We start from the raw sequence: 144,179 nt of genomic DNA, 5'->3' as shown, positions 1-144,179 counted from the left end.
CATCAACGTGAATAGTCCTTTTGTTGCCACTTCCCCAATGATTTTAGAAATTTTGATGGATCTTAAGTCTACTAAACCTGATCTTAAGTCTTCTTGATCTTATGTTTTCCAAAACTCTTTTAAATTCTGATTCTACTGGATTCCCTGTCTCTTTTACATCGACTCCTCTTTCTTTATTTACAACGTCACCTAACAAGTCTTCCTCCTCATAGAGGCCTTCAGTGTGCTCTTTCCATCCATCAGCTCTCTCCACTGCTATTAGCAGTGGAATTCCCTTTGCATTTTTAACATTACCGCCCCCGCTTTTAATTTCACTGAACAGTTGCTTTCACTTATCTACATACTGAGCCATTCCTTCTGACAATCATAACTTTTTCGATTTATCAACATTTTTCGTGTAACCATTTCTCCTTAACTTCTACTCACTTCCTACTTATTTCATTCTTCAGCGACATGTAGAAATATTTCTGGATTCCTGAATTTTCCTGAACGTTTTTGTACTTCCTTCTTTCACCGACCAACTGACTTATTTCTTGTAAATAAGTTATACAGAACTGCAACCCGTCACTTTTTTTGAATAATAATGCTTTATTCCATGAACCGGTTTTCGAAACTTTTCAGGTTCATCTTCAGATGGTTTCGGGAGGATCCGGGAAGTTACATCATTACTGGTAGTAGCATAATGCTGGGTGCTGGTTCTATGGCAGAAAGATGGGTCACACTTTAAAGTGTCGCCATGACTATAGCTTATCTGTAGATATGGATGTAAATTTAGTTTTGTACATTGGACACTAACCGAAAAAAGCCGCCTATACTGTCGCAGTAAGTAAAAACTAAATTTACATCCATATCGACAGATATGGCTTCCTTGCACTTACTGTTTATTTCATTCCTAAGTGACTTGCATTTTTGTATTCCTGAATTTCCCTCAGTGTTTTTGTACTTCCTTCTATCATCGTTCAGCTGAAGTATTTTTTCTGTTACCCACGATTTCTTCACAGTTACCTTCTTAACACATGTGTTTTCCTTTCCAACTTGTCACTGCCCTTTTTAGAGATGCCTATTCCTCTTCAAGTGGACTGAGCTATTCCTTCTGTAGTATCTATAGCCTAGGAGAACTTCATGCGTATCTCTTCATTCCTTAATATTTCCGTATCCCACGTATTTGATTCTTCCTGATTAGTCGCTTCATAATTACTAAATTGTGATCTGAGTCGATATCTGCTCCTGAGTACGCCTTACAATTCAGTACCTGATCTCGTAATCTCTGCTTGACCGTAATGTAATCAAACTGAAATATTCCCGTATTTTCCGGCCTTTTCCAAGTATACCTCCTCTTTCCTCGATTCTTGAACAGATTTGCCGCGACATACAGGACTCGGAGCGAACGCGGCGGTGCCAACTGCCCTGGCGGGGGGCGGCGGTATTTGTCCAGTCGGCGACGCCTTTCGCCGCGCCACATGTGACGACTACGGTCGCGGACGGAGGTCTTCGCTGACGATAACCCAGGCTATAAACATGGCTCACGAGAGGACAACACTACCAAACAGGAATGAGATTGAAATCGGCGATAGGGCAGGAATTGGTGCCATCCGCCGATCGAAGAGTACAAATCGGTGTTCTGCAACACCGTACAACTTGCCTTCCACCGCAGCACAGCAGAAACTGCAATATAAATCTCACCAACAGATGGGTGTCTATTTTCGCAAGACGGCACAACCAGAACCCTCAACTCAAGAATATTACCACCTATCACCTGATGGAGAAGAAACGAAATATCTCCAGCCATCATCTGGAGAGGAAGATTACGACCCACCGCTCCAGGACGACGATGAAGTCACGACTCTGCAATATAAACGACACATGAAAGCACAAGCTGCGGACGACCAGAACTGACTCAGACGAAGAGTGGAAAAGGACAAGCAAGTTTCCGAGCGATACTCTCCTATTGCTCCAAAGGAAGGACAGAGTCACGACAACGATACCACACACAATGCCCGCAACACGACTGCAGCTGTTCCACCGTTGGCGATTTACCACATATCAAGTTACCTGGAACTGAACAAGCTTTGAGGCACATCTGAAGCGCGGACTGAAGGCGATCAACCAAAAAGATCGCACCAAATATCACTTCGAGACCTTTGCTTTGCGAGGTGCCAGAGCTAGCAGTGTGTTTAACACTAAATTCTTCTTCAACCTCCATATAGAAATGATGCTCTAAGCCCCCCTTTTCTAACTCTGACTTTTGCTGTTGCACATGGATTAAGACGAAACGCGAACTGACTGTAATCGATCCTGCAAGTGGAGTAGAGAAGAGTTTGGCACCTGCAATAATTTAATTTGATAGAAATTAATTTGATAAAGGAAAGTTTCACTAACGTAGTGAGAGATGAAAGGGTGCTCTACCAATCTGCAGAATGAAAGTTCTGTTCAAAATAACAATTTGATTTATTATGGCTAAAGTCAAAATAAAAAAAACCACATGAAACATTTACAATACTTCATATTGGATACTCAAATAAATGCTGTTAAGGTGAAGTTGTGCATAAACTAGCTTGTGACATTTATGACCAAGTGGTATATGGAGCCAATTCCTTGCAACTCAAATCTTAAGAGAACTACCCAGCCAACCCAGCATTAATTGCTGCTACTGTAGTGAAAACTCAGACAATGAACACCCAAGACAGAACCACGATACAAAAGACGGTAACAGGCGCGCTCTGCTAAGCTCTGATTATCACATGGCAAAATTTCCTAATCTGTCCATGCTACGGACATACATTACCAAGCTGTCTTCTTAACAGCAAGGACACGATGTGGCGTACCGGAGGCGATGGCTGGTTGCTTCGAAGTCCCGTCGTCGTGATGATATTGTCGCTAGTACAGCCTGAAACAAATTACCCTGGTCTGGTTGTTCCAGACTAAAGACTTCCTAGAAATTCAAATGCGCCTCTGAGGGAGACGAAGAAGTCTCGCCACACAATCACTGACTGTACAGTGATTGATCTTAACAAGCGAAGTCACACAGTAGCTCCAATACAGTCAACTTTAGCCAAAACTGCTCAAGACGGACAACATAGGCCGCTTGTACGCAGAAAGCTCAATTGCCAACTGTACTCGGAAAGATTACGTTGAAGTCAAACCTTCAGCAACTTCGTCAAACAGTTACAATTAAATGAAAGTATATTAGGCAGCCAACAGAAGGCAGGATGTCCAGAGCAGCGAGAGCTCAGTCTTGTAACCTACTCTGAGCGAAAGGTGAGACTCCACTGCCAAGAGCACCCGTACAAGCCGAACACAGAACATTACCGCCCCCACCACAGTGGCCGTGGTTAAACGTGCCAATCAGCAACTCGAAAACCAGTGGAAAATTCGACTCTATTGCCGAAGCACTACCATTCCACCAATGGAGATACTTGGCGCCAATATCTGCGCCGATTTTGCTACGTCACGGAGCTATCCCCTGATCAAGCCAATCACAGTTATGATTTTGAAGAAAACGCGAGAATTTGTCCGCCAAGACTGCCTGGGAACACAAGTCATTCCCACGCCACGCTCGTAGCCCGTCAGAAAGCGTTTCCAATAAGTTCCTGCGAAGTAACGGACTCTCTAACCCCAGCCGATCCTTCAGGCCCCTGTGGGCGTGTCGCCCCCGCCCTTATGACAATGTCGGCGTCTAGACAGCATCCACTCGGCTCCTTCACACCCGTCGGCATAACCCTTTCAAGATCAGCAGTACCCGCCTGTCACCAGACCACCCGGGTGACGAGAGATGCTGAGTGGGAAGTCCGCATGTGAAGGAATAGCAACTTTTCACCGCATGCAATTAGAGAGGAAAATATATGAGAGGGGCAAGTCACTGTGTGCATCGTAAAGGCATGCCACCTCTCAGCTTATCAACATAAAGCTCTCACGTCTCATACGCTCAATAAAATTCCCTTCTTTACGCATCAGTCACCCGAAAGTCCAGAAGCAAAGATCGCTATCAAGAGGCTTTCAGAGCAGATACCAGCTGCTGAAATTCTGAAGGCGCTACGTATAGTTGAACTTAATGTGATCAAAGTCCATCCCCATAAAAATAGAACGAGAAGACAAACAGCTTATCCCACAATCATCCCACTGTGTGAGACTTCCGAAAGACGAGGACAGTGCCAAAATATGCTATCTTCGTTTCTTACATTACACCAGGATTCGAGTGCAGAGACGCCCGAGCGCAGTGTAAACTCTGCCAGCGCTATGAACATACTACCGAGTGAGGTGGCGCAGTGGTTAGCACACTGGACTCGCATTCGGGAGGACGACGGTTCAATCCCGCGTCCGGCCATCCTGATTTAGGTTTTCCGTGATTTCCCTAGATCACTCCAGGCAAATGCCGGGATGGTTCCCTTGAAAGGGCACGGCCGACTTCCTTCCCCATCCTTCCCTAATCCGAGATTGTGCTCCGTCTCTAATGATCTCGTTGTCGACTGGACGTTAAACACCAATATCCTCCTCCTCCTATGAACATACTGCAAACTACTGTTAGCTACTGACGCGGTGCGTCTGTTGCGGTGGTCACCACACATACGCAGGCTGCAAACTTCCCAAAACAGAAATACCGACGTGAGCTTATTGCGGTGAGAATCGCCCTGCCTCATACAAGGGATGTATCAAGTACCAAGAACTGCTCAAGAAATACCGACCGAAACCGAACAACCAATCACCTCAATGCATAACTGTCATTTCTCGTGGTGGTCGCGGCGAGGCGTCACAACAAACGCGCGTGCCACCTCTGCCTACACGTGTTCACCATGAAGAGCTAGACAGCCAGAGAGACCAACGTACACAGCGACGGCCGCGGTCCTATGAAGATGCGGCGTGGCCACGACCTCAACACAGTGCCAGAGAGCCTCGAAACACACTGCGTGGTGCGCTAGCACCAGCTTTCACTGACATCGCGAATTTGCTGACCACTTGCAGCTAAAACTGATCACCATCCTCACGCTCGTAGGGAACTTAATTAGAGCCTTTGTATCGCCTTAAATGGAGCCACATCACCACACTACTCACCTGCGACTATGCATTTGGAATGCTAACTGCACAAAGACAGAGGAGACCGAACTGACGGTTTTTATGATACGCCATAAAATCGACGTCGCTTTCATCTCAGAGACGCATCTCCAGGAGTCAACGTACTTGCGAATTCGCAACAAGCACGTCTATCGTACGGATAGGACAGGACAACTCGAGGGCAGAAGAGCCATCCTCGTACGAGGAGGGAGGAGATTAGTATTTAATGTCCCGTCGACAACGGGGTCATTGACGGAGCAAAAGCCCTAATTAGGGAAGGACGGAGAAGGAAAGCGGCCGTGTCCTTTCGAGGGAACCATCCCAGGATTTGCCTTAAGTGATTTAGGTAAATTACCAAAACCTAAATCAGGATGGCCAGACGCGGGTTCGAACAGTCGTTCTCCCAATTGTGGGTGCATCGTGCTGACCATTACGCCACCTCGCTCGATGTCATCCTCGTCCGCCAAGAAATCAAGCATCACCAAGAACAGTTATGATAGCTTCAGAACACTGAAGCCGCGGCAGTTACTATCACAACTCGCGCTCGGAAGCTTAACGTGCATAGCGGCGTACATCAGCCCTAATAAACATCTACTCTCTGACGACCTGCACCGTCTCCTGGATGGTTTTGACAAAATCGTCCTGGGCAGCAATATCAACAGTAAACACATGGCTTTGAACTCTTGGAGGATTAACCCGAAAGGGCAGCGGTTTTCGAATTAGAAACCGAGTTGGAGATAAATGTGATCGCCCCACAGGAACCCATAAGGATTCCGCCTTCCGCATGCCAACATCCAGATGTTTCAGATATCGCTATTGTGAAGAACATCAATGCAAATCTCCAATTACGGACAATAAATTAACTGTCGTCGGATCGTAAGCCCGTGATTGGAGTTCTGGAGCGAGGATCACTACATCTACCCCCATAATGACGAGAACTGTCGACTGGGGCCAGTACCAGCACTATTTGGCTAGCAACACGAGGCCGACTATGGATGTCTCCACCAGACAGCGAAAGTCAGAGCCACCACACAACTGTTCCAGCCGGAAATTAACTTCGAAGCCTTCCCACCGAGACTTCAAGATATCAAGATGCAAAGGAACCGAGCCTGGCGACGTTGGATCAGGTTCAAATGGTTCAAATGCCTCTGAGCACTATGGGACTTAACATCTGAGGTCATCAGTCCCCTAGAACGTAGAACTACTTAAACCTAACTACCCTAAGGACATCACACACATCCATGCCCGAGGCAGGATTCGATCCTGCAACTGTAGAGGTCGCACGGTTCGAGACTGAAGGGCCTAGAACCGCTCGGCTACAACGGCTGGCTGGATCAGGTTCCGAAATCCGGTGGACAGGCGAGTACTTCACAGACTTACTAGAGACCTCCATAAATATGTAACAGAATGGCGACAAGGGGTCTGGGAGCAAAAAAATGTTGGCTTTCTTTCTTCGAACACTGGAGAAGTGGCAAATTGTCAGGAATTTACGACGGCGGTCCCTAACGGAACGTGCCACACAAGGCCCTCAATGGCTGCTGTTCTACGCCCTGGCGCAAGCAGGGCTTTAATCAGACACATATCAAGACCAAATGAAGACGCCCCAACTATCACCGGTCAATAACGAACAGTTCCTCCGCTTTGAAAACCGCGTCGCTGAAGCCTTGGCAGCACGCCAAACCTCTCCCACCCGAACATAACTGCTGCCCACCACGCCAGCCAGAGTGAAGCATATCATCAGAAGAACGATTAACAACTGCCCAGAAACGGATTTTATCAACAACGAGGACTTCAAACATCTTCCTCGAAACCCGATAATCCTTCACAGGGGCCTGGAAAGTGGCATGAATTACACCGATTCCAAAGCCGGGCAAACACCTCTCGCAGTCCAATAATTATCGATCCATTAGTATTCTACCGACTTTGGGGTAAGTATTTGAAAGAATTCTACTCAAGAGGTTATCCGTCCTGAACAATTTGGTTTTCAGTGTCGCTTGTCAGCAGAACTCTCACTGGAGTCATAGAAGACAACTGTAATAAACGCAAGATGACAACTAGAGTATTTTTAGATCTGGAAAAAGCGTACGATAAAGTATGACGAGACCACCTCATTCTCAGACTTCACCAGGACACGCCGATAGCGGACTGTTCTGTTAAAACGATTGACAGTTATCTTCAAGAGCAGCAACTTTACGTTCGAATAGCAAACAAAAATACTGGAAAGAAATTGGCGGTGGCTAGAATACCCCAGCGTTGCATCATCTCTCCCACACTTTCAGCATCTATATAAATGATATCCCGACTGTACCTCATGTGTCAGTCAGCTTCTGCGCCGACGACACGGCCTTCCTCACCACTGGGAGAAACTTGGACCACTTCATCACGCGGATGCAGCGTCAAATCGGCCTGATGGAGCAGTAGGCCCTGATGACAATGATCACTATCAACCCGACGAAGATGGTGAATGTACTTTTCACGAAACTGAAGCCAATCGTGAACACGAGCCCACAATCAACAGTGAACCTATCCCATGGTCCACAGTAGTGAAATACTTGGCAATCCATTTGGATAAGGAACTTCTCTTCACATACCACGAGACAGAGAAGAGAAAAACAGGACTACAAATACTTCGACCATTGGTACCATTTTTCAAGAGCACCCACCTGAACACCGGCACCAAGATACGGCTTTAGAAAGCAACAGTGGAACCTACGTTGCTCTATGGTTGAACATCTTGGGGAACGACATGTACAACGAAAGTCAAGTCACTTCAGGTGGTACAAAAGCGATGTCTTCGGATTGCATTGGGTGCCCGCTGGTGGACACTCACAACGGAATTTCACGACGCGTTACAGGAAAGTACCTGCAGCAAAAAGTCAAAGACAAACTACAGAAAATCTTCGGCACAATCGACAACTTACTCGGCACAACTCGGCAACTGCAGGCGGAAGAAACAGTCCAACTGGAGACATGGCACAAATATTGAGTGCCGCGATCTATACTTCACATCTATGGCAACAGAAATCCCGCTACCACTCTACACAGCTACATACCACCTTCAGTGAACCAACAAAGCAGGTGTAAGGATCCAAATATGAGCCCAAGTCCTGTCTTTATGAGTTATATGGGAAATAAATAAGGAGGTGTACCCTCTGACCCTGCATTCCACACAAGTAGCAAAATAGGCAAATCATTAACGCTAGAGTCACCACAACCAAAAAAAAGGTTCTGTAACCTTTTCTTGTACTCCTTCCGACTATTAGACTTTCATCTCCTTCTACGTGCTGAATTACACGTTCAGTATCCTCGTGTACTTTCTCTATTTCTTCATCTTGTCCTTGCGATGTCGGCATGTGTACCTGAACTGTCGTTGAGGTGTTGGTTTGCTGTCGATTCTGATAAGAATAACCCTATCACTGAACTGTTCAAAGTTACTCACACTCTGCCCTACCTTCCTATTCATAACGAATCTTACTCCCACTATACCATTTTCTGCTGCTGTTGATATTTTCTTATACTCATCCTATCAGAAATCCTTGTCTTCTTTCCATTTCCCTTCAGTGACCCCTACTATAACTAGATTGGACCTTAGCATTTCCTTTTTCAGATTTTCTAGCTTTCCTACCATGTTCAGACTTCTGACTTTCCACGCCCCTACTTCCAGACCGTTATTCTTTCGTTGGTTATGCAGTCTTGTTCTCATGGTTACCTCCTCCTTGGCAGTTCCCTCGTGTGCCGGCCGTTGTGGCTGTGCGGTTCTTGGCGCTTCAGTCTGGAACCGCCTGACCGCTACGGTCGCAGGTTCGAATCCTGCCTCGGGTGTGGATGTGTGTGATGTCCTTAGGTTAGTTAGATTTAAGTAGTTCTAAGTAGGGGACTGATGACCACAGATGTTAAGTCCCATAGTGCTCAGAACCATTTGAACCATTTAGTACCCTAGTGGAAATCAGAGGAGGGGATAATTCTGGTATCTTTTGCTAATGGAGAGAGCATTATGACACTTTTTCAGTTACAGGCCACAAGTCCGTGAACACATAATGTGACTTTAATGGACGGTTTTCATTGCCTTCTGCATCCTCATGCCGTTGATCATTGCTGATTCTTCCGTCTTTAGGGGCAGTTTCCCATCTCAAGGGTAAGAGAGTGCCCTGAACCTCTGTCCGTTCCTCCACCCTCTCTGAAAACGCCGTTGGTTGAATGAAGGCGACTTCTTGGGCCGGAAATCTTCGGCCGCCATTCAATATGTAAGCAGTGATGAGGGTCGAACACGGGACCGAGGACGTTCTGACTGGTAAAAAACTGACGCTACAGCTAGACCACGGTCCACATCTACGTCTATGCTCCGCATCCACCGTGAGGTACTTGGCAGAGGGTTCGTCCCGTTGTACCAGTTGTTAGGGTTTCTTCCTGTTCCATTTACGTATGGAGCGCGGGAAGAATGATTGTTTGAATGCTTCTGTGCGTACAGTAATTATTCTAATCTTACGCTCACGATCCATGTGTGGGCGATACGTAGGGGACTATAGTACATTTCTAGAGTCATCATTTAAAGCCTGTTCTTGAAACTTAGTTAATAGACTTTCTCGGGATCGTTTACCAGAGGAGGAAGTATACTTAGAAAAGGCCAGGTGATACGGAAAGATTTCAGTTAGATTACATCATGATAGGGCAGAGATTTCGAAATCAGATACTGGATTGTAAGGCATACCCAAGAGCAGTTACAGACTCAGATCACAATGTAGTAGTGATGGAGAGTAGGCTGAAGTTTAAGAGATTAGACAGGAAGAATCAATATGCAAAGAAGTGGGATGCGGAAGTACTAAGGAATGATGGCACATGCTTGAAGTTCTCTAGGGATATAGATACAGCAATGGGGAATAGCTCGGTAGGCAGTACAGCTGAAGAGGAATGGACACTCCAAAAAGAGAAATTACAGAATTTGGAAAGAATAACGTGGGTACGAGGAAGGTAACTGCGAAGCAACCATGGGTGGCAAAAGAAATACTTCAGTTGATCGATGAAAGAAGGAAGTACAACAATGTTCAGGGAAATTTAGGAGTATAGAAATGCAAGTCGCTGAGGCATGTGATAAATACGAAGTGCAGGGAAGCTAAGACGAAATGGCTGCATGAAAAATGTGAAGAGATCGAAATTAAAAGCAAGGGCGGTAATATTAAGAGAGCAACGGAAATCCCTCTGTTAAATGCACGGGAGAGAGCGGATAGGTGGAAAGAGTACAATTGGTGGGAGGGGGGGGGGGGGGGGGGGGAGATTTGTCTGATGTGATAGAAGAACAAAACAGGAGTCGATTAAGAAGAGATAGGGGACCCAGTACTAGAATCAGAATTTAAGAGAGCGTTGGAGGACTTAAGATCAAATAAAGCTGAAGGGATAGACAATATTCCATCAAGATTTCTAAAATCATTGGGGGAAATGGCAACAAAACGACTATTCACGTTGGTGTATGAATCTGGCTACATACCATCTGACTTTCGGAAGAATGTCATCCACACAATTCCGAAGACTGCAAGAGCTGACAATTTCGTCAATTATCCCACAATCAGCTTAACGCATCATACATATACGTTGCTGACAAGAATAGTATACAGAAGAATGGAAAACAAAACTGAGGGTGTGTTGTATGACGGTCTGTTTGGCTTAAGGAAATGTAAAGGCACCAGAGAGGCAATTCTGACGTTGCGGTTGATAACAGAAGACTCGAGAAAATTCAGGATACGTTCATAGGATTTGTCGACCTAGAAAAAGCGTTTGATGATGTAAAATAGTGCAAGATTCTCGAAATTCTGAGGAAAATAAGGGTAAGCTAAAGGGAGAGACGGTTAATGTACAATATGTACACGAGCCAAGAGGGAATAATAAGAGTGGACGACCAGGAACGAAGCGCTCGGTTTAGAAAGGGTGTAGTCTTTCGCTCCTATTGTTCAATCTGTACGTAGAAGCAATGATGGAAATAAAAGAAAGGTTCAGGAATGGAATTAAAATTCAAGGTGAAAGCATATCAGAGATACAACTCGCTGACGACATTGCTACCCCGAGTGAAAGTGAAGAAGAGTTACATGATCTGCTAAGTGAATGAACCGAGTAATGAATACAGAATGTGGACTGAGAGTAAATCGAAGGAAGACGAAAGTAATGAGAAGTGGCAGAAATGAAAACAGCGAGAAACTTAAAGTCAGGATTGATGGTCACGAAGTAGATGAAGTTCAGAAATTCTGCTTCCTAGTCAGCAAAATAACCAATGACAGACAGAGAAAGGAGGACATCAAAAGCAGACTAGCACTGGCAAAACGGTCATTCCTGGCCGAGAGAAGTCTATTAGTAACAAACATAGTCCTTATTTGAAGAAGAAATTTCTGAGAATGTACGTTTGGAGCACAGCATCGTGGGTGATAATGAAACATGGACTTGACTGTGAGGAAACCGGAACAGAAAGGAATCGAAGCATTTGAGATGTGGTGCTACAGACGAATGTTGAAAATTAGGTGGACTGATACGGTAGGGAATGAGGAGGTTCTGCACAGAATCGGAGAGGAAAGGAGTAAGTGGAAAACACTGACAAGGAGAAGGGACAGGCTGATAGAACGTCTGTTAAGACATCAGAGAATGACTTCCATGGTACTAGATGGGGCTATAGAGGGCAAAAACTGTAGAGGAAGTCAGACTTTGGAATACATCCAACAAATGATTGAGGACGTAGGTTGTATGTGCTACTCTGAGATGAAGAGGTTGGCACAAGAGAGGAATTCGTGGCGGGCCGCATCAAACCAGTCAGAAGACCGTTCGCGGATGATGCTGTTGTTTAATGAAAAGGGTGTAATGTCACTAAGCTGTAGCGAACTGTAGGAAGAAGGAAGGATGGAAGATTAGGGTTTAACGTCCCGTCGACATAGAGGCTATTAGAGATGGAGCACAAGCTCCTATTGTGTCAAGGTTTGGGAAAGAAATCGGCCGTGTTCTTTCAAAGGAACCATCAAGGCATTTGTCTGGTGAGAGTTAGGAAAATTAGGGAAAATCTATATCTGAGAGGCCGGCACGGATTTGAATCTTCGCCCTCTCGAATGCGAGTCCAGTGTGGTAATCCTGCAGGAAGACTTGCAAAGAGCCGTCGTTTGGTGTAGTGACTAGTAGGTTACGCTGAGGGTAAACAAATGTAACGTACTGAGTACAAAGAGTCGAAGATTTCCATTACTATTCGATTATACTTTTGGCGGCGTATCATTGGACATCGTAATAGCAATAAAGTAGCAGGAGTAACCATCTGGAGCGACCTAAAGTGGAATGACCGCATGAAACAAACAAAAGGAAAAACAGATTCCCAGCAGAGATTCATTGGAAGAATGTTAAGGAAATATAATTCAAGCGCGAAGTAAAGTCTTACAAACATTTGTTCGACCGCTCCTTGAGTATTGCTCATCAGTGTGGGACTCTAAGCAGTTTGGATTAACAGAAGAGATAGAAAGGATAGAACTAAGAGCCACCAAAAGATTGATGCAATTCTGTCATATGATGACATGGTTGGAGACCGTGGTTGTTATTTGAAGACAAATGTTGATGGTGTTGGCACAGCAACCAGACACAAATTCACTTTCAGTTCCTTTATTCAAAGGGTACGGTTACCGGTTTAGAATCGTTATGATTCATCTTCAGACGGTTTGCATGCTTACAATATGTGGTGCGTTTTTTTACAGATTAATTGCCATAAAATACAAATAATACATAATTATAAGCACACCACACAGATGGTTGCGTTACAGATTTTTCATTGGATGTGACTTAGGTGAAATGTCGGTTTGGAGTGTTCGTTTCCATAACATTCGTCCAACAGATGTGAATACATTTCCACTGCATTCTTATTGTTGCACACGTAAATTTTTCTCACTGAACACCCCTTTCCTGAAAAATTTCCAAAAATTATTTTCCACCCTCCAAACCAAATAACATTCCTACACCTATTTGCAGATCAAGTAGCAAATTTATATGTTACTATAATTCTCACGATGCTAAATGTAAATAAATAATGTACTCTTTTACCTGTACAGTACTAAAAAAAGGAACAACTTTATAATTAATGTAACAGTATCCGCTCAAAAACTCAAAAAATCAATGTCTCTCTGTACTAGTGTAAAAGGCGTTTCACTTGCATAAGTGAATATATGATCTTTTTCCAAACATAGGACATCTTCAAATGCTACTATATATCATGGCATATTTGACACTCATATGTTTGTAAGCACTTTGTATGTATCAAAACATGTGGTGTGTGGTAGACATCTTTTCTGTGGCAAATCTAAAGTGTTCAGTGAGAAAAATTACATGTGCAACGATAAGAATGCAGTGGGAATATATTCACATCTGTTGGATGAATGTTATGAAAACAAACACTCCAAACTGACATTTCACGTAAGTCACAACCAATGAAAAATCTGTAACGCAACCATCTGTGTGGCGTGCTTATAATTATGTATTATTTATATTTTAGGACAATTAATCCGTAAAAAACGCACCACATGTTGTAAGGAAAGCATGTAAACCGTCTGATGATGAATCATAACGATTCGAAACCGGTAATGGTGCCCTTTGAATAAATGAACTGAAAGTAAATCTGTGGCTGATTGCTGTCCCAACATCATCAACATTTGTCTCAAGGAGATTGTTTTGTCGGCGCGAAAGCGTTACAGAGGTGCTTAACAAACCCCGTTGGCAGACGTTACGAGGCGATGTGAGTCGTGGAGACGTTTACTGCTGAAATTCGGAAAGCATGTTCTGGATTCCAAAGCCGTGTATCGAATAAACGCGGCTGCCGCATTATCAGTTCGTGTGAAGGAAACTTACGTATCTTTGCGTGCGGCAGGCTCACATATTCAATAGGCGATTTCACTCTGTGGCGGGTGTTCGCTGGTAATCGATGGTTACTCAGCGCGTCCGAGAACACCAGAAATAAAAATGCAGGGGCTGCCTTCAGACTGACGTCGGAAACAATAAGAATTCGAGAAGAAAAGTGATATGGTGGATGAGAGATTTGTATCGCCAAAGAACGCAGTATGGAAACAGACTTATCCATGAGAAGAATTTAGAAGTGGTGGAAGGTACAATTAAATATTTTTCGATTGTCGTTACATGATATCAAACAATTAAACCCGATGATAGAGTCGAAAATAAAAAAAAGTAGGCATCCTATTTCGAAAAGTTTTTACTGTGAGGGAGGGTTCTTCTCTTTTGTGCAGGAAGCCAGTAAAGATGTACCTTTCTTTTTCAATATCTGCATCTGTAGCTTCATGTTGCTTCCTTCCGCGCGTCCTCGCGTGTATTTTTTACGTAGTAAGCTCTGTCCTTTGGATTCCACAACATCACTTTCGTTTTGTAGAGCCCTATCAGGGCAAGACACGCCTCGCTGCTCTTTTTTTTTTCCCCGCCAACTATCAGCGGAGTTGCCTCCTCAACTGCACGAGCACTCTGCGCGGGACGATAGAGCCCCCCCTCCCCCGCCACCCGACTTAATATCGCTGCGCGGCAAGTTCGAACGCGGCAGCGGCGAGCGACAACATAGCATCGGTTGCCACGCTCAGTGGACACGTGGCTCAAGAAGAATCGGACGACATATTGATTCCTCTCACATGGGACTCTCGAAATAACCACGACGAGAAAATGAGGGAAATTAGAGGTTCATCTACATCTACATTTATACTCCGCAAGCCACCCAACAGTGTGTGGCGGAGGGCACTTTACGTGCCACTGTCATTACCTCCCTTTCCTGTTCCAGTCGCGTATGGTTCGCGGAAGAACGACTGTCTGAAAGCCTCCGTGCACGCTCTAATCTCTCTAATTTTACATTCGTCATCTCCTCGGGAGGTATAAGTAGGGGGAAGCAACACATTCGATACCTCATCCAGAAACGCACCCTCTCGAAACCTGGCGAGCAAGCTACACCGCGATGCAGAGCGCCTCTCTTGCAGAGTCTGCCACTTGAGTTTGCTAAACATCTCCGTAACGTTACCACGGTTACCAAATAACCCTGTGACGAAACGCGCCGCTCTTCTTTGGATCTTCTCTATCTCCTCCGTCAACCCGATCTGGTACGGACCCCACACTGATGAACAATACTCAAGAATAGGTCGAACGAGTGTTTTGTAAGCCACCTCCTTTGTTGATGGATTACATTTTCTAAGGACTCTCGCAATGAATCTCAACCTGGCACCCGCCTTACCAACAATTAATTTTATATGATCATTCCACTTCAAATCGTTCCGTACGCATACTCCCAGATATTTTACAGAAGTAACTGCTACCAGTGTTTGTTTCGCTATCATATAATCATACAACAAAGGATCCTTCTTTCTATGTATTCGCAATACATTACATTTGTCTATGTTAAGGGTCAGTTGCCACTCCCTGCACCAAGTGCCTATCCGCTGCAGATCTTCCTGCATTTCGCTGCAATTTTCTAATGCTGCAACTTCTCTGTATACTGCAGCATCATCCGCGAAAAGCCGCATGGAACTTCCGACACTATCTACTAGGTCATTTATATATATTGTGAAAAGCAATGGTCCCATAACACTTCTGAGGAGTTTTACCGATAGTCATACATTCCATGTCCCATTCGCGAATGGAAAAGAGAAATGAATAAAATATGGCACGAAAAGTACCATCCGCCACAAACCCTTTACCGATAGTCATACACCACGTCCCATTCGCGAATGGAAAAGAGAAATGAATAACATATGGCACGAAAAGTACCATCCGCCACAAACCCTAAGATGGTTTGCGAAGTGTAGATGTAGATGTAGATAACGAGCTTCTTGTCCGTTCTGCAGTCCGTTACCCAAGTCACGTGAATCATCACCTTAACCACAGGACCACTGTTTCCACAGCACAACACCTGACTCAAACTAAATGTATGATAAGCAAGCCTCTCTCCCATAATTTGGAAAGTAAAGAGATCCATTAACATATAGAGCAGTATTTCTGTCGCTTGCAGATGAGTGTTTATGAAGGTAAAAACAAGCTCCAAGGTAAATGCAAAGATTTTTGTTCAGAAGTCAGTCATCACTGTTATGTGCGAGCGACGTTCAATAATTAATGCAACTCCTTTTTTTCTCGGCCAGTTTCGGTTGAGTAAATGCAGAATTTGCTGTCGGATTTCGTCGAATATTCCCGCTTCCGATAGGTGGCGGCACTATACGTAGCCTTCAAAATGGCGCCTGTAACGGCCGTGCATTCTAAGCAGAGAGCTGTCACTGAGCTCTTTTGGCGGAAAACCAGAGCATTGTAGATATTCATATGCGCTTGCAGAGTATCTACAGAGACTTGGCAGTAAACAAAAGCCGTCGGGTGGGGCGACTGTCATCATCGGAACAAGGTCGAGCAAATCTGTCCCTTCTCCCGCGTGCCGGCCGACCGCACCCAGCTTGTGGGTCCTTCACTGTTGGAACGTGCAGATACTCTCACTGTAGGCGATCAATGGATCACAATCAAACACCTCGCTGCACAACTGGACGTCTCTGTTGATAGTGCTGACATGCTCGTCCACCAGTTGGTGTACAGGTTTGTGTCTGCTGGTTTCGTCGTTGCCTAACAAAAGACCCTGAGGAGCAACGAATGACCATTTACAGAGTGGTCCATTGATAGTGACCGGACCAAATATCTCACGAAATAAGCATCAAACGAAAAAACTCCAAAGAACGAAACTCGTCTAGCTTGAAGCGGGAAATCAGATGGCGCTATGATTGGCCCGCTAGATGGCGCTGCCACAGGTCAAACGGATATAAACTGCGCTTTTTTTAAAAATAGGAACCTCCATTTTATTACATATTGGTGTAGTACGTAAAGAAATATGAATGTTTTAGTTGGACCACTTTTTTCGCTTTGTGATAGATGGCGCTGTAATAGTCACAAACGTATAAGTACGTGGTATCACGTAACATTCCGCCAGTGCGGACGGTATTTGCTTCGTGATACATTACCCGTGTTAAAATGGGCCGTTTACCAATTGCGGAATAGGTCGATATGGTGTTGATGTATGGCTATTGTGATCAAAATGCCCAACGGGCGTGTGCTGTCTATGCCGCTCGGAATCCTGGACATCATCCAAGTGCCCGGACCGTTCTCCGGATAGTTACGTCATTTAAGGAAACAGGAAGTGTTCAGCCACATGTGGAACGTCAACCACGACCTGCAACAAATGATGATGCCAAGGTAGGTGCTTTAGCTACTGTCGCGGCTAATCTGCACATCAGTAGCAGACAAATTGCGCGAGAATCGGGAATCTCAAAAACGTCCGTATTGAGAATGCTACATCAACATCGATTTCACCCGTACCATATATCTATGCACCACCAATTGCTTGGCGACGACTTTGAATGTCGTGTACAGTTCTGCCTCTGGACACAAGAGAAATTACGGGACGATGACAGATTTTTTGCACGCGTTCTATTTAGCGACGAAGCGTCATTCACCAACAGCGGTAACATAAACCGGCATAATATGCACTATCGGGCAACGGAAAATCCACGATGGCTGCAACAAGTGGAACATCAGCGACCTTGGCGGGTTAATGTATGGTGCGGCATTGTGGGAGGAAGGATAATTGGCCCCCATTTTATCGATGGCAATCTAAATGGTGCAATTTTCCTACGTAATGTTCTACCGATGTTACTACAAGATGTTTCACTGCATGACAGAATGGCGAGGTACTTCCAACATGATGGATGTCCGGCACATAGCTCGCGTACGGTTGAAGCGGTATTGAATAGCATATTTCATGACAGGTGGATTGGTCGTCGAAGCACCATACCATAGCCCGCACGTTCACTGGATCTGACGTCCCCGGATTTCTTTCTGTGGGGAAAGTTGAAGGATATTTGCTAACGTGATCCACCGACAACGCCTGACAACATGCGTCAGCGCGCTGTCAATGCATGTGCGAACATTACGGAAGGAGAACTACTCGCTCTTGAGAGGAATGTCATTACACGTATTGCCAAATGCACTGACGTCGACGGACATCATTTTGAGCATTTATTGCATTAATGTGTTATTTACAGGTTATCACGCTGTAACATCACGCGTTCTCAGAAATGATAAGTTCACAAATGTAAGTATAGCACATTGGAACAACCAAAATAAAATGTTGAAATATACCTACAATCTGTATTTTAATTTGAAAAACCTACCTGTTACCAACTGTTCTTCTAAAATTGTGAGCCATATGTTTGTGACTATTACAGCGCCATCTATCACAAAGCGAAAAAAGTGGTCCAACTACAACCTTCATATTTCTTTACGTACTACACGAATATGTAATAAGAAAAGGGGGTTCCTATTAAAAAAAAAAAAAAAAAGGTGATATCCGTTTGACCTATGGCAGCGCCACTAACTGGCCAACCATAGCGTCATCTGGTTTCCCCCTTCAAGCTAGACAAGTTTCGTTCTTTGTAGTTTTTCCTTTGACGCTTATTTTGTGAGATATTTGGCCCCGTCACGATCAGTGGACCACCCTGTTTATTGAATTGCTTGCGCATTACGAGGCTGATAGTGACAATTTTTTGTTGAACATCGTCACAGGCGATGAAACTTGGCTTCACCACGCCGAACCAGAAACAAAATGGCAATCTGTGAAGTGGAACCACACCATCTCCCCTCGGAAGAAAAGGTTCAAAGCTGTACTCTAAGCCGGTAAAGTAATGACGACTGTCATCTGGGACTCTGAAGGGGTTATTCTGCTTGATGTTCTCCTCATGGTGCAACTACCAGCTCTGAAGTATTTTGTGCTGCTCTCATCAAATTGGAGAAACAACTTCAAAGTGTTCGTTGCCAAAAAATGCGAACGAACTTCTCCTTTCCCTGACAACGCAATACCTCAAATATGTCTGCACACTCGAAAGGGGTTCACAGAACTTTATTGGGCTGTTCTTTCCCATCCGCCCTACCGCCAAGATCTCGCACCTTCCGAATTCCATCATTTTGGCCCAATGAAGGATGCGTTTCACAGGAAGTATAGTACGTGGATGACCGAGAGGTTATTGACTCAGCAAGACGTTGGCTCCGACGTCTGTCAGTAGAGAGGCACCAAGGGAGCGTACAGGCCCTCCCAATAAGATGGCATAATGTCGTCGCATTGAACGGAGTTTATGTTGAAAAATAGGGTTTTGAGAGTGAGAAATAATACGGTATACCGGAATCCTGAATAAAATCAACCTGCTTTCAGAAAAACTTATTGAACTCCCCTTGCGCTTTGAAGAGGTGTCATGTTAAAGCTAACATCCTACTCTATGTGAGAACTGACCAGAGTACGGTAAAAAGTGAGATGAACTGTGAGATAATCTCTCCACAACATTTTTATTGTTGTTTTTTCCCTTGTACTAACGCCATTCTTTGTGCAAGGGCTCCACTTCAGTCGTTAATCAAATATAATCCCTAGAAATCTATCTTACTATATTGGTGCTGCTTCATAACTGCAAAGCCTTATATCGTTCGGCCTGATATAATTTGTTTTGTGGAAGGAGCTATTGCGGATCTTTGTGAAGAATTCTGTACACCGCTATAATTTAATGTCTTATCCATTCTATCCGTTACCCTTGATGAATCGCTCACTGCCTCATGAAAACTGTTGGTCGATACCTAAATACAAGTATCGTCAGCATATTAGACGATTTTCGTAGACGGAGGAATAATTATGGTAAGCTGTATACAGGGTGGTCACGTACCTGAAACGTTACCAGTATAGAGAAATTCAGTAAGATTTGGAAGTGGCCAGAAGTTGGTTCAAATATTGACGGCTGACCCTCTAGATAAATCAGCCCAGTGTAAATAGAAGGAAAGGGAGATCGGTTTGAACTCTTTATCAAGTTGAATTAACAGGTAAAATAAAGAGAATTTAAACAATCATTTGGGAAAATTACAGTTTCTACATCTACATCTATACTCCGCGAGTGGTGGACGTGACAAGGCCATCCTGCGAAACATTTCTACATGTCTTCTCTGAAACCCACTTAGAATAGATTCTTCGGAAGCTCACTCATGATGAAAATACAGCAACAAATAAATTCGACCTTCATGGGGATACCTACACTGAAACTCGTGTCAGTGGTGATGAGGCAGTTGCCTCAACAGTGATTACCAAACTGTAAAGGGCAACTAAAACACTTGGGAAGATTTACGTTCAGTAAACTAAATAAAGAGGCGGAAGTGTTGTATCTCATTTAGGGACACGAAACATTTAGCTCTGGAGAGGAGTAAGTACTGTAGAAGAACTGCGGTTCAGGCCAAGAAGAATGGTTGACCATGCGCCTGATGGATATGTACCTAGTAGAACAGTTCATGGTGGTACAAGCCTTACAAACACTGTAAAGAAACTTCTGAACAACCTGAGACTACTGCATAGTAGGTGTAAAACACAGCATGGGGCTGTAGATAGAGAGATGCTGAATAAAATGCGTTTGGTTGTCAAGCGGGCAATGCGTGAAGCTTTCGAACGACTAGCGCGACAAAATATTATCGAAGGATCCCTTATGAAACCAAGGGAAATTCTAACAATGTGTACTGCTGTTAGTGGCACCAAATGTCCAGCCACTCATGGACGAGACACAAACCGAAACTGCGGGTAGCCAAGCAAAAGCAGAATAATGAAATCTGTTTTCAAATGCTCATTTACAACTGAAAATCTAGGGTAGTTGCTCCACTTCATATCTCGCACTACTGCAAAGTTGAGTGATATAAACGGTATTGTCATTGCTGTTGAGGAACAGCTAAAATCGCTAAAATTGATCAAAGCTGCAGCACTCGAAAAGTATTCCCTATCAGTTTCCATACTGGACTTCCAGTGCTTCAGTCCTTTTAATCGTAAAATACCGAAGGTACCTTGAAGGAAAAGCTGTAAATTTGTGGTAAGATCTTAGGGGATAAACTGCTTAGGTCACCGGTCCCTAAGCTTACACACTACTTAATCTAACTTAAACTAACTTACGCTATGGACAACACACACACTCATGCCCGAGGGAGGACTCGGACCCCCGACGGGGTGAGGGAAAAGTTGTGCCCAGTGGTTGGAAGAAAGCACAGACCATCTACAAGAAGAGCAGCAGAAGTGATCCACAAAACTACTGTCCAGTCTCCTTGAGATCCATTCGTTGTAGAATCTTAGAACATATTTGGGCTCAAATGTGATGAAGTATCCCACATAGAATGACCTCCTGCATGCAAACCAGCATGGATTTCGAAATCATCTGTCATGTGAAACCCAACTCGCTCTTTTCTCACGTGACATTCTGAAAGCCATGAATGAAAACAGCCGCGTAGATTCAGTATTTCTTTATTTCAGAAATACCTTTTATTCAGTACCACACCTATGCTTATTATCAAAAGTGCGATCGTATGGAGTTTCAAGCTAACTCTGTGACTGGACTGAAAATTTCCTGGTAGGAAGGATGCAGCATATTATCTTGGATGGGGGCTCATTGATAGATGCAGAAGTAACTCTGTGTGTGTTCTTGTTGTATATTAATGGCCTTTCGGACAAAAATAATAGTAAGCTCAGACGTTTCTCAGATGATACAGTTATCTATAAGGAAGTAGGCTTGCTGTCTGAAAAAGGCTGCACACACATTCAGTCAGATCTTGATAAGATTTCAAAGTGGAACAAAGACTGGCAACATGCACTAAATTTTCATAAATGCAAAACTGCGCACTTAACAAAACGAAAAAGCATAATATCCTATGACAAAAATTTTAATGACCCACAAGGGGAATCGGTCTACTCATACAAATAACTGGTTGTGGCAGTTCGAAGGAATATGAAATGGGTCACTCAGGCTCGGTCGTTGGCAAGCAGCTGGTAGATTTCGGTTCATACGTAGAATACAGGGAAATGCAGTCAGTATATAAAGATTACTTACAAAACACTTATGCAACTTATACAAGAATACTGCGTGAGTAAGACCTGTACCAAATAGAACAAACAGGAGATATCGAACGTATACAAAGAAGGCCACAGGCTTATTTGAACCGTGGGAGAGTGTCACTCACCTAGACACTGAAAAAACTACAGTGGCAGGCACTTCAAAATAGATGCAAAATCTCCCGAGAAAGCCTACCCGCAAATTTTCAAGGATTGGCTTAAATGATAAATCTAGTAATACCTGTATTCTACACCCTTCTACATACCGCTCCCGCAGGAATCGCGAGGGCAAATTTGATGAATTACAACGCGCTCAGGGGCGTTTACAAAGCCTTTCTTCCCTCGCTCTATAGGTGAGTGGAACGGGAAGAATCGCTAGTAACTTTTACAGTGCACCGTTCGAATAAACAGCAAAAGTCGATGAAGTGTCTAGAGTCCCAATGTAGGATCATTTTCATAGGATACGGAAGCTCTACTACGATCTCTCCGCGGTATACTGATAAGGTAATTTGACAGCAGAATTTTGAATCTGGTGTGGCATGGAGAAAACTTCTAAAAAGCATCATATCGAAGCCTTAAAGTTGAGACCATCTTCTTCTCAGCACATTTGTCCTTCAATAAGATGTGCATTCACTTGGGGACAAAATAATTTACCGTTCTCAAACATTTATCAAAACTTCCAAGATACCGCGAAAATGTTTGGCTCTTATATTTTCATCTGACGTCCTGGTGTTCTTTCAAAGAAACGTGTATTTCGTATTTTATATTTAGCTAAGCATTTAAGCTACACGCTTTAGAACTGCAAATGAAACATTTAAATTGCTTGGTTAGTCTGTATCTATCTCTGTTTACTACCAAGACAGGCAGCGAATCAGTGTGCGTAGACGTTTTCAAAAATTGAAAACATGGTAGCGGAAATTTTCGGAGCGAGTAACCGTTTCTCATGAAATTTCCCAACGCGATATGTGTCTTTACTATTGATTGAAATGATTTTACACGTACTAATTATTTTGGTACTGCAGATTATTGTTCTATTTGCAGAATCGAGCCTTTATTTTGGAATATATATTTTCAGAGCCCTTACATCACCTAAAAGCTGTACTTTTTTTACTTTAGCAATTGTGCCCGTTGTGCTGTTGGTTGCACTGCTGATGTATGAAGACTTTGCCGGGCGCAGATGCTGCCCTCCGATTATTTGGTGGAACTATAAACAAGTTTGAAAGAAACAAAAGGCGGTGAGGCTGTAAATAGTGTGTGTGAGTGTGTTTTTTCCGTTATGGTGTTATTTGCTTAAGTCGATAATGGCCATGGGGGTGAACAAAAATCGTGTGGTGCGGAAGCATCGTTCACTAAATAATCTGACATTACTGAATGTTGCATGTCCAGTTTGTATGGGTATTTTGATAGAACCAGTGACATTGCCTTGTAACCACGACTTGTGTTTGGAATGTTTTGAGAAGTCTGTGGAAAATAACAGCTTGACGTGCCCTATGTGCCGAAAACGAATAGGGGGTTGGCTGCGACAAGCAAAAGACAAAAGTTTAGTGAACCAGACTCTGTGGAAATTGATACAGGAGAAATTCCCGCACGAAGTTGAGGCCAAGCTGAAAGGAGACGATGACGGCGTAGCGGACAGTACGTATATAACTGCATCTTTACGTGATATCAATGTCGTTTTAGATAGTTTTTCTAATTTTTATTTTTCTTAATTCAGCTATGTAGTGCTTGAAAGACTCACAGTCGAATGAAATTAGCCTATATCTGCTTAGTAAATATGGTTGAACTAGCTGTAACGCATATGTCATTAAATTTATACATTTTGTAGCCTTGAGAAACGTCATTAGCTTTATTGCGCTGTAGATCTACTTTCTTGGTAAATGTTTTTGGCGAAACTAATAATAAAGGAGAACAAAATTGTGACTCGCCAGGGACTGGGATACTTTTTGGAGTTGCATCTTGAATGAAAATAGTTTCGAGTTCGGAATATTGTAGAATTTGCTGATTTTCAATTATCTTGACGTTCTCAGTGTAAGGCATGGCCATATCATTTGGATTAAGACATGTTTGGTACAAGTCTTCCTTGTTTATCTGTTGTATAACTCGATTTGAAGCTGTTAAGCAACAACAGTACTAATGGATTTAAGTTTGATAGGATGAGGGTTATCTGAATAACTCTGTGTAAATGTTTTTCAACTCTAAAAAGTAAATTATTTTTGGAACACTTGTGCTGGTATATCCTTCACTTTTGGAATAGAATTGTTTCAGAACCTGTTGTGTGAGGCTTGTTTCTGTAATTAGTAACTTGTTTTAGTGGAGAATTGGAACTGTAACTAGAATATTAGAAATAAAGATTAACCCGTAGAAGACTTGGCTTGGCGTGTAATAGGACTACGCAAATGATCAGATAGCAATATAGTCCATACTTTCGGAAAAATGGCATTTTCAGGACAGTGTTCGGAATTTGGGGTAAAATTTTCATAGCATATTGCTTGTACAAATGGCAAAGGCTATAATGACAATCACATCTGTTTTTGCTTTTGTTAAATCATGTGGTGACATTCTAATGGGTTTTAGGATACTGGCTTTACTGAAAATGTTATTTGTGTCTCTCAAAATTCTACATGTTTTTAATAATAAATCATTACACACAGTTTGCACTATTCTGAATTGGACATAATTTTCAGGAATATCTGCAATGATTCCACCTGTGTCACTATCTTCTGAAGGGGAAATTCGTGAGGAATTTGCTCTTGAAGTAAAGAAATATGAAGAAGAAATAAGAAGGAAACAGGAAGAAGAACAAAATGCTAGTTTAGAGCTTATAAGAAAGTTGCAGGTACACTACACATTATCATTTTTGTACTAAGCCTGGAAACCTAATACATGATATTAGCTGATTAATGACAACTTCACTACTGAAAGTTTACTGCTTCTATAACCATGTAACATTAAGAAGTACATAGTTTTTAAAGATCAAAATACTGTATCTTTTCCTGCTGTGTGGTTATTCAGGCCTGAAAATTCTCATAAGTAGGTCTAATGGATTGATTTCAGTTCTGAAAAAGTCACCCTCAAGCTGCAGTTGTGGCATAAAGCAAATGTTGGCAATGCCCATTTGTGTTGGAGGCACCCAATTAGAGCAAACATTGAGCAATAAATTTTGTGGGAGAGAATGAAGACAGGGAATAGTTAACACAATCACATGCTTGTCTTGCACAGTATTACCAAAATGCGCTGCTAGTTGTGAGAGTAAACACACATGTACTTTTAGATCGTTGTTATGTGTACGTTGTGGTAAAGACAGCAACAGGTATTTGAAATAACCAGTCTCAGGAATATGAACAATTTAAGTGATGGATAATTATGGCTGTCTTTAATGAGTGACTATTTTCTTCCATGCGTTTTATCTACTGCCCGTGTTTCGAAGATTTTGGTATCCAGAAATAAGACTTCCAAAATTAGGACAAAAAGGCAGTGCATCCACAGATGTGGTTTTAATGTCTATGGTTGTGAGTGTAACAGTTCGTCTGAAACTGCCTTTCTTCCTTACATACGGTTTAGTACATCTACTTCTTAAATATTACAGCTAAACTTAAGGCTTAGGACCAGATACATGTGCACAATATTGAGCAGTTGTTGACAGTGTGCCTGTGCCAAGTTGGAGGCGGCTAATGGGAGGATAGTGTGGAGTACTGTATGTTACGTGTTAGCCAGATGATGCCTTTATGCCAGGTCATTCCATGTCAAGCCACCCAGGCCTTGACACCAACCATGTCAGATTTTGATGAAACTTGGTACAATTACTTCTTTTATCATCCTGAAAGCACTTGTAAAATTTTTTTGCTCTATCTCTAATAGTTTTTTTTATAAATTTTTAAAGTTTTTAGATTTGGCGTTGTTTCAGCAGTCGGAAATCGTAACTTAAACGTGTCCTCACAACTAAAAAAACTTGTATATTAAAGAATACTCAAGATATCAGTATGAAAGTTTGGAATAAGTTTGTGTATTATATCTAAATGTTAAAAAAAATTATCATAAAGATATATTAAAATCTTCCAAATGAAAAAAAAATTACAAGTATTTTTAGCTAACGGATGCTTAGTTTTACAAAAACTGCAATATCTAGAGTCTCAGACCTGATAGAAAGCTCAAATTTGTTTTAAAATACTCTTAATTGTATAGGCTATTAGATAAAAGAAAAATTATGTTGGCTTTTTAACCTGTTTAATAGTTATCTAATTTTTAAAATAATATTAATTATATTTTAAAAATAAAAAGTACCAAGTGACTTAGACACCGAAAATAAGTTTTTGTCTTCTTAGAGTAACAATGTACTCTTGGATTTTGTTTTGTTACTCCTGTGTTTTGAAGTAAAAAATTATTACAGTGTTAAATAGTGCTTGGATAGTATTTTATTAAGTTTATTCGAACTTTCAGTAAGTACTGTTACTTAGTTTACAGAGATTCTTTTCCAATATCCTATAAAAGTAACCAGAACAGTAATCAGACCAAAAGTGAAATCAGTATGTGGATATTCAAACCTGTAGCGTAGAGTGATTTAAAAAATCTGACTGTTTCCAAACAACCTACACACCTTCAAAAAAGTTACAACCGGTATCTGAATTGAGTGAGGAAGAAAAAGATTTGATCCAATTACGATCTGGAATTAATCTATGTGAATTTAAGAATATATGTTCACACCACAGCTACTACTTTTTAAATGTTTTTGAAAAGTATCAAACAACATGTGTAGACCCACTAAAAAAACACAAAAAGCCCATCAAAAAATCGTTGAGAAGTGTAGGCTTGGATCTTTCTAAACAATTACTGACAAAAAATAAACCTGGACAAAAGCTTTGCTCAACATGCCGTAATTTTGTGAGGGAAAATTAAGAGTTGAAGTCCATGAAAGTGAAACAGATGATGAAGTCATGGTTGAATTAGAACCATTGGAATCCAGAAATGAATCCCTCGTACAAACAAACATTGCTCTTGATAATTTAGGTTTAACACCGATAAAGCTTCATGGCTTGTCAGAACAAAGTAAAGGGTCTTGTTTTAAAAGGAAGGTTAGCAGTATTGAAAAGATTGCAAAAAAGGCGGTTTCAAAAGCATTAAAATATGATGCACCAAGTTCTGATGATGACGAAGAAGATACAAGTGTGGTTGAGAAAGCAAAGGATTTTGATGTAATGATTTCTCTTATGAAAGAGAAGATATCATCTGTTGGGAGGTCTAGAAAAATCCAGATTCTGAACTTGGCTCCAGATTCTTGGAGTCGAAATAAAGTGATGAAAGAATTTAATGTAAGTGAGTACATGGTGCGACAAGCTAGAAAGCTAAAATCTGAAAAGGGTATTTTGGAAACTCCTGGTCCAAAAAAAAGGTAAAACTCTTTCTGAAAATACAGTAAGACTTGTAACAGATTTTTATGAAAAGGATGAAAGTTCCAGAGTGCTACCTGGAACAAAAGACAAAGTAAGTGTTCAAAAAAATGTGTACATGCAAAAAAGACTCATTTTGTGTAACTTGAGAGAACTCTATTATTCTTTCAAATGGGAGAATCCCGAGGTAGAAGTATGATTTTCAAAATTTTGTTTCTTGAGACCTAAATGGTGTATTCTTTCTGGTGCTGTAGGCACACACACTGTATGTGTATGCAGTATCCACCAGAATGTTAAACTATTACTGGATGCTGTGAAAATTGAAGAATCTTATAAAGACCTAATTAAGATGCTTGTGTGCAACACGGAAAACCAAAACTGCATGCTACATCATTGCGACAGCTGTCCTGCAAATACTGCACTAACTGAGTACTTAACTGAAAAACTAAGTGAAGATTATGATTTAGAAGAAGAAATTGTAATCAGTCAGTGGGTTAACACAGACAGGGCAGAAATGATCAAACAGTCTATCAGTGTTGAAGACTACATTTCTTTATTGGGTAGGTCATTGGAAAAGCTCACCCCGCACTTGTTTATAGCAAAATCCCAATCAGCAGCCTTTAAAAGATTGAAAGAAGACCCACCACCCAAAACAGCAATTGTTGTGATGGATTTCAGTGAAAATTATTCCTTTGTTATACAAAATGAGAACCAAAGTTACTACTGGAATAGAGGTGGTTGTACTCTACACCCAGTTGGAGTTTTTCTAAGAAATGAGGAAAACAATGTTTGTGTTTCCAGCCACTGTTTTATTAGTGATGACCACGAACATGACACTGGTTTTGTTAACTTTGTACAAAAAGAAATTACAAAGTGGCTGTCATTACATCATACTGACATTGACTCAGTTCACTACTTTACAGGTGGTTGTGCTGGGCAGTACAAAAATAGAAACAGTTTTAAAAATTTGACTGAACACTTGAGAGACTTTAATTTGAAGGCCCAACACTCTTTTTTTTTTTGCAACAAGTCATGCCATGTCAATTTGTGATGGCCTAGGAGGAACTATTAAAAGAATTTTAAGGAAAGCCAGTCTACAGCTTTCAGACGAAGAACAAATAATGACAGCAATCGATGTGTACAAGTTTTGTGAAAAAAATATTGAAAACATTCATTTTCACTTTATTGACAAAAAAGAAGCTGATTTGCTACGGTTAAAACTAGAAAAACGTTTTTCAGCAACCCGAACCATTCCTGGAACATGAAGTTTTCATAACTTCAAACCACTTCCAACAAACAACCTTGAAATTAGAAGGACTACAGATAGTGTAAAACACTCCTTAGTCTTTTCTTTCCATTCTTCTTCTGATTGGGTTCGTGTTGAACCATCCATAAATAGCTATGTGGCTGCAAATTATGGTGCTGGTACTTTGGACTGGTAAAAACAATATTCAATGATGAAGAAGATGCAGAAATTCTGTTTCTACATCCTTCAGGACCAGCTGTATCATTTTATTGGCCTGAAAGAGAAGATTCTTGCATAGTGCCTTTGGAGCACATAGTTTGTGTAGTAGACGCACCTCAATCAAGCGGCACTGGAAGAATGTATTACTTCAAAAAAGACTGTATCAAAAGAACTGAAAGCTCTTGGATGAAGTGGAAAAACAGTTTGAATCAGCATTAATGTTTATTAAAAAGACAAAATTACTCAAAAAATTCAATGTTTCAAGCAATCACTTGGGTTATACATAAGTGTCGTAAGTACACTATCTTTGTACATAATTCTAATGTAATGTACTATAATTAATAAACATGTTAAAAAGCCATCATTATTTTTGTTTTATCAAGTAGCCTATATGTTTAAGAGTAAATTAAAACAAATTTGAGCATTCTATCAGGTCTGAGACTCTAGATATTGCAATTCTTATAAAACAAAACATCCGTTAAAAGAAAAGAAAAAAATACATATATTTTTTTTCATAGAAAATATTAATATATTTTGATAGTATCATTTTTATCTTCAAACATGTATAATAAATAAACTTGCTGCAAAAATTCATGATGTTATCTAAAAGAGTTTTTAAGATAAGCAATTTTAAAGTTTTGAATACAAATTAAATTTATCATTTCCAAAGGTTCGGAAAATGCAAAACATAAAAACTTCAAAAATTTATAAAAAAAAAAAAAAACTATAAGAGATACAGCAAAAAAAATAAAAAAATTGCAGGTGTTGTCAGGATGGTATTAGAACCATTTGAGCCAAATTTCATGAAAATCTAAGGAGGTGGGTGTAAAATTTATTTTTTATTGGGTGATTTGATATGGAATGACCCTGCCAGAAAATGCAAATTACTTGATCTGTGTGGATGGTGACTGTCTTTTCAGAATCTTTTTTTGCCCCTTGTTGATATTTCTGTTGTTGATAAGTGTATATCACCTGTGCTCTCTTAGTATTGAAACAATTATTAATTAATGCATTTAAAGTATGGGTTCTCAGAAGTTGTAGTGGCAGATCTGCAGCTTGGGGTCTAGGTTAGATTGCAAGGGGATAGCTGCTGATTTTGTCCACTCCCTGTATGCTCAGGATGGGAAAGGGAATGATAATGTGCTTGTTAAGTCTTACTTGAAGATATTAGACTAGATTGTGCAAGACCTTAAAGAAGAACTTTTGAAACAGAGTTTTGCAGCAATAATGTAGGTACTATGAACATAAATGCAAGAGGGGGACATGTTACTACACACACACACACACACACACACACACACACACACACACACACACACACACACACACACACCGCTGTAGACTAAGAGCTTTTTCATGGTGGAGGTGCCACTCTGTCGATCACTGCACTACAGGATGAGCTTTCCACAGTACCTCACACTAATTTTATCATTTGATGGTAATAATGATTGTTATCTATGGCACACCAGGGAATAAAATAGTGGTGAACTATCTCCTTCATGCCATTAAAACAAAGCATCAATGTTTGCACATTGATTACTTTCCTGGAGCAGCCCTCCACTGTCTCTATTGTTGTTAATATCCATGGTTTTCACTACTGATCATAAGAAACATAATCTATTGTTCTGTCTTGGGAAATACAGAAGCGTCCGATCCCGCCCGTCTGCTTTGACCCATGACGTCACAAATATGGTGGAAATGACCAACAAACCACAATTCCAATATGGCGCATATAAAGTCGGTACATACACGTTATGAGGACGAAAATACATCGAAAAACAAACAAACACACACACTTTCCACAAAAAGCCTAATGACACTAACGGGACCATCGCGGGAAATGGGGTGTTTTTGGGTGGGAGCAAAGTAAATATAAACAAATTTAGACACCCACCCCCATACAAAACCACACAAAATGACGAAGAAAACCAACGTCACAAAACCCCTCAAATACAACTAAACACAATATCATCTGGAATCGGACACTTCCCGTGACCTATATAGCTCAACAGCAGCTCCCAATCCCATAAGTTAGGATCAAACACTTCCCTTGACCTATATAGCTCAAAAATATCTCCCGACACCAATATCAACATACACAGCCACACATTGGGATCGAACACATCCCTTGACCTGCACACTGTTAATTTTATCCATTATATCCGTTCCTGAACAAATACAACAACCGATTAATTTTACTAAAATTACCACACGATGTACAGCGAACAACACTAAATTAACCTTCACACAAAACCGTTAACTCACTGAAGCGAATTCCACTACAAACACAGCCGAGACTCGAACAATTCTGGATAATGAGCAAAAGCAAACTGAGCCCATTACACCACACAAACGAAAACCCTGAACATACCACCAGAGAGCACAACAAACCACAACACAATGACATCTACAAACACGCCACACTCACAAACCAGACTCCGCGCCATCATGACGTCACACACGACAACACCCTTACGTCACGGGTCAAAGCCGACGTGTGGGATCGGACGCTTCTGTTGACCCCTGTTTTGTGTACAGCTGCAGAATCACTGAATGTATGAAACACCACTTTTGAAAAGGAGCAGTCTGACCTAATTGATACTTTACAATAAATTTCATATGGTCAGCTAATTGAAAATGATGTGTTCTTGTTGCACCTAGGGGGAGAATCCATCTGTATTACATCCTTGGCTGCAGGAAAGGAATTCTCGTTACTTGTCACTCCTGTATAATATTACGAAAAAAGCTGTTCATAAATGAAGCAGCGTTATAGAAATTTCCTTGAAAGATGTTGCAAATACATTTATGCAGATAGTCACTGTCTTGAACAAGGTCATACTGTTAGCAGATGGAGGGTAAGGGCAACATACTGTTGGTGGTGAAAACTACAATACAGACACCTTCGTGGAGTGACCAGTCTCTGCATGTATTACATCTGTGCACGACTTTTACTATGCACTTGTTTATAATATTTTTGTGCTCACATTTCAGCATGACAAATTATGACAGAGTGCATTTTATATTTTGACAAGAGGGCAGAAGCGAACTTGTGGGCACCAGACCACTATTTTAATCGAGAAAATTCCTTGTTGAGTTATGTCATTGTGCCATAAACAAGTGTGTGTACTGGGCTAAAATCGTGTATGTCAGTGTTGGCCAGGACACATTTCCAGTATTGCTTCTATGGTTGCAAAGTGTTACATTTGCTTAGCCAGTGGGTGGATGGTTTTAACTAAAAAGTGACAGGAGAATAAACTATCTGTGTATGTTTAGTTTTGAAAGTTTGAGCTCATGAGTTTTTCATAAGTTGAGTAGCTTGAGGTTATGGTTGTGATTGAGGCAAAAGACGTTAGCATAAATTCATTGTTATATATTTGTCCTCAATTTCATACCCATACCAGCTGGTAAGATGCCATCTTACATTCCTGTGATTACATATGATCTGTCTGTGCATAAAATTGCATAAATTATGTAGTGCAGTAACAGTCTGGGCAGATATTTGAGGGGCCAGCCAGTGTTGACTGTGTTTAGTTTTCAAGTAATGCAAGATAATGTAGATACAAAATGTGTTGTTCTGTCATACACAGACAGGCCATCTTTTCTCTGTGGTATGTTATTTCTTTTATTTTCGACATCACAAATATCAAAGTATAAAAGCAGTGTTAATGTGTTGAAAATGAACAATACAGATTTCATTAGTAGGACTCTTAATTTTCTGGTGCTGCTAAATAACATAACACATTCAGTGATAGCCTGCAAGACACCTCATGTGGATTGACTCTACATACTAGATTACGCACTGTTGAGTCTGACATGTTGACCATTCCATGTGTGACTTATAGATTCATTTATTTCTGTGTGAAATAAAAAACAAAAGAATTTTCAGGGACTCTTAAAGAGTGTTTTTTGCATAATTCACAATTAGCTGATGTGATATGTGCTTTGCCGTACATTTTAAATGAGCATTAATTGATATTAAGCGCTACAGGTTATGTTATTAAAACCTAGGTGCAAAGAGGGTAAGAGGAGGGGGGGGGGGGAGGGTGTTGATTTATCATTCATTGTAATAAAATGCACTGTAAGTGTAAGAAGGAAGAAACTATTTCTGTACCTTGCAACTAGGCCAAGACATGTCAAAGTCCCTTGATTTAGACTCTCTTCTGCAGTCAGATATATTTTCTTGTTTTCCCTGGTGCACTTAAAATTTCCCTCTTCAGACTTCCTTAGCGCGTTGCTGCCCAAGACTGTTATCTATTGCATTTCCAGACAGTGCATTCATTTTATATTAATTTTGTGTGTGCATACTATTTCATCCTTCTTTGTTTAATTTTTTCCTAAACAGATCTCTGAGCCCCTCTAAGGCAACTTCTTTCCCCATTTCATTTTTACTGAGAATGGGTACTCTTTAAAATTTATGTGAATTACTGTGACTTTTCTGCTTTTACATTAGTCTACCTTTACCGATGAATGTTGAAATTTGTGTATAAGGTTTGATTTTTATGCAGGAGGAAGAAGAACGGAAAAGATTAGAGGCTACGAAATTGCTCACAGAAGATGAAGAGATTGCCAGGAAAGTTCAAGAATCTGTAAAACAGGTAAACCAGTTAGTTGTAAATATTAATTACTCTTTTCGGTTAGCTATTTTCTTGGAAGTATTTCTAACGGTGATTAATTTTAGAAGAGAGTACAGTTTGTTACATTAAATTGAATTTTAGGAAGCATTTCCGTATCTAAGTGGACTTATTAATCAGGTTAATGTTGGATCTGGCACTCAAAGAAAATTTTACTTCCTCTGAATAGCTACCACATTAACATTGTCAGTGTATGTTTAATAAATACATGTAAGTGTGTATGGGAAGTGCTGAGAACTGAAATGTAGCACAGAGAGTTAAGGTAGCAATGAAATTTAGTCAAGAGATTTTCATACAAACAATCAACATCTATTGTAGTTGTTGGCCCCATTGTTGTGTGTGTAAGTGTTAGTATACAGTTCTTTGACACAAGACAATGCTTGATTCCATTCATACCTAAACGGAACCATATGCACTTTTCCATTGATCAGGATGGCCGTTACGCATGCAGCCACCACTGCCTTAGCCTGTGTATTTTGGAACAAAGGTGAAATCGTAGAAAGAACCTCAAACGCTGTGATGAGTAATAGCTTTTCTCATATTGCATATGTGAGGTGATGGAACAGAGAAATATGGCAAGGAATATTCTATTTACAAACTGTATTCATGATTTTGAAGTAATACTTAGTCTTGTTGGACACTAATAGGGAAGGAAAATACAAATATACACAGTACTGTACCAATGGCAACAAGTTTAGCTCTGATTTTTAATTCTTGCTACTAGAGACCATTACCCCAATTTGAGGTCTTTAGGATGCCCTGTGGGATTTTAAAATGAGGTAGAATTTCCCATACTATTTGGAGATTGTGAATGGCAAATACACACTTAGGTGACAAAAGTCATGAGATACTTCCTAATTAAGTGTAGGATCTCCATTTGCCTGGCGTAGTGCAGCAACTTGACGTGGCATGGACTCAACAAGTTGTTGAAGTCCCCTGCAGAAATATTGAGCCATGCTGCATCTATGGCCATCCATAATTACAAAAGTCTTGCCAGTGCAGGGTTTTGTACATGGACTGAAGTCTCGATTATATCCCATAAATTTTTGATGGGATTCATGTTGGGTGATCTGAGTGGCCAAATTATTTGCGTAAATTGTCCAGAATATTCTTCTGCCTCATTCCAAACAACTGTGGCCAGGTGCATTGTCATTCATAAACATTCTGGGATCATGAAGTACATGAATGGCTGCAATGGTCTCCATGTAACCAAACATAACATTTTCTAGTCAGTGGTCAGTTGAGTTGGACCATAGGACCCAGTCCATTCCATGTAAACACAGCACAGACAGTTATGGAGCCACTATAAGCTTCCCTGGTGCCTTGTTGGCAACTAGAGTGCATGGCTTCGTGGGGTCTCAAGCCCTACCATCAGTTGTTAAAAACTGAAATTGTGACTCTTCTGACCAGACATGGCTTCCCAGTTGTGTAAAGTCCAACCAATATGGTCAAGGGCTCAGGAGAGGTGCCGCAGGCAATATCGTGCTGTTAGCGAAGGTCCTTGTGTTGGTTGTCTGCTGCCGTACCCTATTAATGCCAAATTTTGCCATACTTTTGTAACAGATATGTATATCATATGTCCCACATTTATTTCAGCAGTTATTTCATGGAGTGTTGCATATCTGTCAGCACTGACAACTCTATGCAAATGCTGATGTTCTCGGTCGTTAAGTGAAGCCTGTTGAGAACTGTGTTGTTTGTGGTGAAAGGTTGTTGTTGTGGTCTTCAGTCCTGAGACTGGTTTGATGCAGCTCTCCATGCTACTCTATCCTGTGCAGGCCTCTTCATCTCCCAGTACCTACTGCAGCCTACATCCTTCTGAATCTGCTTAGTGTATTCATCTCTTGGTCTCACTCTACGATTTTTACCCTCCACGCTGCCCTCCAGTACTAAATTGGTGATTCCTTGATGTCTCAGAACATGTCCTACCAACCAATCCCTCCTTCTAGTCAAGTTGTGGCACAAACTCCTCTTCTACCCAATTCTATTTAATACCTCCTCATTAGTTATGTAATCTACCTGTCTAATCTTCAGCATTCTTCTGTAGCACCACATTTCGAAAGCTTCTATTCTCTTCTTGTCTAAACTATGTATCGTCCCTGTTTCACTTCCATACATGGCTACACTCCATTCAAATACTTTCAGAAACGACTTCCTGACACTTAAATCAATACTCAATGTTAACAATTTTCTCTTCTTCAGGAATGCTTTCCTTGCCATTGCCAGTCTACATTTTATATCCTCTCTACTTCGACCCTCATCAGTTATTTTGCTCCCCAAATAGCAAAACTCCTTTACTACTTTAAATGTCTCATTTCCTAATCTAATTCCCGCAGCATCACCCGACTTAATTCGACTACATTCCATTATCCTCATTTTGCTTTTGTTGGTGTTCATCTTATACCCTCCTTTCAAGACAGTGTCCATTCTGTTCAACTGTTCTTTCAAGTCCTTTGCTGTCTCTGACAGAATTACAATGTCATCGTCGAACCTCAAAGTTTTTAATTCTTCACCATGGATTTTAATACCTACTCCGAACTTTTCTTTTGTTTCCTTCACTGCTTGCTCAATATACAGATTAAATAGCATCGGGGAGAGTCTACACCCCTGTCGCACTCCCTTCCCAACCCCTGCTTCCCTTTCATGCCCCACGACTCTTGTAACTGCCATCTGCTTTCTGTACAAATTGTAGATAGCCTTTCGCTCCCTGTATTTTACCCCTGCCACCTTTAGAATTTGAAAGAGAGTATTCCAGTCAACATTGTCAAAAGCTTTCTTTAAGTCTACAAATGCTAGAAACGTAGGTTTGCCTTTCCTTAATCTTTCTTCTAAGATAAGTCGTAGGGTGAGTATTGCCTCACGTGTTCCAACATTTCTATGGACTCCAAACTGATCTTCATCCGAGGTAGGCTTCTACCAGTTTTTCCATTCGTCTGTAAAGAATTCGCATTAGTATTTTGCAGCTGTGACTTATTAAACTGATAGTTCGGTAATTTTCACATCTGTCAACACCTGCTTTATTTGGGATTGGAATTATTATATTCTTTTTGAAGTCTGAGGGAATTTCGCTTGTCTCATACATCTTGCTCACCAGATGGTAGAGTTTTGTCATGACTGGCTCTCTCAAGGCTGTCAGTAGTTCTAATGGAATGTTGTCTACTCCGGGGGCCTTGTTTTGACGTAGGTCTTTCAGTGCTCTGTCAAACTCTTCACACAGTATCGTATCTCCCACTTCATCTTCATCTACATCCTCTTCCATTTCCATAATATTGTCCTCAAGAACATCACCCCTGTATAGACCCTCTATATACTCCTTCCACCTTCCTGCTTTCCCTTCTTTGCTTAGAACTGGGTTTCCATCTGAGTTCTTGATATTCATGCAAGTGGTTCTCTTTTTTCCAAAGGTCTCTTTAATTTTCCTGTTGGCAGTATCTATCTTGCCCCTCATGAGATAAGCATCTACATCCTGACATTTGTCCTTTAGCCATCCCTGCTTAGCCATTTTGCACTTCCTGTCGATCTCATTTTTGAGACGTTTGTATTCCTTTTTGCCTGCTTCACTTGCTGCATTTTTGTATTTTCTCCTTTCATCAATTAAATTCAGTATCTCTGCTGTTACCCATGCCTGGAATTTGATATTCTCGGTGCACTCTTGACAGTATGGATCCTGGAATACTCCTTAACGATTTCCAAAATGAAATGTCCCATGCGTCTAGCTCCAGCTACCATTCCATGTTTAAAGTCTGTTAGTTCCTGTTGTGCGACCATAATCACGTTAGAAACCTTTTCACACGCATCATCTGAGAACAAATGACAGCCCTACCAATGCCCTGCCCTTTTATACCTTGTGTATGTGATACTGCTGCCATCTGTTTCTGAACATATTGTTATCCCATGACTTTCGTCACTTCAATGAATGGCTGTGTAGTAGTTGTACAGCAGAGGAAGCAGCTATTTCATTTATAAATACAATTTTAGCTTTCTTTCGTTTGCTCTTTTTGATGCAAACAATTTTTGAATCAAAGTGACTCTTAAAGGAGCCAGGGCAGCTTTGGCCCATCAGTGGTCTCAGAAAAACTCATCTTCAGTACTTGTTTGTCAAAAATATTAATGCAGGCATCATATTTTGTTCAGGTTATACTTATCTGTTAGACATTATAGACAGTCATTTTGTTTCAGTCTTGTCAGCCAAAACACCCACTTGTTAAGACTGACACAAATTGCGGCTAACACCACTGTTGTAAACTCAATGCATCTGCCCCTAGGAGGCGTGAAGCTTTACTGCCGAGGCAGCGACCGACTGTCGCCGTTCGAGTTAATGAGATGTTTCAGGTGGTCTTAATGACATAAGTGTGGCGGGGGATAACCTAATGATGTCTGATTCTTCCCATCTGCTGTTGCACAAGAAATTATCTTGTAATCAATATAATGGAAGGAAACATTCCACGTGGGAAAAATTATGTCTGCTTGTGTCTGTATGTGTGGATGGATAAGTGCGTGTGTGCGAGTGTATACCTGTCCTTTTTTCCCCCTAAGGTAAGTCTTTCCGCTCCCGGGATTGGAATGACTCCTTACCCTCTCCTTTAAAACCCACTTCCTTTCGTCTTCCCCTCTCCTTCCCTCTTTCCTGATGAGGCAACAATTTGTTGCGAAAGCTTGAATTTTGTGTGTATGTTTGTGTTTGTTTGTGTGCCTATCGACCTGCCAGCGTTTTTGTTCGGTAAGTCACCTCATCTTTATATAAATTATCTTGTAATATCACTACTGGATGCGGCAATGTACCCATATTTCTCTATAATGTCTCTGTGTTTGCCATGAATTGTGAATATACATATATATACATATTACATAAAAAGTTTCCCTGACAACGATATTTTGTTTACATATTTGAATTTTCCACGGTAAAATGGTCTAGAAGCACATACTTCAATATCAGAAGTAGAACCCGTGTTGAACAGTGTTATCGGATAAGAGTAGGGTGAAAACTTTCCACCTCAAATATGACTTCTGGCAAATCAATAACAACTGATGACTGTTTTACTTTATTTGAAGTCATTTATCGGAAAAATGGTGTAAAATGATTTGTTAATCAAAATGGAATACAGTAATTCATTAAAAAAAAAGTATATTCACTGACAGGCAGTAACTACATATTTTGAAGGAGTTACAAACTTCTGTGTTAAGATTTTCTCAGGGCTATTGTCATGGCATGCAAAGTTAAGTTACAGTGGGGAAATAGAAACAACAGTATTTTGGAAAGGATAGATTGCTAATCCCCATATAGAGGAGACACTGAGTCTTAGGCAGCCGTAATGCAAAAAGCTCTAGACATTATGTTGAAACTGAAGCGGAAACACACACACATTCACAACAGCCAGAGACAGTGCTTTTGTGTGTGTGTTTTTTGTGTGTTTTGTGATTTTGTGAATGTGTGTGTGTGTGTGTGTGTGTGTGTGTGTGTGTGTGTGTGTCTTTTCTACTCAAGAAGAAGGCCTTTTGGCCAAAAGCTAAAATGTACATCTGTCTTTTCATTGTGCCTATCTGTGACTCATTGTTTCCTCTGTATGGTGGGCAGCAATCTCTCTATTTCATAATGTTGTTTTTATTCCATCCAGGGCATTAGTGGGGAAATGGAGGTGGCTACCCTAACTACTGTCTGGCACAATTTGAAGAACTTCATTGTAGTGTAAGCACAAGTGAGCATTGAGTCAGACAGTGTATCTCTCGGCAACTCCTGTTGTGATGACTTGTGGCAGGTGTTGTTGATGGAACCTGAAACAGCGTTTCTTCTGTTGAAGTTACAAGCAAAAAAAGCACCTGATAGCTGAGAGACACTTCTAAGGGGAGAAAATTTTCAACCCTGACATTTCTTTAAGGTTGTATACAGGTTATGCATAAATCACTTCTTCACTTTTTTTGTCGAAACTCAATTTTTTTTTTCACTTGTATTGTTAGCATATGGATTTCCAGAATGGTCTCACCCATCCTGAGCAGTTGCTCAGCATTCATTGGAACCCCCAGGGTATTTTCAGCAAGCCCTAAAAACCCCATCTGTAAACAAAGTGATGCATACAACGAAAGAAATGAATTTTTAGTTCTTCCTATCATGCATTTTGTATGTAGTCTATGCAACTCTCTCCATAGAATAGAATCTGAGTTTCAGTCATCAGTTTTTTTATATCATTTTACATCTGTATGTGATCTGTTAGAGAAAACACTTAGTATAATGTTGTGGCCCTCAAACCAAAGCAGTAAGTTGCTTCAAGTGTGGTTTCACAGCCTCGAGGTAGTTTCTGAATGATAAAACCGTATTAAATATCTGCTGTAGGCTATCATATACTTTATATAAGATGGCCTTGTAGCGTCATACATTATATACAGGGTGTACGTAAAGTCCGGGAACACTTTTGATCATTTATTGCACAAGAATCAAACATTTTACAGATATCATACGTATGTCATTTTGAAGAGGAACCCTGAAAGTTTTTTTCGTGTATTCCACCACAGCGTAATTTGGTAATTTGTTGACGTTCTGCGCTAATCGCAAACATGGCAAGTTCAGGTGCATAGCGAGCTTTCTGTGTGTTGGAGCTTGACAAAAACAAGTGTTCTACAGCTGTTCAAGGGATATTTAGAACCAAGTGCAGTAAGAAGCCATCAACAAGGAACGCCATTTACCACTGGCGCAACAAATTCGTTATGACAGGTTGCTTGTGCCTCTCAAAGAGAAGCGGACGTCCGAGTGTGAGGGAAGTGAATGTGGAGCGCATACAAAAGGCATTCATAAGGAGTCAAAAGAAATCAGTGCGTTGTGCATCCCATGAACTCGTAATGGCTCCAATGACAGTGTGTAAGGTCCTGCGACGGAAGCTGTCGACGAAACCATTCAAACTGGAGCTAGTGCAGAAGATCAATGACGATGACAAAGACAGGCGTTTAGTGTTTTGTTCACATTTGCAGTTGAATGAGGATGACGATGGCATTGTTAATCGCGTAATTTTTAGCGATGAAGCCACTTTTCACACTAATGGGAAAGTGAACATGCATAATTGTTGAATCTGGAGTACAAAGCATCTACACAAATGCATTGAATTTGAGCGTGATTCCCCAAAGGCAAATGTTTTTTGTGCCTTGTCACGTCGAAAACTGTATGAACCACTCTTCTTCGCCAAGTGCACTGTCACTGGATATTCCTGCTTGGACATGTTGCAGCAATGGCTGATGCCTCAAATGCAATCAAACTCTCCATTCATCTTTCACTAGGATGGGGGACCACCCTAATTTCATCGTGAAGTTTGTGGATACCTGAACAAGGAGGTGCCGCGTCGACGGATCGCCCATGTTACAGAAGGGGACAGCTGTCTCATGAAATGGCCTCCCCAGTCACCAGATCTCACTCCGCGTGACTTTTCTCTGTGGGGACATATTAAAGATCTGGTGTATGTACCGCCTGTACCATGTGATGTAGCAGAGCACCGAGAGAGAATACGGGAAGCGACTGCCACAGTCGACAATGCCATGCTGGGACGGATATGGCAAGAATTCAATTACCATATTGACGTCTGCTGGGTCACTCGTGGTTCACGTATCGAATTTTTGTAAAAAAAAAAACTTTCAGAGTTTGTCTTCAAAATGCAATAGGTATGACATGTGTACAATGTTTAGTCCTTGTGTAATAAATAATTGAAAGTATTCCCAGACTTTATGTACACCCTGTATTGTGGCCCTTTTCAAATGTAGTATGTAATGTACAAGACCATATTAGAGAGAGAGAGAGAGAGAGAGAGAGAGAGAGAGAGAGAGAGAGAGAGAGAGAGTGGGGGGTGGGAAACTGCCTCCCCCCACTCTCTCTCTCTTTTTCTCTTTACAGATACACATACATACACAGCTCTCATACTTCACGAAGAAAAGGTGCCTGCGGGTGTGAAGGATAGGAAAAACCTTTACATACAGTAGAGACATCTAACAAGCTTATGGCACAAACATATGTTTGTAGCTACTGTACTGCAGTTCGTATGAACATTAGCGATAGAGAGAGTATGACCCTGCCAGAACTGTGGCCTAGTTTACATCATTTTCTAAATGTGTGCATCAGTGCTATGCTGATTTCAAATATGATACATGTATCATCGACGCAATTGCATTTGAAAATGGCCACAGGCTGAAAATGGCCAATAGCGTAGTGTAATTTACATGATCAGTAAAGGTCATCTTGTATAAAGAATTTAGCAACTTAACAGTGAATGTTTAAAATGATTTTATGAAAACAGTAAGATTTGATACCATTATTTGTATTTATGTGTGGAGGTGCAGAATTTGAAAAAGTAAACCCAGCACAGTCTAGCATATACAGTCATGACAGTCCTGCTTATTTTTGTTATATTCCGTGACAACGGCACACAAACCTGACAGCAGGCAACACTTCTGTATACATATCAGATGAGTGTGAATCGTATTGTTTGTGTTGATTTGTAACATAGGTTTTTTACAGCGGGAAGCATATTTAGTGCTGTAAAAATTGACGGTAACTAAAAAATGACATCACATGTCTTTCTTAACTTCCCATGGGTCCTGGGAGGTATGAAACAGTACATTACAGATCTCTTAACTTAACAATTCTCTTTTGACCTAGAAATATTTATTAAGAATGTTGTTTTCTTTTAAGAACAAGAAACTGGCTAATGAACAGCAGAAGACCTGGTGTTTTGTAGAAAAATGCTGTATATGTACTTGAGAATGCAAAGTTTAGTTCATTACGCTTCCAATCAAAACAGTGAATGTCGAACATAGGAAACCTGTATGGAATGGAATACCTTCATTATTTAATGTACCAGATAAGCTGTAGCTGAGGGAAAACCACAGAGATGTGATAATAAAACATGAAAAGCAGTAAAATACATGAGACACCAATTCCACTATTGTTGCTACATCTGAGCTACTAGTGGTAAGAATCTTCGGCACATTCACTTTTGAAGCAAAAGTAGTTAAATATACAAAATATTCGGTGCAATGGAAAGTAGAGGGCACTATAAGAATGCGTGAATTATTAGTCACCATACAAAATTGTTACATATCAAGAGAAGTGCCTGTGATAATAAGAATAGTCAACTACAGGAATATATGCTTATCATGCATGAAGTGTATGTTTATATTTTCATGCTTTCAATGGAGTAAGAGGGGATGACAACAACAACAACAACTGATATGAAAGTTAGGAATTAATAGCCACCACCTTTTGCACAGTAGAATAATAGAAAGTCTTCTGTAGAATAGGAGCAGTTGTCAAGGATAAACTTTTTCAGTTTGTTTTCAAATTTTACTTTGCTGTCTGTCAGACATTTATATCACTGGGTAAATGATCAAAAATTTTTGGTGCAGCGTTGTGCACCCTTTTTTGTGCTAAAGACAACTGTAACATGCTAGTAATGAAAGTCATTTTTCCTTCTGATGTTTTAATTATGTACATCATTGTTCGTTTTGAACTGTAGTGGATTATTTACAACAAACTGCTTCATGAGGGAATAAATATACCGTGAAGCAGTAATCAGAATGCCCAACTCCATAAACAGCTATCTACAAGATGATCATGGGTGAGCTCCACATATTATTCTTACAGCACATTTTTGCAACAATGAAGACTTTCATTTTAAAGATGTGCAGCCCGGAACATTATTCCATATGATGTTACTGTATTAAAATGTGTAAATCATGTCAACTCACTGATTTGTGAACCAAGTTGTTTTAAGAGTTCCAAAATGTGTTTTTTCCCAGTTTAAATTCTCATCATTATGAACACATAAGAATTTTGAAGTTTCCAATCTATGTATTATTTCCTCTCCATATGTTACACTTATCATTGGTGTAGTACACTGAGATATTTAGAACTGGATGTGCTGTGTCTCTTTAAAATTGAGGGTAAGACCATTCTCAGAAGACCAATCAATAATACTTTTAACAATATTATTTACCATTTCTTCTGTTTCTATATGTATGCTTGTATTGATTACAATACTAGTGTCATTTGCAATAAAAACTAATTCTGCTTACTGTATATTTGATGAAAGATTATTTACATAAATGAGGAACAATAGTTGACGTAAGACTGAGCCTTGAGGAACCCCATACGTGATTTCTCTCTGGTCAAAATTACATCCGTGGGCAGTATTGGCTGAATTACTAGTACAACTTTCTGCTTTCTTTTGGATAGGTATGCCAATATCCATTATGTTAGATGGTGTTAAGCAAGCAAATGAAATATGTCTTTCCTAAATACCTGAGGGAGATCATTAATTCAAATTTCCAGTTCTGTGGCAAGCAATACAGCTTCAGAGAAGCTACAACCAATTTTTAGCAACATTCAAGATTTTACAGAGGCATTAATCATATATCACTAGTTGATACTGTTTTAATAGCTCTTGCAAACATATTTAATATTGTGTCTCATTATAAATTAATTTGGAAATAACAATATTTGCTATTTACAGCAGGGTTATGCTCTTCATTTGAGGATTTCTGAAAAGACAAACCCAAACACTTAGAGTAGGAAACAAATTTTGAGATGAGATGAAATCAGGGTAATGTCAGGGGTCATTGCTCTTCCTCACTTAGCTCAAAATTCTGTATGGTCGTAAAAGGCGAACTTTTTACAACATTGCTTCATTCGCTTGGGGCAGCATATTGATACTCATTCCTACATGCTGTCTTAGAGGAAACACTGTTTTGAAGCTACTTCTTGTTGAATCAATGTAGGGTTGCCACTTGTTCATAATGTAGTGAAAATTTCTAACAGTCCACACTATTACGAAAAAAATGGGGTGAATATTTATTTCCTGTACTGTACCATAAAAAATGGTTAACATGGGTCAGTAGGTTCTCTTCATTTATATTAGAGGAATGGTACTGTTAAATACTGAGGAAGAGCCACAAGTTGAGGAAGTTGTTCAGTTTTGATTATGTGGAAGTTTGACATTTTCAAATCTTTATTAGCATTCAGACTTCAGAAATGTTGCCAAGCATTACCAGATGGGACTGAGACAAGGTACAGATACAACTGGGCAGTGAGATTAGGGCATCTAGCTTTTGGGATATTTGCAAAATAGACATTAAAATGATAAGATGAAAAGGTACCATCTTATGTTGAAATTGTTCTTTTAAAATACTTGATATGTTACTGGGTTAAGGACTTACTTTAGAGAAACAGTTTCATTTCTTCATAAGAATGCCAGACATTATTTACAGAATCCTTAGTAAATCACGGTTTGGATTTCAAGAGTGTTACTCAATTGAGAATGCGATTTACACATTCACACACCAAATGTTACAACCACTAAATAACAAAATAGCACCAGTTGGTATTTTCTGTGACCTATCTATAGCAGTTGACTATTTGAATCATGTCTCCTGGATAAACTGAGGGTTGGAATTGATGATAACTTAGAGATTGCAGGAAGTTATGCTTAATATTTCAACCAATGTAAGCAGGGGATATTCTTCTGGCTGGAGAGAAATTAATTTCCATAAGACTCAATTTTCAGTCCAGTATTAGTCCTCGTATATGTAAACGATCTTCTGTCGAATGTACAACAAGCAGAATTAGTTCCTTTTGCAGATGACAGTAGTATTATCATCAGTTCAAACACACATACGGCAACAGAATAAATGGTAGATTATTGTCTTAAAATTATTGTTGAGTGGTTTTCTGCAACTGATCTTACTCTCAATTTCAGAAAGCTACAACCTATTCAGGTTTGCACATATAAAGGTACTATGCCAATGGCAATTGTTGCACATGGAAGAAAATAACTAGAATGGAAACATCAAAAATTTTAGGTGTCCATATTGATGAGAATTTAAACTTTAAAACATACATTTTGGAACTCTTAAAACAATTTAGTCCAGCCAGATTTGCACTTAGATTCATTGTCTTGGGCAGAGACAAATCAGGAAGCTGACATACCTTGCGTATTTTCACTCAATAATGTTGTGTGGAATAATGCTGTGGGATAACTCAACTTTAAGGAGGAAGATGTTCATTGGTCAAAAATGTGCTGTAAGTATAATATGTTGTGCTTACCTACAATTGTTTCGTACGCATCTGTTTAAGGAGTTAGGCATTTCGGCTCCACAGTGTATTTATTCCATCATGAAGATTGTTGTAAATAATCCACTGAAGTTCAGAAGGAAACCTTTCAGTACATTAAGCAATTTGACATTTCTTCAGAATGTCTTTTGCTAATGTCAGATTGTGGAAATTGTAGGCCTTTCCTAGACAGACTAAATGCCCATTTAACGATGGCCATTTGGTCATGGCACATCAAAAGATTTGACAATGCATTTCATATGTTGGCTTTCACTCTGGCCATCATGTCATGGCACTGTCAGGGTTTTTCAGGAAATAAGTTTTGACAGCTGTCATCATTGTCCATTGTTGATCATGTGACCCCTAGCTAATTTTCTCCCAATACACAGTTATGGCCTCATCCTCCGTTGTGTTTTCATTATGTGGTGATTTTTGTGGCTGATATCAGTTGATATTAGTTCTTTATTGTTTTTTGTTAGTTGTTATAGATTGAAAACAGTTGAGGACTTGATGTAATATGATGTGATGAACAGTGTGAATACACCTTGACATGAAGGTGCCATGATGACCAGTGGGAACTGGCCTTAACAATTGTTGATGTGTGCAAGGGAGGAGCAAGAGGGAGCACTTGCCACTTGCGGGGAAATTGACATTTTCTTGAGCAGAGCTGCATTTTTGTGCTGACCTAAACTCAATGCAGATTCAAACAGCAGAACAGTGCTGAAACAGATCCCCCAATATCTTTTTTGTTAATTTATTGCACTCACTATTGTTAGCCACAGACCCAGCACATAGGTACTATTCAAATTTACATGGCAAACTGTATGCCATAGGTATGCTTGTTTCACTTGCAGGAAAGTATGCAACTTCATCAATCATCTGAAACATAAAAGATGTTTTCTGAAATGTTAATACACTATTTTTGTTAATTTCATAATCCATAGTTTGCACAACAGTGTTGGTTCTGTATCTAAGCTTTAATTTTCCTAAGCTTTCAGAATAATTCATCATTTAAAACATGCTGTAAATTTTAGACCTATAAATGGGCTTGAGACAACAATTTTGACAAAAGATGCCTTTTATTACATACCCCATGTCATCAGAGTATAAGAATAGTGTTGTGTACAACTTTATACACAATGGTAAGGGGAGGTGGGCTTACAGAGTGATGTGGCAACTATTGTTGTACAAAAGCTAGACAGGAGCATAAATGATTCATGAACAAGTTAACATAGTAAGCAGAAGATTTACTTAACTTGTACTTCTTCAAGTGTATGAAGACTCATTACAAACAGTGGACCAAGAAATACAGTACAGCTCATACAATAGCATCAAGGAGGCGGCTCTGTGTACTAAAGCACAACTAGGCGGTGTGTGCGTAGCATCATGTAGCAAAGAGGCTCCAGGCACAAATGGGGCATGTCGCTGACACCAGCCATCCTATATTGCATGGCAGAGGGCACTCATGGTACGGAGCCACTGGAGGCATGGCTCAGTGGGCATGCTCCATTGGGTCTGCTGTATCCCACACAACCGCTCTCAGCATTTGACATAAATTTGATATTCCATTGCCAACTTTGATGGCTGTATGGTGATATCAGTATTTGGTACTACAAGTAACATTTGTGCACTCTAAGAAGACTTGGTGAAATCTGTGATGGGAGTAGCTGCATTGATTGAAGTTAAATGCCAGTTAAAGCTATTAAATCCTTTCTGGTTGCGCAACCAGCTTTAAGCAGCTATTTTTAATGAAGCTAACATGTCAGTAAATGAGACCAACATCAATTAAACACAATATTTTACCAATGGTTAATGCATTGTATCAGTTCTCTCGTGGCTGTGTATGTAGATCCACTAAACAGTTTGCCTGATTTTTCACATTAACAGTGATCAGAAATCAATTATTACTGATTGAAGCCATTTTATTTCTATTGATTCAATTGGTAATCCAATCAGTCACCTAGCTGGCATTCTTCTTAGAGTGTTCAGAGAAACATACAGCATGTACGGCATACATTATATTCCATAGTGTGATTTAGTGATCAATAGCATGTGGAATTGATTGTCACAACAATCATAGTCAGCTTTACTTAGTCGATGAAAGTAATTCTGGACGTAGGCATGGCACAAAGGAGTGGTTTTTCCTTGCCTTTCTTTGTTGCGCAGTACAGCGGTAGGTTCAAAACCGTGGAAAGGTGTGCTTCATAACCAAGTGCCTTTTCTGACTAATTTCAACTAAGATGATGGTGTTCTTTGACCATAAATTGAATCTTCTGTTAGTTAAAATTATCTTTTTTACATTTCCGCTTTTATCTAATGAATGCATGATGTACAATCTCCTTGGAGCGGTTTGACCCTTGGGAAAAGGAAGGGGAGGGGAACTGAACTGTCAATTCTCTCAGACATAATAAGTTTTCTGGCTCTCCTACAAAAATTATTTCTTGTGACATGACATATATCCAAATTCACAGACTCAGTTATATAAAAAGTGGCAGTTGTAGATCTTCTCCCCATCTCCTCTGTTAGGTAAAGTGCTGCGGACACCCATGGCAACAGTGAACACTATAGAGTTCACAAAACTTTTTGAGTAACTTCAGTTGTAGATGATTCATTTTTTGTAAGAGTTCTTTTAGTGGAATTCATTGTGGTATCCAGTTATTTAGATGCTTGACTTACGTGGTGATTCCACATTTATAGATCCCTTTCTAAAGCAAATAAAGATCTGACGTTTGTGTCCGACTCCGATGACTTCCTACCGAGTTTAGTCGAACAGTAGATGATACTCCTGTGTATTTTGAAAATGAGTTGCTATTCCTTACACCAAGTGCTGATTATTTCTTGATTGTTTCAGAGTTTTACTAATGTTATTATATATAGCTGTAACAATACTGCCTTACTTCAATGTGATATACTCACACATTTGATTTTGAAAGTGTCTTGGTAGATTCTGCTTTTGTTAGGAAATCCACTATTAACAACTAGTCTGTAATATCTAAACATATATTTTGTTTGTTAAGTTGTAATATGTGCTGTATCAAGACATTCTTGAAGTCAAGAATGATGTCAAATTGGGTGCCACTGTATGCATCCTTCTGAATCACATGAATGAATAGAGCAAGCTGAGTTTCCTGTGATTGCTGCTCATACAGTCAGTGCTGGTTAATCAGAATTGTCAATATAAGTCTGTATTTTCTCATGTGTATCTCGTGCTTCTTTAACAAGTATAACTTGAGCACTCTGAAAGTCACCTGGATGCACTGTTACTTGGTAAAGACTGCTGGAAAGGAGGCCTCTACTTCAACAAAATAATATATACGTTTCATTATTAACCAAGGTTAAATTCTAGAAATAATAACATTCTGACTGAATATATATTTTGTTTATTAGTGTGTCTGACTTGGGCTTTGTGCTGCCATTAGTTTTCATAATTTTTATCGTAATTGGTATCTCCAAAATAATAAATTCAAGTGTGTGGGTGTGACCAGTTTTATGCAGCAAGTAGATATTCATTTTATAAATTTAGCATATGAGGTATTTATCTTCACAATTTCACATTGTCCATGTAACAGGATTCTTTCTTGTCAAAGCTTAAGAATATATCCACTATAACTTCATGCTTGCCTTTGAAACACAATGATTGAAAAAGAAAACTTTGTCCCGTTGCTTTAACTACTTACCTGTGGAATAAAGAAAGAAATACTAATATCAGTGTCTTATTTAATAGGAAATGGTTTTTTGTCTGTGGTTTGATGAGGAAGTTATTGTTATAAGGTAATGCAATCATTCCTGTTAAAGACAGACTATCAATACATTTTTTTGTTAATTTATAGGAAGAAATCTTGGAAATGGAGCGACGAAAAAGACAGCAGGCTGCGGAAGATGAAAAAATAGCAAGGCAGCTACAGGAACAAATGATGGTGGTTAGTAGTAGTTCATATTGCTTGGATTTTGAAATAAAGTATATTCTCCAGGTTATAGTACACGTTCGAAACTTGTTGTTTACGAGAAGATATATTTTTCTTTCTCAGCTTCTCCCCTGGTGTTATATAAACTGGTATCATTACCAGTGGTCCCTGAATGAATAAATAAATCAAATAAATGCTCTCTCTCTCTCTCTCTCTCTCTCTCTCTCTCTCTCTCTCTCTCCGCCCACATATAGACACAAAGTAGGACTTACAATACTCTCTAATGTTAAGCCTTTCAGGATATCCCACTAGCTAAAGACAGTGGAGACCCTCTGGAAAACAAAGACGATAGTTGGGAGAAATATCACTACTACTACTACTACTACTGAAAAGACAAAATATTATGAATGAAACAATGCACAACACTGGTGTAATATTCTACAATATGTATTATTTTACAAACTGGTTTTCATGTGTTACACCATTTTTGGTTGTAAAGACAAGAATATGAGGCTCTAAATTTTATGGCATCAAATATTTTAAACTGGTGCATCTGTGGAGTATCTCATTTGGCTTCAGAAGATGCAAGTTATTAAGGTTTGATTTAAGGTTAAAACTAGAAGAATTATTTCAGCAAACTTTGGTGTAAAAATATGTTGTTGTTGTTGTTTTCGTGCTGGTAGTCTTCAGTGCAGAGAATGGTTTGATGCAGCTCTCCATGCTACTCTATCCTGTGCAATTCTTCATCTCCAAGTAGCTTCTGCAACCTACATCCTTCTGAACCTGCTTAGTGTGTTCATCTCTTGGTCTCCCTCTACGATTTTTATCCTCCACGCTGCCCTCCAGTACTAAATTGGTGATCCCTTGATGCCTCAGAACATGTCCTACCAAATGATCCCTTCTTACAGTCAAATTGTGCCACAAATTCCTCTTCTACCCAATTCTATTCAGTACCTCCTCATTGGTTACTTGATCTACCCATCTAATCTTTAGCATTCTTCTGTATCACCACATTTCAAAAGCTTCTATTCTCTTCTTGTCTAAACTATTTACCGTCCATGTTTCACTTCCATACATGGTTACACTCCATAGAGATACTTTCAGAAAAGACTTCCTGACACTTAAATCTATACTCAATGTTAACAATTTTCTCTTCTTCAGAAACGCTTTCCTTGCCATAGCCAGTCTACATTTTATATCCTCTCTACTTCGACCATCATCAGTTATTTTGCTTCCTGAATAGCAAAACTCATCTACTATTTTAAGTGTCTCATTTCCTAATCTAATTCCCTCAGCATCACCTGATTTAATTTGACTACATTCCATTATCCTCGTTTTGCTTTTGTTGATGTTCATCCTCCTTTCAAGACACTGTCCATTCCGTTCAACTGTTCTTCCAAGTCCTTTGCTGTCTCTGACAGAATTACAGTGTCATCAGCAAACCTCAAAGTTTTTATTTCTTCTCCATGGATTTAATCCCTACTCCGAATTTTTCTTTTTTTTCCTTTACTGCTTGCTCAGTATACAGATTGAATAACATCAGGGATCAGCTACAACCCTGTCTTACTCCCTTTCCAACCACTGCCTCCCTTTCATGCCCCTTGACTCTTAAAAGTGCCATCTGGTTTCTGTACAAATTGTAAATAGCCTTTCGCTCCCTGTATGTTACCCCTGTCACCTTTAGAATTTGAAAGAGAGTATTCCAGTCAACATTGTCAAAAGCTTTCTCTGAGTCTACAAATGCTAGAAATGTAGGTTTGCTTTTCCTTAATCTATCTTCTAAGATAAGTTGTAAGGTCAGTATTGCCACACGTGTTCCAACATATCCAAACTGGTCTTCCCCGAGGTCGGCTTCTACCAGTTTTATGTAAAATATGTACCTTACATAAAATGTAATACATTAAATAATGAACTACATGGCAGAATACAACAGTTGTTCTGGGATGAAAAATAAGTTTAATGATATGAAAAAAAACTTTTGACATATTCAAAGGTTTTGACAGAACAAGGTAATCTTGTCCTTAACAGATCCAATATTACAAATGGGTAAAATATTACAAGCAAACTAAACAGGTAAGTGTAGGTCAATATTGCCCTGCAAAACTGCCCTACATATAATCTGCCCCAGTTGAAAGTGGTTTTGTATAGTTCACTCTTTTCCAAAGCTGAAGCGCTGTCTTTACCATTGAGCAAAAAGTGTCCATTAGTATTGTGCACGTAAAAATAATGTTTTAAAGTCCCTGGATTTAAGCTTTCTGGCTACATACAGAGAGACTTTTCCTAAATATGGAGCTGTTCACAATTTACAAGGGAAGTCAGATCAAAATGAGTCAGGTGGGGAAATTAGGGAAACTGTATTTTTAATTTCAGAAGTAATTGCCGTAACTGTTAATTCATTTACCTACTGTGAAACCCTGATGATTAGTGCATTCATGGAAAAATGTTTGGGGTCACCTGTGGAACCATGATTGTACCCATAAGTGCAAATTTTTGTTCAAAGCAAATTGACAGTCACGAATACCTTTCTTCAGGCCTCCAAAAATACAGAAATCCTACATTCAGTCTTGAACTCTTACCATGCGATTTCCATATTTTTTGGAGCCCTGAAGGAAGACACTAGTGGCCATCAATTTGCTTCGAACATAGAGGTGGACACCTGGGTACAATTGTGGTTCTGTAGGCAGCTGCAAACATTTTACCATGAATGCTTTAACTATCTTGTATAACAGTGGAATAAATGTATTAACAGCTATGGCGATTACTTTTGAAATAATAATCAGTTTACTTAATTTATTTTCATCTGTGTAATTTTCATTTGATGGTCCCTTACATTAAATTCTTGAGGTGGGTGGTCGAGCACAGGGTAAAAAAGAGGGGAGACCGTTTTTTATTTTTTATTTTTTTAAATTTATTTATTTTCTTAATGGGGTACATCAAAGCAGGAGAGTAGCCATTGCTTGATGCTATGTGTTTGATTGTTTTCAGTTCACTTTGGAAGTTGTCTGGGTAGTTGGCAACGTATCACTGAATGAAAGGCAGCACAAGGTCACTACTGGATGTTGAGAATTGGCATCTATTACAAAGTCAGTGGTGGCAAGCTTCCTGTAGATCTTAACATGTGAATGTGGTCTCTAATATCTATGGTTAGCTCTAAATAACTTATGAAGTTACCCCCAAAATCCATTATGAATTTGATGTTGTTCTGGTTAGACTATAGCTCCTTGAAGAATGTCTGAAGTTGTCTGGTATTACTCATCCATAAGCACAACACATAATCAGCATACCTGTGATGTTCGCCTCCTTTATTTCTTCATTGATAGTCCTCAGTGTTGATGTACTGCGTTATACTGGCTGAAAAATAGGAGGTGGAAGTTCAACACTGACTACAGTAAATGATGTAGCCGACAGTTCCACAGCTGCGTTTCACAGTTCTACTTTCACTGTTTACACCCCCCCCCCCCCCCCCCATATTACACATTTGTTATATGGCAAGTTCACTATTGGTAAATGATAAGCCTCATTAATAGCTTGCAGGCAAACATCGGCGTACTGCTACAATAGTTTGCTGTTGAACATCTATGAACAGTAAATACCTAACCACACATCTCAGTTCTTGCGGAATAATAAGGTACGTGTAACACACTATTTCTCAGATAAATTGAACAGATAACTTCCCTTTATATATTCTCACAAAAATAGGTACTGAAACTATACATTGTTGGGTGTTTAAATAAGTTACAGAAATTACAAGTAACAGAATACATCAAAAATTTCCTCCTTTTTTTAGTTTCTTCTGCCACCGAGGTTATGCCGAATTATTTGTTTAAATAATGAACTTAACAGATATAGTTATACAAACAATACTTTGACATACCTGGTAATTATTTTGGAATTAATTAAGGGCTGGCTCTGCTTATATGTTTTCGAATGGAGCCAAATAAATACTTTAAGAATCCTAGTAGTTCTTCTTCCAAATATTTATAATTAGTACAGAATTTATATTTGTTCATAAGTCAACAATATCATTTAAAGTCACGAAACAATTACTGATTTCACCCTGTAACAAAAGTATTAACAAGGAAGTCAAAATAAATTAGGAAATTGATTACATACACAAAACTAAGCACAAAATTAGATCTAGTGTTATATTTCTTATGACCGAGGGCCAACCTTTCTCTTTTATGAAAATGGAGATGATACTAATGTATGTTAATGGTAATTAATAAAAAATGAATAAATGAATGTAAGGAGACAGATGGCAAAACAAGAGAGGAAGTAAAGAGATCCCAGCTTGCTTCGTCACATACCTAAACCGGCATCTAACCGCAGTATGGCAGGGGTGAGTAGTGGATTAGATGGTGGTATCTGGTGAACAAAGGTAGCCTTTCTGGGAGATGATGTGAAGCAAGTGAAATTAATCCACAGGCAACTACAATGATTGAATAATTTACCCCCTGAACAGGAAATGCGGGCTAGTGAGACTACTTGCAGAAGTGTTTGATGTCCTGTTAGTTTGCTGACAGTGACCATGTCTTGCAAGGGCTAAGTAACTATAGGAGAACATGCTCCACACACCCTTTCCTTTTCTCCTCCTCCCCCCCCCCCCCCCAAAAAAAAACCCACCCACACACACAGAGGAATCACTTCATAAAAGGCTGAACCCAAGTGTAAATGATGCAGTATGCCAGAAGGGAGATTAATGATGGTACAGCTCATCGCATGGGACCTACTCACAAGTCAACGGGCCAAGAAAGGTTGCATTACTCAACTGAGAGCTGAGAAAAAGTGAGAGTTAACAACAGTATGTTTGTGGTTTTGTAGCCTCACTGTATGAATTTTTCCGTTGAGTAGGTCCCACACCACCTGGCTCCAGATAATAACTCAAGTGGGACTGACATGAAAAGAACCACCCTGACTCTTACTTAGCATCCATCACAGTTGGCAAGATGTGGCCACATAGTTCTGAAGGCAGTGGAGGTGCATTATGTTTGGTAGCCTTGACACCAGGTTGTCAGGACTGTGTAGTATTCCTCCGCCCTTTTTACTGCCATGACGGTTTTGGAGCATATTTGCAGCTCTTATTTTCAACATTAAGGTTTATTTGATTAAATTAACTAACAGTGTTGCACTACATATGACAATAGCAGAGGTGGTGGGAGTTTAATGAGGTGATAAGCTGCTCCAGCAATTTACATTTGTCATACAGGGTGATTCACGAAGGTATATAGGTCCGTATATATATATATATATATATATATATATACACACACACACACACACACACACACACACACACACACACACACACACACATTCCACGTAGGAAAAATATATCTAGAAACAAAGATGATGTGACTTACCAAACGAAAGCGCTGGCACGTCGATAGACACACAAACACAAATATATACACACAAAATTCTAGCTTTCGCAACCAACGGTTGCTTCGTCAGGAAAGAGGGAAGGAGAGGGAAAGACGAAAGGATGTGGGTTTTAAAGGAGAGGGTAAGGAGTCATTACAATCCCGGGAGCGGAAAGACTTACCTTAGGGGGAAAAAAAGGACGGGTATACACTCGCGCGCGCGCACACACACACACACACACACACACACACACACACACACACACACACACATATCCATCCACACATATATGTGTGGATGGATATCTCAGGCACAATAGAAAATAAAGAGGGGAAATGCTGTTTGGTGAAGACATGGTGAAGAGATGGGAAGAACACATTGAGGAGTTATATGCCGGAATACTCTTTCAGAGGAAGTAATGGGAAGAGCAGAGCAAGTAGATGAAATGACAAGAGAGATGACATTCTGCAAGAAGAATTTGACAAAGCTCTTAAAGAACTATGGGACAACAAAGCAGTTGGTATTGATGACATCCCTGCAGAACTAATAAAGAGTGCTGGTGACAGCATGTAAATGATGCTGCTTAAACTTATCAGGTCCATCTATAACACAGGAGAGATATCGACAGACTTCCAGAAATGCATCATTGTTCCTAAACCAAAGAAGGCAGCAGCTACAAAATGTGAACAGTACTGAACTTCAAGCCTAGTATCACGTGGATAAAAAATTCTCATAAAAATAAGAGAATTAAAAGAACGTGGAGGATATGCTGAGTGATCAGTTTGGTTTCAGAAGGGTATTAGGGACACGAGTTGTGATTCTGGCACTGAGACTCCTTATTGAAAAGCAGTTACAGAAAAATAAAGCAAATTATATTGCCTTTGTAGACCTGGAAAAGGCATTTGATAATGTTATCTGGCAAGAGATGTTCAGAATGCTGAGGAAAAGTGGAATGATGTACAAAGACATCCGTGTGATACTCAGTTGCTCTAAGAATGAGGTGGCAGTGATTAGGAACTATCACTAGGAACAAGAAGCAAATATTAGAAAAGTGGTGAGACAAGGATGTGCTCTCTCTCCTCTTATATTCAATGCTTACATCCAGGGAGCTATAGACAAAGTTCAAGAAACCACTGAGGTAGGAATCAAAATTAATGGGCAGAAGATAGACATGTTCAAGCAGAAGATTGCTATAGTTATGGAGACAAAAGAAGATCTAGAGGAAGTCCTCAGAACAATGGAAAGGATTCTATGCAATCAGTATGTAATGAGAATAAATGAGAAAGAGACTAAAGTGATGGTATACAGTACAGAAGCAGAATATGAACCTCTGAGAATGAGAATTGGAAGAGAGGAGATGGAAGTGACAGAGGAATTTACCTATCTGGGAAGCAAAATCACAAGGGATGGTAGAAGCCAGAAAGAAATTGTGAGCAGAATACAACAGGCCAAAATTGCATTTAATCTGGTGAAGAAAATAAAGAAATGTATCATGAAAGGTTTTGTTTGGAGTGTGGCCCTATATGGATGTGAAACTTGGACAATGGGAAGAGAAGAGAGAAGATGGCTAGAGGCTCTGGAGATGTGGTGCTATAGAAGGATGATGATGATCAGCTGCAGAGACGAAGTACCAAATAAAGAGGTGCTTAGAAGAGCACAGGAAACCAGGTCTCTGTGGAGCCACATCCAAACAAGAAGAGACAAACTTGTAGGGCACATCCTACTAAGACACGACGTCATCATTGGAACAATAGCAGAAGGAGGTATTGAGGGAAGGAATCAGTGTGGGCGACCAAGGATATCATACATGCAACAGATCGTGAATGGTGTTGGATGTAACAAACACGTGGAAATGACGAGGAAGGCAGACAGAAGAGAGGAATGGGCTCTGCTGCAAACCAACCTCAGGGTTGAACACTAAAGGAAGAAGTAGTAGTATGAGTCTTTAACAAATGCCAAATCATACTGTAAAATGATTTATTTTTAGTTGTGTGCATTTGATTCAGAGTTTTAAAGTTTAGGACATTAAACTATACTGAAAGTGTGGCGAATATGCTGGTTACTCAATCTTCAAATCTCAATACTAATTTTCCCCCTTTTTATGCATAACAAATGTGGAATGGGGTCATTCATTCGAAACACTGATAGAATGAATAATCGGATTCACTGAATGAATGTGAACAAAGTGTTATTTATTGAAAGAATATATAATAAAGGTGTATCAGAGGGTAGACACAGTAAAATTATCTATGTATCTCTTGATATTTAAGTAAATAAGGTGTAATAATGCATATAAATGTATGGCTGCTGCTGTTTTCACTTGTAATAATATTATGAACAGAGTATTTCCAGATCCAATTAATTAATTAATTGATTAAATTATAACAATGTGATATGGTATATACCACTTCTTTGAAAACTCCTCAGGTAGAAGTGATTGGTATTGATAGGTTTGGTTCAAGAATTCGAAGATGGGTCATGTGTGAATGCACTAGATGCTGAAATGCTATTTCATACACTTTATTGATGATTGAGGAACTACAATTGTTCCATTCTCTTTTAGGACACAAAACAAAATTATAGCATAATGCTGTTAATGAGTATAAAACTTCTTTTGTTCAGCATTTATTTATTGTTGCATCACATTAATGTCTCGCTCTAGAAAACAGACATTTTTCCGGGATAATTTGTAGACTGAATTGTATGATTTGAAAGAGTCGCTGTAATAGAAATATTTACTTTTCAGGAACACTCTGAAGTACTGAAACCAAAATCGGCCAAGAAGGAAATCAAGCATTCTCCTTCAACTTCAGGCACTGCCTATGTTAAAGGTCCTATGGATTCATTTGTCTACCAAGTGAAACAAGGTACTCCAGACAACACCAAAGATAGTAAATGCAAGATGAAGCCATTTGGAAGAGAAAGTAAGAGTCTTTTTCCTATTTTTGTATTTAATTGTGGTTTCAGTGCATGTGGGAGTAGCTTTTGCATGACTGTGTTTTGTTAATTATACTTACACTGCTGATTAAAAAGCAAGTGTAAGCCTCAGTTACACATGCAGAGGAAGTTATTTTGGTAGACTTCAGACATGCAGTAATCTCTAACTCCAAAGCTGCCATCTCCTTTCCTTATAAACATGAAGAATTGTTCACTTCAACAGATGGCGCACTTCGGCACCTGAAAGTCCATCTCTTGCAGCTTTAGTATTCCTAGACAATGCAAGTGCATGCTAAGTCAGGGTGTATACATCCTGGGTCAAGTGGGTAATTTAGGAAAAATCCAGAAATTTTTACAGTTGCGGGAATTTTTCTTTGTTTTAGTTTTCAATTAAATTTTTGTAATTGTGACTGATAAGAACTGGTACTCTTAACAACAAATTTTGTTACTGCAGAAAAATACAGCAACAGTGAAACATAAATGAGAGGAAAACACAAATATAAAACTTAAATTGCAATGAAAATACACCGTTTACAACAACAAAACACAGTGCTCACACAAACGCCTGCCGACAGCAAATTGTGTCAAAGGCTTTGGAATGAAAACTATGACTTCATAAGAAAAAAAACTGCTTTTCATGAGCATGATGTCACAACTGTTTACATTAGTTGCTTTTGATCAGTTGCCAGTGGCCTAATGCGTGTGCACAGAGCTGAAATCATATGATCAGCACCTTCTCTCCTCCTGGCTACTTGACATGTTACTGTTAGCTTTATAAGCTGTAGCAGCAAGCAGTCAGATGCCAGTCAGAAAATTTTTTCCAGCACTCTCAAGCTGCCAGATTCACACATGCACATAGCAGTTAGCCATTTAGGGGAAAAGGGGGGGGGGGGAGATGGCGGCAGCAGTTTCCACATGACTCATGTTTACATTTTGTGATATTGCTGTTTTCTCTTCACTTACAGTTCTCATGTCAAATGAAAACTAAACAGATTTCTATGACTGAGAGCTATGAAGTGAAGTAAAATAGATTCACGTTATTATAGAAGACTAAAACATGTTATTAATTTCAGTTTTCTGATTTTATTTTCTATCCATGTTATTGGCAATCAAGCATTAATCGTCTTGTAAAATAACAAAGTTATTTTCATTGGTTTGCTAAAGAAATTTGGCTTTTATTGATCTTTTCTGCAGAGGGACCCAATTTATTTGAAATGAAATGTTTCATTCCACTCTGTTAGCTAGTTTCAACTGTTCACTGAATTTCAGGTGCACTTTTTCACCTTCTGGCATGTATGGCATTATGCCATAATAAAGAACCAAACATGAGATAATACAGTACTGGTACTCCAAGAAAATTGGCAGCCTGAAAACCACATTGAAAAACTGGCCTACTTCAGTGTGAATCTGGACATACAAATGAGCAATTTAAGTTGAATTGTGCTTTTTTAGTGTGGTGTACGAAATTCCGAAATTCTATGCTCTTGGAGTATTACTGGTGTCCTGTTTGTTTATGACATAATGTAATATCTCTTAATAGTAGATATGTACCAACATATGAAGATGTTCATTTGAAGATGTTCATTTGAAGATGTCTAAACAGGCAAATCTGATCAGCAGTATTGAATAAAATGTTTTCTTTCAAATGCACGCATCAGAAAAAGTTTTGCATCATCTCGGTTCCGAGAGTTCCAGAACCTGTACAGGAAACTGGAGTAGAGCTCAACATAAACATCATTTCCGCCCTTTTTATTGCTCATGGAAACCACACATTGCATGTTGTACTACCATACAGTGAGACCTCCAGAGGTGGTGGTCCACATAGCTATACACACCAGTACTCTAATACCCAGTAGCGTGTCGTCCTGCATTGATGGAGACCTGTATTCGTCGTGGCATACTGTCCAAAAGTTCATCAAGGCATTGCTGGTCCAGATTGGCCCACTCCTTCAACGGCAATTCAGCATAGATCCCTCAGAGTCATTGGTGGGTCACATCATCCATAAATAGCCCTTTTCAATCTATCCCAGGCATGTTCCATAGGGTTCATGTCTGGAGAACATGCTGGTCACTCTAGTCGAGCGATGCCATTGTCCGGAAGGAAGTTATTCACAAGATGTGCACGATGGGGGCGCGATTTGTCATCCATGAGACGAATGCCTCGCCAATATGCTGCCATCCTCGGTCAGAGGATGGCATTCACATATCGTACAGCCATTATGGCGCCTTCCATGACCACCAGTGGCGTATGTCGGCCCCACGTAATGCCACCCCAAAACAGCAGGGAACCTCCACCTTGCTGCCAGCGTGTCTAAGGCGTTCAGCCTGATCAGGTTGCCTCCTAACACATTTCTGATGATTGTCTGGTTGAAGGCATATGGGACACTCATCGGTGAAGAGAACATGATGCCAATCCTGAGAAGTCCATTTGGCATGTTTTTGGGCCCAGCTGTACTGCGCTGCATGGTGTTGTGGTTGCAAAGATGGATCTCGCCACGTACATCTTGAGTGAAGCTGCGCATCATGCAGTCTACGGCGCACAGTTTGAGTCGTAACACGACGTCCTTTGGCAGTAGTAGACCTTGGGCGGCCTGAGCGAGGCATGTCATCGATACTTCCCGTCTCTCTGTATCTCCTTCATCCCTTGTTGAGAGCCCTTCCTGGCACAAAGTAACAATGTGGACGCGATCGAACCGCGGTATTGACCGTTTGGGCATGGTTGAACTACAGATACCACGAGCTGTGTACCTCCTTCCTGGTGGAATGAATGGAGCTGATCGGCTGTCGGACTCCCTCCATCTAATAGGGCTGCTCGTGCATGGTTGTTTACATCTTTGGGTGGGATTAGTGAAATCTCTGAACAGTCAAAGGGACTGTGTCTGTGATACAATATCCGCAGTCAACGTCTGTCTTCAGGAGTTCTGGAAACCGGGATGATGCAAAACTTTTTTTGATGCCTGTATATTGACATTACAATGTTTTTGATCACAAGACATGTTTCAACACGTGTCTGATACCCTCTCTAGGCTTGAAATTATTTCTTAATTTGTGTGGATTACATCTTAAATTCACAGAATGCCATTCTTCGGTAAATTAGAGGGTGGCAGCACACTGTGTTTTTATCATTGTAACTCCTCATAAGGCCATATATTTACTCTTGGAGTAGAATGTAAACTGCCAGTTATTTATTTTTTGGCTTCACAGGCAAACTTGTTAATCTTTTATATCTTTTGGAAAATCATGAAATATTTATTGTCCTCAGTTGTACCATACGCAAGCAGCTGCTTTTATCTTTTTTTTTATATTTGCAAGAAATTTGTATCCCTTCATACTAGATTTTGCAGTGCTGTGTGAATGTAAACCCGACTGGAAATGCTATATAACAGTTTTGCAGAGTACAAATAAAAAAATCTACATTGTCATCACATTGCAAAATATTTGGATACTTTGAATTGTAAAGAATAGTCATGCCAAGGTCTGCTTTCTTATTTTGCATTCCTTGTGTGGATAGGATTTGATAAAAAAAATTGCCCTAAGTACAATAACTCCATATGTCATCTCTGAATAACATGCTGTAGTGCTGCACAGGGTCATGTGATGTGACTACTTGTGAAATTCCAAACAGAAATATGACAAAAGGCATATGAACATAGCAAACACCTACATCATAGTAGCTGCGCAGGCACAGTAAGGGCCGTTTTCTGGCTCTCTCTGACAACTGTTCAAATAAACCTATTTCTAACAGGTCATGGGAAAATATTGCAAATAGTGGTTTGAGAAGCATTACTTTCAAAGTAAGTTTCCTTTTAAGCAATATGAATTATGTTAAGAATGAGGATGTGCAATGAATTTCTTAAATCTGAGATTTGACTCACATTCAAAACTTAAAACTTTGAGGACCAGCCACTCTCAGGCCCAGAAGACCAGCCATTTATATCAGTATTTAAAAATTCACTGGCACATTTGTGTGTGATACATCTGAAAGGGTAACACATGCAAAAAAGGAGCTGTAGTATATGTGAAAGCTTATCTTTGCTTGTAGCTATACTATATTAATAATTTAAACCATTAACTTTTCTTATTTGTGTGTTTGCACCACTTAATAGTGATGTTGCTATTGGCTGACTACACCACATGTCGTATGCTCTGAATATCTGCTGTCATTAGCTGGCAAGATCACATGACATCAGCTATGATAGGCTGACAAAAGCATATTGCAATCTGGAATTCAGTGCTTCGGAAACTAGTGAGATGTTTTGGTGGTATTTGTACTGATACTTTCGTAATAAGAAAATACACGATGTACATGTTGCTGCACATCAGAGATGATTTTTTTTTTTTTTTTTTTTTTTGCACTGTTTAGTTTCCTAAAGTGCTAGGAAGTTCCATGGCAGTGTATAAAACCTGTTCCATTCAAAGGGTTGATAAGTTTTACAGCTCCGAGGGAAAGTATATTGTAACTTAACACAGAAAAAGTGTATTTTCACCCAGGAAAAAGTACATTTTTTATTGGGAAATATGGAAAAAATCCAGGATTTATTTTTCTTGTCTGCCTATGCACTCTGTAAGTAGAAAGTCTTACTGTGATTTCTACTGGTACGTAGTAACCACATATGTGAATTCCATGTCATATACTATGTTACTTTTAACTGTAACAAAGCAGCTGATTGCCATCTTAAGTTGTTGAGAGGCACAGGTTTTTTGTTTTATCTCCTGTGCTGTAGGGTGGAAACTAATACAGATTACATTTTTAATTTAAGCTTTTATACCATCCTGTTGTAACTTGGTGGCAAAGTGGTAGACAATGGATACAAAAGTCTGGGGTTCAATCTCCTGTTAGTCCTGTGATTTTTATCTTAAACTTAGCACTTAACCCACCTCTGGGAAAGTAAAAAGTGCAGAGCTGCTCCATGATTCAGAACCATGTTTAGCTGCATATCCCACTGTAATTGGTTGGGTCAGTCAGGCCTAAGGTTGGTGGAAGGCAATGATCCATCACCATGGATTACATCTACATTCACATGATTACTCTGCAACTCAGACTGAAGTGTCAGATATTTCATAGAATCATTTCGAACTACCGGTATTTCTGTTACTCTTCCACACACTAACTGCATATGTGGGAAAATGAGCACCTAAATTATTCCATCTGAGCTCTGATTTTTCTTATTTTATCGCAGTGGTTACTTCTCCCTATGTAACTGGGAGTCAAAATGTTTTGGCATCCAGAGGACACAGTTGGTTAATGCAATCTCATGTGAACATTCTTCAGCAACAAAAAATGCCTTTGTTTTCATGATTATCACCCAAACTCTCATTCATGACAAAAAATAAAGACACCTACAGCTGTCCTTATGATTTTATTTTATTCTGTCGCTAACAGTTTCAGTAACTGTAAAATTTACCATGAGTGAAAAGTGTGGGCTCTGTCGTAGGTTAGTGAGTAGTGGATTACGGAGTGGGATTTGTTTAAAGTATTTTCAGTGGGGGGAATGCAGTGGGGAAGCCAGTGGTCATTTTAGGGAGATCCTCTCCTGGGAATGTAGAATCTGTAGTAGAAACAAGTTAATAGAGGAGCAGGAGCGTAAGATCTGTGCCCTTCAGGTGCAGTTACAATGTGCAAAGGAGGAACTAAATAGGTTGAGGAGGGTGAAGGGTGGTGGGGAATGGGAACTGGCAGTTGGCAATAAGGTAGCTAGGAAGAGGAGGTACTCAAGACAGTTTTACTTTGCCTACCTGCAATAGATATGACCAACTGTCAGAGTTGAGTGGAGAGGAGCCTCGTGTAGCCCCGTAGATGTAGGTAACTTGCAGCAGTCCTCAGCAATTAGGAGGCCTAAGTTAGTTGCAAAGTCTAGCAGAAAGAAGGTTCTGCTGCTAGGTAGTTCCCACGGTAGAGGTGTGGGCCAGCAGTTGCAGGAAGTGTTGGGGAGTGAGTACCAGGTCACCAGCATTGTGAAGCCTAGTGCAGGGTTGGCTCAGGTGACTGAAAGCATAGGGGAGTTATGTAAGAATCAGGTAGTTATAGTGGGTGGAGCAGGGAACAGTCTCGATAGGGACGGGGAATATGATGTCAGTGGTGACTTGGTTAAGATAGCTACTCAGACTGGTGGTACTAATGTGCATTTCGTGCAACTGTTTCAGCGTCATGATCGGCCTCACCTTAATGCGGCTGTTAGGTGCGTTAATGTGGGGCTGGGGAGGGCACTGATGGCGGAGGGCATGGATCACATCTCAGTGGTGCCAGTTAGGTCTATCAGTAGATGGGGTTTCACTAGGCATGGCCTGCACCTCAGTAGGTATGGGAGGGGGAGGCTGGCTAAGCTTATAGGTGACAGTGTAGTGGGTGGTGGTGGTGGTGGTGGTGGTAGTGGTATCACTCATGGAAAAATTCCTATAGTAGTTGGTGTTAGAGCTGCACCTTTTTTAGATTGAAGTCAGCTGATAGGTATACCTGCTTAAAGGAAGTGCCTCTAACTAAGGGCTCACCTCCAGAGGATGTAATGTTTCCAAGTAGAGAAGGAATTAGCATATTTCATCAAAATATAAGAGGCATTAGAGATAAAGTTAGTGAACTGCTAATAGATGCTAACTCTGAAATTATTGGTATATCTGAGCACCACTTAAATAATTTGATAATTCAGAGGCTTCCTTTACCAGGCTACAGATTAGCTGGCTGTTTCTCAAGGAGTTCCTTGCGGGGTGGGGGAGTGGCTCTGTACGTAAAAAAACAGTACTTCATTTGAGACCATAGACATATCACGACACTGCACTGAACAGATATTTGAAAGTTGTGCAGCATTAGTTGAATTTAGTGAAACTAAACTTCTAATTGCTGTTGTTTATAGGTCCCCTAACTTCGACTTCAGAGCATTTTTGCTTAAGCTAGAGGGGGTTCTTGATTCACTTTGTAGGAAGTACCAGAAAGTAGTTCTATGTGGTGACTTCAATATTAATTTTGTACATGATTGTGCAAGAAAAAGGATGTTGGTAGATCTCCTAAATTCATATGATCTGATGCAAACTGTGTTTTTTCCAATTAGGGTGCAGGGCAACAGTAGCACAGTCATAGACAATATTTTTATTCATTCTTCATTACTGGATGGGCATTCTGTTAGTAAAAGGGTGAATGGCCTTTCAGACCATGATGCACAAATTTTAACACTAAGAGGTTTTTGTACTCTAACCAATGTCGTATTTAATTACAAACTACGTAGGAAAGTTAATCCAACAGCAATAGAGTTTTTCAAAACTTGTCAAGGGACAAGAGTGGCAAGATGTTTATAGTGCCGATAATATAGATGATAAATACAATACTTTCCATAACACATTTCTCATGCTCTTTGAGAATTGCTTTCCATTAGAACATTCTAAACGGGTACTAGCAGTAATGGACAGCCCAGTTGGCTGACTAGTGGGATAAGGATATCATGTAGAACAAAGTGGGAATTATATCAAAATGTTAGAAGTAGTCACAATCAAGCTACGGTAGCCCATTACAAACAGTATTGTAAGGTGCTTAAAAATGTTATTAGCAAGGCAAAAAGTATGTGGTATGCAAATAGAATAGCTAATCCACAGGATAAAATTAAAGCCATATGGTCAGTTGTGAAGGAAGTGTCTGGTCAGCAGCACAAGGTTGACGATATAAAGTCAGTTTGCAGTAATAATGTTTCTGTTACTGATAAATCAGATATATGTACAGTATTTAACAAACATTTTCTGAGCTTTGCTGGTGAATTAAATAAAAATTTAGTATCTACAGGAAATCATATAAATTTCTTAGCAAATGCCTTTCTGAGATTGACGTCTGAAATACTCCTCTGTGATACAGACAAGAGGGAGATTGAGACAATAATCAAATCACTGAAGACTAAGGACTCTCATGGTTATGATGGAGTGTCTAGTAGAATATTAAAGTACTGTGCTGCACATGTTAGCCCTGTGTTTAGCCATATTTGTAAGTTTTCCTTTAGGAATGTTCAGTTTACTGAGCGATTAAAGTACTCAGTAGTAAAGCCGCTTTATAAAAAGGGAGAAAGGGACAATGTAGATAATTTTAGACCTATTTCTATGCCATCAGTGTTTGGAAAAGTTATTGAAAAGGCTGTGTATGTAAGGTTAATTGATCATTTTATATCACATGATTTGCTATCAAATGTACAGTTTGGCTTTAGAAGTCGTTTGACAACTGAAAATGCTATTTTCTCTTTTCTCTGTGAGGTACTGGATGGGCTAAACAAAAAGTTTCGAACGCTTGGCGTATTTTTTGATTTAACAAAGGCATTTGACTGTGTTGATCACACAATATTGCTCCATAAGTTGGACCATTACGGAATAAGGGGAGTAGCTCACAATTGGTCCACCTCTTACTTTAGCAACAGGCAGCAAAAGGTCATTATTCACATGTTGATAACGGCTGTGATGTGGGATCTGAGTGGGGTACTGTCAAGTGGGGGGTGCCCCAGGGATTAGTGTTGGGCCCGCTCCTGTTCCTTATTTATATAAATGATATGCCCTCTAGTATTATGGGTAACTCTAAAATATTTCTGTTTGCTGATGACACTAGCTTGGTAGTAAGGGATATTGTGTGCAACATTGACTCGGTTTCAAGTAGAGCAGTACATGACCTCAGTTCATGGCTTGTAGAAACTAACATTAAATCACAGTAAGACTCAGTTTTTACAGTTCCTAGCACACAATTCAACAAAACCTGATGTTTTAATCTCACAGAACGGGCATATGATTAGTGAAACTGAACAGTTCAAATTCCTAGGTGTTCAGATAGATAGTAAGCTGTCTTGGAAAGCCCACGTTCAGGATCTTGTTCAAAGGCTTAATACTGCCATTTTCACTATTCGAACGGTATTGAAAGTGAGTGATATTTCGACACTTAAATTAGTCTCTTTGCTTATTTTCATTCACTTATGTCGTATGGTATTATGTTTTGGGGTAACTCTTCCCATTCTAGAAGGATATTTTTGGCTCAGAAACGGGCGGTTAGGGCAATAAGTGGTGTGAGTTCACGAACCTCTTGTCGACCTCTTTTCACGAGTCTGGGTATTTTGACATTGGCCTCTCAATATGTATATTCCTTATTGTCGTTTCTTGTTACCAATATTAGTTTATTTCCAAGAATAAGCAGCTTTCACTTGGTTAATACTCGGCAGAAATCAAACCTCCATTTGGATTGGACTTCCTTAACTCTTGTGCAAAAAGGTGTGCAGTATACTGCTGCATCCATTTTCAATAAGCTGCCACTCGAATTTAAAAATCTTAGCAGTAATCCACGCGCTTTCAAATCGAAACTGAAGAGTTTCCTCATGGGTCACTCCTTCTATTCTGTCGAGGGGTTCCTTGAAAAATTAAGATGATTCTCATTGTATTGCTGATAGCGTTTGCTTAAACTTATGGACTGATTTTCTTTCAGGTTCATGAACATTTATTTTTATCTGTTATTACTTTTTATGTTGTAAGTTCATGTACTGACACGTTCCATGACCTTGGAGATTTGCTCCTCAATTTGGTCCTCAACTGACATTTAAATAAATAAAATAAATAAACTTCATTGCATCATCTTTAGGCTGTTTTTGATGCAGTACAGGTCGATATGATCCCCATGCACAACGCATCAGTTGCGAGAATTACTGGATATGCAGATAATGCGTCAGCACTCCAAACCCTCTGGGTTTCTGGTTCAGTCTGTCTACTCAGTTGTGTGCTAAAGGTCTGTAATCAGTGCTGTTGATGGTTAGCTCTGCCTTCATCTTGCAAGCAAGACTGCCTGTTGTTACTACTTCAGGTGGCCACTGCAAACCAGAGAGGATTACTTCTGATCTGAAGTGATACATGTTGTTGGCACAGACATGAGACACTACCTGCATTTGGCTGCATCATGTGTTCTTTGTGGCATCTGGAAGGAGCCATTCCACATCTTGGATGACTCATCCTGGTATTCACACAGCGTGCACAGTGCATTTCTTCTCCTCCTTGGCTGTCTATCCGTAAGGGGCTCCATTACGTGCCAATATTAGAGCTCCCACCACCAATAATTGCTCGCTCTGTGAATGCCCTGACCGTGCAGGCTAAAATGCTTTCTTTGAAACAGGGCAAGAGCTGCAGCTGGCTCAGGATCATTATCAGCAACAGATAGCACCTGAAATGTACTTGTAAGGCAAACTGGGGAGGCCTTTTGAACCTGTTCGTCTTCTGCTGCCTGCCACACTTTGACATTTCTCCCAGCCCTACATGACTGAGGGGTGAGCCCCAGTATGGGCACTAACCAGGCTGACAACAGCACTGGACACATTGGGGATATGTGGGGCATGGTGGGCATCACTTGGATCCCCACATCTATCTCCCGCAGTGATACCTATTGGCAACAACATCAAACTATATGACCGAAGCCAGCACTGCATGGAGCAGTGAGCAGAGGATGCGAACTCAGCTAGCATCCAAACACAGCATTCACAGAGGACTAAGCATGTTGTTAAAGATGGTGTAAATCTACGCTACACAATTCATATCTGTCAGTTTAGACCTCATAAATACATGGACAAACAACATATTAAATATCAAACTTCAAAAACACAGACAAAGCTGAATAAGTCACTTGCTTGTACTTAGCTTATAATTTGATGAACAAACAAACTGTTTTTCTCTTTGTGTCAGGTAAAGCACCATAGCATTCAAGCCAACCTTTGTGTTGATGGCAGCTTTCCCATTTTACCATATGGTGCCAGCACAGTGATAATATTTCAGTGGACACTGATGGCCTTAAGCAAGCAAACAGCATAGCTACTCCCTGGTTTTCCCGTATATGTCCTCAATATCTATTTATTAAATGAAACTGTTGTTTACAGTCCAGAGAGACATGTGAGCATAAAATGTTTTCAAGCTATAAAATTCAGCTCTTCCAACTCACTAAAGCAAAGGAAAAGGCACACATTGGTCAGAGACTAGTGGTACTCTAAGGCAGAGTGGGTGCATGAAAGATCTTTTGAAAGGATGTCACATTTACAGTAGTAAGGAAATACTCAACATTATTTGAGTATGTTACCTGACATGTAGAATAAACTAACAAAATTTGTGTAGTAGCTTGATCAGTATATTTACACTACCTATAATGAATTCATAGTGAAAAGAATTTTCTGCCAAAACCATTTTTGTTCTGATTACAACTGTGTGATAATAACATTCTTTATGTGAAATATTTGATTTTTTTTTTTTTCCTTTGCTGGGTTGTAGAGCGAAGCCGCAGCCGAAGTAGTGACAGCATTGATAGTGAAGACAGCATTAAACAGGAGCTGGTGCACTTTAAGCCTATTAGAATTGTTCCTCGTACACCCCCAAAGAAGATGCCAGGTAAGAATAATGCATGTATGAAGTAGCTTTGCTTGAAATCCATGGCTGTTGACTGCAATAGGTCACACTGGAGGGTAATTGTCTTCAGTTATATTTTGTCAAATTACTGTCTGTGGCAGTCAAATTGCATCATAGTATTAAGATTAAGAAAAACAGAGGCCAAAATGCTTTGTAATGCATTGTATAAATATTGTGAGCACACTTTGTTGGTTAGGTACTTGTTTCAAAGATTATATTCATCGTAAATGTTATGATGGGGAAAAGTCAAACAGACCTACCCCCGCCCCCCACCGCCACTTCCTCCCACACAGACACAAAATGAAAATTCTGTGTGTGTGTGTGTGTGTGTGTGTGTGTGTGTGTGTGTGTGTGTGTAATGTAAATGGACAGATAAAAAAATCTACTCACCAAGCGGTGGCAGGGTACACACGCACAAAAGGCTTTAACTGCCAGTGGCTCCTTCTTGTGGTAGAAAAGTTGAAGGTGAAGGAAGAGGGATGAAGGAAATGCTCTAGAGAGGTTTAGGGAAAGGGAAACAGTTCATATGTCACCCAGAACCCCGAGACGTACTGGACATGATGAGAAGGAAAGATGGTTTGTTGGGGACTGCACCGGATGAGATTTGAAAACCTGAGAGCTTAAAGATGAAAGACAGGGTAATATGCAAGACAGAGATTACTACTAAAAAATCGTGCAAGAGTGAATAAGAGTGAAAAGCTAAGTGCATTGTATATAACAGTGGTGAGAAGGGGACAGCGAAAAATAGAAGAGTCAGAAAATGAAAGACATAGAAAACTGAAATGGAGTGAAGAAAGGAGTAATTACTGTGAATAAATGCTGAGATGGAAGGCATTAACATAAATTAAGGCTAGGTAGGTGGGAAGAACAAAGGACATGTTGTAGTGCTAGTTCCCACATGTTGAGTTCTGAGAATCTAGATGGCACATGTGGTGAAACAGACACAGAGGTCATGACTGTCATATTGTACAGCATGCTCTGCAACAAGATATTGTGTGTTGCATGTATACACCCTCTGCCTATGCCCATTCGTCCTGACAGATAACTGGGTGGTAGTCATGCTGATGTGAAAGGCTGACAGTGTTTACATAACAGCTGGTATATGATGTGTCGTTTCACAGATGGCTCTCCATTAGATAGTCTATGTTTTGCCAGTTACAGGGCTTCAATAGGTGCATAGGGTAAGTTTTGCACCAGTGATGGTCACAGGGGTAGGAGTCACCGGGTAGGGAAATGGATGCAGAAGGAGCATAGGGTCTGACAAGGATATTGCGGAGATTGGGAGGCCGATGAAAAGCTATTCTAGGTGTCAAAACCTCGGACGGAATGGATCTCATTTCAGGGCATGGTTTTAGGAAGTCATGGCCTTGTAGAAGTAGATTCAAGACCAGGATGATACTGGGTGACAAGTGGTATGCTCTGAGGTTGTTTTTTAGAGTGATCAATGGTATGAGGATTGGATGTGCTGGCTCGGGGAATCTGCTTTTGAACTAGGCTGTTGGGATAATTAGTTCCAGTGAAGGCTGAATGAGGGAGGTGGTGTATTGCTGTAAAGAGTCTACATCTGCATCAGAACAAATACGTTTGTCTCAAATGCTATGTATATAGCTATGTGCTGACCATATACATGATTTTTTTTCCTGTAAAAATAACTAATCATTCCTAGTCAAGAATTCTCTGTAGTATAGATGTTGCTAACAGGGAACATCTTTAATCTCCATTTTAGTTATTCCTTTTTTGAAGGTGTAACAATTGCATTTGATACACTACATATAGTAATATTGCATTTTCAAATGTAATATTTGCATCCATCTGGAGTTAACCAATAGTTGGTGATACTTTTGAGACAGAAGGATGTTGGAAGTTACGAAGTGACACTTGATGTGTCATGGCTACAGAGGCTGAACACCCAAGTGTCGGATTCCTTTGTTGATGTGGTGTCACCGCCAGACACCACACTTGCTAGGTGGTAGCTTAAATCGGCCGCGGTCTGTTTAGTACATGTCGGACCCGCGTGTCGCCACTGTGTGATCGCAGACCGAGCGCCACCACAAGGCAGGTCTCGAGATACGGAATAGCACTCGCCCCAGTTGTACGACGACATTGGTAGCGACTATACGGACGATGCCTTCGCTCTCATTTGCCGAGAGACAGTTAGAATAGCCTTCAGCTAAGTTAATGGCTACGACCTAGCAAGGCGCCATTAGCCTTACATAGTTTGATAGTTATCGTATGAAATGTCTCAACAAGAAGAACGATGTATACAACAAGGAAAAATAGAAGTTAAGTATTCGAGGAGCTGCATACTTTTCTTATTAGCATTCAATACTTATCCTGTTCCAGACTTCACGCCAGTCGGGGTGTGTGTACGCGTGCCTTTCTTTCGGCTACCCGTCACTGTGGACTGGCTGCCTTGTCAGTCCACTACAGTTGATACTTGCACATCTTACCAACACTGGATACTGTATTTCATGCAAACGATGAACTATGAAATTTCACAATAGGAACTCTTCTTAATTACGTACATTTGCTAACTTGAAAGTTCTTCGCACAGAGAATCATAGTTTTGGTTGTTGTAACCTTTCATTGTTAAACTTTTTCATATGCCCTTTGTTCCTTTTAAGGTGAATATTTTTGAAATTGGCATTCTAATTACCATACTTGTGATGAATCGTGAGATATGTTGTGCTCCATATGAATTTCTGCATACATTGGGGTTTATGTAATGAAAATTTTCGACAGATTAAACTGTTTGTTGGTAAGACAAAAGTAGATGTTAAATACAACATGCAAGTTAAAGGGATCTGGAACTTCCATATGTTGTACTCTTAAGAATTTACACAGATTTATTACTTAATTCTTTGTATTTGTTGAAATTGTTATGAATATTAGGGATTTTATTAATTACAAAGAATTATAATAGCGTTATGTTTTTTTCTGTAATTGGAGGCTTACCAATGCAATGGTTGACATTGATTTATATATGATACATTTCTCTCAAAAAGAAGGGTGTTATCACCAAAATACTGTAGTTTCACCAGGGAAATTATTTTGATTCTTTCCTGTTTGTCCAACAACAGTAGTCATGACTCATTAATAACAGTTGCAACAGAAATTATAGTTAGAAAGCAAAATATTGAAGCTTGACAAAAGTGGTTATCTCTGAGTAGGAAAAATGTATTGACTTCCCAAATAACAATCAAGCGTTGAACTATGTCAAATTTCTCTGATAAATGGAGTTTGAGCACTGGGCATTTGGTAGAGTTATAATATTGAGAGAGAATAGAACCAATGATTTGTCTGTAAAGGAGCGAATGTTTACACATTATCTGAACAAGAGAAAACGGATAAACTACACAAAAAGCATATTATTGGAGATACAGCAAGCATAGTGAACAATACCCTTATGCCTAGTAATATAATTAACTCTAATATAGAGAATCATCGAAAGAATGTATCTAGAAGGTTAGAAACAATTTTTCTCCATTGTAATGACAAAGTGACATTCAGTAATGAAGCATACATAGTGTTGGTTATGTTTTAGTGGTTAATTTATTTTTGTGTCTGTGTAAATTGTAGACTGCTAGAAAATAATTTTGTGATAAAACCTGTCTTAGATGTGAGAACAGATTGAGATGGGAATGCAAGATGGGACAGACTGTTAAGTAAATAAACTGGATGATCTGTAGGTGTAATACCAAACAACTAACTAACCTGAAGGCAAAGAGATGGTAAAAGTAGATGTGTGTCATAATCAACATGGTAAAACATACTTATCCAACCAGGCATAATGTTGCAAATTCAATGTTAATTTTCAATTACAATTTTGTGACTTGCAAGTCGTTTCCACTATAAGCCTTATATTCCCACTGTAAACGTTACTACATATATTTATCAAACAAATCACAATTTTGGAAAGAAAAGTGGCTACTCACCATGCGGAGGAGAGGCTGAGTCACAGATAGGCACAACAAAAAGACTGTCGCTTTCGGCCAGTAAGGCTCTCATCAAAAATAGCAGTCTCTGGCAAGAGAAGCCACACTGTGAGCAGCAGCACCAGTGCCTGATGCAAGTGGTGACTGGGTGGGGGTAAGGATGGGGCCGGGGCAAGGAGAGGAAGGTAAGGGATAGTAAGGCAGGAGGGTTTTGGGAATGTGGGATGCATTGCAGGGAGAGTTCCCACCTGTGCAATTCAGAAAAGCTGGTGTTGGTGGGAAAGATCAATACTGCACAGGTTATGAAGCAGTCATTGAAATGAAGGATGTCATGTTGGGCAGCGTGCTCAGCATCAGGGTGGTCCACTTGTTTCATGGCCACAGTTTGTCGTGGCCATTCATGCAGACAGGAGGATGTATGGGTCAGGTCTTGCACGTAGACCTATTACAGGGATATGAGCCATGAGGTACGGAGTTGGGAGCAGGGTTTGTGTAGAGATGGACAAATATATTGTGTAGGTTCAGTGGATGGCTGAATACCACTGTGGGAGAGTGGGTAGGACATTTATGATTTCAGGGCACTACAAGAGGTAGTCAAAACCTTGGCGGAGAATGGAATTCAGTTGCTCCAGTCCAGGGTGGGACTGAGTTATGAGGTGAATGCTGCTCTGTGGCTGGACTTACAGACTTTGGGATGTTGGTGGGGGACTGGAAAGATAAGGCACAGGAGATTTGTTTCTGTACAAGGTTGGGAGGATAATTATGGCCTGTGAAGGCTTCATTGAGACCTCAGTATATTTCAAGAGACCACTTATCACTGCAGATGCGACGACCATGGGTGGCTAGGCAGTGTGGAAGGGCCTTCTTGGTATGGAACGGGTAGCAGCTGTCGAAGTGGAGGTATTGTTGGTGGTTAGTGATTTCAATATGGACAGAGGTACTGATGTAGCCATCTTTGGGGGTGGAGGTCAGCATCTAGGAAGATGGCTTGTTGGGTTGAGTAGGACCAGGTGAAGCAAATGGATGAGAAGCTGTTGAGGTTCTGGAGGAATGTGGATAGGGTGTCCTCACACTCGACCCAACTCGCGAAGATGTCATCAGTGAATCTGAACCAGGTGAGAGGTTTAAAATTTTTAGTGTTTAGGAAGAATTCCTCTAGATATGGACCATGAATAGGTTGGCATAGGATGGTGCCATGTGCCATACCCCGGATTTGTTTTTAGATAATGCCTGCAAAGGAGAAGTAACTGTGGATGAGGATATAGTTGGTCATGGCGCCTAGGAAGGAGGGTGTTGGTTTGGAATCCATAGGGCATTGGGAAAGGTAGTATTCAATAGCGGTAAGGCCATGGGCATTATGGATGTTAGTGTAAAGGGAAGTGGCATCAATAGTGACAATCAGGGCACCGTGTGGCAAAGGGACAGGAACTGTAGAGAGTCGATGGAGGAAATGGTATCTTTTATATAGGAGGGTAGGTTCAGGGTAATAGGTTGAATGTGTTTGTTTACAAGAGCAGAGATTCTCTCAGTGGGGCACAGTAACCGGCCACAATGGGGCATCCTGGGTGATTGGGTTTATGGACTTTTGGAAGTATGTAGAAGGTAGGACTTGGGGTAGTGGTAGCAGTGAGCAGAGAGATGGACTCTGGGGAGAGGTTCTGGGATGACCTAAGGGTTTGAGGAGTGACTGGAGATCCTGCTCGATGTCTCGAATGAGGTTGTTGTGGTAAGGTTTGTAGGTTGGTGTATCTGATAGCTGACGGAGTCCTTCTGCCAGGTAATCCTTGCTTGTCCGCAGGTAGGGTTACAAGGTCGGGATCAGTTTTAGATGGTGGACTGCAGTTCTTTCTGCATATTTAAGGTTAATTTGCTTGTTGAGGGGTTTGGGGAATGATGGTGGGGCAAGGTTTGAGGTTAAGAAATTGTGGGAAATTAATGGGGCGATTTGGGGACAGTGGGGGTGGATCACAGTTGGATTGAGGAGTGAACTGAGTTAGGCATGGTTCAGTATTGGTCTTTGGTTGAGTCTGATTGGTCAGATTGGTGGCGAAAAACTGGGAGAAGGAGAGAAGGTCTTTAACAAGTCCAGCATGATTGAATTTGGGAGTGGGGCAAAATATGAGGCCATTGCAAAGGACTGATATTTCTGTGGGGCTAAGGCTTCTCAAGCAAAGGTTCATGACTGTGTTTTGACTCCGTTTAAGTTCTGGATTCTGTGTGGTGGCGTGAGGGAGTGTTGGAGGATGGGGTAAATATAGTAGGTCTGTGAGACGGGTTGTCAGCTATGAGGGGACGTGGGGGAGGTTTGAAGGTTGTTGTAGAGGTGGTGGGCAGTGGTACCCCATGGCAAGAGTAGTAAGTGAGCAGCGTGGAGAGCTTTTTAAGGTGGCATTGTATATGTTGCTCTAGTTCCTGGGGGGCAAGAGTTTCAATGTGTCTTATAGGTACTAGGAATTTGGGACTGCATAGCAGAAGAATTTTGCAGATGGGGAAAGGTACTATAAGGAGGTTAGGGCTTGGTTGATATGGTTTTGGAGGACTATGTAGGTGAGGGCTAAGGATTGGTTGAATCTGAATAGATGGAGGTCATTGTGGAAGGAGGGATGGCAGCCAGAGATAAATAATTTGATGCTAAGGCATTTGGGGGGTGGGGGGGGGTGGGGGGGGGTGATTTAATGAGCCAAGCAACAATGCAGGAACAGTATGTGGGACTGGGTTCTGGCTAGGGGTAAGGAAACTTTTCTGTATTGACACAGATGGAAGGAGCAGGGATCCATGGTGGTAGAAAAAAAAATGCAATAAATCATGTAAATAATGTAGAATTATGACCGAAAAATTCGCAAAAATACACCCAAATATTTTGGGGGAAAATTACGAGAAGGATTAAATGGATGCAAAAGGTGGAGACAAGATGAAATGTGACGGAGTCAGTGATAGCGAAAGGCGAATATTCACTAAAATTGGCATGAAGTCACAATGAGATCGAAAAAAAGTGGATGCCAGGACATCATTGTCACAACAAAGTAAGTCTTGGAATGTCACATTTTCAGAAATATCAGAGATTCTACTACATTTATCTTTTGGTAGAATGCCTTTTCACTAGTAACTGATGTACCGCAGCAGTTTAGCAAAGTATGTTGTGTTACGGAATTCCAGGCAGTGACAAACATATGAAGAGCATGTGGAATGCTCAGGCTCATCATTTCCTACCTCTCAAGCAATGAAATTGACTTTTGCACCACTGCTACCCAATGTGGTGCCACAGCTTGTGGCTTTCTGTAGTGGGATCATGAGCTACCATTCACACAGGATGGCACAAATTCGATGTAGTTGTACAGCTTTTAATATGGCACCAAGTGAAATCATATGGGCTGATATAAATGTCATAGTGCAGGTTATTCATTAGAACTGTGACAAGAATTAAATGCAAGGAAGATGAAACCTAAATGTTCTATTTGGAAAATATATTTTCAAAGGGATGAATCGGGTACCACAAACACATTTATGAAAGAAATTACATTCAGAGATGAAGAGGCTATCTGCAGTGGCGAACTAACCACCATCTGGCATGTAAATGTCATTTGCAGACACGCTACTCTTCTAAGATTTTAGAATCTTGTTGTATTCCTTGATATAGGCATTTCAAATAACTAATTTTTAGTTTAACAGCTGACACATTATGTTCGGGAGCTATTTCCTTCACATAATCCACCATTTATACAATGATTGGTCTCACAAATCATGAAGTTTATATGACTCACTTTTTTGGAGCAACAAAAATTGTCCGTGACAACTGTGACAATTGCTCATGTTTCAATTTACTGCAACCAGGGAGCAGTGATGGAAAGAAAGTAACAACAAAATACAACCAAGTTGACTTTTTGTGGCATGACAAAACTTGTGTCTCTCAACTAGCACCACTAAAAACTGAGAGTTCACGCATGCAGCTGCATTGCAACTGCAACAACTATGGCAACACTTTTGTAGCATGTGTGAACCCAGCTTAATAGAATGTGTTCAGCCCACCTTCAGTGGGTGCTGAAGAGTTGGACCATTTGGAGGAAGGACTGCATCTTTACATTTCTCATAAATTAATTGTCTCTGGGATGTACAGGGCACTGGACAGTAAAAAGCACCACTTGCCTCCCTACTGCACCCATCTTGTCATCTAAATACCTGAAAAAGCACACAAGAATTTATGTCGTCATCCAAACAGTACCAGTGAAATTTAAATTTTTCAATTATAAGCCGAGGCATTGTGTCACTTCCATCACTATTTATGTGTAAAAGTGCTGCCATCTTTTGTTTACTTTTTTAAATTCTGTGGTATTTTACTCACTTAATGAAACATTTTCCAGGAAATGAGTTATGAAAGACATCAATTTCACCAGTGTTGAAAATGTCTCGGGGCTCATAACCCTGTGGCAGTTGTCGCAATATAACATTCTTCCAATAGTTTACATTTTCTATGACCACGGCCTCACTTTTTCCACTTACACTTCGAAATGGCAATTAATGACATCTTTTAAGCCCCTATTACACAATGCGCCTAAACCATACACCTATGCACCAGCACCTCAAGCGTGCATGTCTGTAACTACAGGCTGGATCACGTAGACCTATTACACCATCCACGTGGGATGTACCTGGTACACATGTGCAGTAGACAGTAATAATGCGCAAAACGCAAATAGAAGCGCCTTATCTCTTGTAAAGTCATTCGTTATACCGCGTGAAACACAAGAGGGACCGTGTGACATATTATTGGAATGTCATTCGTTCAAATTATTTATGTGAGCTCAAGGTTCCTATTAAAAAGAAATTGTTTTTTATCATTATTTATTAAGTAATTGATTTTCTATTATGCAGGTTCTACTGTCCTGAATTACAGACTTCAAAAGTTAGTTTTATATTACTACACTTGGGTGGAAAACAGTTACATGTATATCTAAATGTACATTTTGCACATGGAGGACCCACAGTTTTTGGAGCTGTTGCCCTGGCAGTTACAGTATATCTTTGGATTAGAGCAGAATGACGATGAAAACGAAAAGCCAGACGTTGTTCAGTTCGATCCAGGCTGAAAAGAAGGAACGAAGGCAGAGGATTATATTGCTTAGGTAAGAACTGAGGCCTGTAGATCCGCAAGAATTTCGGAACTTCATGAGGATGGACATGGCCTGTTTCGAGAAGCTGCTGTCTTTGATGGAAGATGGAATTAGCAAGTGTGACACAGTCATGAGGGAGCCTGTCTTACCTTCTCGAAAGTAAGAATTAATTCATTTGTTTGTATGTATTGTGTTCATACCAGCCTAGATCACTGACAAAATACCAATACATGCCCTGTTACATTGCAGGTTGGTTGTAACATTACGTTTGCTGGCAACTGGGAAATCTTTTAAGAGTGTCTGTTAGCCTCAGAGTAGCACGGCCCAGCTTTTCAAAAGTTTTTGTGGGTATATGCACTGCAATTTGCATCACTTTAAAGGACCAATACTTAAAGGTGCACTTGGTTATTTTTCCAAGTTTGGAAAATGGAATGCAATGTGGAATTTGCTACTCAGTTTTGCAGTCCTCATCTGTCGCACTGGGCGAAACTGCACGGACTTTCTTGCTATCACTGCCAGTTTTTCTTTTCTGGCATGCTGAAATAAATCAAGAGATTCAATCGAATCAAACATGAACTTTCGTAAGCTAAGACATTATGATACAAATCGAAAATCACCGTGTAACGTTAAATGCTTATTACTCAGAAAGGAACAATTGCCAACGTACCATATTATGATATAGAGGGCCATACATACACCTTTCCTCTCTGTATGCCTGAATTAAGATGCTTAACACCTCTTTGCTCCATTTCATTTCTATAATACGAAGTAATCAAAAGAAAGAATGCTTTCACAATCAGCTAGGGCAAAAGAAAGTCTACTGGCAAAAAATTTTTCTGCATTTATGAAAAGCAACTTACTGAAAAAAATGTGGAAAATCCCCAACACGAATATCTGAAATTAGCTACCAGACACCGAATGAAAAGCAAATAACAAGCGGAAAGCACTGCGGTTCCCCATGTACGCATGCATGAATTATCGCTGCCTAGTGCGCATGCACAGATTGACGGCAGCTTAGAACTGCTCTCTACTCTGGCGCGTGGATAATGTGTCTGCTAATTTTCGTTGTTTCCCCCTTTCTACCGCTAGATGGCTGTCGCGATGGACCAGTAACATTCGCAGCAGATCGTCATGTAATACGTGCTTTAAAATGATCCACCCAGCCATTTGATGCTCCAAAATTATCAACACTGATCTTCATGGCAATTTTACAAGCCTTCTTTTGGAGTAGGTTTCTGTTTATAGAATTGTTGACACTTAACATTACTTGAAACCACTTTAAAAGAATATCTGTCACATCATTGAATGTAGTTACACAAATGTTCTTCCATTTGGACCCACAGGAATCATTAGCTTCAATATTTAAGGCCGCTTCCATATTTTTGAGTATGCTGCACGTGTAGAAGGTGCTGACCACAAAGTTTTCTCTTAAGTTTGTCATCAACATCACAGGTGATTATCAGCTTTTGCTGAACTGCAAATTTCTTGTGGTTTTCCAACCAATAACTCCAGAAAAGTAAAATGTATGATTTTATTTATAATGTTGCAATATTATGAGAAGGGAAGTTGCTGTTCACCATTTGGCGGAGATGCTGAGTCACAGATAGGCACAACAAAAAGACTCTCACAATTAAAGCTTTCGGCAATTAAGGCCTTCATCAACAATAGATACACATATGCACAAACATACTCACGCAAACGCAACTCACACACACGACTGCAGTCTCAGGCAACTGAAACCACACTGCAAGCAGCAACACCAGTGCATGATGGAGTGGCGACTGGGTGGAGGTAACGAGGAGGCTGGGGTGGGGGGGGGGAGGCATAGTATGGTGGGGGTGGTGGACAGTGGAGTGCTGCAGGTTAGATGGCGGGAAGGGGAGAGGTGGGGAGGGGTGGGGGGAAGTAGCGGGAAAGGAGAGAAATAAAAAAGACTGGATGTGGTCGTGGAATGACAGCTGTGTAGTGCTGGAATGGGAGCAGGGAAGGGGCTGGATGGGTGAAGACAGCGACTAACGAAGATTGAGGCCAGGATGATTACGGGAACATAGGATGTATTGCAGGGAAAGTTACCACCTGTGCAATTCAGAAAAGCTGGTGTTGGTGGGAAGGATCCATATGGCACAGGCTGTGAAGCAGTCATTGAAATGAAGGATATCATGTCTGGTGTGTTTAGCAATAGGGTGGTCCACTTGTTTCTTGGTCACAATTTGTCTGTGGCCATTCATGCAGACAGACAGCTTGTTGGTTGTCATGCCTACGTAGAGTGCAGCACAGTGGTTACAGCGTAGCTTGTAGACCACGTGACTGGTTTCACAGATGGGATAGGTGATGTTAGTGACTGGGCTGGAGTAGGTGGTGGTAGTGGGATTTATGGGACAGGTCTTGCATCTAGGTCTATTACAGGGGTATGAGCCATGAGATAAGGGATTGAGAGCCGGGGTTGTGTAAGGATGGACGAGTATATTGTGTAGGTTTGGTGGACGGTGGAATACCACTGTGGGAGGGGTGGGAAGGCTAATGGGCAGGACATCTCTCATTTCAGGGCACAACGAGAGGTAATTTTTATTGAGAGACAAACTGCATACACCATCAGAACATAAATAGAGAACACTGTAACAACACTTTGGATTATCTTTGAAATTATTTAAAAAGATGATCAAGTAATAAAAATAGAAGAATGAAATAAATAAAGGATCTCTTCTCCACTTGTTTATCTTTTATCTCTTAACACCCCCACCCCCACCCCTCCACGAAGTGATATATAAAAGTAACCAAGTTGCCTATATCATTTTGAATGTGGAATTTTCTTACAATGATGCTCATGAATATTGTGATTCAATGGCTTTGTTAACAAGTCTGCTTGATTTTTATATGTCAAAATGTATCAAATGTCAATGTTTCAGTACTTTCTCCCTGATGAAATAATGTTTTATGGTAGTACATTTTGGTCATGATTTCTCTAAATGTTTCTTGGAGTGTATGATTGCTACTTGATTATCACACCACATTCTCCAGTCAATCCTGTCAGGTTAAGACTTTCACTAATTCTCTCATCGATACCACCTCTCTTGTGCAGGCTGCCACTGACATGCATTCTGCTTCCATTGTGCTCAGTGCAACTGTAGTTTGTTTCTCATTCTTCAAGTACACTGGAGATCCTGCCAGTAATATTACATATCCTGTGACACTTTTGTGACTGTCTATACAAGTAGCCTAATTGGCATCAGCAAATGCTTCAAGTATTTGACCAGTGGGATAATATGCAATTTTGTAATGCACTGTTTCCTTTGTGTATCTTAGTACTGCTCTTGCTGAGTGCCAGTGGTTTGTATCAAATGTTGAACAATATTGTGACAATTTTGCCTCTGAGAAAGCTATGTCTGGTCAAGTCTTCTGTGAAAGGTAAAGGAGTCCACCAACAAGCTTACGATATGGAAGATTTTTATCTTCCACGTCACACTTCTTGTTGAAATTCAGCTTCATTTCCATTGGGGTCTTGGTGCCATTAACATTTTGAAGTCCAAGTCTATCAAAGTAGTTGATTAATGTCCCCATCTGAAAAAGCCTAATTGTTTTATCTTTGCTTTTCTCAAATTTCACTCCTAACATGTGTGTCACCATGCCCACATACTTGATTTCAAAGCAAATTTCTAAAAGAGTTTTTACCTTTTGCTTTTGCACTTAGCTTGTGCACACATGGATCTATATCATTTTGAATAAATCCCAGTTTTTCTGGTGAGTATTTAAATGATCAGACAAACTGTTTCAAAATTTTAAACAGGAGCATAAATCTCGTTATAGTTTACAATTTCTATTTGACTAAATCCCTTTGTGACTAAACAGGCTTTAAAAACTGGCTTCTCAACAACTGTATTCTTTCTAAATACCGATCTGTTCTTCACAGGAATTACACCAGATGGTAGCTCAGACAGTTTCAAAGCATCTTGAGTTAATTTCTTCATTCATTACAACTTTCCACCCCACTACTTCATCAAAATTAACTGCTTCATGATACGATAATGTTTCATCAATGTTCCTTCCTCACATTATGTTTGTTTGTGCTTTTGCACCATAAGCCTTCTCTCTGGAATGAAGTGTCATTGGGTGGCATTGCTTAAACCTGATTTTTCTTTTTTTACTTCCTTTCCTGGCCTGCAGCTATTTTGTGAAATTTCAGCATGATCCACAAGTTCCTGATTACCTTTAGTTTCTTCCAAATTTAACCCCTAACCTGAAAAACCATAAAATTCCTCTCCAGGGCTGGAATCTCCTCTTTCAATTTGTAGTTCATCTTCAGTACTTGGAAATGATAATGCTCCATCAGTTCAATAGATTCTTTTTGTTTCTTATTTTCATTTAAGCATTTGCCATTCAAAAATTCTTTGAAAATACAGTCCCTGGAGGAATCCAGGGACTGTTTTGTTTCTGGCATCTACATCCTGTAGCCACTATTATGTTGAGAATATCCTACAAGAACACCTTTTTCTGCTCTTGTGGATAATTTAGAACAACGTCTTTGTTTGGGAATGTGAGCAAAAACATCACATCCTATCACATTTAAATGTCTCACACTAAGCATTTTACGTGTCCACAATTCATGTGGCATTTTTTGTTGTTGTTGTTGTGGCTATTTGTAACACAATTTCTTATGTTTATCACAGTGGACATCAACTCTCAGCTCAGCCCAAGAACTCTTCGGTAAATTACTTTCTAGTAACTGTGACCTTACCATATTCATTAATGTTCTGTTGAGGCTATCAGCTACACTGTTTTACTGCAGTGTCATTGTTATTTCATGCCGAATTCATTCAGATTCACTAAACTGTGACAATTTGTGTGAGCAGAACTCTAGGCCATTGTCCATGTGAATTCTCTTCAAGTGTTTCCTGGTTTGTCTTACTGTTTGAATCATCCACTTCAGGAATTCTTCAAATACTACATCCTTACTTTTTAAGAAATGTACGAATATGTATCTGCTTTCATTGTCCATTATACTCACTAAATATCCATTGCCTCCAAAACTTGGAACATCAATAGGCGCCATGAGATCACCATGAACAAGTTATAAAGTGTTTGTTTGTTCCTTCAATTTGTAATACAGTTTACAGAAATGGTTTTCGTGTTGATATACCCACAAACATCCATGACATGGGTGTATTTTACCTTTATTTTCACAGTCTAATCCAAGGACTGCTTCCTTTCTTACCATTTTGTTTATTGTACACTTACTGACATGCATCATTCAACGATGTCGAAATCTAGAGATTTTGTGTTACATTCATTGTTTCTTAGTATGTTTATTGATCTGTCAACTGCACATGGCTTTGTATTTATGTCATGTAAACGAACTTTCTGCTGAGTATTAATAAGCAGTCTTCCAGTGTCATCATAGATCCTGTAACCTAGAAAGGAACCTTTCCATTGTTTTCAATGAGCTGCCTCACTGATAAGATTGCATGGTCGATCTTGAGCACAAGTAGTGTATTGTCTGCTATGAATTCCATAGCCAAACCTTTCTTGCTAATTATACTTGGCCTTGCTGTACATTTCCCCACAGCTTCTCTTTTTCTGCCACCAACTAAGATTATAATCACAGATATAATATTTTTGTCAACAGCTGAAAAATAAAATGGCTCTGAGCACTATGGGACTTAACTTCTGAGGTCATCAGTCCCCTAGAACTTAGAACTACTTAAACCTAACTAACCTAAGGACATCACACACATCCATGCCCGAGGCAGAATTCGAACCTGTGACCGTAGCGGTCGCGCGGTTCCAGACTGTAGCGTCTAGAACCACTCGGCCACTCCGGCCGGCGCTGAAAAATCATTTTCATTCAAAGCCATGTGATGAGTTTCCCTGGAATCTGCTATCCAATTATTACCATTCAGTGTAATTGTGCCACAGGCAGCACTCATACTAACAACGCCTAGTTTCTTTTGTTCTTTTTGAATTTACCCTTTTGAGGACAGTTTTTCGATGTATGACTGACTTTGTGGCAGTTGTAACAAACAAAACTACCTTTCCGTGTTGCTTCTTTCTATGTTTGTTTCTGTCATTTGTCACATTCCGTAACTGTCATTGTTCAATACTTTTGATTACCAGCATTAGCTTCCAGGGATGTTGCTGAATGTTTATCTTCATTATATTCATGATGTGTAGCATATTAAGCAAGAAGACTCCTTTTAATTGTAGCACACTTAAAATCATTATCTGGCAAATTGCACAAAGCTGTAACTACTGCATCCCTTTCGTCTGGAAGTCTTCACTGAATAGTCATTGCTAAACCTGCATCCTCAATTTCATCGCCAGTGTTCGGTAGACATAATATAGTTTTGTATATCAGTCCGAGATCATTTTCCATAGAGTCACAATTTTTCATTTTTAGTGAATGTAACTTTGTCTCTGTTGCACAGTGCAAAATTTGCTATCCCTTGGGGCCTATAATTTTTGAAGTTCTTTGCATACTTTTGTTGGATTTGACAAACTTCATAAATGCATTTGCTGCCCATTGCATTTAGAAAGTACAACTTTTGGTAGTGCCATACCTTGACATGTTATATATGCCTTTGTGTCAGACGCTGATGAACCTTCACCGGGTTACATCCCACCAGGCTCAGTTATAGTCCACAAATCAGAATCTACTGGAACCATTTTCATCTGATATGAACAGGAAGCGTAATTCATTCGTTTTAGTTTCTCAATAGTGTGTCTATTCTCTGTCATCTCTGTTTTTCACCACTTGTTTTACTGTTGTTTTCTGTCCCGTGAGATCACACACACAGCTTGGCATCAGTTAATGTTTTCGTATGAAAATAACCAGCCAGTATCAGCAAATATTTCATCTTCGTCACACAGATGAGTTTTAAGGTCCCCGTAAACGATAAAACATTTTGTCAAACTAGACTACGCTTACCAAATATTTAACCATGTACGGTGCAGTTTGATACATTTGTCAAGCATAGATTGTGTTTGCGAGAGATTTTGATTGACAGAAAGTTTGACAAGATGATGGATGTTGTTTGTGTCGATGTATCGCCACATATGTTTAGTGAAAAATTGTTTTATTACGATTTATCTTACTGTATAGTGAGTTTCCACTACTATAAAAACTACGATCACATATAAAAATAAAATAGCACTGACAATTACAATAGTGGTAGATATACCACAGCTTTCCCTGCCACATATTACGCATGAATAGGTTATGAACAAAATCAATATTTTATGCATACAGTGACATACATTCAGAGTTGAATGAAATAAAAGAAATCGAAGTTCTCCGGTTCTTCTATGGATGATGTGGGCTATATATTCCCAGGTTGCAGTATTTTAACCACCTGTCATTGGGGTACCAAGTAGAAGAGAATAATTTTTTGCATACTTGTGTCTTCTTTCAATGTGAGGGTGAAGTAATGCTAAACAAGTTATTAAATGTTTCACTGTCCATTAATAGAAAGCTGATGTAATCATTATGTTCTGAGTGAAACATTTCCATTAACGGGTTTCCAGTTGTGTATTTCTCATTTTAAACCATTCCCAGGACCAGCATCTTGTTTTCTTCTTCTTTAAACACAGTTCCAGAGGCAATGTTAAAAATGCTGTATCTGCATTTGTAGCCATACCCACTAGTGCCAAAATACAGCATACACAAAAAGTGCTTGCATGAAAAGTAAAGTTAAATTGATAAGCTTTCTTAGTGCATGTGTGGACTTGTTTGATACATCTGTGACTAGATGAGAATGAACTTGAGAGGCAAGTATGCTCTTTTAGGAGGGACCTAATAGTTTTAAAAAGTTTCATTGTCCACTTGAAGAAAGTTGATTTAATCATTAGGTTCTGAGAGTAATATTACCTTTAGCATATTTTCATGTGTAAATCTCCCATTTTAAGCCATTACCTGGACCAGTCTTGTTTTCTTCTTCTTCGTCTTCTTTTTTAAACACAGTGCCAAAGTCAATGCCAGGACTTCCTTGTCTGCTTTTGTGGATTTACTCACTACTCTCAAAATACACACGAACACAAATAGCATCTGCTTCAAAGACATTATTTGAGTGTGTACAGGCTTGCTTGGCCAATCAGTGGCTAGATAAGTGATTTTATCGAACACATTTGACTGTGTACAGAGCCTTTAGATGGGCTAATTGACACAAACAGTTTCCTATTTTCTTCGTTAGCACGACTGGACCCATAACTGTTGTTGTAGTGGAATAAAACTGCTGTATCACACAGATTATTTAGAATTATTTAATTAATGACATGGATATAATAGAGGGAAACATTCCACGTGGGAAAAATATATCTAAAAACAAAGATGATGATACTTACCAAACGAAAGCGCTGGCAGGTCGACAGACACACAAACATACACACAAAATTCAAGCTTTCGCAACCAATGATTGCTTCATCAGGAAAGAGGGAAGAAGAGGGAAAGACGAAAGGATGCGGGTTTTAAGGGAGCGGAAAGACTTACCTTGCCTTTACAAATGTCTGCTTGTGTCTGTGTGTGTGCGGTAGGATATGGGTGTGCGTGCGAGTGTATACCTGTCCTTTTTTCCCCCAAGGTAAGTCTTTCCACTCCCGGGATTGGAATGACTCCTCCCTTAAAACCCCCATCCTTTCGTCTTTCCCTCTTCTTTCCTGATGAAGCAACCGTTAGTTGCGAAAGCTTGAATTTTGTGTGTATGTTTGTGTTTGTTTGTGTGTCTATTGACCTGCCAGCACTTTCGTTTGGTAAGTCTCATCATCTTTGTTTTTTGAATTATTTAATTAGACAGATAAAAAAATCTACTCACCAAGCGGCGGCAGAACACAAACACATAAAAGACTGTTCTGATTGACAAGCTTCCGGAGTCAGTGGCTCCTTTTTCAGAAGGGTTGAAGGGGAAGGAAGAAGAATGACGGAAAAGGACTAGAGAGGTCTAGGAAAAGGGGTAGATTTCAGGAAAATCACCCAGAAACATGGGTCAGTGGAGATTTACTATGCGGGATGAGAAGGAAAGACGTTACTTTTATTGAGAGGAGATATGCGTACACCATCAAAACAGCAACAGAGCAACACAATAACAACACTTTTATTGCCTTTTTAAATAAAGTCAATGATAATCCAATTAGCCTACATCATAAAATGGAATGATTGGAATAACAGTTACTTTACAATAAACACATAATATACGCTCTTGTTAAAAAGCAAAACTAAGTCGACACTTAATGTTATTTATTTATTCCTGTATTCATTTCTTTCTCCCCCCTATCTTTGTCCATATCTTCCTCCTCCCCTTATGTTGCTCTCCTCCTCCCTCCTCTCTCTGTCCATCATCTGTGCTTCGGGCTGCCATGAGGAGTACAGGGTGCAGCCAACTGCAGGTGGTGGCTCATGTCAGTACCAATGACGTGTGCCGCTTTGGATTGGAGCAGATTCTGTCTGGTTTCGGGTGGCTTGCAGAAATGGTAAAGACTGCCAGTCTTGCTTCCGAAATTAGGGCGGAGCTCACCATCTGCAGCATCGTCGATAGACCTGACTGTGGTCCTTTGGTGCAGAGCCGAGTGGAGGGTCTGAATCAGAGGCTCGAGCGGTTCTGTGACCGTGTAGGCTGCAGATTCCTTGACTTGCGCCATCGGGTGGTGGGTTTCCGGGTTCCACTTAATAGGTCAGGAGTCCATTACACACAGGAGGTGGCTACATGGGTAGCGGGGGCTGTGTGGAAGAGACTGGGCGGTTTTTTAGGTTAAAGGGTCTCAGGGAACCACAGAAGGGGGACCCACCTATACGTGGGCAGGTAAAATACAGTAAGGTAGTTGTAGAAACAATTGGTATTGTAGTTGTAAATTGTCGTAGCTGTGTTGGGAAAGAACCGGAGCTCCAAGCCCTAATAGAAAGCACTGAATCTCAAATAGTTGTAGGTACAGAGAGCTGGCTAAAGCCGGAAATAAGATCATCCGAAACTTTTTCAAACGATCTAACAGTGTTCAGAAAGGATAGATTAAATACAGTTGGTGGTGGAGTGTTTATTGCTGTTGGAGGTAGTTTGCCTTGTAGCGAAATTGAAGTAGTAGTTCATGTGAAACAGTATGGGTAGAGGTTATACCTGACAATCGGACTAAACTATTAATTGGATTGTTTTACCGACCCCCCAACTCAGAAGACATAGTTGCTGAACATTTCAAAGAAAACTTGAGTCTCATTTCAAATAAGTACCCCGCTCATACAATTATAGTCGGCGGTGACTTCAATCTACCCTCGATATGCTCGAAAAATTATATGTTTAAAGCCGGCGATGGGCACGAAACATCATCCAAAATTGTACTGAATGCTTTACCAGAAAATCATTTTGAACAATTAGTTCATGAGCCCACTCGAAGTGTAAATGGTTGCGAAAGCATACTTGAGCTTTAAGCAACAAATAATCCTGGACAAATAGTGAGTGTTGTGATGAATACAGGGATTAGCGACCACAAGGCAGTTGCTGCTAGGCTGAATACCGTAACATGTACAACCATAAAAAAGAAACGCAAAGTGTATCTATTTAAAAAAGCTAATAAAAATGCTCTCAAAGCCTTTTTAAGAGGCAGTCCTCACTCCTTCTGATCTGATCATGTAAGTGTAGAAAAGTTGTGGAATGTTTTCAGAGAGATAGTATCAACAGCAATTTAGAGATATATACCATATCAATTAATAAGTGATGGTACTAATCCCCCATGGTACACAAAATGGGTCAGATTGTTGTTACAGAAGCAACGAAAAAAGCATGCCAAATTAAAAAGAACGCAAAATCCCCAAGATTGGAAAGTTTTACAGAATGTCGAAATATAGCTCGTACTTCAATGCGAAATGCTTTTAATAATTTCGACAAAGAAATTCTGTCTCGAAATCTGGCAGAAAACCCAAAGAGATTCTGGTCATACATAAAGCACACCAGTGGCAAGACGTAATCAATACCTTCACTGCGCGATAACAACGGTGAAGTCACTGATGACAGTGCCACTAAAGCAGAGTTATTAAACACGGTTTTCCAAAACTCCTTCACCAAAGAAGACAAAGTAAATATACCTGAATTCCAATAAAGAACAACTGCCAAGATGAGTAACATAGAAGTAGATATCCTCTGTATAACAAATCAGCTTAAATAACTTAATAAAGGCAAGGCCTCCAGTCCAGATTGTATACCAGTCAGGTTCCTCTCAGAGTATGCTGATAAAGTAGCTCCATATTTAGCAATTATATACAACCACTCGCTTACAGAAAGATCCGTACGTAAAAACTGGAAAATTGCTCAAGTCACACCAATACCCAAAAAGGGAACTAGGAGTAATCCACTGAATTACAGGACTATATCACTAACGTCGATTTGCGGTAGGGTTTTAGAACATATACTGTATTCGAACATTATGAAGTACCTCAGAGAAACACCACTAGCTCTTTCTACTCATTAAGTAATAAGTGCTATAGAAAGGGGATGTCAGATTGACTCCATATTTTTAGATTTCCAGAAGGCTTTCGACACAAGCGTCTTCTAACCAAATTGCGTGCCTAAAGAGTATCGCCTCGATTGTGCGACTGGATTCGTGATTTCCTGGCAGAAAGGTCACAGTTCGTAGTAATAGATGGAAAGCCATCGAGTAAAACAGAAGTAATATCCGGCGTTCCCCAAGGAAGTGTTATAGGCCGTCTATTGTTCCTGATCTATATTAACAACGTAGGAGACAATCTGAGTAGCCGCCTTAGATCGTTTGCAGATGATGCTGTCATTTACCGTCTTGTAAAGTCATCAGATGATCAAAACGACTTGCAAAATGATTTAGATAAGATATCTGTATGGTGTGAAAAGTGGCAATTGACTCTTAATAAGGAAAAGTGTGAAGTTATTCACATGAGTACTAAAAGAAATCAGCCAAATTTCGATTACGCGATAAGTCACACTAATCTCACGGCCGTAAATTCAACTAAATACTTCGGGATTACAATTACAAAAAGCCTAAATTGGAACGGTCACATAGATAATATTGTGGGTAGAGCGAACCAAAGACTGCGATTCATTGGCAGAACATTTAGAAGGTGCAACAGGTCTACTAAAGAGACTGCTTACACTACGTTTGTCCGCCCTATTCTGGAGTATTGCTGTGCAGTGTGGGATCCGCATCAGGTGGGACTGACGGATGACATCAAAAAAGTACAAGAAGGGCAGCTCGTTTTGTATTATTGTGAAATAGGGCAGATAGTGCCACAGACATGATACGTGAATTGGAGTGGTAATCATTAAAACAAAGGCGTTTTTCGTTGCGACGGAATCTTCTCATGAAATTTCAATCACCAGTTTTCTCCTCCGATTGTGAAAACATTCTGTTAGCACCCACCTACATAGGGAGAAATGATCATCACGATAAAATAAGAGAAATCATGGCTCACACAGATAAATTTAAGTTCTTGTTTTTTCTGCGTGCCGTTCGAGAGTGGAACGGTAGAGAGACAGCCTGAAGGTGGTTCATTGAACCCTCTGCCAGGCACTTTATTGTGAATTGTAGAGTAATCACGTAGATGTAGATGTAATGCATCCTTGCAGTGAACCCAGTGTCATTTTCATTTGCCGTCCAGTTTAATGTACTATGCTCTGTTCTTATGGTCTTCACTCCAGAGACTGGATTTTGTGTAGCTCTCCATGCTACTCTATCCTGTGCAAGCCTCTTCGTCTCTGAGTAACTACTGCAACCTACATTCTTCTGAATCTGCTTAGTGTGTTCATCTCGTAGTCTCCCTCTGCAATGTTTACTCTCCACACTTCCCTCCAATACTAAATCGGTGATCCTTTGATGCCTCAGAACGTGTAGTACCAACCGATCCCTTCTTCTAGTCAAGTTGTGCCACAAATTTCTCTTCTCCACAATTATATTCAGTACTTCCTCGTTAGTTATGTGATCTATCCACCTGATCTTCAGCATTCTTCTGTATCACCATGTTTCGAAAGCTTTTATTCTCTTCTTGTCTAAACTATTTATCGTCCATGTTTCACTTCCATGTGTAGCTACACTCCATACAAATACTTTCAGAAAGGACTCCCTGACAGTTAAATCTATACTCAGTGTTAACAAATTTCTCTTCTTCAGAAATATTCCTTGCCACAGCCAGTCTACATTTTATATCCTCTTTACTTCGACCATCATCAGTTATTTTGCTGCTTTCAGCTGTTAGCAGTACCAGCACAGCAGGGCCATTTTGATTGATGTTACAAGGCCAGATCAGTCAATCATCCATACTATTGTCCCTGCAACTACTGAAAAGGCTGATGCCCCCTTCAGCAACCACACATTTGTCTGGCCTCTCAACAGATGCCCCTCCATTGTGGTTGCATCTACGGTACTCCTGTCTGTATTACTGAGGCACGCAAGCCTCCACACCAACAGCCAGGTTCATGGTTCTTGCTCTATCAATCAAAAATTCAAGAGAATAATTTTTTATTTGTTTTAATTGTTTATCGACCAGTAGTGTTATTGAGTACCTTCAGCATATCTAGGAAGACCTTAAAGGAAATGACTTTTTGTGTCCATCATGGCAATTTATGTGAATTTGTGAACTGATGTGGTGATTTGAGATTTTTACTAGTGAAAGATCAATATTATACAGGGCTGTAATATTTTTCTTACTGATAAAAGCAAGCTTGAGAGTAGCTTAAACAGTAACTTTTTCCCATTCAGTTTCTTCCATTGTATGTTGGACTCAGATGATTTTGATTTATTGTGACAATTGAAACTGGATGAAAAGGGAACTTGCTGCCATAATTGTTTTGTAACTTATAAACGATAATACTCATTGTCTGTCTGTACACATGGTAATTATATTTAGTCCTAAAGGAGAATGCTGTATCAAACTGCATGATCATAGAAGCAAGTATATTTTACTGTGCCTCTGTCTTCATGCATTTGTCATCTTATTGCAATTAATTTATGCTGTACATAAACAATTAATTGTAGAGTCACTTCTTGATAATGATGATTGACTTTGTGGTTAAACGGTGCCTCTGGTATCAAAAAGAGTGCATTTGGGTTTACAGCTGCAGATTTCCATTTCATTAATCATAAGTTACTTAGCAATCTTCTTCCTTGCATTTTCCCATATTCTGTGTGGTCAGCATTTGTTATATGGTTTTGGCAATGTCAGTGACAGTTAGTGGCCATATGCTCTTCCTGATGCTATCACTCTTTCTAGGATGGAATTTGTGTATGCTAACTGTCTGTGGGTGGAATAATTTCATGTTCAAGTGTGAGAATGTATTTTAAATGTTTGTGTAACATATATCTGAGTGAGTTGTGCGTACTAGCCTGGTAATTACCTAGTTGAATGTGAGAAACTGCCTAAAAGTCACATCCAGGCTGGCCAGCATGTCAACCATCATTGTTAATTCATGAGGCGGATTCGATCTGGGTTCAGGCTCACCTCCCCGAATCCTGGAAGCAGCATGCGAACGTACACATCTATCTGGGTGGGTGAGAGCTAGTTTACAATGACACCAGTTAGTTCTTAACATAAGAGAACCTGTCGTGTGGATTGTTGCTGTTTTACACTAACAACACATTCTGTATTTGTTCCAGATGGTCGTGTTTTTGAGCCCCGAGTTATTGTAGCTTCTCCCCTGGGTATAAATGATTTGTGTCGTGCAGTACGGAGAGGAAGTAATCTTAATCCAACTGCAAGGTATGTTCTGTTTTTTTCCATACACTACTGCTGTTATTATTGATGATGTCATTATGTATTAATCTGACAGAGAAAGTAGTCGGACAATAAAAACAAAATTTGTTTCACATCAGTTGAGTACCAATGTTCACATTCTGGCCACACAATATTTTATAGGAGATATAACTAGATCTTATTTACACACATGCAGATTGTTTGTAATGGTTTTATAGCGGATTTCTGTGACTTTTCTTGATTGTGGCATTTCAGGTGTACTGTTTCAGTAAATTACCTCAGTACTGTAACTGTGTAAAACAGTTCTGCTAAATAATAATGGCACATTTTTCTTCTCTCACGTTTGTGTGTATCTAGATTCATTCTTACAGCCACTCACCAAGCAATTTTTTGTATATGTAACAAAACAAGGAAATTATACAATAAAAATTCAAAATCTAAACTCCAAGTTGGATGAAACTGACAGCTACAGGGAAAAAGGCAACAGAAATTCGTTATTTCTGTTATTTCACAAGAGGATCCATTTTGTTAAGAGAGGAGGAAAGAATTTAACAATTTGAGAATTCTATGAGAAAAAGGAGGCTACTTGAGTCAGAAGTCATTGTCCGGTGAGACACACATGTTATGAAAGTGAATGAAAATTGCACTGCAGATTGCAATAAATGATTCCTGAACCCAACCAAGACAACCTGGCACATATTTCTGTCTGTAACTTTTATGTTTGTATGTATAGTTTTTAAGACTGAAGGATATCATCTACATTCTAGTAGCAGAAACTGAAACAAATTAAGCGACAATGTCAAATAGTAGTGAGATCGCATTCTTCTTGCACACTGCTATTTTTCAGATTTGATGATCTTATGTTTGTACTCTTAGTCACCATATCATATGTAACATACGATAATTGGTGCTAATATCTTTGACCCACTTTATCTATTCATGTATGGAACATTGGTCACCTACTCAACGTATCTACTATTGGACTTGATAGTGATAATTACAGTGGAGCCTTTCATAGCAAGCATAATTCATTCCAGAGTCTTACTAATAATGTGAAACACGAAGCGAAACAGTTTATCCCATATAAATTAATGTAAAATACAATAATATGTCCCATCCAAAAACAGTACTAAATTTTCTTATTCATCCCATTTATTAAAAAAAATTATATAAGCAGTATTATGTACTTTATTATTCACGATACATAACTAATTCTGTTTTGCCAGGAAGCTATTTATAGTCATTTGTTTCTGCTGATGTTTCTACACTTGCCGAAAATGCAACACATCATTATCGTCAAATAAATTTGTAGTATGTGTAACCACTGCTTTATTGGGGTGATGATTTTCAGTATCTGATGCAACTGATTCTCATACTTTCAGAATTTCTCTTATTGCACAAGAAGATCACTGGTGTGCTGTTACTGCCTTCTCCTCCTAAGAACTCCTCTCCACAGCTTACTGCTGTGGAGCATACTGCAGCTCCATAAGTTCTGTGGTCATTTCTTGGCTGTGATCTTCCACAAGCTCATAGATATAATTGTTATCCACTTCTAGTCCCATGCTGTTGGCTAAAGACACAATCTTGACTATAGGCTCCACAGGTACTGACTCAAACGCCTCAGACTCACATCTGACCTTGCACTCCAGACAAAGCTTTTCCCAAGCAGAAGTGAGTTCTTTTGGTAACCCGTTCCTATGCCCTTTTGATTGTCTTGACGCAGGCAATGTTGTCAAAGTTCTATTTCCAAAGCTCTCTGAGGGTGAGATTGGTAGCTTGCGTCAACTCAAAGCAATGCTTGAAGAGTGCTTTAGTGTAGAGCTTCTTACAGTTAGAAATAACCTGCTGGTCCATTGGCTGGAGTAATGGAGGGGTGCTGGAAGGCAGAAATTGGTTCTTGATGGACTGAAATTCTTCAAGGGGGTGATCTTGTAGGCCTGGAGAATGGGCAGGAGTTTTGTCATACCAAGCAAGACATGGAGTGGCAGATTCATCTCGAGCAAATATTTTTTCACCGAAGGACGAAACACTTCATTGTTTCATTCGCAAAAAGGACCACGTGTCACCCAAGCCTTGATGTTGGACTACACATGACATTTAACCTGTTCTTGTAGACTTTACACCTCTTGAAGAGTCATAGTGTTTCTGAATGGTAAACAAGCAGCGGTTTAATTTTCAAATTGCAGCTTGCATTGTCACAGAATAGCAGTGCGAGATGGTCTTTCATTGGCTTGTGACTGGGCAGTGCATTCTCCTCTGCTTTTATAAAGGTAAGCTTCAGCATAGTTTTCCACAATAGACCCACCTTGTCGCATTTAAAATCCTGTCATTGCAGATAACCCTCCGAATTTATGAAGATCTTGACATTGCTGAAGAAGTTCCCTCCTGCTTTTGTGCCAGAGCTGGCTGCTTTGCCATGCCTCACAACGCTGTGGGCACTGGTTCTTCTCTTAAACTTCTCGACCCACCCACGACTTCCCTTAAACACTTCTGCGGTCCCTGATGATCCTGGTGTCTTCTTAACAAACGTGGTAAAAATCATTCTCACCTTCTCACAAATGATGTTCTCATTAATAGTCTCGCCTTGCAATTGCTTTTCATTTATCCATATAAGGAGCAACATTTCAACATCATCCAGAATACAAAAATGTTGTTGATATACTCTTGTCACTCCCTTTGAAGCATCTATCTCCTTAATTCTGTCCTTGTTCTTGAGGATAATGCAAGTAGTTGATGTAGACTGATTGTGCGTGTGTGTGCGCTAAACCAGCAGTGCTCACACCACTTTTGCATTTTTCAGTGATTTCACGTTTAATTTCTAAGGTCATTTTCTTTCTCTTATGGGCTGGCATATTGCGGCTTTGTCTTCAGGTAAATGTCAATGAAGGTTATTAAAATTTGTACACCAAAAAACACTGTGAACACAAGTTTAGAAAAACATGTGATCACTAGCTGCACTAAGGTGGTAGCAGCAGTAAGAGTGCTAAACCCAGACTGCAGTATGTGCTAAAGACATTGTCCATACGCCGCTGCTGACAATGAAAGAGGTTCGTGTTGTTGAATGTTTACCCTGCCATGTGCGAATGGCTGGCTAAGTCACACTAAAGTGTCGCCACTTGTTGCGTGAAACATTGCTCATTAAGTGAGTAATTTTTTTACAGTTTGTTTTGCTCATTATGCAAATTTCGCATTATGAGAGATACTCGTCAAGCAAGATTCCTCTGTACTGCTAGGCTTTCAGGAGTGGACATGTGCAGACAGAATGAAAGAAGAAACTTCGTGCCATTTTCAGTCACCCACAACTATCAGAATATGACTTACAGAGAGAGTGGTGTGTTTGTGAATTCCATTCTCTGTCTTGTCCTACAGTTTTTATGCTCCACAGTTCCCTCTAGTGCATTGAAGTTATTGCATGCTGTCTTAATACATCTTATCATTCTGCTCCTTCTGCTTGTCAGCGTTCCCACGTCTTTCTTTCGTATTCGATTCTGTGGGTAACCTCCGCTTTTTCAGTCGACCTAATTTTCAAAATCCTTCTATACCAGCGCATCTCAGACATTTCAGTGTTCTGGTTTTCCAGTTTTCCCACATCCATGCTTCACTTCCATACAAGCCTATGCTCCAAATGTACATTCTCAGGAATTTTTCTTTTCATCACGGCATATGTTTTATACTTGGTAGACTTCTTGTAGAGAGGATTTAACTGTTCTGCTGCATTAACTAGGTGTCTTACAATCTTAAATTGCTTAAAATAAAAGATAATGACATAGATGATAACAAACAACCAACAGAAGATGGAGTTCCAGCATACTCATTCAAGAGCATTACATGACCTACTGGAGTAACACATGAAAAGATATACAATCAATTTGGAAATTAGGAATTGGTGTGTAATAGTGGTAATGAAAGTGATTAAATATTGATTACATTTTAATGGTGTCGAGGCAGGAACCGTAATCAGTGATTACAGGGGGGGGGGGGGGGGGGGACAAACAAACAGTAATAAACTGTAAATAACACTAGTGCCTCCAGTGAGAGATGGTGTTGTTGAACATGATGGCCTTAAAAAGTCTGTAGAGCATGACACTAAACTAGAGGACAAATGACATGAGTGATCGAACATATTGTTAATATTTAAAGGACGAAAAAGGTTTTACTCAGAATATCTCTTGCGCCCTGCCTGACTGTAGTTGAAACCTGTTCCCTTGCTGCTTTTTTTTTTTTTAAATGACAATGTTCTTATTAACTGAGCAGTCCAGTCCTGATTTAAGTGTCTTCTGCTTTCCAAAATCTCGCAGAAGCTTTCATGTGTATTGGGCTAGACTAAATGTCATGGGAGAAAGAATGTTGAGGAGAATGATGTACTGACATCCTAGATATTATTTCCTGAATGAATATTTCATACTGCGGCAAAATATTCATTGTTAATGAAGTTTCCTGGTAAATTAAAATAGTGTATTGGCAGGGATTTGAAGCCATACTATTAAATTTTATGAACAGTGCTCTATCTAGGCACAACTCATTACCTACATTCACAGTTCCAGTTCTGTCAATGCATCTCCTACTTTTCAAACTCCACAGAACATCCTGCATTTCTTGCTGGACTAGCATCCCCGGGAGAGAGGAAATCGCTGAGAATCACTTGCAAAATAAGTGGGGCTGGGTTTGAATGTGCAAAATTCCAAGTTACAAAACGGCTCAGAGTTTTGCCTAGCTGGTTGCTTCAGCTTGTTCAGAGGTCGGTGAAAAGCAAGGACATACAAATGATGTATTAGGTTGTTGACAGTTTTGGCTCACTTAAAATGATAGTATAGATTCCACCATAAGAAACAGAGCCATAAAGCTGAACAACAGGAGCAGGAGAAAATGCAGTATGTTTGTTCTTTTGCATGCTTTCCAATACCCCTCCCCCTTCTCTTCCTCCCCCACCCCCACCATCCCATTTGCGCTCGTGTGGTGTGTGTGTGTGTGTGTGTGTGTGTGTGTGTGTGTGTGTGTTTTTCTTGTAAGATATCACATGTAGACCTCTTTACATAAGTGTGTGTAGATCGCTTCATCATATGTGCCATAAAGCTCTTCACTTAATGCAGTTTCCTTTCTTACGTTCTGTACCTTAAATAATTCATGATTAATTGAAAATAATGTGGGTGTTATCTTTTGTAGGAAATTGGCCGAGAACTTTATGAAAATGCAGAAGAGGCCATATGAATGTACTATCACACCACCTACAGAAGGACGCATATCTAAAAGTGTTGGTACAAATCAGAGTTCAGCATTCAAAGGTAAGCACTATTTCGATTGTTATGAGAGAATTAGGTTATGAATGCTGAACCATGTGCTCTTACAAATGAAAGTGGCTTGATTGATACAACTTCTAGAGGCAAGCTCATCATTAATGTTGTAACAGGCCCTCAGGAGTGTCATGGCAAATGGTATAGTATGGAAAAATGCATGCACCTACCTTGCAGCTTTACGAGCAACACGCGCAGTTTAATAGATGAGTGTGTGCCAGACTCGTGCCACTACCAGATGAATGCGGGGTGCCTGACTTTTTGCCATGTCCGTGTCTGTCCTGCTTACAGTTTACAAATGTTTCTGCTTTTGTACCTAGGAAAATAGGAAATGATGCCAAATTCAAAATTTATTTTCATACGGTTTAGTGGACAAAAATAGTCATATATTTTTTATCACAGCAGTGGTGACTATAGGACAGGGAAGCTCAAATTAAACCATGGGAAAGGATCGCACTAGTGAAATATCTTGGACAGGTGCAGTAATAGGAGGTCATTTAATTTGTTTGTGGAATAGAATGAAGATATAGTACTAAATAGAATTGCATAAGGTGATTGTCTGTGAAACGTGTCTGGAAATCTCTTTTCTGATGTGCTGACTCTTAATATCAGATCCTTGCTATATATGGTTACATACAAACTTTGTTCTGGAAAGACAAAGCTCCACATGGGCTATGTAAGAAACTGCAGAGTGGATTACTCAGTTCTACAGCATTGTTTGTAGGTCAGTGTTGGTTTTGTGGTTTTTGTTGTGTGTTCTCAATAGGTTGGGTGTTGCACAGTTGACTTAGAATGTACACCATCATGAATGCTTATAAAGTTCTGAAACAAAAAATAACTTGAATTATCCCATTGATTTTATACATGTCACAAGTTATTGAACTATTCAGCATCCAGATTTTCAACATTAACATACCGAAGGAACATTTTACAGACCTTCTTTCACTGTTAAATATATTAAGCTTCTCATTAGTTAACTGTCTATGGCAAGACATGTCATTATATGTCATTATGAGTTTTGTGAGAGGAAGAGTGGTCTTCTTCCAGCAAAGCTTTAGGTTCCAGAGCTGTGAATGTGCCGCCAAACAGTACTTTACTGAAACAACTTTCTTTTAATAAAATGATATTACATTGTTCTAGAGATCTTTTCTTTTAATACCTTCTCATCACAATTGCCGTCATGCTCCCCAATGTCAACTGATAAAAATAATCCATCTGCATTAAAAACAGCTAACAAGGCTGTGGATTGGAATTATGAAAAGTTGATAAAGATGTAGCAGGAGCTTCTTTAACCCTGAACATGCACTCCATTGAAGCTATCAGTAATCTGCTAGATTGTATACTTTCTAGTAACGATGCAGATGTTCTCATATTGCCATAATTCTTCAAATGTAGTGCCTCCTCAGAAAAAATAGAAAAATGAATACCTATTCAACTCTATAAACACTTGAAGGCTGACGGGGGAAACACACCGACAATCAGAAATTTGCCTGTTGGGAGAGGAGGGAAAATAAAGACCCCTATTTTGGCTTAAGTGCTGAAACCCAATAGCTATGTTTCTTTTTCTTTAGTTTTTTGTTGCAATGGAAGTGTGTGACAATACTTTTTTATGACATTGTTAAATACAATGAAATAATTGACAAAAGAAGTCTTACTAAAAATCATATGGGAATAAATTTTAGAATCACAAATTAACAGCACATGTGAATGAAAAGCAAATAAATTCTAATATTTCAGTTTTTGCTTTGATTTTTACTTTTGTACTTCAAGAGAACCATTGCTTTCCCCAAGGCAGTATGTATTGTAAAAACATTCAAAGCATAAAAATCCAGAGCACCTTGAGCAACATATTAAGCTTATAAACTGTAGACACATTTCTTAGTGTGACTATCATTAGGAAAAGCAACCTCATTAATATTGATAAATATCTTGTGATCTGGCAATAATTTTAACTGGACCAGCATTTTCTAGAAAGCTGGAGCCTGCAACTTACAGTGGATCAGTATGTGTATTTAACTGCGTTGCTTGTACGTGTGGTTTCCCTTTGCTGTGAGATGAAATAAAGCACCTCTGTAATCGGTGAATGTAATTCTTCATGTGTAGATAAAAGTATATGTCACACGATTGACAGAACACTGGAATGACTTTTAATGTACATGTTGACATTCTGATTGAAATACTGGAATTTAAATGCTTTTCATTTTCAGTTATTGTTAATAAGGCTGTAAAAGGTTTGTGGTAGTAAAATCTATTTTTAAGGTTTGAAATGTTTATTTTGCTAATAATTCCATTGTATTTCACAATGTCAAAAAATATTGTCCCAAAACATTGCAAAACAACTGATAAAAGAAAGAAAGACAACCTAAGATTAGATATGAGCATAGGATGCTAAAAGGCGAATCTGTGCTTTTCGACACTTAATCTCTAATAATCTCTAGTTTTTGAATCAAAATAACTCTTAGTGCAATGTTAATTTAAAATGTGAGTGTAATCGACTTCATAAATCATGTATGAAAGAGAAACATGTGTCACATGAAATGATAATTAAATAGAGACCCTAAGCTGTCGACAGGCATTGAAAAACATCAACGGGGACAGTTGAAAATGTGTGCCCCGACCAGGACTCGAACCCAGGATCTCCTGCTTACGTGGCAGATGCTCTAGCCATCTGGGCCATGAAGGGCACAGAGGATAGTGCGACTGCAGGGATTTATCCCTTGCACGCTGTGCCCCTGCCCATTGCACTAATTACTCGCGGCAGACAATCTTATGGAGTCCCATAAGAGTTCGGGCAATGCGTGTGCATCCAGCACAGGAGGAGGAGGTCAATGGCCGGTTAGCCTTAACTGTATGAAGATGGTATCTGTTCTTTCGGACATGATATATGGCTCTCATTTCTGTCTTAAAAACAATTTCAACTAAAAGCAATGTCTCAAAGAGGCCAGTTCATTATCAAGCTGCAATATTAGACTATACGGTGTACACACATCAGAATTTTTTATTTAATATTTTCCTCAAAATTGGATGAGAACACATGTAAATTTCAAAACAGCGGTTTTTAATTTTTTATGTGAATAGTATAAGTTTTAGTGAGAAAATTTCTACAGGGACAGATATAGCTTTACTTCATGTACTAAGATACTAAAAAGTTGACTAAAGCCAGAATACTTGATTATCCAAAGAAGATATAGTGCCTCGTTAGTTTTATTATGCCACAGCACCACTATTTATCTGCCATGCCACATGTAATGTCACTTGTCACGTCATGTCAGTGGGTGCCTGCCAAAGTTACACAAGGAAAGAATAATTAAAATGTTGGAAAATGAGATTGATGAATGAAATGCTTTTTAGAGGTTTAATCCCTGTTGTCTTTAGTGCAACCTTATGAATAAAATAAACTATAGTGTTGATGATTGTGTTTAAAAAAAGGCAGTTGTTTCTTTATTGACAGCTTCTGATTAGACTGTAAAAGTTTTTAGTTAAATTTTGTAGAGCATTTTATAGGAAGAAAGTAAGGTGCAAAAGGATGATCGAGGAGTTGGGGTAGATGTATCATTTCTTTCAACATGTGATACTAAGCAATTTTGTTGTAAAAAAAAAAAAAAAAAAATGCATTTCCTACAACTCTGGGTGACTTCTTTCCAGTCCAATTCTAGCATCTTAAGGATGGAAGATGTAGATAGAGGGGCTGATATTTAGTGTTGTAAGATTTGATATAAGCCTGTGGGAAATGCTATTCTTTCTTCTCTTTTTTGAAGTTTTTCATATTTTGTCCCAAGGAGAGTTACTAAAGATAAAACACTGAGAGAATGGATGGTGATATTTTTAAGGAGTTGTCATGCCAGTGATTTGTAGTGGTGAGCAGGAATCGCTGTTTTACCAAGTGGCATGCCATAGTAATTGAGGCATCGATTTCATGTTGAGGAGCACAGTTTAAATCTCCATGTGGCCATCCAGTTACAGGTTTCCTGTTTCATAAGCCACTTCAGGGGAAAGAATGTCTCTTCAAAAAAGGTCACAGCTAATTTTCTCCCATATCTACATCTACATCACTACTCTGCAATTCACAATTAATTGCTTGGAAGCGGTTTCTCTAACCCCCTTTAAGCTATTTCTGTAATGTCCCACTCTCGAACAGCATGCATGTAAAACGAACACTCAACTCTCCCTGTGTGCTTTGATTTCTCTTATTTTATTGCAGTGATCATTTTTCATTATCTAAGAGGTTGGCAACAAAATATTTTCACATTTGAAGGAGAAAGTTGGTGATTTAAGCTTCATGAAAAGATTCTGCCACAACAAAAGATGCCCATATCCATGACAGTCTCTCCTCTATTTTGTGATAATGCAAAACAAGCTGCCTTGTTTCAGCTTTTTTGATGTCCTCTGTCAATCCTGTCTGATGTGGGTCCCACACTGTGCAGCAATATTCCATAAGAGGACAGACATGCATAGTGTAGGCAGTCTCTTTAGTAGACTGGTTGTGTCTTATAAGTGTTGCGCCAATACATCAGTCTTCGGTTAGCTTTCCCCACAATATTATCTATGTGATCGTTCCAAGACGACGTCTGTAATTGTAATCCCTAAGTATTCAACTGAATTCACAGTGTTTAAATTTGTGAGATTTGTTGTGTAATGAAATTTTGTAGGTTCATTTTTGTGCTCATGTGGATGACTTTACCCTTTCCATTATTTAGAGTTAGTTGCCACTTTTTGCACCATATAGATCATCATCATCATCATCATTTAAGACTGATTGTGCCTTTCAGCTTTCAGTCTGGAGCATAGCCCCCTTATAAAATTCCTCCATGATACCCTATTCAGTGCTAACATTGGTGCCTCTTCTGATGTTCAACCTATTACTTCAAAATCATTCTTAACCGAATCCAGGTACCTTCTCCTTTGTCTGCCCTGACTCCTCCTACCCTCTACTGCTGAACCCATGAGTCTCTTGGGTAACCTTGCTTCTCCCATGCGTGTAACATGACCCCACCATCTAAGCCTATTCGCCCTGACTGCTACATCTATAGAGTTCATTCCCAGTTTTTCTTTGATTTCCTCATTGTGGACACCCTCCTGCCATTGTTCCCATCTACTAGTATCTGCAATCATCCTAGCTACTTTCATATCCGTAACCTCAACCTTGTTGATAAGGTAACCTGAATCCACCCACCTTTCCCTCCCATACAACAAAGTTGGTCAAAAGATTGAACGGTGCACAGATAACTTAGTCTTGGTACTGACTTCCTTCTTGCAGAAGAGAGTAGATCGTAGCTGAGCGCTCACTGCATTAGCTTTGCTACACCTTGCTTCCAGTTCTTTCACTATGTTACCATCCTGTGAGAATATGTATCCTAAGTACTTGAAACCGTCCACCTGTTCTAACTTTGTTCCTCCTATTTGGCACTCAATCCGTTTATATTTCTTTCCCACTGACATTATTTTTGTTTTGGAGATGCTAATCTTCATACCATAGTCCTTACATTTCTGATCTAGCTCTGAAATATTACTTTGCAAACTTTCAATCGAATCTGCCATCACAACTAAGTCATCCGCATATGCAAGACTGCTTATTTTGTGTTCACATATCTTAATCTCACCCAGCCAGTCTATTGTTTTCAGCATATGATCCATAAACAATATGAACAACAGAGGAGACAGGTTGCAGCCTTGTCTTACCCCTGAAACTACTCTCAACCATGAACTCAATTTACCGTCAACTCTAACTGCTGCCTGACTATCCATGTAAAGACCTTTAATTGCTTGCAGAAGTTTGCCTCCTATTCCATAATCTCGTAGAACAGACAATAACTTCCTCCTAGGAACCCGGTCATATGCCTTTTCTAGACCTGTAAAGCATAGATAAAATTCCCTGTTCCACTCATAACACTTCTCCATTATTTGCCGTAAGCTAAAGATCTGGTCCTGACAACCTCTAAGAGGCCTAAACCCACACTGATTTTCATCCAATTGGTCCTTAACTAATACTTGCACTTTCCTTTCAACAATACCTGAGATGATTTTACCCACAACGCTGATTAAAGAGATACCTCTGTAGTTGTTACAATCTTTTCTGTTTCCATGTTTAAAGATTGGTGTGATTACTGCTTTTGTCCAGTCTGATGGAACCTGTCCCGACTCCCAGGCCATTTCAATTATCCTATAGATAGCTTATCTAAATCATTTTGCAATTGGCTTTGATCATTTGATGATGTAATGAGATGGTATTTGACAGCATCATGTGCAAAGATGGTTGCTCAAACTGTCTCCCTAAATTTTTCCTATAGATTAGAAACAGCAGGAGGCCTATAATACTTTCTTGGGGAATACCAGATATCACTTTCGTTTGACTCGATCACTGTCCACTGATTACTACAAGCTCTGAGCTTTCTGACAGCAAATCACAAATCCAGTTATGTAACTGAGATGGTATTCCATAGGCATGCAATGTGATTAGAAGACACTAGTGAGAAATGGTGACAAAAGTCTTCTGGAAATATAGAAATACGGAATCAGTTTGAGATCCTTTATTGAAAGCACTCATTATTATTTCACATGAATAAAGAGCTAGTTATGTTTCACAATAACATACTTTCTGAATCTGTGCTGATTGTTTGTCAATCAATTGTTTCCTTCACTGCAATTCATGATCTTCAGACTCAGTAAATGTTCTAAAATCCTATTGCAGATTGATGTTATTGATATGGGTCTGTAAGTCAGTGGATTACTCCTATTCCATTACTTCATTTCTTGAGTAGTGGTGTGACTGGTACAACTTTCCAGTCTTTAGGTACAGATCTTCTGTTGAGCAAGCGGTTGTATATGAATGCTAAGTGTGGAGTTACTGTATCAGCTTACTCTGAAAGGACCCTGACTAGTGTGCAATCTGGACCAGAGCACTTAGCTGTATTAACTAATTTAAGTCACCTCACTACACCGAGGATATCTGCTTCTAAATTATTCGTGCTGGCAGCTGTTCTTGATTCAAATTCTGGAGTATTTACTTTGTCTTCATTGGTAAAGGAATTTTGGGAAACAGTGATGGGTAGCTCTACATTAGTGGCACTGTCATCAGTAACATAACCATTTTGAGACAGTGTTTTGTGGTGGAAACTATTAAAAATGTATTGCATTGCATTAAATTTCGAGCTTCAGTAAAACATTGCTGATCTTGAATATTTTCATTCTTTTAAATTTGGGATGCTTTTTTCATTGCTTCGGCTACAGTGTTCTCACCTATTTTCTGTACCAAGGGGGATCAATACCATCTCTTATTAATTTATTTGATATGTACCTCTCATATCCTGTTGATACTATTTCTTTGAATTTACGCCCAGCCTGGTCTACACTTACATAGTCAGTTTGGAAGGAGGTGGAGACTCTCTTAGAAAGGTGTCAACCAAATTTTTAGTTGCTTTTTTAATAGATATCTTTTTGCATTTATTTTTTGTGGATTTGAATGTTGGTACAACAGCCTTGTAGTCTTTAATTCTGGTATCCATCATGATGCTTCCTATTTGCTCTGGATTATTTGTTGCCAAAAGGTCACATATGTTTTTCCAACCATTTACTCTTTGAGTGGTCTCCTGGACTAATTGCTCAAAATGATTTTTGGAGAAAGCATTAAGTACAATTTTGGACAATATTTTATGCTTATCATTGGCTTTGAACTTGTATTTTCCAACATATGAGGGTAGACTGAAGCTGCCATCCGTTATAACTGTGTGAGTGGGTGTACGGTTTGAAATGAAGCTCAAGTTTTCTTTGGACTGTTCAGCAACTGTATCATCTGAGTTTTGGGGACAGTAAAAGGTACCAATTATTAATTTATTTAGGTTGCCAAATATAACCTCTACCCATACTAACTCACAGGAAATATCTTTATCTATGTCACTGCATCGTAAACTACTTCTAACAGCAATAAACACTCCACCATAAACTGTGTTTAATCTATACTTTCTGAACACCTTTAGGTCCTTTGTAAAAAATTTGGCTAAACTTGTTTCTGACTTTATCCAGCTTTCAGTACCTATAACGATTTGAGCTTCAGTGTTTTCTATTAGCACTTGAAGCTCTTGTTCTTTCCCAACATTGCTACGACAATTTGCAAGTACAATACCAATTGTTTTGCTAGGTATACCCTATTCTTGATGTTTTACGTGCACCCTTTTAGGCTGAAGACCTTTCTATAATTTCTCAAGACCCTCTAACCTGAAAGACTGCCTAGTCCCCTCCACACAGTCCCTGCAAACTGTGTAGCTGCCTCCTGTGTATAGTGGACCCCTCACCTATCAAACGGACCCAAAACCCCACCACACCATTGAATAAGTCAAGGAATCTGCATCCTACATGGTTACAGAACTGTGCGTCCTCTGATTCAGACCCTCCAGTCGGCTCTGTACCAAAGGTCTGCAGTCAGTCCTGCCTTCATCCCCAAGCAAGAGTGGCAGTTTTGACTACTTCAGCTAGCTACTTGAAATCGAGAGAATCTCTTCTGATCCAGAGCGATGCACATCGTTTGTATATGAGTAGCATTCAGTTGGCTGCACTCTCTGCTCTTCATGACATCTGGAAGCACCTGTTCAACATCAACATTGGAGCTCCCAACTACCAATAATCCAACCATCTGTGACTGCCCAGATCTTCCATTCCAGGAGGCTTCCCCTGAAGCAGGGGAAGCGGATGCGTCTCGCTTTATCAGATGCATATAGTATCTGACACCTGTTCATCAGATGACCTAAGGAGGTCCTTTGATTGGCCCCCTGGAAAGTCTTTCGCTGTCTGACCCACCTCGGAATAACCTCCCACTCAAGCATGGCTGAGGGGTCAATGTCAGTCGGTCAGTAACAGGGGTGGGCACACTAGTGGACTGATGGAGGAACTAATGGGTTGTGCTAGATGTCCCTTGTATACCCATGGCTGGCCCCCAACAGTGATGACCATTGGCGCATGGAGCTAAGAGTTAAGGGGTCAGCCACTCAGCTCACAGCAAACAAAGTCCCTATCCATACTTAGATGGCAGAAAGAAACACTAAACAGCCAGTAAAATATGGAACTGTGCCTGATGAATACACAAACATGCAGGCAGTTTAAGAATTACAATGAAAAAAAAAAAAAAAAACCACACAGGAAAATCAAAACAAGTTACTTCTTATTAAAGGCTGTATCAACTTACAAACAAAACAGTAGGCTCTGATGCACCACTGCAGGGACCTAACAGTATTCATTTTATCTTCATCTTGTAAAAGCTAAGACAGCACCTCAAATTATCTTTCTACGTTATCATCCACTGAAGATGATATCTTGTATACACAGCTATTCTTTCCTGCATTTTTTCTGCTTGTAATTTCAATAGCCACAGTTCATTCAACAATAACATCTTTCAGAAATGGTGTTCTGATTTTACTTTCCATGTTTCAAAGCCTGAACCGTACAGGATGTCCTGTTGCCCATGCAAAAAACGAAAGAAAGCTGTTATCATTGTGTCGGGCTATCACTCGCTCTCTCTCCCTCCCTCTCTCCCTCTCCCTCTGTCTCTCTGATTTGGTGTACCACTTCTCACTGTGCTATCATCTTGCTGTCGAATAGAATGAGTATCTGAAAATAGGAAACAACAGTCAGTAGTTCGACAAGTCCGAAACATCTGGTTTTACTTGCCAATTTAGTGGAAGGAAGGTATGTTAGCATATTAAGAGCATTTTCCATCAATACAATATCTTCTTCTGGCTGTAGGACCTACCAGTATGTGAGACTAACAGAATACTAAATTTGATTAAATTAGTTTAGACTAGAGGTATCATGTTTGCTATGTAGTGAGCAAACAACAGCCTGGCCTAATTATTATTTATTTATTTTTGATGACTGTATCATCCACCCAAAAGTGATAGGGATGTGTTGTGGTCTTCAATTGAAGACTGATTTGATGCATCTCTCCTTGCTAATCTATCCTGCACAGGTTTCTTCACAGTAATGAATGGGGGTTTTGATATACTCTCTCTCTCTCTCTCTCCTTTTTTTTTTTTTTTACTAACTGTCAACTAGCTGCATATGTTTGTTGTTATTTTAGCTTTTGTTTCAAGATCAATTTCAGTACAGACATATAACATGAAAGCAGTTGAATGAGACACATGTTCTTGGTAACATCTATCACCCCTTTCTTCTGTAACGTTTGGAAAGTGTCCACGAGATTCTGAAATTATAGTGGTCCATGATCACTCAAGTGCTGCTCACATGTCAACATGGAGGCTGATCAAACCTGACACCAAGGTACATAAGTCTCACTCAGTGATGTTCCAGAAGTGCTCAATTGGATTGAGATCAGGTGACTTTGAAGGGCCACACAAGCGTCTCCATGTTTTGAGGAGTGTTCCTGTGTCGACAAAGGTGTTCTCTGAATTGCGATAGTAATAGTTTACCCTTGATAAACTAGCATTTGAGAAGGCTAGTGCATGCACAGATTCAGAGATGAACGGTCATATGCATTGTGCACCCGTGATCTTGCCAGGTCAGACGAGATGATATCGCACATGTTTTGGACGGCAGTCACACTATGAGCCAGAGTGAGGTCTGATGATACCACAGTCATATGACATGCTGAACTATTCCATTCACTGTTACGACAATAATGCCATCCCTGCCAGTCCCCCATGGCTCTCTGCAGTTCAGATCCCCCCCACCGGTTTGTGTGTGTGTGTGTGTGTGTGTGTGTGTGTGTGTGAGTTTTTTTTTTATTTAAATCCTTTGCCACCGCTGATTTTTGTTTTCATTTCAGTATGATACCTGCAATGCCACACTTTTGTCAGCTCCAGCTCTCAAATTTAAAGCTGGCTGAGATCTCTACATTATTTAATAGTTAACAAGGGCAGCAAAGAAATTGTTATTTCTGTATTCTGCGAGAAAGTACTATAGAATCATCAGGAGAATATTTTCCCTTTTTGTTGTTTCAATAAAGCTTTCATTGCTATGAAAAATATTATTTAATTATGTATTTACTCATTTAAGCTCTTTTCTACTTATTTCAGGAAGAGACTTCATCAGGAAACTGGACCCATATAACGCACAGCTTGAAAGAAGTGAACTGACATCTGGACCAGAGAGGAAAAAACTATGTACAGATACAAAAGGTTTTGATCACAGTACTGCTGTCTCTGGCTTTTCATCCACAGGATCTGCAAACAGACCTGCTCCACAGGCCACAGATATTGCTAATACAACAATTTCAACATTTGTATCATCTTTGGACTCTGCTGTTAGTCCAGTTGAAGTGTGCCGTGCAGCTGAGGAGGAGGATCTGCAGATGCCTGATATTTCACATGTAGCATGTAGCTATGGTGGAAGCTGTGAGAGCCCAGCAAAAACAAGCACAGATTCAGGAAAAATATCATTATGTGAAGAAGATTCTACAAAAATGCACTTCACAAATGAGGCTCCTAAGAAGATTGCTGATGGCGAAAAAAGAGTTAATGAAGCATTAATTTATCACAATAAAAAGAATGAGAATAGTCTCACTGTAAATAATAACAACAATGTTGAAGTAGAGACAGAATCTAGAGACGATGCTGTGTGTGATAGTGGCATCGAAGATGAGCGTGTGGTTATTGAACAGGCACGAATAGAACAGCAGATACGCCAGGAACAGGAGGACCTACAGTTAGCAATGGAACTACAGAGGAAATGGGACATGGAATCGAGAATAGTGGATCGTAGGAAAGGGACATCGAGGGCATACGAACTCCGAAGTACGTCAATATCGGAGACTGTTACCAAAAAAGGAAAGAGTGTAGTGAACAAAGGGGCAAGGCAACGCACACTTCAGGAAGCATTCCACAGAGGTAACCAACGGTAAGCAGTCATTTTTAATGGTAACTTAACCTTGGTTTTCTAAGTGGCATTCAGTTCAATATGTGGTAGATGTAGCGGAAGACTTGTGTATAAATTGTTTAGCTGTTACTTATGTGTCCATATGAATTACATTTGTTTTTTTAGTTTCACACATAGTTGCCTGGTGTAACATGGTACATGCTGTTTCTGAAACCACATTTCCCTACAGTGTGACATTTTCTGCCATATTATTAAACTTTTAGAATGAAACTAATTTACTGCTGTGTAGTCTTATGCTGTAATGAAACTTCCTTTCAGATTAAAATTGCATCTCCAGACTGAGACACAAAACAGATCCTCTTTCCTGTCATGAGCAATGTTCCAGAGGTTTGCCATGTGGTTCCCAATGAAAAAACCTCGTTTTTGAAATCATGGGAGAAATTGTTACCCATGTTGACACTGCCCCAAGTATTGCACTGTGGTGAGGACCAGTTAGATTCAGTTTCCTACTCATGTTCAGACCAGAATGATACAGCAAATGAATGTCGTGTACATAATACTTGCTGAATTTGTTTTTTTCTCTCTCATCCTTTCCATAGCTATTAACAAGTAAGCAGTTTTCTGCTGTGTAAGTGTTAGCTCATTGTGCCTTGAACTATGACCTTAAGCCTGCCTTCATTATGTCTTGAACCATGGCCTTCTGCCCATACAACAAATGTCAGCAATGATGGATCAGTAGCTAAGTGCCAGACTGCAGATCCAAATGTCTGTGATATGAGCCCCAGTTAGTACTAGGTTTGTTATTATTTTCACCTCTGGTAATGTTGTTTATATAAAAAAAGGGTCAAGTTACACTGTGACTTGGTGTTCAAATTAAATGGTAGGTCCCCCTATAGCTGGGTGGATAAATCAGCTCAGAATATGGTGGAAGACAAGGGCATACAACCTCCCATAAGACCATGGCTAGTAAAACAATGTGGTGTTCAAACCAACCACTGGGCTGTTCACTACCTTATATGTTATCCATAGCTGACCACCAGTGATTTTACAACTAATTTGTTTGTCTATATGTATAAACCTGAATCTTCTTGGAATTAGTGTCATGCTCAGATATTTTGGTTTCAGGTTGATTGCCCATTCTGGACATTAGATGGAGAAATGAAGAAAATTTTATTATTTGACTGATGTGTGTTTATTGTAATTTAATATTCCTTTCTATACTAAGTTTTGCATTTTGTTGTGTCCTCTTTTATATATTTCCTATGATTATTTTGAGTTGTAAAAGCGATTTTTAATGTGACAGGGTATTATTTATGATATTTTATGAAATCTGTCACAGAGAAATTTTATATCAAGATATTTATAGTCACTTTTTAATTGTGTGTGTTCACAACTGGAGAAGCTACAAAGATATTATCAGTGACCAGTTTATGATATAAATATATCTGTATATGACCTCTGTTCAAGATTTTATGTAACAGTGTGTAGAAGGGATCCTGGTCCCACGAATAAAAAAATATAGAAAATGGAAAAAAAGACTATTTGTGGTTTACAGTAAATTTTTCTTGTGTGCTCCTCAGATATCTTAAAAACTATTAGAATGTAAATTTTAGTGGGCTTATCATAGTACAGGAAAGAAATGATTACTTTCCTTTCACAATCAAATAAGATATTTCAGTGAAGACGTGGTATAACATTTATGCAAGTTAAACCCTCCACTGAAAATTGTTGCAGATTGCTGCGAAAGGTATGCATGGATTTTAGTTATTTCAGACTGTTAATATCAGATGAACATGTTCCTCTGCAATTGTACATCTGCATTCTGAAGAGTGTGAAGAATGAATGCAATTGTTTCCCCAAAAATTGTTTAAAAGGCAGTGTTTGTTCAAGAGTGGCTGGTATATTGGAGTGAGTGATTGAGAGAGAGAGAGAGAGAGAGAGAGAGAGAGAGAGAGAGAGAATTATAAATATGGAAAATGAGTACTATAATGTTGATATGATACTTGCAGTGTGTGATGCTCAATGTGACAGATCATTGTACTCTGTTAACTTAAGCACACAGTATGACAAAATTGTCGACTGTATTAAAGATAAATGGAAGCATTTGACACACTATAGCTAATGGAAAAGACACAAAGGGTGAAGAAGCTTCTGATTTGCAAAAAGAACTGAAATATTTGTGAACTAATTAATTACGTAATGTCTGACAGGGAGAAAGGTGATAATATAATGTGAATGATACAGTTGGAAAGACAGTGATATTTCCACATAATGTATCACACTCAGGGATATATTACATTTTCTTCATACAGAGAACCGAGTTGTTTGTTATGTAACATTAGATGGCTCTATCAATTTGAGGCTGGTTCAAACCAGTCGTAGTTATTCACTTTTGCATATATTCTTTCTTTTGAGTTACTAGTTTCTGATATCTCATTTGTATAATTCATCTCATATTTCCTCTTGGTTAAGATAATACACATATACTTAGCTTGGTGTGTTCATTTTCTTATTTCTCTCAATCAGGAAATTTTTATCTTTTTATCCAGTGGTGTTGAGGTGAGGCATGTAAAGAATACCTCAATATTCTCCAGAACTTTGCTTCATAATAGTACCGTACACTTGTTACTGGTCATTGAGTGTGGCTGCTATGTTGCCATATGTATGTAACTAATTTGATGGCAAGGTTGTTAAATTCAGTGACAGTAAATCTTTGATATGTGAGGAGAATGGAGGTATTGTGAGTGAGTGAGTGGATATGCTCAGTTGCTTCTGTGCATATATGTTTTAGATGTTAATATAAAAAAATTATGTTTTATTGTTACTATTAATGACTAAATAGAAGATTAATAATGTTGCCTTGCAATCAGTATTGTGATATTTTCTTTGTGGCTTCTACAGACTGTTTAATTTGGAAACAAATTCTAAATGTGTGTATTGTATACATGTAAAACATTTGAAATGTAAATAAAAGTATGCCTTATGTACAGAATGTATAAAGCGGGATTTGTCTTATTTCTGTTCCTTATGCATTGATGTAGTATATTCTTTAATAATTTTTGTTGTTCTGTGTGGGCTTTGTGATAAAGTGGCGGTAGCTGGCTTCTTATGATATCTGGTGCCTTATTAAAGTAATGGTTAATGTGACCTCAATCCAGATAGCTTGACAGATAAATTATGAAGAAAAGGAGCTGAAAGCATACAGTGAAACATAAGAGATTCATAGTAATGAAGCTTAGGTGGGAAGATCACACAACAAATGAGGTACTGAATCGGATTTGGGAAATAGAAATTTGTGGCACAATCTGAGTAAAAGAAGGGATCAGTTGATAGGACAAATCGTGAGGCATCAGTCAATCTACAGTTTGGTAGTGGAGGGAAGCCTGGGGTATAAAAATTGTAGAGGGATACCAATGCTCTAATACAATAAGCAGGTTAAAATGGGTGTAGGTTGTAGTAGAAATGTAGAGGTGAAGAGGCTTGTACAGGATAGATTAATATGGACAGTTCCATCAAACCAATCTTTTAACAAAAGAAGAAGAAGAAAACAACACACATATAAGATGATGACACACTGTAAAAGAGGCTTATCAGACTTGGATAGGATGACCCAATACAAAATGAACAATTAACTAAGCTGAAAATAAAACAATGGAAACTCCCGGTAGGAATATCAACAATGTAGGAAAAGACAGATTGCTAATTACTTTGAAGAAGACACATCAAGTTGCAGACAGGCATAATGTAAGTGTCTTTTTAATTGTAACTGTCTGCAAGTTCACGTGTCTTCTTTATGGTAAGTAGCTATCTGTCTTTTCCTACAGTGCTGTAAACCAAAAATAAAGTGGAGTTGCAGGGGCTGGCTGAAAAAGAAAGTTTAGAAACAAAACATGAAAGACTTGATTGAATGAGACTGGGAAGAAGGGGAAAGTGTTTAATTTTTCAAATATTGGTTGATGTGTTAGTCTGCACAGCACTGTTTAACATATATTCAGAGCGTATTAGTCAGAAATGGAAACAAGAAAGAATGGTGGTGTTATTGGCAGAGAGCAAAAGAACTGAGATTGGAATGTTAAAAGAATTAAATAATATCTACAAGGAATGCATGATGCGAATTAATAAGAAAAAGAAAAAAAGTATGGTGATAAATGCCAAAAAAAAAGAACAGCTATAAATTTGGAAGGTATAGAACAAGTTAATACTTTCAAATATTTGGGAAGCAAACTTGCAGACGTGAGATGCAATAAGGAAGTGAAAGTGCTTGTAGGAATTGGAAAGAGGCATTTGATAAGAAGAGGAAGCTTCTATGTCGGTTCATGGACACTGAACTGGGGATGAGACTGGCAAAGAGGATTATGTGGAGTGTGGTATTACATGGAGCTGAGACATGGAGGAAGAAAGAAGAATAGAAGCATTTAAGATGTGGATTTGGAGGTGATGGAATAGAGAAAATGGGTAGGCAAAGAGAGAAATGAGGTGGCATTGAGAAGAGAGGGGCAAGAGAGAAAATTTATAGGCAATCAGGAAGAGGAAAAACAGTTGGATGAAAAGAGATTGTTTACTGACAGGTGCTAATGAAGGAACACTGAATGGAGGAAGAAGAATAAGAAGAAGAGGATGAAGAAGATACCAGATGGTGGATAGTGTAAGGATAGGAAACAGCTATGAGAAAACAAAGAGGGTAGCAAATGGCAGGACTGCTTGAAAAGCTACATGTGGAGACCTGCATTAAGGCAGAACAGTGATAATGCAGAAGAGGTATATAAGAAGACCATGAAGAGCGAAAGTAAGAACTTTAATCAGTGAAAATGAGTACTTAACAGATTGTGTAGCAGCTATGAAGATGGACGGGGACATGAGGGAAAGTTCAAATGGAATTGACTCGATAGTGCCTGAGGTATGAAAACCACTTACTGTTTCACTGCATTGTTCACAAGACCCCTTGTAATTACCACAATGTAGACATATAATTGCTCTGTTGCTGTATGACACTGAGAAAAAAATGAGAGATTACTTCTGATCTTCTGATACTGGGGTCCACACCTGTTATGCATTCTTGCCTGTATGAACAGTTCCTTGATTCCATTGCTCATTCTGCGAATTAAAAATTGCTAATAGCTGAGGAATATTGTTAAAGATACGGCAATTCTGTCTTGAAAAAGATACAGTACAGTATCGAAAAAAATAAAAGGATGCAGCTGAAACATGATATGTGGATGTGGCATTACTAGTATTTGTGTTGATCATTTGTGAAGTTTTAAAATTTAGTTTTAATTTGTCACAAATTGTTGGGGCATATAGCATTTGTATGTGCAAAACATGGCTGTGTTGATCTCTTACAATTTTGTCTAAGAGTATTTATTGGTTGCTTCAGATGATTTAAAAACCACAGTGGCTATATCTCTCGGAAAGTAAACTCATGAAGATTAGCACAGTGGGATGCTTTACAACTTGGTAGTGCCAAAAGAGGTTCAGATGTGGGAAATACAATTTTTAAAAAAACCTATGAAATCCAGATTGATTGTGTGAATGTACTCATTGTGTTAACAAGTTAATAACACTATTTGTTTTCAACCATCTGTAGCAATTAAATATTAGCCCTTGCTTTCTTATGCTTTCCCATAATGTTAGCAAATAGTAGAGGTAAGAATCCAACAGATAATTACTAAAAGTGGACAAGACTTAAATGGAGAACAAAGTTTTTCTTTGAATTATTTTATTAATAAATAATAGTCTTATAATGACTTCAAGTGATCATTGATTCACTTAAACTGCAAATACTGCTTTCATTTCTTTGTTTGTTCTATCTCAATCAGCTGTAATCAGTTCAAGATGTCTGTGTGTGTGCTGTACCATAATACTCAGTGCCAGTGCTTACAAGTAATTTTAATTTTTGCTTTAGTTGAAGAATTAAATTAGTGTTAGTGCTGTGTGAAATGCATCAAGGCTAATTTGATATTTTCTTGTTTTCATTCTTTATCCTTAATTTCATCAGTGCAGCTTTCTATGGGAGATCAGCCACATTAAATGCAAGGAAAGCTTTCGTCCTATCGTGTTAAAAAGTGTTATAGTGGTGTTAGTTATCTACAGAAGCTTCCATTGTAGTGAAGGTCACAGAATTAGCTCATTTTTAAACAGTAGTAATGCTCCCGTAGTACTACAAATGGACATATGGCTAAAACTGGAATATAACAAATAAAATAAAATCATAATTTCTGTTTGGAATATATATCACAATGAAATGCTGTATTCCAGTTGTGACACTTTTTATTATTGTAAAATGTGAGTTTATTGAAGATTCGGAATCCAAACTGTTGTGGGTGACAGCAAGCACTGAAGGTGGATAAAACATGGCAACTGAATACTTTTATAGACCACTGACCCAGATGTAGGAGAATTAGTGACAGGGTATTTCAGGAAATACTTGTAGAACATTGTGTGTGAATTAATCATGCTATAATAATCTTGGGGTGGGCTTAAACCTATCAGCTATGAAATGCCAGATTCACGTGATTAGAACAAATGCCCGGGACTTCAAAAAATGATTCAAATGGCTCTGAGCACTATGGGGCTTAACATCTTAAGTCATCAGTCCCCTAGAACTTAGAACTACTTAAACCTAACTAACCTAAGGACATCACACATATCCATGCCCGAGGCAGGATTCGAACCTGCGACCGTGGCAGTCACACGGTTCCAGACTGAAGCCCCTAGAACCGCTCGGCCACTCTGGCTGGCGCCTGGGACTTAGAGCAGTTAAAGTGCGATGGTAACATCATGCTCTCCTGGTGACAGACTCAAATTTTTAAAACTGTTGAGGATGAAATCGGTTACAGCATAAATGACTATAGGCTGTAAGGAATGTTAAGGAAGATAGGAAAATACTTTTTTGTAGCCAGAGTAACAGATTATTGTAATAATCTCTGGGTCTGAAAATCTGAAGTATCAAGGGATAAAATTCAAGTGTTTTGTATAACATTCTTTAGATGTGTATATGCTGAGCAATGTTGCAAGTGACAAGAAAGGCCTGCCGTGGTTCAGTAGTTGTGTTAAAAAACTGCCACAAAGGCAAAGAAAACTTCATCACAGATTTAATATGGAGGCTTACTGACAGTTGTTCTTTCCATGCCTCACTTACAGAAAGATCAGGAAAAGAGAGTTGGGCACCAATTATATTGGTACTTAAAGTACCTTCTGCTGTAACAGATTGTAAGATGGCTTGAAGAATATTGAAATGGAAATGAAGTCCCATGCTTCTTTACAGAGCGTAGGGGAACAATGCGGGGAGACCCGCACCGCTTTACTAGGCAAGGTCCTAGTGGAGGTGGTTTGCCATTGCCTTCCTCCGACCACGATGGGGATGAACGATGATGATGAAGATGACACAACACCCAGTCATCTCGAGGCAGGAAAAATCCCTGACCCCGCCGGGAATCGAACCTGGGACCCCCGTTATCGGGAAGCGAGAACTCTACCGCGAGACCACGAGCAGCAGACTTGTAGAATATACATGGTGATTATAATTAAAGTTCAGTTTCAAAACCCTGTAAAAACGGAACTGCTGCTGAAATGATGTCAAATTTGAACGGAATATTATCAATGAAGGGAGGAGTGTTACGAGGGAAAAAAATTAATGTAAATTCTCCCACTAGATAGTACTGTGAGCACTGTAATGCAGATGTGTTCAGCTACAAACGACAGGTGAATTGTAATACGAAGGCTATGGTGTGAGTTGCACATTAAACCAATTGTACAATGTTCATGATTACACAAGTTTGGCATTCAACACCTGTGGACTATTAGTTAGGTAAGCCCATACACAATGGAAACGGGCAAGTTTGTACTACGTTGAGTAGGAAGAAGTGGTTGTAATTGCCCTGAAGCCAAAAACTGCCCAAAAAGCAATAACAGCACTGGTTTATAACTGTTCTGAACCCATAAAACGTTAAAAGCAATAATGAAATTGGTTTTTAACTGCCTTTAGACTGATGCAAGACATATTAAACATGCTGTCCAACATTTTCTGCCATAAATTGAAATCGAGAAACAGCATGTTCCACAACAGATCAGACTGCCTTGGGTCATGTTCAGAATGTGTTGCACAATGCGTGTCTTCAATTCAGCTACATTTGTGATCAGAGCACTGAGCACAGCGGCTTTCAGATAACCGCACAGCCAGAACTCACATGGATTAAAATCAGTTGGTCTGTATAGCCAGGCTGTGGGGAAATGACGACTGATAACTCTAGCATTTCCAAAATGCTTCTGCAGCGGCTGCTTCAGGGCTGTGCAATGTGTGGAGGAGTGCCATTTTGCATAAAAATGGTTTTGGTGCACAAAACTCTCATAGTATTTACCAGTGACATTGCAGGTACCAGGTACCGCAATACCTATCTCAAAAAAAAAAAAAAAAAAAAAAAAAAAAAAAAAAAAAAAAAAAAAACAAATGGCTTTACAATAAATGATGCCATCAAACGGCACCATATACTTACCTTTGCAGATTGAAGCTGGTTGGTGTGTGAGAGGGTTTTACATTGCCAGTATTGTGCAGTTCTGTGTGTTGCCACATCCTTGGATATGGAAGTGGGCTTTGCCTGTCCACAGAATGTTCCATGACCATTCATTGTCCACTTCGATGAGAGCAAGTAATTTTAAAGCAAATGTTTGTCCTACTGGCAGGTGAGCATGAAGCAACTCCTGAAAGTGGTCAATTTTGTATGGAACTTATGCAGGATGTTTTGTAGAATTTTATGCACTGTGCTCACAGGCATGTCCAAATTTTGGGCAATTCACCATGCACTGCATATTTGCACACCACAGCTTGCCCCCTCCTGGTACACTGTGGACACATCTACTGATATTGGATCAGTTGTTTTCCTCTTCCTGCTACACCACATATCAAAAGAACCTGTCTTTAAGAATTTCATAATCAATTTCTCCAGACTGTTGACAAACATTGGACCAATGTGTATTTCATACCTTTGACTGTCTGGTGAACTTGTGCAGAGCTACTGGTGCATGTAAAAGAGCTTTACCAGCAGTGTGCAATTCTGTATTGACAGTCATGCCAAGTGTCTCAGATGCAAACTAAGGAACACCCATGTATCTCTTGTCTTTTATTTAACATATTCTACCATTTACAGTGCTATCCAATGGTAAAATTTTTGTAATTTTTTCTCCATAATGTTTCCCCCTTCTTTGACAATATTCTGTTTAAAGTTTGCATCATTCTGAGTAGTGCTACTTCTTTTTCACTCTGTGGATATGATGCAATTAGGAAATATATATCTAAAAACAAAGATGATGTGACTTACCAAATGAAAGTGCTGGCAGGTCGACAGACACACAAACAAACACAAACATACACACAAAATTATAGCTTTCGCAACAAACTGTTGCCTCATCAGGAAAGAGGGAAGGAGAGGGAAAGACGAAAGTGGATCTTGAGGAGCCATACGACACAGTGACACGATATTGTTTGAGGTGCTGTGATCAGGGGAACTATCAAAAATTTATTTAAGAAATATTATAAAGCTGTACAAGTCAGCAGAATAGGTCATTAAAGTGGGGACAGTGATTTCTTGAGAGACTTTCAGAATAACTAAAGAACTGAAGTAAGGGTGCTATCTGTCTCTCTCACTTTTTAAGTTGTATGTGCAGATGACACTGGATCTTTGGCTTGGAAAGTGTGCAGACATGGGAACTGAATTGAGGAACCAGTGTATGTACACACTTCTCAATGCTGCTGACCAGGTTGTTGCAGGAAACAATGAAGAGGATTTATCTTGCATGCTTAGAGAGTTGTTGGAAGGATACAGAACTAAAAGTTTGAATATTAATTTTGAGATGATAGAATATTAATGTTGCAGACAGGAGGGAAGTGACTTGGACATTGGCAGACATCAAATTAAATGTGTAAAAAGTTTAATTATTTGGGTGTTTTCCTATCACATGAAAGAAGATGTGACAAGGATATCCAACAATGTTGGATTTTTGGATATCCAACAGGCAGGAAAGGGCCGTTATCCTTTACTTTGGTCCTCAAAAATGATTTTAAATGTTAAAATGTTGTTGTTGTGGTCTTCGACCCCGACCCAAAGAGTGATTTGATGCCGTTCTCCATGCTAACTCTATCCTGTGCAAGCTTCTTCATCTCCGAATAGCTACTGCAACCTACATCCTTGTGAACCTGCTTACTTATTCATTTCTTGGGCTCCATGTACAATTTTTACTTCCCCCACTTTGTGATCTATTGATGTCTCAAAGTGTCGTACCAAATGATCCCTTCTTTTAGTCAAGCTGTGCCTCAGACTTCTTGTAACCCCAATTCTATTCAGTACCTCCTCATTATGTACATGATCTACCCATCTTATCTACAGCATTCTTCTGTAGCACTGCATATCAGAAGCGAACTGTTTACCGTCCATGAATGCAAGGCTACACTCCATACAAATACCTTCAGAAAATTCTTCCTAACAGTTAAATCTACACTTGACAGAAAGGCTTCCTGACATTTAAATCTGTACCTGATATTAATGAGTTTCTCTTCTTTAGAAATGCTTTTCTTACCATTTTCAGTCTACATTTGATATCTGCTCTACATCAGCAATCATCATTTATCTTATGCTTCACCAGATTTTTCTTTGGTCTCCATTACTGCCTTTCACGCCCTATATATTACACCCCCTCCCGCCCCCCTCCCCCCCCCGTACTCCAGTCAGCATTGTCAAAAGCTTTCTCAGATCAGATGCTATATACATAGGTTTATTTTTTCTTACCCTATCTTCTCAGAGAAGTCATAAGGTCAGTATTGCATAGTGTGTTCCTATATTTCCCTGGAATCCAAATGGTCCTCCCTGAGGTCAGCTTCTACCAGTTTTTCTATTCTTATGTAATAATCTGTGTTAGTATTCTGCAGCCATGACGTATTAAAATTATAGTTCAGCGATATTCAAACCTGTCAGCACCTGCCTTCTTTAGAATTAGAATATTACGTTCTTCTTGAAGCCTCAGTGTGTTTCCCCTGTAACATACATCTTGCAGACAAAGTGGAATGGTTTAGTCATGGCTAGCTAGATCTCTCAAGGGTATCAGTAATTCTGACGGAATGTCATATAGTCCAAGGGTCTTGTTTCATTTTAGATCTATTGCCTTCAAGTATATTTCCCTTGTATAGCCCTTCTACATATTCCTTCCAGCCTTCATCTTTTCCTTGTCTTCTTTGCTTAGCATTGACTTGTCATCTAAGCACTGATATTCACACAGCTGCTTCCCTTTCCATCTTCCTACAAGTAGGATCTATCTTTCCCCTAGTTATATATGCTTTCATTTCTCCTCTAGCGTATACATTTTGCTTATTCTGTCAATTTCATTTGTAGTCATCTGTATTCCTTTTTGACTACTTAATTTGTTGCATTTTTATATTTTCTCCTTCAGTTAAATTCAATGTAGACTATGATACTGAAAGGTTTTTGCTAGGCCTTGTCTTTTTACCTATTTGATCCTCTTTCATTTTGGCTCCCCCCCCCCCCCCCCCCCAGTCCATATTCTCCTACTTTCTCTTCCTCTTGCTACTATCAAATTCCAGTCACCCACCACAATTAAATTTTCCTTCCCCTTAACTATCTGAATAATTTCTTTTCTCTCTCCTTAGGTTCATTCAATCTCTTCATCTCCCAAAGCTACACATTCATCTTCCACTGTATTCTTTTCCACTGTTTTGTCAATTGTTGCCAAAGGCTATGTATGAAACTCTAAACAACCTCTGGTTCTTTCAACTTATCCAGGTCCCATCTCTTTAATTTTCTACCTTATAGCAAATTCTTCAGTTTTAATCTACAGTTCATAACCAATAAATGATGATCAGGGTTCACATCTGTCCCTAGAAATGTCTTACAGTTTAAAATCTGGTTCCAAAATCTTTGTTTTACCAGTGTATAATAAATGTGTAACCTTCCATTGTCTCCAGGTCTCTTCCATGTATACAACCTTCTTTCAACAAGTCACCAAGTATTAACTGTGATTCAATTAAGCTATCTGCAAAGATTCTAACAGGCAGCTTCCCCTTTCATTCCTTCCCCCAGGCAATATTTTCCTACTGTTTTTCCTCCTGTTTGTCTTCCTACTACTGAATTACAGTCCCAATCACAATCAGATTTTCTTCACCATTAACTATCTGGATCATTTTCTTTATCTCGTTATACATTTTTTCAGTCTTGTCATAATCTGTGGCACTAGCTGGTTATAAACTGTGGTGGGTGTTGGCCTTGTGTCCATCTTGGCTATGATAATCCATTTACTATGCTGCTCATAGTAGCTCACCTGCATTCCTATGCTCTTAGTAATTATTAGACCTTTTCCTGCATTACTCCCATTTGATTTTGTATTTATAACCCTGTACTCACCCACCAGAAATCCTGTATCACTGCCCATCAAACACTTTGTTAATTCCAATATATATTACTCCAACCTGTCCATTTCCCTTTTTAAATTTTCTAGGCTTCCTACCTAATTAAGGGCTCTAACATTCCACTCTCTGACCTGTAGCATGCCAGTTTTGTATTTCCTGACAAGACTTCCTGCTGAGTAGTCCCCATCCAGAGATTCAAAGGGGACTATTTTACCTCTGGAATATTTTACTCGAGAGGATACCATCATCATTTAACCATCAGTAGTGCTGCGTGCACTTTGAAAAAAATTACAGCTGTAATTTCCTCCTGCTTTCAGCCGTTTAATGAAACAACAAGGCTCTGTTGGCTGATGTTACAAGGCCAGATCAATCAATCATCTACACAGTTGCCCCTGCAATTACTCAAAGGGTTGCTGCCACTCTTCAGGAATCACAGAAACCAATGGATCTGGGCTCGCAATGGATAACCCCACACCCCACACCAAGGCCCCCATTGTGGTTGCACCTACAGTGGCTCAGCTATCTTTATGAATGAGGCACACAAGACCCCCCCCCCCCCCCACCACGCCCCCACCATGGCAAGGTCCATGGTTCATGGAAGGAGGGGGGGGGGGGGGAGGTTAGAATATGATTATACAAATCAGTTGTGGAACCAATAACAAGTTGTAGGTGAGTGTTGATAATTCACAGAAAGAAATAAAATGAGACTTTGAGCTTTAGAAATAGACCATTTGAGTAGAGCATGTAAAATTTCCCCTGTTGACTATGTAAGAGACCCATTATAGTATTACAGATAGAACAGAAGAAAGACAGCTAGGATGGTTTGGAAATGTCAAGAGAATGAAATTAGACAGGTGGCCAAAGAGAGCACTTCCTTGGTAACATCAATTAAGAAGAAGAGGAAGATCACAGAAAGGGTGGCTGAGAGTTATTCAGGCAGGGATGGAGAGAAAAGGATAAGGAAGAATGCTGAGGTTGAAGCATTGGTGACAATTGAGGCATTTGGTGACAGTTGACAGATGCCGCGAGTTGATGGATGTTACGACAGCTCTCAGACCCCTGTAACAAGAAGAAGAAACACAATACCATAACAACTTTATTTTTACATTAATTTACTTTTCAACACAATTTCCACCTATATTAAGGTACATGTCATAGCATATGACCAGCCTCTAATATCCAACCTCATAGAAACCCCTGACTGATCTGTTAACAACTTCTGTACTGACATACTGGCATTGTCATTTTCTTTGTACCATTAACTGGCAAGTACAAAGTACAAGAACAAGTGATAGGCACTGTGGCACTAGGCCAGAGCTTTACAGAGGTTTATCAAATTGTTCCCAGACATATGTCATGATGAAGATATGAACTGCAATGAATGGGAGTGGGCTGCAGTGAAACAGTCCCTCTGCTCATCTTGACGTAACTTTTGTTTTGGATTCCAGAGTGCTGTTTCTTTAAGATCTTGCAGTAATTGTCTGCAGTGACTGGACTACCCTGAGGCAAAAAATTTACAAGTGAAACATCCTGTCTATCCCAAAACATAGTGTTTATGATTTCTTGGGCTGAGATTGATTGCTGGAACTTCAGTTTCTTGGGCAATGTGGAATGCCTCCATTCCAAGGACTGCTGTTTTTCGGTGTAAAGCAAACAACCCATGTTTCGGTACCAGCGATAATTTGGCATAAAAACTACTTCCTTTCAAGATAGTACCTCTGGAGAAAAACCATTGCACTGGTTAACCAATTGGTTTTATGCAATTCCATCAGCATTTCCGGAATGCAGCATGCACACAATTTCTAATACTGTAAGCGTTCTGTTACAGTTTCACACAGAACATTTCTTGAAACATGAGGAAAGCTAAGAGATGATTTTGAAGTTACATAGCATCTGTCTTCTCAGATTTATGAATATTTTGCACCATATCATAGGTAAAGAGGGTTGATTGCCCACTTCATTGCTCATCAAAAATATTTGGCCCACCGAGCGAGGTGGCGCAGTTGTTAGACACTGGACTCGCATTCAGGAGGACGACGGTTCAATCCCGCGTCCGGCCATCCTGATTTAGGTTTTCCGTGATTTCCCTAAATCGCTGCAGGCAAATGGCGGGATGGTTCCTTTCAAAGGGCACGGCCGACTTCCTTCCCTGTCCTTCCCTAATCCGATGAGACCGATGACCTCGCTGTCTGGTCTCCTTCCCCAACACAACCAACCAATATTTGGCCAGTCACCATTGAATGTCCTAATTGTTCAAGCACTCACAACATTTTCTTCACGCAGTCAACTAATTTATCAATGAATTTTGGCAGCTTTAACATATTTTGCATTTAAGAAAGGCTTAAAAATGTGTGTTTCACAATTGGAAACATTTTCAGTTGTCATGATTTTAAGCACATATCAATATACATTCATGCAAGTGAGAGCTAAGCAACGATGGTCTCATTAAATCACCTAAAACCAGTGTGGACTCTGCATGGACGTACAGCTGTGCCTGGCATGGGCCCGGCTGTCATCAAGCTTGACATCAGAGACTTTGATCCAGAGAACATCCATGTGAAACTTGCAAACAGTGATCTGATATTGGACACTGGCTGTAACAATTGTGTGACACATAACAGAATGATAGCTTGACAACTTATACAAACATATCAGTTACCTCCAAACGTTGATTATGCTGCTATATTTTTGCATTTGTCGGCAGATAGCATACTCACTATTACAGCTTCAAGAGAAACACAATGACAGCTACTGTACACCATGTCGCAGACAGCTTCAGGTCCTTCTACTGATGTGCCATCCCAGCTGCCTCAGCCTCTGCCTGCATGCACCAAGCAAATCTTTGCACTGCTGCTCCTGCTCTCCTCAACATTTGGCACCATATCACCTATACAGTAGGAGTGCTGTGGGCCAGTCCATAATGGTGAATGGTCCAATCATGTCATGGTTCGCAGCTGGTCATGGCTTGGCTGGCCACTTTTATCATTTTGGACCAGCACCAAGAAACTGTCCAGCCATGTCGTGCTCAGCAGTTGGCCGTGTCAAGCACGTCTGCACATGACCCACCGGCTTGACTATGCCTACTGACCATCACTCTCCCCAGTGCTCTGCACAGTGGCGGGAGTAGGGCTCTATGGGGACACCAACAAAAATAGTGCCCCTGACCGGCGAACACACACAGCTGAGTACAGTATCTGGATAGAGCCCAAAGAAGTCAGTGTGGTTTAGAACCTTGTACCATGTGGATCTCTTGTATGTCAGGTTATGAATAATAAAGTAGTAATGTCATATCAATGTCTTGTCTCTGTTACTGTTGTGATCCCTGAACCTAATAGGGGATGCTCTACAATCCATTCCAGAGATTAGGCTACAAGTCCCTGTTCACTTGTATTCTGGTTGACACAATGACATAAAAAGAACTTGACAAAATGTTGAACGTCATAGATCTTTAAATAGTGCCAGGAGTTTTACATTTTGCTTGTTTCAAAGCAATATGTGTTTACAGTTTCTACATACAGTGTGTGTACAACAAGTTTTCAACAAGATTTCATTTTTCAATGACGGTTGCCACTTTTTCTTCTGACTGGCCTCACCAACTTGTGCTGTGTATTTAACATTTTTTAATCTAACTGGAAGAACACAGCTAGACATAAGAATAATTATAGGAATAAAGCCCATTGCAAGTGACACTGACCAGCGAGTGCAAACGTGATCTGTGGATCCAGATGATCCCACCTCAGGATTTGGCATCTCCGTGATACCATTATAACATAATCTAACCAATCAGATACCATACTCTGGGAATACAGGTGGGAGCCTTGCCAGTTTAAGTCACATCTAGTCCCTGACGACGATGACAGAGACCATAATTGAAAGCTTGGGATCTGATCCAAATTTGACACAGTTAGTTAAACAAGAACTTTCCTTCCAAGAACTTCATAGTGATGACTTCATACTTATAAAAAACTGTATCTATAATAATAATAATAATAATAATAATAATAATAATTTGTTTCTTGGATGGATGATACAATATATTCAGTGTATTAGAAGTTAGTTATTACACCTTTTAAAATTATGTTAGGGATTTAAAACACATGAAGTCAAGATAATACATTAAATTTTCTTTATTTGGTTTCATTATTAGTTTCAGCTAACAATCTGGCAAACTTAAGGTCTAATTTATAAAACGGATTTTTTTGTCCATGTTAGCAACATACAACAGCTTACAGAAATGCACATAAAATTGTAGCAGAGTTCAAGAGTATATACATGAATTAATTACAGAATACATACCATAAAACATTCTTGATTAGTTTTAGTGCCATTATGACTTCACACATCATTAAAATATTTCCTAAAATGACGACATCTATACATGACGTTATTAAAAAACAGCTGTTTATCATTCATGGCCAGTGTAATTGAATGATGTTCATAAAACTGAAAAAATATATTAATACAAAGAAGAAGGTAAGGAATTTCAGGAGTTTGAATGTGGTAGGGGAACTAGAAAATCTCAAAGGGAAAGGCTCAATCCTGCAATAGTAGGGGTCAGTGAAGTGAAATGGGAAGAAGTCAAGGATTTCTAGTTGGATCAGTATGAGGTGATATCAACAGCAGTAGAGTATGGTATAACAGAAGAAGGATTCCTTATGAATAGAAAACTAGGACAGAGAGTGAGTTACTCTTAACAGTTCAGTGATCAACAACAAACCAACACCGACGATGACAGGTCAGGTATACATGCCAACATTGCATACCGAAGATGAAGAGGCAGAGAAAGCCTATGAGGATATTGAACCAGTGATTCAGTATGTAAAGGAAGATGAAAATCTAAAGGTCTGGAATGCGGTTGTATCAGAAGGAGTAGAAGAAAGGGTTATGGGAGAATGGGGCTTGTTACTAGGTGTGACAGAGAGAAAGTCCAACTGAGTTCTGCTATAAATTTCAGCTGGTAATAGTGAATAAACTGCTCAAGATTCACAAGAGGAGGGGTTATACTTGGAAAAGGCCAGGAGATACAGGAACATTTCAGTTAGATTACTTCATAGTCAGGCAGAGATTCTGAAATCAGATACTGATTTGTAAGGCATAACCAGGAGCAGATACAGATTCATATCGCAATTTAGTAGTGATGAAGAGTAGGCTTAAGTTTAAGAGATTAGTCAGGAAGAAACAGTGCACAAAGAAGTGGTATACAGAAGTGCTAAAAAATGAATATAGATGCTAGAAGGTCTTTGAGGCTATAAATACTGTAATAATGAATAGCTCAGTAGGCAGTTCAGTTGAAGAGGAATGGACAGCTTGTAACGCCGGAAATGCATATCCTCGTATTTCCATCTATTGTACTGTAATTTGTTTTCCTTATTTTTGTTACCTGAATATATGACATATATATATATATATATATATATATATATATATATATATATATTTATGCATTTATGTCGATGTATAATTGGTTTGTTTCGTAAATATTATTTGTATTTTTACGCTGGGTCTTGCCTAGGGAAAACTGCTATCGAATGATTACATCGATAGGTCATGTGAAGAATCAAAGTGTCTGGGATCTTTGGTAGTGTTAACTCTGCCGCGTGGAGCGCGGGCAGAGCATGGGGGAGTCTGGCTGGGGTAGCGAGTGGAGCAGGTGTGTTGTGAGAAGCTCCCGCGAGTTGCCGCGCTTTCGGGGTTTGGCAGCATGTAATTGCGCTCGACTTGCGATGATAGTTTCTGACATGGTGTCGCGGACGGGAAGCATTAGCTGGCGCACATCAAGAGCCCGTTTCGTCTGGTGACCGTGTCGAGAAGAAGGCGCGCCAACATCCAGCTTCTGCAACAGTGACGGCCGACAATGAGTGACTGTCGCCGCCTCCTCGATCGACGGCTTCAAACCTTCAATCAACCAACAAGGAAGACTGGAAGCACGTAAAGTTTTAGAACTGTATGGCAGACCTCAGCTTTTCAAACTTTTAAAATTGTTGCATCACAAAATTACAGCAACTCAGCATGAACCTTTGTTGCTCATTGTCCCAATTGCATTACCAAGCAGGGTCCCTTCCTTTTCCGAAATCAAGCCGAGTGTCGTTGAAATTCAGATGCCAGCATTAAAGTACTATCATGCCATTTCACTGCTTTAATTTCACAGTTCAGTTTAAGTATTCATAGCTGGCTACAATATTTAGATTACGCAAGCACAAATTAAGAGTGCGAGTTTTGTTACCGTATTTTAGCTTACCTGTGACTGCAGCTCAGCTTGGTACGTACTAAATTTTACCATTGTTAATTGTTCAGAATCATTTAATTCAAGTTCAAAGCTAAATCTCTTATTTCTAAATTGCGTAGATTCAAGTAGCTTTTGAAATGATTGTTGAGGTAGTCCAAGACTAACCGTATTTTACTGAATTTCGATGTGCTTCAGAAAGAAAGCTCACTATTAACTTCAGTCACTAAATTAACTTTCGATTTTCCGGTGTTATTAATTCTTTTGCTAAATTAAGTCAGAGTGCAGCGAAAGTTATTACTTCTGACAAACTTTCAGTTTTCACACTACACGTGTCAACCTTCAGTTGCCACGCTTCTAGTGCTAATTATATGTGTAATTACCTTTCTTTTTCAGTTACTATAGTAATTGTCCTTAGGTCTGGCGATGGTAATTTCCCCCAAATCTCAAATATCTAATTACCGCTAGTTAATTGTTAACGTAACGGCCGCACATTTACTTTCTTCATTAACTTTACCCCTTTTCAAAATTAATTTCCACCAGTTTCATTTGCATTTTTCCTTTCATTTAGATGTAACCCTTTCCTCCCTCTTTACCGACAGATTAACTTCGGTGACGATTGCTTTTCCCAAATTTCCATTAGGTACACGCGGTTTAATTTTTCACTGTCATTAAGGTCGATAAGTGAGGGGGAGGTTACACGTGGCGACCTGGTGACAGGACAATCTTCGGATTTGAGGTTGTTCTGGACACGAATTTTGTATGTTGCAAATCTCGTAACAAAGTACTGGTTACGTACAGGCCGTTACGTCAGCGAGAATAAGTAGTGGGAGTAATCCTAATTATATTTGAGATTTGGCGTTTATATTGAAAATTATTAAAATGAGTGAAGGCAACAATTACCAAAATTTGGTAGACTTGGATACGGAACAATCGGTCGAACAGTGGGAAACACGCACCGCGGTACCCATTGTTCAGGGGCAGGCGGCTAGCATGAAAGACGCGTCCGCCGAAACGCAACAAAGAGCAGAAATGGAATTCCAAACTTTAGAAAATGTTTCGGAATCGGAAGTGAAAATCAAATCTGAATCCCTTGATGACGAATATGGGGGGACCATTAAAGAGGAAGCCGCTACGGAAGTAAAACCGGTAGTTTCCGGGAATTTAACTGATTTATTGAATGTTTTGATTAACGAAATCAAGAGTCAATCGGCCAAGCAAGAAGATCAGGCTGCCAAGCAAGAAGCTCAGGCTGCCAAACAAGAAGCTCAGGCTGCCAAGCAAGAAGCTCGGGCTGCCAAGCAAGAAGCTCAGTCTGAAAAAATTGAATGGATGCTAGACAATCAGAACAAAGCTATTAACGTTGTTATCAACAATGTTGGAGTTGTTAACACCAAAGTTGATAAAATCAAAGAAGATATTGTTGTAATTAATACCGAAATCGGTAATCTTAAACAGGAAATGATAGGCGTTCAGGCGGAAATTGGGAGCATAAATACGCGTTTTAATTCCGAAATTAGCAGAATCGAAAAAAGTGTAAGAGAAGCAGTTGCTCCGATCATCGAGAATAAGGTGACGGAACAAATTCAATTAGTGAAAAAAGAGGATCAAAAGAAGGTGGAAACTTTAAAGGCTTTAGTATCCGAAGTAGATACCAAAGTGATGAAGCAGGCTAATACCTGCGAAGAGAAAAAGAGGGAAGTGGAAACGTTTGCTACAACCACTTGCCAAGTGATTACGAGGGTGTCGGAATTAGAAAGGAAACTTGACGAAAAACAGAGCTATGTGCCAATCTGTGCACATAGTTCGGAATTGTTGACGAAAGAGGAGCGGTTCGACCCCTTGAAAAAAGGCGGTATACACGCGACGGATTTCATTAAAAATTGTGAAAGAGTTTTACCCAGATCATGGACTAATGAGAGAAAAATTAATGCGGTTATTGATGTGTTGGCTGGTGATGCCAAGCGCTGGGGCTTAAACCTCAACATTACGAACCTGACTTTTGACGAATTTAAAAATTTGTTTCTGGCTGAACACTGGTCAGAGCAAAAGCAGCAAAGTGTCTGACGCGAATTTGTCGTATCGAGGCCTTTCGACGTGAATTCGCGCGGCTCGATGAAGGAGTTTTGTGAGGGATCCGCAAGTTGGAATATTTGCGTGATCGCCGCACGGAATCCGAAATAGTCTGGGAACTCTACAAGAAGCTTCCAGATGATACAAAACGCTACGTAGGAAGCAATTACAGGACAATAAATGATTTCGTGGAAAGAGTGGAGGACGAGGACAATTGGCGCAATAATCGCGACAGTGGTAGAGGCCGTAGTAACAACAAAGGGTACCACAGCAACCACAACAACGATAACCATGGGAACAATGCATACCGCAACCATGGCAGCAATAACAATAATGGTTCGGACCGTAATAACAATCGGTACAATGCAAATAATAACAGGAATGACGGAAACCAGTATCATACTAACGTGATACGGGCTTCACAGAACAGTAATAACGCCAGAGGGTGTGATCAGCCACCTCAGCAGCATCCGGGGAGCGTATCTGCTGGGACGAGACAGGGAAACCATTAGCCGCGCTGGTGAGGGGCCGACCGGTCGTGGAGAAATTTTGGAGGCCCAATAACACGAGAAAACCCAGGTGTCGTCGTTATGGAAATTCCGTATGGAATAATCAACGGCGGGAGAGTGTGCCAGTATTAGGAGAAAGGAGTGCGCCCACAAGTAGTAGATCAGCTGTAGACACGGCAGTAGAAAATACATTCACTGTCAGTGAGAACAATTTAAGTAGTGTTCCGGAAATCGATTATAAAGTGGCAGCTGTAATACCCACAGCGGAACTGGAGATTGAGTTTAAGAATGATTCGCAAGTGTTGAGAGAAGATCAGATGTCGGATAAAACGTCCGTCATCGAGTGAGGGGATACAGAGAGGGATGAGGTCTGGTTAAGGCAGTTCGGTCGCTTATACGACGAACTAAGAGATTATAAGGGCCTGTATGGGTGAAGTGTTTATGGGGAGCGCGTGCAGGATTTTCCGCGTCTCGTCCCGCAGGAAGATAGTGTTTGTGAAATGATAGAAAGTTCTGGCCCTAACCGGCAGACTTTACTAGAAATAGTTGATGTTAATGGGGAACACGAGCAAGATTCGTAGTGTCTCGTCCCACAAGAGTTGGATGTTGAAGTAGTAACGGAAGGTTCTGGCCCTAACCGGCAGACCTTACCGAAAGTCGTAGTGGTAGAAGTAGCCGACCCATCCGACGCAAACCTCCAGTTTAAACATTGCAAGAGTATTAAGGAGAAAGGTTACAAAAATTTTAGTGATAGCCAGACACGATTGGTAGAAAAGCACATAGATTACAGCGTGTATGAGGTTAGAGCTAACATTATACGGTCAGACAATAGCAGTGTGGGTTGCGCAGATCTAGAGGAAGTAATTGCAGATACTACTGGGCACATTTCTCCAGGTAGATTGGCAGATGAGATCAATCTGGCCAAAGAGGAATCAACGAAGGTGGCAATTAGTGAAGTGATAGCAAAGCAACACTCACTAGTTGACGAGTTACAGGAAAAGGTTTCAGTATTGGAGGCGAAGCTACAGACTAAGCCTCAGGACAAACGTGTTGAAATTAAAACTGTATGTGAACAGAGGCTGAAAAGGCCGCCAGATAAGCCGGATTTAGGATCAAAGCCGGATGGTTTTTTCTGGAATGACCTGGATATAGACGAGGATTTACTGTGGGAAAATAAAGAAACAGTCGAGGACAAGTGTAGACAGATAGTAGTGTCTGTTAATATGCACGACCTACAACTAAACGTGTTGATTGACACCGGTGCAGAATTGAGTGCTGTATCTGGGAAAATATTTGAGTTACTGAAAGACAGACCCGGCATCGTAGTTATGCCAGTAACAGAAGTGAAAATTATCGGTGCTACTGGGAAGGCCAGTAAACTGGTCACAAAACAGATTTTTGTCAACTTCGAGATATGTGGGGCACGATTTGAGCAAGAGTTTTTCGTCGTGCCAGACTTAACTACGGAAGTAATTATCGGGTTAGATTGGCTATTAAAGTACCGTGCAGTGATTAATTGCGAAAGCAAAACTTTGACATGTACATCCCAAGATAAAACAATAGTAGTTAGTTTTGACGAGGCAGGAGACGGTGTGCATAGGCAATGCCAGCCTATACGCATTGTTAACTGGCCGAATGGTATTGACGTAGGTATGAATTTGAACTACTGTAATGTGAGGAATTTCGGCATTGACAAAAGTGTAGAAAGTGAATTGGAAGAGATAATCAAATTCCCTCCATGAATTAACATTAGTATTGGTGTGAAAAAAAATCGTTTGCGAGAAGTAATGAAGGTAAAAGTCGATGCTCGCATACGTCGTCATGACGCTAAAGCGCGTTTTGCTAAGTTTGCGATCGGAGACTTAGTACTTGTAAAAGCTCATGAGAAATCGAGCGAGATAGACAATGAAATCTGTAAATTTAAGTTTGTTTATAATGGACCATATAAAGTCATTGGAATACCCCACACAAATGCTTATTGCTTAGAGTATCCAAGCTCTGGAAAACTATTAGGTATACGGATCATTGTAGACTTGAAATTGTACCGACCTAGGATCGATTAATACCACACAATGGGTAATTTATAAAGTATGTAAAATAGAGCGTAAGATTTAACGATTTGCTAGATTGCCATGCTTTTGACTGACCAAGGTCATTAAAGAAGTTGTAATTAATAAGTAATTAATTTTGATTAATCAGTTTAATTTTAATCAATTTAATCATGATCTAATCAACTGAAAAAACCAAGCTGCTAGTTTAAGTTTTCAGCTGAGTCACAGTAGATTAAGGAATGTAAATATGCTTTTGTAACTAGCTGTCAGATTTCATGAATGTGTGTTTTATTAGTCATTGCCGATGTACTTAGACGCTGTTTTAAGTTTCAGGCTAGTACATGCGTGTGATGATGGACAGTGTTGAGTTATCCACTGTGATAGTATTAAGGGACTCCTTGAGATTACTCGGGAGTGAGTTTTTCCTAAAGAATTCAGTGAAACGGACGTTCTGGAAATGCCGTTACGCAGGCGAGTGAGATCAAGCGTGCCGCACAGGCGGGCGCAACAAAACTGGCGAGGCCGAGCCGCTGTCGGCTCTTGTGCCGCTGTTGGCTCTTGTGCCGCTATCGGCATTCTTTGTACTTGCGAGTACGGAAGGTGGAGTTGTTTTTTTCTTCCCGGACAGCTGATGTGAAAGAATTCTGCTGTTAATATTTATGTTATTGTCAATCTGCTGTACATTATTTTCTTGTTTAGCGTTAAATAGATTCTCGTGACAAGAAAATTAATTATGAAAAGGTTATATAAAATGTGTAGTCTATTTAATTATTTATTTGCGTATTTTGATCTACCTGTTTTTATGACCATGCACTCTAATTAATTTTGCAAATAGTATTCCATTTCTTGATACTGCTAGGAATTTTGATTTCTAGAATAACTAAACCATTTTCTATGTTTTCTATGAATTTTGATATGTTGTCAACCTGTTTTATTTTGTGCAAGATGACAGAGTGGAATAAGATTAGGAGTGTCTCCACTCAATTATTATGGTCTAAAAATTGATTTATGCTTAATTAGACGAATGCTAAATTTTTTTGATGTTTTGAGCATATGCATTTCCGCTGTTTCTTTTTTGGGACATTTTCTCGGTCTGTTTAGGTTACACGAACATCCTCAGACAATGTGGGGCACGTGTAACGCCGGAAATGCATATCCTCGTATTTCCATCTATTGTACTATAATTTGTTTTCCTTATTTTTGTTACCTGAATATATGACATTTCTGTGTCTTTACATATTGTAATTGTTTTACTATTTGTATATATATATATATATATATATATATATATATATATATATATTTATGCATTTATGTCGATGTATAATTGGTTTGTTTCGTAAATATTATTTGTATTTTTACGCTGGGTCTAGCCTAGGGAAAACTGCTATCGAACGATTACATCGATAGGTCGTGTGAAGAATCAAAGTGTGTAGGATCTTTGGTAGTGTTAACTCTGCCGCGTGGAGCGCGGGCAGAGCATGGGGGAGTCTGGCTGGGGTAGCGAGTGGAGCAGGTGTGTTGTGAGAAGCTCCCGCGAGTTGCCGCACTTTCGGGGTTTGGCAGCATGTAATTGCGCTCGACTTGCGATGATAGTTTCTGACATGGTGTCGCGGACGGGAAGCATTAGCTGGCGCACATCAAGAGCCCGTTTCGTCTGGTGACCGTGTCGAGAAGATGGTGCGCCAACATCCAGCTTCTGCAACAGCGACGGCCGACAATGAGTGACTGTCGCCGCCTCCTCGATCGACGGCTTCAAACCTTCAATCAACCAACAAGGAAGACTGGAAGCACGTAAAGTTTTAGAACTGTATGGCAGACCTCAGCTTTTCAAACTTTTAAAATTGTTGCATCACAAAATTACAGCAACTCAGCATGAACCTTTGTTGCTCATTGTCCCAATTGCATTACCAAGCAGGGTCCCTTCCTTTTCCGAAATCAAGCCGAGTGTCGTTGAAATTCAGATGCCAGCATTAAAGTACAATCATTCCATTTCACTGCTTTAATTTCAAAGTTCAGTTTAAGTATTCATAGCTGGCTACAATATTTAGATTACGCAAGCACAAATTAAGAGTGCGAGTTTTGTTACCGTATTTTAGCTTACCTGTGACTGCAGCTCAGCTTGGTACGTACTAAATTTTACCATTGTTAATTGTTCAGAATCATTTAATTCAAGTTCAAAGCTAAATCTCTTATTTCTAAATTGCGTAGATTCAAGTAGCTTTTGAAATGATTGTTGAGGTAGTCCAAGACTAACCGTATTTTACTGAATTTCGATGTGCTTCAGAAAGAAAGCTCACTATTAACTTCAGTCACTAAATTAACTTTCGATTTTCCGGTGTTATTAATTCTTTTGCTAAATTAAGTCAGAGTGCAGCGAAAGTTATTACTTCTGACAAACTTTCAGTTTTCACACTACACATGTCAACCTTCAGTTGCCACGCTTCTAGTGCTGATTATATGTGTAATTACCTTTCTTTTTCAGTTACTATAGTAATTGTCCTTAGGTCTGGCGATGGTAATTTCCCCCAAATCTCAAATATCTAATTACCGCTAGTTAATTGTTAACATAACGGCCACACATTTACTTTCTTCGTTAACTTTACCCCTTTCAAAATTAATTTCCACCAGTTTCATTTGCATTTTTCCTTTCATTTAGATGTAACCCTTTCCTCCCTCTTTACCGACAGATTAACTTCGGTGACGATTGCTTTTCCCAAATTTCCATTAGGTACACGCGGTTTAATTTTTCACTGTCATTAAGGTCGATAAGTGAGGGGGAGGTTACAAGCTCTAAAAAGAGCAACCACAGAAGTTGGAAAGAAAAAGGTAAGTACAAAGAAGAAAACTGTGAAGAAACCATGGGTAACAGAAGAAATACTTCAATTGATCAATGAAAGAAGGAAGTACAAAAACGTTTAGGAATATTCAGGAACACAGAAATACAAGTCACTTATGAATGAATCAGTAATTCAGTATGTAAAGGAAGATGAAAATCTAATAGTCATGGGGGTCTGGAATGCGGTTGTATCGGAAGGACTAGAAGAAAGGGTTATGGGAGAATGGGGCTTGTTACTAGGTGTGACAGAGTAGAAAGTGCATAGGAAGTGCAGGGAAGCTAAGACAAAATGGATGCATGAAAAATGTGAAGAAATTGAAATTGAAATGATGGTTGGAAGGACTGACTCAGCACACAGGAAAGTAAAAACAACTTTTGTTGAAATTAAAAGCAAGGGTGGTAACTTTAAGATTACAATGGGAACTTCACTGTTAAATACAGAGGATAGAGTGGATAGGTGGCAAGAGCACATTGAAGGCCTTTATGATACATGTCTGATGACATGATAGAAGACAAAGCAGGAGTTGATATAGCAAAGATGTTGTTGTTGTTGTTGTTGGGTCTTCAGTCCTGAGACTGGTTTGATGCAGCTCTCCATGCTATTCTATCCTGTGCAAGATTCTTCATATCCCAGTACCTACTGCAACCTACATCCTTCTGAATCTGTTTAGTGTATTCATTTCTTGCTCTCCCTCTACGATTTTTACCTTCCACGCTGCCCTCCAATACTAAATTGGTGATCCCTTGATGCCTCAGAACATGTCCTACCAACCGATCCCTTCTTCTAGTCACGTTGTGCCACAAACTTCTCTCCTCCGCAATCCTATTCAATACCTCCTCATTAGTTATATGATCTGCCCATCTAATCTTCAGAATTCTTCTGTAGCACCAAATTTTGAAAGCTTCTATTCTCTTCTTGTCTAAACTACTTATCGCCCATGTTTCACTTCCGTACATGGCTACACTCCATACAAATACTTTAAAAAACGACTTCCTGACACTTAAATCTACACTTGATGTTAACAAATTTCTCTTCTTCAGAAACACTTTCCTTGCCATTGCCAGTCTACATTTTATATCCTCTCTACTTTGACCATCATCAGTTATTTTGCTCCCTAAATGGCAAAACTCCTTTACTACTTTAACTGTCTCATTTCCTAAGCTAATTCCCTCAGCATCACCCGACGTAATTTGATTACATTCCATTATCCTCGTTTTGCTTTTGTTGATGTTCATCTTATATCCTCCTTTCAAGACACTGTCCATTCCGTTAAACTGCTCTTGCAAGTCCTTTGCTGTCTCTGACAGAATTACAATGTCATCGGCGAATCTCAAAGTTTTTATTTCTTCTCCATGGATTTTAATACCTACTCCGAATTTTTCTTTTGTTTCCTTCACTGCTTGCTCAATATACAGATTGAATAACATCGGGGAGAGGCTACAACCCTGTCTCACTTCCTTCCTCATCACTGCTTGCCTTTCATGTCCCTCAACTCTTTATTACTGCCATTTGGTTTCTGTACAAATTGTAAATAGCCTTTCACTTCCTGTATTTTACCCCTGCCATCTTCAGAATTTGAAAAAGAGTATTGCAGTCAACATTGTCAAAAGCTTTCTCTAAGTCTACAAATGCTAGAAACGTAGGTTTGCCTTTCCTTAATGTAGATTCTAAGATAAGTCGTAGGGTCAGTATTGCCTTACGTGTTCCAATATTTCTACGGAATCCAAACTGATCTTCCCCGAGGTCAGCTTCTATTAGTTTTTCCATTCGTTTGTAAAGTATTCGCATTAGTATTTTGCAGCCATGACTTATTAGCAAAGGTAAGGGATCCAGTATTAGCATCAGACTTTAAAAGAGCTTTGGATGACTGAAGATAGAATAAGGGAGTTGGGATAGATAACAGTCCATCAGAATTTCTAAAATCAGTTGAGGATGTGGCAATAAAATGACTATTCAGAGAATGTATGAGTCTGGTAATAAACAATCTGACTTTTGGAAGACCATCATCCACAAATTACCAAGATTACAAGAGCTGACAAGTGTGAGAACTGAGAATTATTGCACAATCAGATTAACAGCTCATGCAGGCAAGTTGCTAACAAGGATAATATACAGAAGAATGGAAAAGAAAATTGAGGTTGTGTTGGATTATGATCAGTTTGGCTTTAGGAAAGGCAAAGGCACCAGAGAGGCATTTCTGACATTGCAGTAGGTAATGGAAGCAAGACAAGAAAAATCAAGACACATTCATAGGATTTGTCAACCTTGAAAAAGCATTCAATAATGTAAAATGGTGCAAAATGTCTGAACTTCTGAGAAAAAAGGGATAAGCTATAGGGAAAGGTGGGTAATAGACACTATGTAAAAGCGCCAAGAGGGATTAATAAGAGTGGAAGACCAAGGACTAAGTACTTGGACTAAAAATGGAGTAAGGCCAGGATGTAGTTTTTCACCTCTACTGTTCAGTCTATACATCAAAGAAACAACAAGGGAAATAAAATACAGGTTCAAGTGTGGAATTAAAATTCAAGGTGAAAGGATCTCAATGATAAGATTCGCTGGTAGAATTGCCGACCTCAGTGAAAGTGAAGAAGAATTATAGGATCTGCTGAAAGGAATGAACAGTGTAATGAACGCAGAATATGGATTGAGAGTACACTGAAGAAAGCCAAAAGGAATGAGAAGTAGCAGAAATGCGAATAGCAAGAAACAATATCAGGATTGGTGATCATGAAGTAGATGAAGTTAAGAAATTCTGCTATCTAGGCTGCAAACACCAATGATATACAGAGCAAGGAAGCCACAAAAAGCAGACAAGTACTGGTGAAGAAGGCATTCCTGGTAAAGAGAAAGCTGATAGTATCAAGCATAGGCCTTAATTTGAGGATGACATTTCTGAGAATGTATGTTTGGAGCATAGCATTGTATGGTAATGAATCATGAACTGTGACAAAACCGGAAAAGAAGAGAATCGAAGCATTTGTGATGTGGTGCTTCAGAAGAATGTGGAAAATTACGTAGACTGATAAGGTAAGGAATGAGGATGTTCTCCGGAGAGTTGGTGAGGAAAGATATATATGGAAAAGGGAAGAAGGGATAGGATGGTAGGACATCTGTTGAGACGTCAGTGAATAACTTACATGGTACTAGAAGGAGCTATTGAGGGTAAAAACTGTAGAGGAAGACAGACTGGAATACATCAAGCAAATAATTGACGACATAGGTTCCAAGTGTTTCTCTGAGATGAAGAGGTTGGTACAGGAGAGATATTCCTGGGGGGGAGGGAGTGGAGTGCATTAAACCAGTCAGAAGGCTGATGGCAAAGAAAGAAAGAAAGAGAAGAGAAGAGAAGAGAAGAGAAGAGAAGAGGCAGTGAAAATAAAACAATATTTGCCTAGGGAACTATCAACTAAAATGACTTAATGTAAAAGGTATTCTCTTACCAAAGGTGTTATGCCATTACGTGTTAGTAACTGACATAGTATTTAAATCATTTTGTAACAGAGACCATCATATACATGTTGCTGTGATGTGGTACATGTGTATAGTAAGGCAGCTGATGCCCATTACAGTGTAAAAGAAACACAATGTTCAGCATATACATGGTATACCGATATGTGGCCAATACTGTGGTGAAGTGGGGATTGAGGGTCACTAGGTTTACACATTCCACTTGAGGCAAAGACTGCTAGGTGGCGTTAGCAGCTGACTATGTAACTTACATATAATCTACATGTTCTAATAACAATTTAAGCAACAATATCTAAGTTTAATTAAAATGAAATGATTGGCATCAATACTTTAACAATGATAACTAACATGGTAGGACTCTGCTGATGTTATGCACTATAAACCAATCAATGTAATTTATGTAGTATTTTATCATATTCATTCTTTACAAGAGATTATTGGCCTTAGCCAATGTGTCAAAATATTTTAATTTTTATTTTTAATACATGTCCACACAACAAACAAAATTATAAGGAAACTGCTGACCTACAACACCATGGACTACAACAACTGAGATGGAATTAATGACAGACAGTTTTTACATTGTTGTGATGGTAGTGGTAATAACATTTCCGTCTTGTTCTTGAAATTGTTATGAAAACATGTAAGTTTTATGAAAGGTAGTCAGCTACTATTGCCACCTAGAAGTCTTCACCTCAAGCAACATGTCAAAACCAAAAAAAAAACCAAGTGCCTCCAGTCCCCATTTCGTCACAGTACTGCCCACACATGGGTATATGCCAATGTTTCATTTCTTTTATGGTGTAATGGGCATCAGCTACCATATCATTCACATGTACCATGTCACAGCATTATATATATGTGATGATGTCTGTTATGAAATGATGTAAATGCTGATTGTGTCAGTTGCTAAATTGTAAACAGCATGATGTAATGCCTTCTGTAAGATGATATCTTTTACATTAAGTCATTTTAGTGGATAGTTCCTTATGCAAATATTCTTTTATTTTCACAGCCTCTTCTCTATATTAATGTACATTTTTAATTTTGTGACCATTGTTCAATTACACTGGCCATGAACGATGAATTATTTTTAATCATGTCATATATGGATGTTATCAATTTGAGAAAGAATTTAAAGATATGTGAAGCTGTAATGGCACCAACACTAATCAAGAATGTTTTGTGTTATGTATTCTGTAATTAATTTGTGTGTATATTCTTGAACTCTGCTACAATATTAAGATGTTGTGATTGTTAGCTGAAACTAGTAATTAACCCAAGTAATGAAGATTTCATGCATGATCTTGATTCCTAGGTTTTAAATTCCTAACATAAATAAAAAATTTATGACAGATCATTTATCTCCTGGTTGTCATTATCGACAAACTTTATTAGTTTAGTAACAGTTTGTGACAGTTAATTACAAGAAAAAGGAACAGAAGAAAAGCAGAAAATCAACCAAGTGTCAGAATTATGCAAAGTTAAAAAATAATAATGATAATGATAATAATAATAATAATAATAATAATAATGGGAAAAATTGGATGAGTTAAGAATTTCAGGTATCTCGGTGAAGTCATCCAGGAGAATGGATTAGAAGAAGAAGCAATTACTGTCAGTATGAGGAAGTTAGACCAAGCATACCAATTGAAAAAGAATACCTTTAACAAAAGTCTATGAGTATAGGGGCCGAGTTCCGACATTATAATACAGTTGTCAAACCTGAGGGCTTATATGGATCCAAAACTTTGACCATGAATAGACAAGGTCAAGCTGAGTGGCTGGAAAAGTGAGAGCCTAGGATATTAAGGAAAATCCTAGGTAATAGATGGGTTGATGGACAATGGTGAATGAGAGCAAATGAGGACTTGTACAGCAAGACAGAACCTATCACAGCATCCATTAAGAAGAGACGATTGTTATTTTGTTATTTCATGGTCATCTCATGAGGATGGACAGTGATCGACTAACAAAAAGAATATGGAGTTTCACCCAATCTAAGAAAACAAGGCTAAAATGGTTCGAAGAATGTGAAAAAGATCTTAGGCAGATTGGTATCTCAGAGAGAGAAATTCCAGGCAGGAACAAATTTAGAAGATTGGTGAACAACTACTGTGGTTTAAAAATGATAAAATGGCATCAACATCCAAAAGACGGAGAGGACCATTATCTGAAGAGCATAAACAGGCACCTCTTGGTGGGCTCAGGAGGTACTGGCAGAAAGTCAAAGCTGGAATAGGAACAAGACCTGGACACTAGAGTAAAGTTGGTTGTTACCACGCAGTCCGTAGTGGCTCAACTCGATAAAAAATAAATTAATTGACTTTTGACTACCTTGTGAATGTACAGTGGTTGCATTCTCACCACCAGTAATAATTAATCCGCAAATAAAAAAACAAAACATGGGCCACATGGAACATCATCAGATCTGAAACACACACAAAACCAGTGGCAAAAAATATTAACTTAAAGCTGGAAAACAAACAAGTATCTGATGCTACCTCTGTAGCTAGTATCTTCAGTGAGTACTTTGGTTTTCAGAAAGGCTTTTCAACAGAAAATGCTATATACGCTTTCACTGATCAAATATTAAATGCTCTGAATAACCAGACATCACCCATTGGTATTTTTTGTGATCTCTCAAAGGCCTTTGATTGTGTAAATCAAGGAATTCTTTTAGATAAGCTAAATCATTATGGTTTGAGGGGGGCAGTGCACAAATGGTTTAATTCATACTTAACTGGAAGAATGCAGAAAGTTGAAATAAGTGGTTCATGTAATGTTAAAACAACAGCTGATTCCTCAAACTGGGGGGCTATCAAGTACGGGGTCCCACAGCGTTCGGTCTTAGGTCCTTTACTGTTCTTGATATACATTAACGACTTACCATTCCACATTGATGAAGATGCAAAGTTAGTTCTTTTTGCTGATGATAGAAGTATAGTAATAACATCCAAAAACCAAGAACTAAGTGATGTAATTGTAAAGGATGTTTTTCACAAAATTATTCAGTGGTTCTCAGCAAACGGACTCTCTTTATATTTTGATAAAACACAGTATATACAGTTCCGTACAGTAAATGGCACAACTCCAGTAATAAACATAGACTTTGAACAGAAGTCTGTAGCTAAGGTAGAATTTTCAAAATTTTTAGGTGTGTCCATTGATGAGAGGTTAAACTGGAACCAACACATTGATGGTCTGCTGAAACGTCTGAGTTCATCTACGTATGCTATTAGGGTTGTTGAAAATTTTGGTGATAAGAATCTCAGTAAATTAGCTTACTATGCCTACTTTCATTCACTGCTTTCGTATGGCATCATATTCTGGGGTAATTCATCGTTGAGTAGAAAAGTATTCATTGCTCAAAAACGTGTAATCAGAATAATTGCTGGAGCCCACCCATGGTCATCCTGCAGACATCTATTTAAGGATCTAGGGATCCTCACAGTAATCTCACAGTATATATATTCACTTATGAAATTTGTTGTTAATAATCCAGCCCAGTTCAAAAGTAATAGCAGTGTGCATAGCTATAACACCAGGAGAAAGGATGATCTTCACTATGCAGGGCTAAATCTGACTCTGGCACAGAAAGGGGTAAATTATACTGCCACAAAAGTCTTTGGTCACCTACCAAACAGCAACAAAAGCCTGACAGATAGCCAACTAACATTTAAAAATAAATTAAAAGAATTTCTAGATGACAACTCCTTCTACTCATTGGCTGAATTTTTAGATATAAATTAAGGGAAAAAAAACAACTTAAACATTAGTGCCATGCAATATTTTGTGTAATGTAATATCTTGTACAAACATCTTTTATTAACCTGACATGTTCCACATCATTACGAAGTGTCGTATTCATGATCTATTGAACAAGTATTAATCTAATCTAATCTGCAAATGATCTTATCCAAAGCAACTTTCAGAATACTAATATGCACTACATTGAGAACTGTTAACTTCCTATGGGGTCTATGTCTCTCAAGCAGGTCACACAGAGTGAGCTCATCCTGACAATGAGCTCAATAAAGAAACTTTCATGTGGTTTTGATGAGATTCCAGATTGTATTATAAACCAAACAAGATATCATATTGTACAACCTCTGAAGCATATTGTTAATCACTCCTTTTCCACAGGTACCTTTGCAAATCTTCTAAAGATTGCAAAAGTAACCCCCTTGCACAAAAAGGGAGCCACAGACAATGTTAACAAATACAGACCTGTAGCACATCTTAGTGGCTTCTCAAAGATCTTTGAGAAGCTCTTTTATAATAGGTTGCTACAGTTTGTTAACAAAAACTAATTGCTGTCAAATCATCAGCATGGCTTCAGGCAATCTAGATCCACAACCACAGCAGTCTATGAATATTTGCACTCCATTCCAAAAGCTGTAGATGAAAAGGAAATGGCTACTGAAATATTCTTGGACCTATCCAAAGCATTTGACATTTTAGGTCATGGTATCCTACTACCTAAGTTGGAAAGAAAGGAAGTTAGAGATATTCCAATTGAATGGATTAGATCATATCTTACTTGCCAGCAACAAAAAGTTGTTCTCAAACAAGACACAATAACTGAAAACATTTCAAGAAGAACAACATACACATCAGAAATACTACCATCAAATATGGTATGCCACAAGGATCAA

The 144,179-nt window shown here is 39.4% G+C and overlaps 1 protein-coding gene across 1 annotated transcript; it reads left to right on the top strand.

The window, feature by feature from the left end:
• Positions 1 to 23,150: 23,150 nt before the first annotated feature.
• LOC124595706 (E3 ubiquitin-protein ligase RNF169-like) lies at positions 23,151 to 112,937 on the top strand. Its single transcript, XM_047134572.1, has 10 exons — positions 23,151 to 23,599; positions 24,649 to 24,800; positions 33,319 to 33,408; positions 49,354 to 49,443; positions 57,536 to 57,713; positions 68,974 to 69,090; positions 92,738 to 92,840; positions 97,998 to 98,116; positions 109,147 to 109,966; positions 111,071 to 112,937. The coding sequence occupies exons 1-10, from the start codon at positions 23,266 to 23,268 to the stop codon at positions 111,093 to 111,095; spliced, it is 2,028 nt and encodes a 675-aa protein (XP_046990528.1). The 5' UTR covers positions 23,151 to 23,265; the 3' UTR covers positions 111,096 to 112,937.
• The last annotated feature ends 31,242 nt before the right edge of the window (positions 112,938 to 144,179 follow it).

The sequence above is a fragment of the Schistocerca americana genome, chromosome 2, assembly GCF_021461395.2.
Source record: "Schistocerca americana isolate TAMUIC-IGC-003095 chromosome 2, iqSchAmer2.1, whole genome shotgun sequence".
Lineage (NCBI taxonomy): Eukaryota > Metazoa > Arthropoda > Insecta > Orthoptera > Acrididae > Schistocerca > Schistocerca americana.
Note: the sequence above shows the minus strand (reverse complement) of the source record. Positions and strands in the feature narration are given on the sequence as shown.

Excerpts from the sequence above, each read along its gene's own strand:
- LOC124595706 (XM_047134572.1), top strand. The coding sequence starts at position 23,266 with ATGGCCATGGGGGTGAACAAAAATCGTGTGGTGCGGAAGCATCGTTCA. Across the intron at positions 49,444-57,535 it reads TACAGGAACAAATGATGGTG|GAACACTCTGAAGTACTGAA; the intron begins GTTAGTAGTAGT and ends TTTACTTTTCAG. Across the intron at positions 92,841-97,997 it reads AATCTTAATCCAACTGCAAG|GAAATTGGCCGAGAACTTTA; the intron begins GTATGTTCTGTT and ends TATCTTTTGTAG.